This window comes from Rutilus rutilus, assembly GCF_951802725.1.
Source record: "Rutilus rutilus genome assembly, chromosome: 4".
NCBI classification, from domain to species: Eukaryota; Metazoa; Chordata; class Actinopteri; order Cypriniformes; family Leuciscidae; genus Rutilus; species Rutilus rutilus.
In genome coordinates, this window is record NC_140212.1 from 7,993,666 (window position 1) to 8,121,032 (window position 127,367).

The window sequence follows — 127,367 nt, forward strand, 5'->3', positions numbered from 1 at the left end:
TTTTCTTTTTTTTTTGTCTATGTTAAATATGCTCAGTTAAATACTAAAATTCTTTTTATTCTTAACACAGTCCTTTCAATCTCACAAAAACCCGAGTGTACTTGATTCTTTCTCGCTTTGCTCTCTCACAGAGCTCCAAGCCAACATCGCTTTGTCCAATCAGTGTTGACAACGGTCGTACCTTCTGAATATTAATGAAGCTTTCCAACCAATCACGATGTGGGAGCGCTGCACATGAGAGTGTTTAGTTGCGCGCTTTCCAACAGCAGTATATAACTGTTTGTGTCTATTTGAGTTCGCAGTGATGGCGAAGGTGACTTCTTGGTGGTTAGATGGTTTTTTTTCGTACCTGCGACTTCATGGATACATGAAAGGAGACTTGTGAATTTTAAAGCACCGTTTGTGGATTACATACGCTAGATATTAGATGTAGTGGACCGGTATGTGTCGTCTTTGTCCTAACGCTCAGTTCGGGACTTGTTAAATGAAGTGGACATGGATAAAGCCGGTTGTGGAATACATGCAATTTACCGTTTATTCATTATATGGCTCTCAGTTTGCCCTCTGTGCACTCAAGGGAGTTGGATGTAAGTAAAAAAGTGCTGTGTCGTTTTTGCTGTCAAATATTGTTTGAATAAAATGTTTGAAAATTGTCTCCTTTTCCTCGGGCCTGGTTATGGCATTTCAATCCAGGCCGACAGGAGAGGAGAACCGCTTCTGATCTTTGTGTCACACTGCTCCGCATCACAGGTGGTTGGGCATCACATCTGTAGGAGTGCCCGAGAAGTTGGGTTGCGCGCATTTGCCCCTGTCGCACAAGCAGAAGGAGCTGTGCGCGCGCAAACCGCACCTTCTACCGAGCGTTAAAGAGGGCGCGCGCCTGGGCATCACCGAGTGCCAAACGCAGTTCAAACACGAACGCTGGAACTGCTCGACCCGACGGGACCCGAACGTGTTCGGCTACGAGCTCACCAGTGGTATGCATGCAATGTCACATTGAAATAGATTTAATTTGAATGTCCGTTAATTTTTTGTAACTAAAAAATAAAATAAAAATCTCGATAAAATAGGCCTACTAAAACTTAGGGGGACAGAGATGGATTTTTTTTTTTTTTTTACATTTAAAAAAAAGTGGGAATGAACATTTATATTAAAAACATTCATAAAAAGCATTACATCGATATAATGATTGATACATTGAAAAAGGTAGAAATATCGTCAAACTAAACGTTTGATGATCACTGTATTGCTAGTAAATTATTTCTTTCAGTATTAGTCTCTTAAAGCAGGTTATTCACCTTCAGATGTCAATGATAAAATTATGTCTAAAAGCAGAAAGAAATTATTTAAAATATGTTATGCATATATGTGGTTACTGGACACTTCAACAAAAAAACAATCAGTATCTTCAATTGTCATTAGAAAAACAAGTTTCTGTCATATAATGAGAGATTATCACTTTGTAATTGTTTAAAGCATCTGAATGTTTTTAATTGACTGTCAGTCCTATGTTTGACCACTTTATGATTGATTTGAAATTCTGATTCATGTGTTGATCAGAGATTTTATTTAGGAAACAGCTGTGAACCCACATCTGTTTTAGGTTAACAATCTCTACTAAATTTACTATGGTCTTCAGCTGGCCCTGAATTTAATGCATACAGGATTAGCATGATTACAAAACAAAGAGTCGAACTGACATGCTAGAACGTGTTTCTTGATTTTTGTGAATTCATGTAAGATTTACCCTAAGTTTCTGTCACAGAGCATTTCAAATCCAAGCAAATAACCTTTAAACACAATCCATCCATGAAATGTATATCAGAGATATTTACTTGATGTGCAAAACAGTGACTTTAAAAACCACATCTTTTCAATAGGCTGTTCAGAATTTGGTTACACTTTATTTTAGTATCCTTGTTACACATGTAGTTTGCTGTAAATTTTGCATAATTACGTGCAGCTAACCCTTAACCAAACCCTAAATGTATAATTGCATTCTAACAAGGACACCTTAAATATAGTGTAACCCAGAATTTTTATAGCATCATCTGTTCTCACAATAATAAATTAAAAAATAAAAACTTCAGCCAAACATTTTTGCTCATTTTTATAGTGGGAAATCAGTGTTTCTCTGTATGAATGTAAGTAACATTCCCAGACTCCTCTGCTCTGATACTGCTGCACTGAGATTCTTTTCACAAATGTCCTGTTGGGTATCTCACATTCCCATATTTTCTGGTTGTCTCAACATTTGTAAGTACTAGATCGGCATCTTGCTTACATTCTCTTTTTTTTTTTTTTTTTTTAGGGACAAAAGAGACAGCATTTATCTACTCGGTAATGGCTGCCGGGCTGGTTCACGCAGTCACTCGCTCTTGCAGTGCAGGAAATATGACAGAGTGTTCGTGTGATACGAGCCTGTTGGGCAGCGGTTCGCCTACAGAGGGCTGGCACTGGGGCGGGTGCTCCGATGACATCGCCTTCGGGACTTTGTTCAGCCGCCGCTTCATCGAAAATGCGGTAAAGAACACATCAGCCCGTGGTGAGGACGCCCTGCTCACTATGAACCAGCATAACAGCGAGGCTGGGAGACAGGTGGGTGACACAGAACTATTGTTGAAAGAAATGAGATGCACAACAGTGACTGCTTGCTTATTTTTTCCCTTAATATTCTCCTTAGAGATCTCAAAATAGACTTTAATAATGGCTTTAATAAGAAGTCATGGACTTAAACCAACCAACCCTGAGAGAAATAATAACATTCCAAACTTTATTTGTAACAAAAATGTATATTAATTTAACAAACCAACAAAGGCACAAGACTTTGTACTTATTGTCTTTTATGAAGGCATAAACTAAAATCCCAAAAGTATTGCAAATAATGTAATCAATTCACTGCCTCATGGGAGTGTGTGGTCGTTGCTTTTGCCGTAATTTCGGTTTCCATCGGGACTTCTTTGATCTCTTTTGAGATTTTTAAGTTGAAATCACACTGACTTGCAGCTTTTACAGAAGCATATGTCATTGCTTTATATAGTTATCATCAGATGATAATCATGGAGAAAATGGGATTTTAAAATCGGAATCGTGGTGGTTGCCCTTCATTGACATGCTGAGAGAGTTTCTTGCCTTTCCATTCACATTTTGAGTGACATATGTCAAGTTGAAGCATCAATTTACATGTGACTTTGCTTGCCTGCTTCAAAAAGACAGCAAAAGACCTAGCGAGCTCTCATAGTTCAGGGCTATGTTTCCCTATATAGATGCTAATTCACTCTAATTGGAGAAAATATGAAAAGTGTGATAGTGGAGGTCATGTCCACCCTCAGACAGCATTCTTGCAACATTCATAAAGCATTCAAGGTCTTCCTACAGCCTCGTTTATAAACGGCCTTTCAATTCAATATTGATGTTCCAACACAAGGTTTCCTCAATCACCTCAAGGTTTTATGCAAGACGACAAACTTGCATACTCTCTGTATGTATTTACCATTTAAAATATGACCGTTTTCTCTTGTTCTAACTGACAATAGAAACTATTTCAAAACAACCAAATAAGAACAGAAATAGTAATGGGCTGCTCCAGCTCTGGCAATTTATCGTTCAAATGAGTTACATCTCCCCACATGTTCTTGATTAATCTAAGAAGCTGATGATTTGCACGGAATTCCACAGCCTTGACTGAAGAACACTTGTAAGTGTTTGGAGAGCCTAAACCACAGCTCTGGTTGGAAACCACCAAGGAGCGTTCAAGCGAGACAAAATTCCCCTCAAGTCAGCGAAGGGCCCCTGTAATCCTTCACCCAAACGAATGCTCCTATTTTATGAAAGTCGTCAGCTCACAAAATACTCCTTCCACTTACATGGTGCAGAACATGAAGGGAAGGAAGGACATAAAATCTCCATCTTTAAAAATTATATAGTCCTTGGAAATGTGGTTTATAGTCAACCAGGGTTAACTCTCCCGGAGATTTACATTAGTTCCGCGTTTTTGCCTGAAGTCCAGAAAGTCTGTCAAAATAAATTGCGAAAATGTTGGAAGGCTGAAATTGAATCAGTTCACATGTCTGCGTGCTTGCATAGAAAAACAAGCTGCTCTCCTGATCTCAGCTTCTTTCTATTGTCGATCAGATATATAATGCTCTCCGTATCCTATTCCTCTACAGGCGGTGGCCAAAACAATGTTGACAGACTGCCGCTGTCATGGCGTGTCGGGTTCGTGTGCGGTAAAGACGTGTTGGCGCACAATGGCCGCGTTTGAGCGTGTGGGTGCCTACCTGAAGGAGCGCTACGAGACCAGCGTTCAGGTGGTGGAGCGTTCCAAACGTAAGATGCGACGTAAGGACAAAGACCAACGCCACGTGCCTATCGCCAAAGAGGAGTTAATATTCCTCAACAAATCGCCAAATTACTGCTTGGAGGACCGACGGTTGGGCGTGACGGGGACCAGGGGCCGCAGGTGTAACAGAACTTCAGTCGGACCGGACGGCTGCAACCTGCTGTGCTGTGGGCGGGGCTACAACACCCACGTTGTACGACACGTAGAGCGCTGCGAGTGTAAGTTCGTCTGGTGCTGTTACGTTCGGTGTCGGCGCTGTGAGACGATGAACGACATGCACACTTGCAAGTAGAGCAACTACTTGGGAAAGATCTCCTGAGACAAGGCCTTGTGAGAGGAAGTGGACCTTCTTTTCGCCGTTGGGCCTATCAAACAAGTATGTTGACAAAATATCCATGGCAACCAGCAATCCACAGCGAAAACCATGCAGGGAGAAATGGTATAATCCCCTTTAAGTACACATGCGTAACTCTTGGGCTTCAAATGGGAATCAAGCCATTTTGTATATAATGACTGTGGAATATAACTGGAACATAAAGGGAACTGAAATACTGAACTGAAGAGAAAAGTGTAAATAGATGATTTTTTGGGGGGGTTATATTGAAGGCTCCTTCAGTTAAGGATGAATTATAACGGGAATTGTGTAGATAATATGCCAGGATATTTTTGATATGTAGGTTCCAAATGAGAATCCCTTAATAAATAATTCCCAAAGGATGTATTCTGCAATGTTAGCTTTGTTTTCTGCATTTAAATGTATATATTAAATTATGAACAATCGACATATGCGATTACAATTACACCTCGTTTTTGAGTTTGAAAAACTTAAATAAAATTAGTTTTTTAGAGACCATGAACATTCTTTTTGCTTGTGACTGTTGCTGTTTCTCCTTCTGCTCCTTCCATCCTAAACAAATAAACGCGAATAATTCCCGAAAGTGTAGATAACGGGGTGTTGAATGAATGAATATTCCAAATTACAAATCACGGTTGTCGTATTTCTTGTGACTGATGTTTGTGTCTCATTCGTTTCCTCTTAAGCTGTAATCCCACACACACATCTCTCAAAAAGTAGTGCTTTGCTAGAAGTAACAGAGTTGTGCCAAATACCATGGTTGCATTCTCTTAAAAGGCTCTTAAATGCTAATGCGAATGGCCCTTTTATGTAGCCACATTCCAAGCAACGGGACGGTGACAATTTACGGCTGCATACGCAGAACATATCAGAGATCTTCTGTCCAGTGACAGAAAGAAAAATTCCTGTGAGTTCTTGCACATGCTGGCAAATCTATTAAAGTCGGTGGAAAATCTCGCTCACGTTGCATTTCGTGATTTCACTCTGAATGCCTTCTTGTTCATTCTCATGTGGTTGTATTTACCACTGAGTGGAAGTTGCATCAAGCTTTCTTAAAAACTGTCAAATCACTTAAGACTATTCTCCACAGTGATTCTCACAAAGACTTTCAACCCAATTCCATCCAATAAATGAATCCCTTTTGGAAATGTTGCCTTTTCACACACTGTTTTAACAGAGTTTGTTCCCCATAGAACATATTTATTGATATCTGTAAAAATCTCTTCATTCTTCTTTCCAAGAAAAAAACACGTTGTTCTTTGTAAGTTCTAGTTACGAATCTTGTCGTAGTTTCGGCTAAGTGTTCGCTTTGTGGGCAACACGTTGACCAATCACAGACAGCATCCATTGAAATCTTGCATTAATCACTGCAACTCTCCAGGTACATTTTCAGGAGCAGCGCTGAAGACCTTCAGCCCTGGAAACTTGGTGGCAACCCATTCTGGAGAGAGACATCATGCAGACGAAAGGAGTCCACGTGTACGCATCTGTTCTCTCTGACGTAGCCAACAACTCAGGTGGCTGCCAGACTTTCGGTGCCTTCTTTCAGCGCTCTCATTCTTTTTAGTATGTGTTTAATGGTTAAATCATGATTTGTCAAATCAAATCTGCTGTTCTTCAATATTGCCTTTTCAGGGTTTGTTCCGCCATTGCTAATGAGCCGAAACTGTTTCTTAATGTTCTGGAAGTGTAGTTTGGTGAGGAAAAAGCAGCTCCACAACTGTTAAAACAAAGACAAATATTTCTGCAGATGAAATTCAGTAATAATCAAGAATATTGAAGAATATCCGTATGCTTTATTATAATTATTCAGCCTTTTTTTGCTGAGCCCCAGAGGTTTTTGAGGCATGTCCATGCAATATTTTACATTTCTTTAATGTAAGATTAATATATATTTTGTTTTCTGAATAATTTTTCTTTTATTTTCTGTGTGTGCTGTTGAGTAGAGACTGAAAGCAACACAGTGGGTGGTGTGACCACATGCACACACGCACAATATATTTTGGATGTAAGTTTGATCCACGCTGCCCTGTGGAGACCGGGGTCATTGCTCTCTTCCTGATCATCGTTCATCTTTTGTCTCATATGTGAATGATCAGTTATGTCCATCCAAGCATAGCATTACATCAGAAGCCAAGAGTCACGCTTTTTCCACTGGCCCATTCCTGCACGCTCTATGGGTGGTGCCATGCTCTATACGCCTTCCCAGAAGTCTGTAGGGGCTCGTGGCTGTGTCTGGTTGTGTTGGTTAAGGCCTGAGGGGTTTTGGATTGGCGGCACCGTTTTCCTGCCAATAGCTGTTGCTTGAATGTCGAAAATTCCCACAACAACTGCTGTAGTCAATGTTAAGATTCTACACACGTCCTTTAGTGCTTGCTCTGCCTTAATTCATTCTGTATGGTTTCTTTTTTTCTTACTAGCCTATATCTCACCACACTGCTATGAAGTGATTGTTTAAAGCAATTCATCAGTCATTCTGATCATATATGAAATGGGTTAACTTTTCTTGTCTTGTATAAGTATGGGAGGAATATGAACAGAATGGATCTATCCATCAGTGACATGATGGTATCTGCCTCCATCTGGTGGATTACATAGTCTTGCCAGAGAAGACCACAAGAGGGAGAAGAAGATCATTATTTCAGCACCCACGCTCTTGCTTAACTTTAGGCTATACTCAAATATATTTAACTTTGTTTTGGAATACTGCGTTAAATAGATGAGGCAAAAAGTTAATGAAAACATGCAAAACACACGCTATATTTCTTTTGCATTATTATTTTACAAATCATGTAAGGAGCTACACACATGACGTTGCCCTATGACAATTTTTACATTAAAATTAATGTAAAAATGTAGCCTTTTACATTTGCTTATATTTTTTTACAAAGGAGGTAATTTAGTTGCAGGCGATTCACAGTATCATCACACGCAGATGGTGCTTATGTTTTTCCAACATCATTTAGCCTACAAACTGCATAAGATGGTGCCTCCTGGGTATTTTAATTTCCCCAAAATATTCTCAGACAACGGACTTCAAGTGCTCATACATGAGCACATCTGGCTTCTGAAGTTGAGTGAAAAAAAGAGAAAGTCGCAATTTACAGAATATATGCTTATTTATACCACGAGCCCGGGGCTGTTGAATAAATGCTTGAATAGGATTGGTGGTCGGTGGATAAACGTTTTCAGGGTTGCAATTATTATATTATATAAAATATATTACACGTTCAAAATGTTCGCCTTAACATAGTACAAATTATGTTCGTGCCTACATATATCTTTACCTACTAAAGAAACACGTTCAAAATTGTTGCCTTAACACGACCAGGACGAGCGTGGTAACGTTACTCTTTCTAAAGAAACTCGTTCAAAATTGCCGCCTTTGCCACAACCTACAGATTATTTCAAACGTTCGCGTTCCCTATTCGGAGTTATTGTCCCCATTCCCTCCTCGAATGAGCACATTTTGCCACTAAAAACAACACAAGGAATTTGGAAACAGCAACAACAACAACAAAAAAACACGTTTGTACATGGTAAAGTATCATATTTCTTAAAAACCAAAATGTAGCTTTCTATTAAACCTGGCATTGTGCACTCTCACTATTATTATTGGCAAATTGTTTTCGTCCCTTTATTGTTTGTAAGCGTCTTTCTGAACAGTAATAAACTGACTTGGTCGAATATTTCTTATGGTTAGTAGTAGGCCTGGTCTATAACGTTAGGTTCATTGATGCCATATTGTATTATAGCCTGATTATAGCACATTGTGTTCTTGTGGTTGGGCCGGGGTGTCAATATAAAACCGTGTTCAATTTTTTACAGCTGGTTGGGAGTCAGTCCATTTAGGGTAGTTTCAAGATAACCATTTTAAATATCTTTTGGATGGTCTCTTCTAGTTCTAGAGAAAATTGAGTGGGTGGTCATGAAGGTTTTAATTTGTTTTCATAGGCAGTTGAAAAATAACAAACAGATGAATAAGTTGAAGAGCATTATGCAGACTCACAATCATACTAACCTCCCTATATCCAAATATATGCAGTGCACATGCACGTAATTCCTATGAAAGTTCTGGAACTATGAAAGGAAAGTCATGATGCAGCATTACATACAGGAAGTGTGTGTGTGACAGGGTATCTTCACCTGACCACTCGGCTTATTTATGAGTGAGGACATCCTGTCATTCTTCTGCCTTCAGCTTTATTTGTTCAGTTCATATAAACATACGTTTTTTTCAATGCTTCTGGAAATCGACCAGGTTCTTCCCAGCCTTCTACTTGGTCAACTGGAATTCCATTAACTATTCAGCAAAAAGTTGTAATTTTGTATTCAGAATCGTAAATGTGTTGCACCGATGCCAAAATCATGGTGTTTCTATCTTCTGTATGAGACCAAGATTTCATGCTGCAAAATTCATGTTGTTAATCGGCATGTTTTTTTCCCCCGGCATTTTCTGGTTTTCCAGTAAAAATATGTAGACATCTTTCAAATTAGATTGATTTACTTCAAAGTCATAAAGGTGTATTTCTTGAACTAATTTTATTTTTATTCCCCTATTGTGTTTCTCTCTCTCTTTTTATTATCATAAGCCTCACTATATTTAGCTATGTTAGATATCTTAAAACTACCGTCTAAAAAAAAAAAAAAAAAAAAAAAACAATTTACGACAAACATTAAACCATTCAAAATAAACGTAAGTATATATTAAGACCAACACATTAATAATTTAGAGAGGGAAAAAAATACCAACAACAACAAAAAATAAACTCCTCAAAGGACTGCATAAATAGGCTATTGATGCGGATGCTTTGTAACCTAGAAATGAGGAGAGTATAAAAAGTATGAGTATGAGTAGATAATTGTTCTGAAAAAAAACATAAAAAATATGATTTTCTTTTCTTCTTCATCTGCAGTGCACTTGTCATCTCAACACAACATCATTTAAAATCTTTCTCTGTTTAATGTCTTTCTCTGGTCTACATGTTAATGAAAGAGTGAAGGATTTATGTGTAATGTGAAATGGATTTAGGTATGTGTCCGAATTTTTAGGGGAAGGTGTCGCCCTCTGACTCTCGTGTTGCTGTGGTACAGGAAAGAGAGAGGGAGGGATTGTTGAAAAGGCAGAAGGCCAGCTTGTGTGGCCACAGTCTGGTGAAGGACCCCAGAGAGACAGAAAGAAAGAGTGAGTGAGACAGAAATAGAAAGTATTATTAGCATGAAGTTCATCTTAAACTCAAACTGTGGAGGTCTGATCCTACTGCTGGGGTGTGAGATACTCTGGGTGGCTGGTGCAACATCACAGGTGAGATTCACACACATACTCGTGCAACATGCGTATAATATGTGATTGCTTGTAAAAAAATCTTAGTGTAATGTAACATTTTTAACAAATATTTTTTGAAAATCAAGTATTTTGAATAGGAAATATAATTTGTTTTGGACTACTTCCTGTTGGACAATTTGTACTTGTACATATGCTTTCCAGGGTTAATCGGTTTCAGTCTCGTTTGGGAATATCAGCTCGCTCTATTACCATTTCCTGTTTACATATAGTAGATACCACTCAGTCTACAAGCTGGCAGAACAACATAAACATGCAGTTTGCTTTGATATTAATGTTCATATCTGTTTCCAGGGATACTTTCTCTATATTTAGTAAGAGAATGTTTACATTTCTGTGGTTGCAGTTGAAAAATGTAGTACATGTATTGCTTTAAGATGCATGACCTATAAGCAAATCTTGTCCCGTGGAATGCTGGGTAAAATAATCCTGAGAATGTCATTGGCCAGCTGTAAAGTCATGAACGAATCAGGTAAATCTCCTTGGAAAATCAGTGACAGGTGTTAAGATCCAGCGTGTTTTCCAGCTTTACTGTTTAAAAAAAATGAACACATGATATACCATATGAATTGTTGCCTTTCTGTGAGAGTCGGCACTGAACACTCTTTTTTGTGAAAACTAATGTGCTATGGATGGGTGTGTGTGTGTGTGATTGTGTTGGTGTCTGTGGTCAGAACCGTTGTGATAAGAACATCCAGGTGGTGACTAAATCGACCTGTCATTCCTGCTCGATAACGCTTTTGGTGAAATGTCCTAGTGGCTACACCAAGAAACCACCAGGGAAAAGCACAAAAGACTGCAGGTACAGTATATACTGTATGTTTCAATCATGACAAGTTTTTGAGTGAGTTATTTAACCTGCATTTATTGGCATGGGGAATGGAATGTTCATATGCTTGATTTTGGCGGACGAGATCATGACTGAACTATTTATTTGTGTGTGTCTGTCAGGTTTTGCTTATATTTTGGGAACCAAATGTGTCCACAAGGACAGTATAACCTGAAATCAGCTACACTGTGGGGACCAGCCAGTCACTATGAGGAAAAAGACACAATAATAACTAAATAATGTCATTATCTCAGCTATAGAGCTAATGGAAAGTTTTGACTTCTTTGACTTCAGAAGTGGCGATAGTCTTTTCTTCCCTATTATAACGTATATCTGAGTGAAACCGCTTCTCGAAGAAAAAAATAAAGGGCGGGTCTTGATTTTGTCCTTTGGGACTTGATTGGATCGTTGGACCGTAAAGGAGTAAAAAGTATTTGAATTATCCTACATTTTTTAATTGTAATTTTTAAATGTAATTAATTTGTGATTATAAAGATTTTTAATGTAAGTCTCAGTAAAAACGGTAATATTGGGAAATATTAATATAATTGTATTATTTAAAAAAAATATTGCCATCAGACATCCAGAAAAAGAATATTCTGCAATTTGTTTAAAATCTCTTTGAATTATCCTGAATTAAATACCACACTTTGATATCAGACCAGGAAAAACAGCTTTCATGACAAGATTAGTTTCCCTTGTGCATAAACAAAGGGTTATGCTATATAGCATGAATACAAAGGCAATAATTACATAATAATCTCTCTATTTGTGTCTAGGTATGAAATCCCACCTAATTTGTCTGTGGCGGGCTGTTCGTATGAATGCTACAAAGACACGGTGGAACCCCAGTGCTGTCCAGGTTACTGGGGCAATGACTGTATTGGTGAGTTTCAGGTCATTGAAGAGGAATTCTGTTTTTGTGTAGAATTGTGTTTGATTTCTGTTCCATAGAAGATCTATGACGTCAATAACCTCTTAAACCAGATAAATATGGCCCAAAAGTGATTGTTGTGTTCTAATCTGATTATCTAACACATTTTAAATGGCATTTGTCATTTCCGTCATTCTGTGAGGGAAGATGCACTGAGGGAATATTTTGAACGGAAGAGTTAGACAGGAACTATCTTTATGTGACCGCAAAGTCTGAAATGCAAGTAAGGGGAAGCATGGCTTCTCTTGGAGAAAGAAGTGGAAAAACATAACTTTAATATCATCATTCCTACTTCAAAAAATCCTATAGGAATGCTAATAAATGTTTGTCATAATTCATAATTGTTCTTTACGACGATTCATCATAATTCTGTCAAAACCAATCCCAATGTGTTGTAATGAGATAAAATTACCATTAAAAGCAACCATCCTCTAAAAATAAAATACGATCCCACTGGATTAACTGAACTTCCGGAATAAATAAACTAGAGAGTAGGAATTTTAGTTAATCCAGCAGGATTTTATGTGACTCTTGAAGAATTCTTATTTGATCCCAATAATACCCTTTAGGATTGCTTCCAGATTATGGTAGGAATTCTATTAGCATTATATGGGGGAATTTTTGACTAGGGATATAAATCCTATATGCATGAATGTGACCTTCCACAGTTGTTGATATTTTGGAGTCACACTTTATCCATTTTTAACATTTTATGTGGTTATGAGACCATGACGGTCTTGTTTCTCACAGTTGTTTTTTTCTGTGGGAGCTGTACAGTCAATAAGTATAAACTGACATGTGACATATTATTGTGTGTCTTGTCACACACTATGAGAGGAAGTTTTGAGCCGCTGTGGAACAAGGGATTTGTGTACTTCCTTCCCTCTGTGAGGGATATGGCAGATCTGTGCCTCCGTACCACTGGAATGTGCTGACCAACAAGCTGTGGAGGTCTCATTTCCAGTATTTCCTCTGCCTGTCAGCACTCACACAGATCCCACAATGAGTTCGCTGAGTCAAACACTTAAGTTAACATGCGTTGTCTTGGTTTCTTTGGTCTCTTATCAGCAGAACTTCCTGCATTGTTCTTTGAAAGTTAAATGATTTGACCTTTGCGTCTATGAGACGGGTCAGCATTATGAAAGCTTGGTGAAGCATTATGAGAGGAAATGCATTTTTCCTTGTATCTGATTTCATATTTAAAGTCCAGTGCTGTGACGTATTTCCCAGTGAAAAGGAATATTGAACAGAGGGCAGGGTTTTACTCTAGCGCTCCTCCTCTCCATCTCTCGCTCATTACAGACTAACGATTTGAGGGCAGTGGTTAAGCGTTTCCCAAACCAAGCCGTCAAACCTACGTCATCAGGGAAGGTCCTCCAATGCAGAGGGGAGGGGCATTTTCAGATTTTGATTAAAGATTACGAAGCCAAAACATTTTTTTCTGTGTTTTAACTTGCACGGATTAATTGTTCACCACAAGACTAGTAATATGCGCTAACAAAGTAAATAGGGTCCATTTTGATTTCAGTTGGACTTTTAACAAATCCAGAACTAAATTTATCTAAATGGCAGAAAGCATATTTATATTGAACCTGTTTATTTGAAGATTGGTACTTAGATCTATTAACACAATCTCATGGTTCACCATCGGTAGCTAATTCCTATGAATTTGTACGAGCTCATTTTTACTTTTTTGTTCGATCTGCTGCTCCCCAGTGGTTTACGGGTGAGGTTTGGGGAGGACCTTCATGCTTATCTTTTGCTAAAAATCATGCATTTTCATCCGATTCACATTGTATGAATTCATACAAAATCACCATCTTGTAAAATAGTTATGTTTTCCAGTGAGATTGCTTTGGATCCACCCAAAATGTCTGTTAACAAATGTGACCTTATTGTAAAGTGTTACCAATTTTTCTTCAGAGAAAGTGCAGAAAATGTAAAGAATGTGCTGAAAGTGAGCCTGCTCATGAGGAACTGTCTGCATATGCTGCTAGTGTGATTTTTCTATTTGTGTTGACACGTCTGTGGATGGAGTGTCAATGTGTGTGATGTGCCGGGAAGGATCTGATCCGATGAAGGCCTAAGTGAGTCAAACTTACAATGGCGGGAAGGAAAAGAAGAGTGAGGGTCAGTGGAAGAGACGAGGGGCTGTTTGAAGAACAGAGGAACTCTGCTAACTCATATCCTCTTGTAGAGACCCTACCACCCCAAACCCACTGACCCCAGATCAGTCCTAGAAAACAGAATGATCTCAAATCCGTCTCACTCAAACTGAACACAGAACAGTCATGGCAAACATTTGCCCTCAAATCAGGTTCACGCAAACTCGCTGATCTCAAATCAGCCTTAACAAAGCTCAAAACTAAGATGAACTACATTAGATAAATACTACTTCTACAGCATTTATTAATCTTAGTTAATGTTAAGTTCTACATTTATTGATACATTTTTTAAATCAAAAGTTGTATGTTAACATTAACTAATGCACTGTGAACTATAAATGAAGAATTGTTTACAATAACTACTGTTAACAAATGAGACCTTATTGACCTAAGTGTTCATTTTTTTCCCCCATTTATTTCACTGGGAATCAAATCCATGATCTATGAGTTGTTAATGCCATGCTCAACTGGTAAATGTGTGATTGACATCTCCAAATTGGCCATTTTATCTGATTGAAACAGAAGTTAAAAGAGATATCTTCACTTTAAACGTCACAAAATCTAATCCTTTATTCTTTCAATAGAGTGTCCAGGATCAGCGGCGAACCCATGCAGCAATAATGGAGTCTGCTCTGATGGTATAGGGGGCAATGGGACATGCACATGTGCAGTAAGTTTAATTTCCTTCTCTTGCTCTGTCTGAATCAAGCACATAGTTATTGAGCAGCCATTGAGACTTTTTGGGTGTTTTTGCAGCCAGGGTTTAAAGGAACAGCTTGCGAAGAGTGTAAAGAGAACTTATATGGACCCACATGCAACAATGGTAAGAAGCCCCGCCCCCTTTTATTCTGTAGCAGGATTAATTGATTTGTTGGGGTTTATTTTGGTGTTGATACCATGCTCTGACTGCCTCATGTGCTATTCAGTGTGTAGCTGCAAGAATGGCGTGTGTGACAGCGGCATGAAAGGCATAGGACAGTGCACATGTCTGTCTGGGTACACTGGCATAGACTGCGACCGAGGTAAGGCCTTGGATTATTATTCTGGGTGTATACAATACATGTGACATTGGATATTAAAGCAGCATGAGTGAATGTTTTTTTTCTCTCTTCAGAGCTCCCAGCATGTGCTGCTTTGCGGTGTGGGCCAGATTCGCGTTGTGTTGAGGACATGTCCATAGGGAAGCTTATGTGCAGATGCAAACCTGGTTATCAAGGTGATGGAGTCCAATGTACATGTAAGTACTGCACAAGCAAACAAAGGTTTGTAAAGCTAAGCTTGATCGAGGATTGGGTTAGATGTGACATTTTATTGGTAAGTTTTCTATAAAGACCATTTGAAATTATTTATATATATATTCAAAAGTTTGAGTCGGAACGATTTTTATGTTTTCAAAAGTCTCTTATGCTTACCAAGGCTGCATTTATTTGATTAAAAATAAAGTTAAACAGTAACATTGTGAAATACTATTTAAAATAACTGTTTTCTATTTTCTATTTTAATATATTTCAAAATGTAATTTATTCTTATGATGGCAAAGCTGAATTTTCAGCATCATTACTCCAGTCTTCATTGTCACATGATCCATAAGAAATCATTATAATTTGATGATTTGGTGCTTGGTTTATTTGGTTAACAGGCTACTAAAAGCACCAAAATTCTAAAACTCTTTATTTTGCACTAAACTCAAATATATTTTGCACCAAACCGGCAATAAACACTATAAATCTCAGTCCAGCATAGAAATGTATTCTGTACTGGTTTAATCTGTTCATTTCAGCAGATGAGGCCTTGTGATCTCACAAAATCTATTGTTTTCCTTTGTTGCATTGTCTATGCAGCAATTAACCCCTGCTTGAGAGGTGTGTGCCATGCAAACGCAGTGTGTGCGCATACTGGGCCTAACAAGCATATCTGCACGTGTACAGAAGGCTACAGTGGAGACGGCCATGTCTGCGTGCCCATCGACCCCTGCCAGACTAACCTGGGCAACTGCACATCTCGTTCTACGCGCTGTGTGTATGACGGCCCTGGAAAGGTGTGTTTGTGTGTGTGTAAACATTGTAACACACTTTGCACTTATCTGAGCCACTTAAATGTACAGATTGCTTTGATTATGGTTTGCCCATCTTCACAATCCTGCTGTTTTCCACAGGCTCACTGTGAGTGTTTGGAGGGGTTTGTGAAGTTTGTTGAAGGGGTGGGCTGCAGCATAAAAGATATATGCAAACCAGACTCTTGCCATAAATATGCCGCCTGTGCCACAGTGGAACCAGGAAGAGTCGAGTAGGTGAAAATTTCCAATTGTTTTATTTTTTTATGGATTTTGTTCACACTCTTTCTCACATATTCAAAACCACGGCTTTAATTCCAAACATTTTAGATGTAAGTGCCTTGAAGGTTATCTTGGAAATGGAAATATATGCTTTGGGAACATACTTCAGCAGTTGCAAGACTTGAATTCAAAGCCAGGAGGGGAGTGGACGGGTCAGCTCTCCAGTGCCATCACACTGTTCAGTGAGTGTGAATATCTTTTTTTTAAGATATTAGGTGTGTTCGACTTCATGCAGCGCATTGCACAGAACAACCAGCTTCTGACTTGAAGCGGTGCATGCCGCTTATAAACTTTGTCCGACTTGAGATGTCACTGATGCCATGTTACTGGGACATATGAAATCAAAGTATCGCAAGAGCAAATCTGGTAGTTAGCTGGCTCAGTCAGCACCGCTTCTTCAGAGTAGCTGCACGAGCTCCGATGACAACACAGCTGTTTCACGATTTGGCTGGATTCACCAATGAGAACACTGACGTGTTTCATGTTTATTCTGACACTGTTAGTTCTGCTAATGCGCACAAATCCGTGCTTTTATAACAGAAAAAACTCTTTGTAATCCGAATGTTATATTGTGTCATTGTTCTCAAAACAAAACTGACAAAAAATATATACCCCATTTTATTGGTATTTAAATAATATAGGCTTATGTTGAACTTTATTCTTTTTATATTTATCTTTTATTTATCTTATTTAAGAAACACTGCATAAATGCCATTGCATTAGATTAGGGTGACCATATTTTAGTTTTCAGAAAACAGGATGGGGGCGTGGTTGATGGGCAGGGGCGTGGTTTGGGGAGGCGTGGTTAAGGGGTGGGGGCGTGGTTGGGGGTGAATGCATCAGAAAATACTTGACAAATACATTCACAACCTTGCAACTATGTTATTGTACTTTAATACATAAAGTAATACATCCTTTCCATTCAATGTTTGGCCCGCAACAATAGAATACTATAAAAAAAAAAAGTTTTACATGACACTATTTCTTTTCATGGCCATCTACAGCTACAAATCTACTACTAAATAAAAAATCTACCACACTATTTCAGTAAAAACAACAATTTCAATCATCCTGATGTTCTCTTTCTTTATGTGGGCTTCTAGGTCGCTAGCACCTTTATTTGACACTGACAGGTATGTGCCAGTTTCTGCTTTACACGGATCCCGACCGAAACGAAAACACGGGAATTTTCTCTGTAAATCATCTGTGAATTTACATTTGAGTTTTTTTTTTTTACGCTGTTAGCTACTTACATCTTATCTCGCACTTGACCGTAAACTAAAACGTTGAGTCACGCTACTAAAATTCTGTGACTGTGAACGTAAAGTCCGCCTACTTTGATTTGATTGGTCATTTCAAATATTCTGACATTGACGAGCAGTGACAGACCAATGAGGCTGAGATGAACACACACACACACAGGCTTCTGTATTCTGACGTGCTCTCTGCTTGCCGCTGCGGATTGAGGAACGCGCTGATTATAACAAGACGGGGCAAAGCCGAAGCCGGTTTCATATGTTTTGTATGCAAAGGCAAGCGTGTATTTAAAGTACACACTTAATGGCCCAATGAAAAATAATGAAAACCAGGACATTTTCATCACTTTATAAAAAACAGCCAGGACGGCCAGGACAGGACGTGAAAACAGTGCATGTCCTGGGAAAACAGGACGTTTGGTCACCCTACATTAGATAATAAAATGTTTATCAAAGTGGGATTAATTTGGAAGACTGACAGCACAAACACACTGTTTAAGGATCTAATCCACTTCATTTGGGATAAAGTATGCAAACACTGCATGAGCAGAAAGTATTTGACTTGATGTCTCCGTTTTCAACTGCTGAATGTAGTCGAAGTCGAACACACCTAGAGTATCAACATTTCCTGAGAATTAGGTAGACATACAGTATAGTGCTAATTTTATTTCTGCTGTTTCAGATAAAGTCATGTTGTGGCCCCTGACCTCCCTTGGACCGTTTACTGTGTTCGTGCCAGTGAACAAGGCTTTTAAAGGCACATCTGTGAGTTAGACAGCACAAACACACCCATATATGATACATCCATCTAATACATTCAAACAAATGCTAAAAGCATGTTTTTGTTCCAGGTGAGAACCCTGCTGGCTAACGAGATGAGAGCTCGCTATATTGCTAAGCTGCACATGGTTGCGGGAGAGGTGAACTCTGACTCTCTGAAGAAGGGAATCCTCTTCTATACTCTGACCGGCATGGCTGCCGAATCAATGACAGATGTAGGTGATTGAACCCAGGTTGTGTGTGCCTGTCCCAGTTGTTTTCAAGGATGTGCAAATGCAGGATACAAGAGCGGAATCATCATATCCTGTTTCTTTCCTAAACTCTTTCCTGCTCCGATATGTGTGTGTGTGTGTGTGTGTGTGTGTGTGTAAGTAATGATGACAGAGAATCATTAGATTGTGTCTCAAACTGGCAAACTTTTATTATAAAGGCAGAGCAGGTAAAGATCCGTCTCCATGGTAGCCGTAAGAAAGGAACGCTTGTGGAGCCAGACATCTTTGCCTCAAATGGAATAATTCATTTGGTTGATAAGCTGATGGATGCAGTTCCTTCTACTGTGATAAGCGAGAAAGAGGTTTGTGAAGCTGAAGGATTTCTTGGAAATTTGTGCTATATAAATGTCATACACTGATATAACATGCAAATGGGAGTTGTTTATATTTTATGTTGTGTGTTTTGGTTTGTTAGGAGTGCCAATTTGTTTCAAAATATCTCTTATTTTCAGGAAAACCTGTTGCAGATTCTCTCAAAAAATGGAAAGTTCTCTCAGTTTAAGTCTCTGCTTGAGGTAACAGAGTTTTAAAGTTGATTAAACCCTAAATTCATGCACTTTAAGACATTTGATATTTTTTATTGCCTTTATTATCTCAAAGGTTGCATTTATTTGATTAAAAATACAGTAAAAACAGTAATGTTGTGAAATATTATTACAATTTAAAGTAAGTGTTTTCAATTTGAATATATTTTAAAATGTAATTCATTCCTTTGATAGCAAAGCTGAAAACATTTTTGATTCTTTGTTGTTTTATTTCATTTTTTATTTATTTCTGACCCCTTTGATATTTCTGTTTCTCAGAAAACCAGTGTGGCAAAGGTTTTAGAAGAAGAAGGACCTTATACACTATTTGCCCCAACAAATATAGCCTTTATGTTCCTAAAGCCTGGCTATTTAGACTTTCTTACTTCTGCGGAGGTACAGTGCAAATATATAATTTAACTGTGTTCTGTCCAGTCACAAAACCATCACTTTACATTTTCTTTTCATTTCTCCCAATTTAGGGCAAGACGAAATTACTTGAACTGATGCGCAATCACATAGTGTCCACTTCTCAGGTTTGTGTGTGGATGTCTGCGAATATATGTGTTCAAATCCATTTCTAGATCATCATTGATTGGGTACTGTCTGTTGTATCGTGTGCAGCTGAGTGCCAGCTTCATTGTGTCGAACCCTCGTGCTGTGACCATGGCCGACCAGGTCCTGACATTTAATGTGACGACTGCTGTGAGTAGTGATCATTTATTAAAAAGAAAATATTTGTGCATTGCTCAGACATACTCCTAAATCCACATGTGTCTTTAATTAAGTAATATCATATTTCAGCAAGTTTATTTCAGGGGCCATCAAAAGTATTTGTGCATTTAAGAAACGCTGCATGAATTCCATTGCATTAGATAATAAAATGTGAATCAAAGTGGGATTAATTTGGAAGACAGACAGCACAAACACACTGTTTAAGCAAAATAAATGTGTTGCAAAATAAAATTGTACTGAACTATTACTAAAGGTAACACAAACATTTTGCCTATTTGTGCACATTCTAGTGGTCAAACGTTAATGTTCATAGTTAATGTGATGAACTACACCTGTAGTTACTCTAATAGGACACCTGTGTGAATTTGAGAGTAAATTACCACTAAAAATAATGTTACTGAAAACAATGCAATGAAATTGAGACATTTTAATTGTGATTTAGGGGTCAAAATGCTTGGATTATAAAACCACTGATTCTGTCACACATAGGGGCAGATCCTGGTCAATGGGGAAGCTGTGCTGGAACTGGATGTTGAAGCAAAGAATGGCCGTCTCCATTCACTGGAGGGGCTTCTGATCCCTCCGTCCATTGAGCCCATCCTACCTCACAGGTGTGACACCAAAGAAACCAATATTTACAAGGTAAGCCGTATCTCCACTTGTGTTGACCAACCATAGCTGTAACAATACACCTTTCTGTCTTAAAGGTATTTCTATGTCAGAAATCCACCTACTGTCCCAGTTTTATGTACTGTATAAAGACAACTACAAATAAGCCATTCAAAGGATGATTTGCTGTAAACGCTGTGGTGCTAATTGAACAATGGCAGTGGGGGATAGTGTTCAATACACCTGTTAGGAAACAACAGAAATTACACACTACATATTTAAAGTTGTTGTTTGCACTTTTATATATACAATAGATAGGCCTTTCGTTTGCAAGAAGTGATTGGCTGCATCCAAAATCACATACTTCCTCATTATACAAAAGGCAAAAAACATTATGTGACTAGAGTAGGAAGTCTGAATTCACAGTACTCATAAAAAGAGTAGGCAAAAAGTACCTAGATGCCCTCTTCATGTGAGATTCTGAAGTGTGCATACAATGGACACTTTACTATCCTTTGAGACCACGGGAGAGTTTGTGAATGGCAGTGGAGTGACGTAATGGACACTGGTAGGTCACATGACAATGACAACATGGTGAATGTAGTATGTCTGAATTACATTCATACTACACACATTCGTACTATATAGTACATACCCTTTTTAACGGTCGCAAAGTAATTACTAATTCAAAATAAGTACCTACTCGAGAGTATTGAATTTTGGACGCAGCTCTAGTTACCATACTGACACGAGAGTGTGTGTCTTCTCTTCTCTTTGTCACAGGGTTCATGCGTTAGCTGCACACTTGTCTCCAAAACTACCTGTCCAACTGGTGAATCACTGGTAACCTGTTGCATATAATACTATTAGTGCATGCTATAATTTAACACAGTAAAGCTTAAGTTAAAAAATGTAACCTTACCTTTAAGTCTCAGTAGAACTTTGTATCAGGCTGGCGTTAAATTGTTTTTGTCGCTCCTTTTTTAAACTTCTCATACTCAGGAAATATTCTCCAGAGGCTGTGTGTTCAAAAAGAGTGCTTTTGGCATGACCATACCCACCCATGGCTGTGCCCTCTTCTGCAATGAAACAAAGACTGTGAGTATTTGTTTCTCTATATTTAATACATTCAAACCAGGAAATGACATAATTTGCAACTGCATCTAGTTTTGCTGGTCAATCTGATCCGGTCAAATGACTTGTCTTAACCAGACCCCTCGCTGCTGTAAAGGTTTTTATGGACCAGACTGTTCCCCATGTCCCGGTGGTTTCACCACCCCCTGTTCCTCTCATGGGAAGGTAAACCGCATGCACATAATGCTCATACTGTTACAGTATGCTACTTTTTAGGTGTTTTAGTTTTTTCTCTTGTTGTAGTGCTCAGAAGGCATCGATGGAAATGGCACGTGCCAGTGTGAGCCCAATTTCAAAGGATCACACTGCCAATACTGTGCCGACTCCAACAAATATGGCCCGTTTTGTGACAAAAGTATGAATTTATTTTACAGCACTATGTTTGGGAATAATTCAAATGTTTAATAACAATATTTACTTTGCGTCCCTCTCATATACCAGCTTGTGGATGCATCCACGGAGTGTGTGATAACCGTCCAGAAGCCAGCGGTAAATGTAAGCAGGACTCCTGTAAAGACGGTTATGCCGGAGAGTTCTGTGAGCTGCAGACCCAGTCGTGCGGGCCCAACCAGCCCTGCCATGCCCACGCCAACTGTGTGTCCAATAGGGAAGCGCTTATGTGAGTGTTCTATGTCCTTCCATGTTTTAGAGGGAGACCGCGACAGAAATCACCTGTGCTTCATTTATTTATTACATTTTATACTTTAGGCATAGGGATTTCAAACGGGGGTTTGGAGACCCCTGTGATGAAAGGCGGCCAAAATTTCAAAGAAGAAAATATAAAAAAATGTAAAGAAAATGCAGTTTAGACTGATATTTATTGTTGAAAAGTGCTATACAAATAAATAAATTAATAATAATAATAATTATTATTATTATTATGTCCAGATTTAATTTTTCCATTATTAATATTACACTGTTTTTCTAAAACATTGTTTTTCAAATAAAAAAAAAAAAAAAATGTAAAAAAGAAAAAGACCAACATTTATTGTGAAAAGTTCTATACAAATAAATGTGAATGATAATAATAATAATTAATCATAATAAAATTAAATTTTTATGTAGATATTTAATTATTTAATTTTTAATATTACACTGTTTTTCTGACACATTATGAGTCTTTAAAAAAAAAAAGAAGAAGAAAAAGTTACTTTAGACCAATATTTATTGTGAAAAGTGCTATACAATGAATTTGAATTATTACAAATATTATGATTTAATATTATTTCCAGACTTTATTATTTATTTTTTATCATCACACATTAGAAATAAGTCTTACATGTATAGTCTTACATTTTTTTAATTGTGGGAAGGAAATCCTTTACAGGGGGACCATCATATTTAATTTTTGTTAAAAATTTGCAAAAAAAAAACTAAAGAATTTAAGAAAGGGGAACGCATATGGTATATGGCTTGTACTTGTTACATTGTTTTATTTTAGGTGTGTATGTAAGCCTGGTTACCAAGGGGATGGATACATGTGCATTGAAAGTGATCCTTGCGCTTTACCACATCGCGGAAGCTGCAGCGTCAATGTAAGTCAAATGCATCTGTGTGCTTGTGTTTTATGTAAGCATGCCATGATAACATGTTTATTCTCGCTTACTCTCAGGCCAAATGCATAAAGACCGGTCCAGGCACACACACATGCCAGTGTCTGAGTGGTTGGAGGGAGGATGGAGATGAGTGCCAGGCCATTAATAACTGTCTGGATTCATCCAGAGGAGGGTGTCACCCCAATGCCACCTGTATCTATGTGGGCCCAGGACAGGTGAGGGGGTCGTTGTGATTCCCAAACCCCGTCTTCCTAGATTTAGTCAAGTCACCTTTGTTTATATAGCACTTAATACAATACAGATTGTCTCAAAGTAGCTTTACAGTGATAACAGGAATGCATTTATGCATTTCGGCTGTTGTTCAGCTGTGTTGATTCAAATTCTGTTGTAAAGATCATCAATAATTAAATTAGTTCATTTTATCTTTAAAGCAGTTCTGCAAAAAAATATGTCATCATCCAGTTCTCATACAACAGCATCAGTTCAGTCAGATCAATAATATTGTTGAATATTAAGTGTCCCCAACTAAACAAGCCAGATGCGACAATGGCAAGGAAATCAAACGCCACTGGTGACAGAAAGGAGAAAAAAACCATGGGAGAAACCAGGCTCAGTCAGGGGTCCAGTTCTCCTCTGGCCAACGAATGAACACAGTGTGATCATGATTCAGGCTGCATCAAAATATTTACAGTATTTTTTGATAATTAATATTCTCCCTAGAGTGATTGTGCTTGCAAAAGTGGTTACCACGGAAACGGGAATCAATGTGAACCTGTCAATCAGTGTGTGGATCAGAAGGGTGGATGCCATTTCCTGGTCAGTGTTCGAACAAGTCATCACACACCTGCACAAATTTTACATACAATGTATACATGTATGCACATCAGCTGCTTCCTTTCATTTTGACGTTTTCCCATAGGGTGCATGCAAGTTCCTGACCCCAGGTGGATGGCAGTGTGTGTGTGAGGACGGCTACGATGGTGATGGAAAAATTTGTTATGGTACCCTAGCACAGGTATCATATATGACTGACTATATGTTAAATGTATAAAGTGTTATAGTTTGATGTGGTTATGCAGAGGAACAACTAAATAAAAAATTAAATGCAATTTTTTTAACTGCTAATACTTCAAACTGTATTTGTATAACCTATTTAAAGTTGTTTAATTTGGTTTTTGTAGGAGGTGGCAACAAACCCAAATCTTCAAGCATTCAACCTCTGGATTTCTGTAAGTTTTACATTTTAGTGTTCTAAAAGTATTTATGCACCAGCTAGTTTGACTTTAATTGGTCAAGCAGAGACTGCTGATATTCAGTCCTCGGATATTTTTTTTTACTTTTCACTGTTTGTATCACTCCACTTGTCTGTGTTTGCACATTCCTGACAGGCTGTTTACATTTAGTGATGGGGAGTTTTTCTGCAGGTTACATCGTACACCAGCAGGTGGCGACAATTGACTCTTTATTAGTGAGTCAATAAATCATTCACTCAAGGGATTTGCTCAAAAAACACTGCCTGCTTCTGAAATCGCATACTCTCTTGAGTAGGTAGTTATTAAAAAAATACTTACTTTACTAGTGCTAAAAAAGTATGTTATTTATAGTGTGAATGTAATCCAGATGTAATACATTCGCCATGCTCTCATTGTTAGTTGTCCCTTCACTGCCATTCATTAATCCTCTCCCATGGCCTTATGGGATAGTAAAGTGTCCACCATATGCCCACTTTAGAAAGTAGTACGTCATCTGGGTATTTTTTGTCTACTCTTTTATGCCAAATACTGTTTTTCGCCTACTATGGGAAGTAATCGATTTTGAAGGCAGCCAACCACTGATTCATTCAGAACCTAAATGAGTGAGTCATTGAATCATTCAGTCCTTCGATTCATTTAGATAAATAAAAAAAAACACTGATTCATTCAGTAATGTCACTACTAAATGTGCAACGGTTCTGTTGTGGCTTCGTTTTGGAGCAAAAATAGAGCAAAAATGTATAAATGTTGTTTGAGTTCCTAATAAGTTCTGGAATATTCCATAGCGAGCGGATCTTTCTCAGCTACTGTCAGAGGAAACAAATTTCACGCTCTTCGTGCCATCGGCTCAAGCCACAGAGAAAATAAATAAAGAAGATAAAGACTTCTGGATGACCCGCAGTAATCTTCCTAGTCTTGTAAAGTAAGTGTGGTCATGCAACCACATCAGCTAATTTGTCATATTGCAATATTTTTGGTAACAATTAATTCTTGTTTCACTCCTTTACTTTAATACATCTTGCTGTTTTTTTCTCACAGAAATCACATAGTTTCTGGGATATTTGCTCTAAACGATCTTTGTACCTCCCCATCCCCACAACTGGTTTCCCTTTTGAAAAGGACACTTCCTGTTTACACAACCAATGATGTGAGAGGGAAACATCTTATCTTTACCATTAGTCCCAGTGCAATTTTGTGTGTCTTTGAACTTTGCTATGATATTGTGTTTATCATTCTGTGTTTCTCTCTTTTTATCCAGACAACCAATGTTGCAGGAGGAAATATAACTTTTGGAGATATGGCAGCAAAGAATGGAGTTATACATCTTATTGACAAAGTAAGCATTCAGTATTGAAGTCTTTCAATATTGTTCTAAAAAAAAAAACCACGTACAACTTTGGTTGTCATTTTCTACAAATTGTATACAGGTTGCCTAATTATGTTGTTGTGCAAAAAGTGTGTGGTTTCACATTTTTATCCTAAATTTAAAATAAAGGGCAAACTTATTGATGTAATGATTTTGTGTGAATATGCACACACAAATGCAGAACAAATACATATGCACAGATTGAAGAAATATGCCACTGTTGTCCTCTCCAGGTGTTGATTCCTGAGCGACAGATGAGTGAAGGTTTACTGGAGGTGTTGAGTCAGAGGTCTGATCTCTCTCTCTACCGCAGCTCTCTTTTGGTGAGTGTCTAGTCCTGTAGGCCTGCCGCACCTCAAATGACAATAATCGTACTCTGCATATGGCTTGGACTGCTGTGAATTGTGTTTTTGAATTGTACTTATTTTGCCAGAAATATAACCTGACTAACGAAATGGAGGAGTCTACGGGCTATACTGTGTTTGCTCCGACAGACAGCGCAATCCAAGAATACCTCAGAAGAACGGGCAAGGAGTCACTGGTATCATACAAACACACAAATACACAAAGCCTTAGTGGTTACAAGTGATATTAAGTATATAGTATCTCATTCTTGTGTAATGGATTTTGTGTGGTTGTGTGTGTGTGTGTGTGTGTGTTTGTTCCCAGGGGTTAAACGTGACCCAGTATCACATTATACTGAATGAGACTTTAAAAGATGGAGATTTGGTGGATGGACTATATAAAGATACTATGCTTGGCTTCTCGTACCAACTGGGAATTTTCCGACAAGAAAAGAAAGTAAGTAATGGGTACATTTTTAAGTCAACCTGTTACAGTAAATTAAATGTTTAGTCATGGATATATAATGGATTTCTCTGTCTTAGTTGCTTGTAAATGAGGCTGAGGTGAACGTGACCAATATAGAGACCAGTAAAGGGGTAATCCACACAGTGTCTGCTGTCCTGAACATACCCAACAACCGCTGTGACAGAGCTACCTCCAAAGTGTTCCGGGTGCAGTATATCTATTTAGCCTGGTCATTTTCTTCTTTATCCTTTGAATATCCATTTTAAATATGTACATTGTGTCTGTAGGGACAGTGCATGGAATGTATCCGACCAACTAAGAACCCTTGCCCTTCAGGATCAAAAAGACTGGTGTGTGCACACATAAAGTGGTCCCAAAAATGCTTATGTCAAGATTTCATTTTAAGATATGGTCATTTTCACGGTTCACTTTTGTACTCAAACAAATATCAAATCTGTAATTTTTAAAAATGCATTTATAATGTCTGATATCAGTTTGATTGGCTGAGACATTCAAGCAAATTGATAAATTACACATTTAGATTTTTCCACATAAGTGAATATAATTTTATCAGATTATTTAATTTTATTTGATCAATTGTAATCTTTATTGATATTTTAAAAATGAAAATTATTTTCAAGTAACTTTTGTTTTATAGATTTAGCAAAGCGGTAGAAATCTGTCCACATTCCCCTTTGTGCTGCACTTACTGGGTTGGGTAAAAATAATGTTTCCTATTAATTGTTTATTCTCAGATGAGGCCAAAGACAAGATGCATGTACAGTCGAGTATATCATGAAGAGACAATGCTGGCCATTGGATGTAAACATTTTTGTGAGAAAGTCAACATTGTATGTACATTATACATTCTCTTTTCACATTTATTCTTGCATTATTCATAAACGGCAGGAGCTTTCTGGATTTCAGAATGGAAGAAATGTTAGTTTCAGTATGAAATTACTTTTTCTCTCTGTTTGCAGGAAAGAAAGTGTTGTGAAGGGTATTATGGTATCAACTGCGAGAAGTGTCCGGGGTCAGAAGGTCAGCCCTGCTTTGGCAATGGTGTGTGTGTAGACGGGATCAACGGCACAGGGGTCTGTCAGTGCAACCAGGGTTTTAACGGCACTGCATGCGAATCTTGCCAGGATGGCAAATATGGAATTCACTGTGATCAAGGTATCAGAGATTTAAAAGCACATACTTGAACATACTGCATACTCTGTGAACAGTGATCTCATGCAGTATGCACTTACTTTCTGTTTAGAGTGTAAGTGTGTCAACGGACGCTGCAAAGACAATGTGGATGGAGACGGCAGCTGTGCCTGTGATCTGGGCTGGAGAGGAATAAACTGTGCCATTGGTATGATTCTTACCTTTCGCACCCATACATTCACTGGCTCAAAGTATTTGGATGCCTTTCAACATTAGAGTATATATAAATATATTGTAATCTGTGAATAAAAATGAAGATATGTTAACTATTTTCAGCTATTACATCAGATATGTGCGGAGGAAAGTGCCACAGCAGTGCAAAGTAAGTTTGCTTTCAAAATACCCACTACCAAACAGGTAGCATGTTACCTTTTATAGACCATAGTTTAAATCAAAGTTCTACAGTACTACCATCTGTATCACAGAAATGGCACAGTCCCAAAGCATTCTTGGGTGAATCTCATGAAATCTATGAATAACATGTCATATCAAAATTAAAGCTCATAAACTTGAGCTTTAAAATTGTTTCAGCCACCTTCAAGGCCTTAACATCAAGAGCTTCTTAGGCAAACAGTGTCTTTTAAGAGGAATCTATACAATTAGCAACAGGTACATCCTCTAACTGAGGGAGTGGTTTGAAATTAGTCAAATTGGTAAATAAATTATAATTGGTTTCTTGGGAACAATGTAGCTAGAAAAAAAAAGGTTTTCTAGACCTGCTTCAGAAGAGGCGTACACCTGTTGCTAATTTTCTCATCTACAGTTGGTTGAGCACTTGCTTTTTAATGTTTTGTGAAATGTTCCACCATGTTTTTGTGACCTATACGTTCTATGGTTTTTAAATATTGTATTTACAGTCATTGAGCTTGAGTTGACTTGTTTGTGCGTTGTAGCTGCTTGCTGAAAGTAGTGGACAGCACATATTACTGTAGTTGTGCTGCAGGATTTCAGGGCAATGGCACATATTGTACAGGTAAGCATCTCAAGAAACCTTCAAACACTTAAATAACTGTTGTAGCCAATGATTTAGAATGGTGATTTTACAATATGGTGTTATCTCCAACTCAAGCGGTAGATGCATGTGCAGAGAAAAATGGTGGTTGTTCAGACCATGCCGTGTGCAAGCGTACTGTCCCAGGACGGAGAATATGTATGTGCCTTCCCGGTTATGCAGGCGATGGAAAAGTATGCGTTTGTAAGTGTGCGTCTAATACTCAATTTGTAGGCTAATGCACTCACAACACCACTGTCCTAGTTTTAAATGTCCAGGAAACACAATTTATATTTAAACACAAATATATTGTGAAAGTACTGTTGTGCATTTTAGAAGAAAAGTAAACAATTGTATTTGTAATGTGTTATTGTGTGTGTCTGAAGCCATCAATCCATGCCTGGATGATAATAACGGGGAATGCCATGCAGATAGTGACTGCATTCATACAGGCCCTAATAAGGTAGGAGGCTAACATACAGACCATCCACAAAGCCAGCAAACAATCAAATACAATTGTATAAGTGAATCTCACAAAACCATGTCCACAACACATTTCACTCAAATACAAAAAAAACTGCCCTTTGAAGGCCACAGTGCTGAAGAGTTTAGCACTAACATACATGCCTATAGTTTAAATCAAATGTTTTGCTTGTCTGGTTTGAGTGTGTTTAATTCAAGTTGTTCAATGAAAACAAAACTACAATACAAAGATTTTAAATCAGCATAAAGGCAGCACAACAAATACTACCATACTGTATAAACTTAGAGATAGTTCACCCAAAAATGAAAATATGTTTGTGGAAAAGTTCAACTTCAAAAAGTTCATGTTTGGGTGAAGATACAATGATGTAATTTAATTCAGCTTGAAGTAATGGCCATACTAATACTACCATGATGTATAAACAATACATTTTCATTACTTTAATTGCATTAGTGAAGAGAACTGGACAAAGTCTGCATTAGTATGAAAGTGACAGAAGATGAAACGTATGATAATTAAGACATTAACAAACAAAATATTACATTTGATTTTGGATTGTATAAAGACCTGGACATGATTTTGAAAGACTCACCCTTAGAATAACTTTGAATTGATGCAAAGTTCAGTTCTTCAGTTTTTCCTTCTTTCTCCCAGTCAGCATGCTACTGCAAACTAGGCTTTTCTGGGAATGGAAAGCAATGTGAAGCCATCAACGTCTGTAGAGAGGTACATGATGATTTTTTTGACAGCTGTATTAAAGTGACTACATTAGTTTTCAACTGGTTTCACTGCACAACCTTAAACCACAGTCGTCCTTTAAGTCAAAAGATTTAAACTATCATTGGTTACTAAAGGTTTAGGAATGTCAATGGTTTGACTAGAACAGGCCCACTTCTACATTCATTTCGGAGTCAGAACCCGCCAGTTGACAACCACTGTATTACATTAACTTGACATTGTGGCAGCTTACAGAATAGCATGAATAACATGGCACACAATTACTTGTTTTGTCAGAAAAATGGAGGCTGCGACAGTTATGCCTACTGTACCATGACAGGGCCCCTGGAGAGGAACTGCACTTGTAGGCTTGGCTTTATTGGCGATGGAGAGAGTTGCAAAGGCACCCTGCAGAAGGTTAGAAGTACAGAAAACAAACAGGCACACAAGTGAAACAATACCTTAACAGTCAGTTCAACTCATTTTTCCTTTTTAGGAGATCCTAAAAAGAAATGCTGAAAATGTTTACGCGGGACTGGTGGTAAGCTGAACTTTAGTCATTTACGCAATCTTGTTTTTTACCCTGAGATTGTGATCTGACTAAGATTTTTTTTTTTACAGAGGATTAATCCTGACCTCGGAAATCGTGGCCCTTTCACAGTCTTTTTACCCAGTTCAAAAGCTTATAAACCACCAGAGGTAAGACTTCAGTGCTGCACTATAATGGAAAGAAAGTTAGTGAACCCTTTGAAAATCTGACTTCTGCATTGATCACTCAAATGTTGTCTGATCCAATTAAGTTTAAGACAAACACAATCTCACTTAACTTACGCACAAACAGTTGTACTCTATTCTATTGAAGACGTTGACAGACTGGAAAGTGTTACAACTTCACCAAAAGCTAAGTGGATTCAATTAAGGAGATGAGATTGGACATGTGGGTTACCCTGCCCTTTATCTTAAAGATCGGTTAGAGGGAATCATACAGTGATCACAAATGCTTTCACAGGATCTCTAGACCTTGATGGGACAATGACCCAATGCACACTAGTAAATCAAAAGAAAGTCTGAAAAAGATGTGTTCTTAACCTGAAAAAGAAGAGAAAAGTCCTGACCTTAAGCCAGTTGAGATGCTGTGGCATAATCTGGAGTTGTGCCATTTAGACAACCCCGAAATATTGAAAACTAAAACACTTGTGGGGAGGGGCAGTCCAAAACTAGTTGAAACCGCTAAAAAAATATATAATTTGATCTAAGTTTTGCTGTTTAAAAGTGATTTACAATCACTAAATCCAAGAGCTCACATACTTCAGGGGTGTCCAATCCTGCAGAGTTTCTCCAACCCCAATTAATCAAGGTCTTCTGGATTAAGTGTGTTAGGGCAAGTTAAAGCTAAACTCTGCATGACATTGGCATCCTCGGAGGGCCAAAGTGTTTGTCTATAATTTACAGTTTAAAATTTACACAAAATAACATCAGTCCACATTTTAGAAGTAATCAATGCAGAAATCCAGATTCACAGGGTTCACAAACCAACGAGACCATGTGAATGCTAGGAGCTTAATTTGATGACCATTTTATATTGACTTATTTATATAATGCACTGCACAAAATATAGTATAATATAGCATAACTTACTTATTGACTTGCTATGTGTCTGGCCGCTAAACCAAGTGGCTTAAATATAGAGTTTATTTAAAGGGATAGTTGAACAGATATTTTAAAGAATGTCAGTGACCAGACAGTTGTCGGCAGACTCGGCACCATTGACTTCCATAGTTAAAAAATAAAAATAAAAATAATATACTATGGACATTAAAAAGGCCAAAGCTTACCATTAGATGCAGGATATCACAAGCTAAAAAAAAATAAGAGAAAAATTACCTCCTACAAAACAAAACCAGGAAAAAATTGAGCTTTATTGATGGTAAAAAGCCACTTACTTGAAGCAATGAGCAAAAAAAAACTGCTCACACACTGCAGTGAACCATCTTATAGCAAATGCCTGAAGCTGGCTAATTACTTAAATGGTAGCAGTATTAGGAGCATACATGCTCATTGGCTGAAAAATAACATGCCTATTAGCTTGTTTGCACAGGATGCAAGCTCATTGGCTGACAAATGACATGCCTATTAGCTCATTTGCACAGGATGCAAGCTGATTGGCTGGCAGATTACAAGTAGATGACCTATCAACTTGTGCCATGACTGGCTGGAAGATTATACATCAAGTGATATGTCAAAGAATGTTCTGGACAAAGAAAATCTAATTAGATTGTCACTGAGCCAAGCTCAAGAATAGAAAAGGACAATTTGGTTAATTGTCATTTAAAAAAATGTCCCAATGCTCTTAAAAATTCTTCAGACTTTAAACAATATGACCTGGTCATGGACAGGTTTTCTGAGATTCACCTAAAGGGCCTTTGACTGTACATTATATCTGTCTCTTAATAAGTGTCAAGAATAGTAAGAGGATATTGTGATGTGATAGTGGGTTTCTTTAATGTTACTGATTAGTCCTGCTTTTATTTAGTTGCCGGACATTGAAAAGATGATTCGCTCTAAAAGCATCCAAATCCTGAGGTACCACATAGTGGCCTGCCGTGCCCTCCTGCCAGAAGATCTAATGCAGCCTCGTAACCTGACCACACTTACTGGTGACATCCTCACCATTACATACTCAGAGGTACAGTGTACCTGATGCACACTCAGTATGATGACTGCATAAGATATGTATTTAACTTATTATTTGTTTTCAGGACACTATTTACATCAATAACAAAGCCAAGGTGGTGTTCAGTGATCTCGAAAGTAGCAACGGGATTTTCCATGAGATTGATAGTGTCCTAGTGCCTCCCAGTTTCCAGATTCTGAGAGACAGGGATGAAGACAGCTCACTGGTATGTCCCCACAGAATAACTCTTTATGATTCATGCCAGTGGTAATAAAGCAAGCATAAAATAATGAAATAATAATGATAGATTTTTATTGTCATTTTCCTTTTTTTTTCTGAAAGCGTAACCTCTCAGAAGTGGCCAATATCCATGGCTTCAAGACATTCTACAAGCTTCTCGAGGTAAAATAAGCAAAAATATCCTTTTTTTTTTCTTATTATCTAAATGCTGTCCAGTCTACACAAAACTTGGCTAAAGTTCTTATCCTTTGTATGCCTTTTTTGGAATATTATATTACATGAATTGTTATTTTTAAGAAGAACCCTGTATTTTCTTAGCCTGGCTAACGTCAGACCTCGTCTCATTGAGACATTGATTGATGCAAGGCAGCATGGGGAAACCCAGGCTAGTATTTTCTAATGAACTCCACCAAAGTTTTATATAAAGCTTTGTTTGTTTAAAGGACACAGATACACTGAAGTTGGTGATGGACCCAATTCATCAGCCTGTCACCCTGTTTATGCCCACGGACACTGCAATGGCCGCCCTGGCCCAAGAGCAGAAAGATTTCCTGTATGCGATGCATAACCGTGATCAGCTTGCTGAGTATCTTAGATACCACATCCTGCGTGACACAAAGGTTGGTCTCTATCCAGTCAGTGCATTTAATTTTTTTTGGCAAGGCCATGGCGGTACAAGACTAACTCAACATTACAGGAAATTCAGTGTTGACTCACTAATGCATCATTTAAATGCATTACAATTTATTGTGTGTCCACTAGCTCCTGCCGGCACAGCTCATGCATGCCAGCTCTTTAAAAACACAACAGGGCTCAGATCTGTCAGTGGCCTGCATGGGAGAAGAGCATATAGTGAGTACCTTTTGAGATAAAAAGATTTGCCATGGGTATTCACATTTCTGTTTTAGTTTATTTATTTTTAATTAACCATGCATCATGTTGTGTATATTTATTATTCAGGGGGAGCTTTATGTGAACGATAAAAGCTGTCGGATTGCAAAGAGAAACATTGAATTCAATGGAGGCATGATTTATGGCATTAACTGTCTGCTGAATCCTCCAAGCCTTGGGGGGCGCTGTGATTATAAACACACACTTGATTTCACTGTGAGTCCTAAAAAAGTTCAAATTATTTTTATTGTTTACATCTAACAACATTGGCTGCATTTAACTCCACTTTTAGACATGCACTCGCAAACATACGGAGCCCGGGAAGTCACCTGTGTGAAAAAAATAATAATAATCCGTGGTAACGGTTTTGCAATCCGACCCCTCAGTTTATAAACCGTACTCACAAATTCTTAAACTGGTCCCTTGGTTTAACAAATCGTGCCCGCAGATTAATACACCGTACCCACGAGTTCCTAATCCGCGCTGACAGATTTGTAAACCGTGCCTTCAGTTTTTGCAGTCTGTACCCACAAATTCATAAACCGTGCCCACGCTTTCACAATCCGTTCCCACGGGTTTGTAAACTGTACTCACGGATTTGTGGCCCCTCCCCCAGTCTGTGCCGGCTGTCCTGGCATTTCATTTACTCCCAACCACATAATACTTTTAGCTACAGTACCTTAAGATGACGTTTTTTACACAGTTTCCTTGTCAATTGTGTAATTTTTTATATTTTCTCCAACAGCCTAAGCATACAGGCCAATATTGTGCATAAAACAAATTCATAAGGGACAATAAACGTAAATAATAAAATCAGCTCCACAGCGGATTCCAAGTGATCAAGGGCGTTAGGGCGTTACATTTAAACACATTGCAAGAGTTCCGCCAGTATTGGTCACTCGTGCAACGTGAGCAATGACATACATACGAGTGATCGAGATGTAGGGAAGTTAACAAGGGAGAGCATGAAAAATGGACTTAAATTCAGCCATCGTAGTGCATTGTATGATTTGCATAATATGTACTGTGAAATTTGCATCAATGTTAAAGTGATCAGTTTTTTTGTTTTTAGTTAGCTTGCAGGTATTGTGGACGCTCTCGCTCGGAGTGCCCGCTTGGAACCAAGCCACAGGTAATTTTCATCTTCATCTGAAGCTAAACCTTAAATTAGTATATTATGGAAAGAATATTAAGAATATGTTTACCATAATGGTAAACCATAATTTACCATATACAGTATCTAGTCAGCTCTTATTAGTTGTCATGGATTTAGGACATACTGAAGGGCTAGCTAGTCCCATGTTTTTTTTAAACAGCCAATAGCCTTTAGTTTTGTCACAACTATGATCCGTGATTTGCTACTATCGGACACAGGTGGGATTGGGGGAGGGACATTCTCAGTCTGGAGAGCGTTTTTTTGTTTAGTTTTTTTACTAAAATTAGATATTTTTACTAAACTAAAAATCATGAGTAATCAGTGTTTTTGTCTCATAAGACTGTCCATTATAAATGGATATACACTACCAGTTAAAAGTATGGGGTCAGTAAGATACATTACTTCTATTCAGAAAAGGATGCATTAAATTGATCAGTGACAGTAAAGAAAATACATTTATAATGTTTTTTTTACAATGTTTATAATGTTACAAAATATTTCTGCTTCAAATAAATGCTGTTATTTTGGACGTTCTATTCATCAAAGAATCGTGAAAAATTTAAAAAAAAATGCTTTACCACAAAAATATTAAGAAGCACAACTGTTTTCAGCATTGATAATAATATGATGTTTCTTGAGCAGCAAATCAGCATATTAGAATGATTTCTGATGGATCATGTGACACTGAAGACTGCAGTAATGATGCTGAATATTCAGCTTTGCCATCACAGGCATAAATTACATTTTAAAATAAATTAAATAGAAAGCAGTTCATAATGTTTCACAATATTACTGTTTTAAATGTGGCCTTTGTGAACATAAGAGACAAAAATCTAATTCAGTTATTCAGATAATGCTTTTTTAAATCCATTTCAATTGTGCTTTCAATCTAGGGGGAACAAAAGTGTGTCCTTCCAGATGCTTTGATGTCTAGGTATCCAGGATGTCAGTCAACATGCAGAATGTTCGTATGGAAGCCTAAGTGCTGTACAGGGTACTATGGCAGGGACTGTCTTGGTAAGCAGTGTCTCGCTGTACTATTCACAGTAAATTGTTGTCATATATCCCAATTCGAACTATTGCTATATGGAGATTTTACATCTCAAAAACCTCATTTTAACTGGGTGTGTAGACTTTTTTTCTAGCCACTGTATTTAGAAAAACAGTTATTTTGCCAGTTGATGAGCATTATCCTGTTCTGTAGCATGTCCTGGGGGTCCAGGATCCCCTTGCAGTAACCATGGCAAGTGTGACGAGGATCATTTAGGCAATGGCACCTGCACTTGCGATGCTGGATTTATAGGTGTAGCCTGTGAACTTTGTGTGGATGGCCATTTTGGACCGGATTGCAAAGGTAAACTTTTTCAAAACAATTATATGTATATGTGTGTGTGTATGTATATATAGTTGGTTTATTTCCTCTTTTCCTTAGCCTGCAACTGCACAGAACATGGGTCATGTGATGAGGGTCCTAAAGGTACCGGTTCATGTTTTTGTGAAGAGGGCTGGACTGGTCCACAGTGTGAGAACAAATTAGGTACAGATCTTCTCATTACTCTTTTTGTTTTGGGGTTATTTAACAGACTACAGAAAGACAAGCATTACTTTATACTGGCAACTCCAGTTCACGCTGCATGTATTTCTGATGTTACAGCTGATGGTCCTGTTTGCAATCCGACTTGCCATGAGAAGGCCGTCTGCATGGAGAATAATACCTGTGTCTGTAAACCCTTCTATGAAGGAGATGGTATCACCTGTACAGGTACATACATGATGATCTCAATAGCAATAGTAATAGTGATGATAAAACAAGAGTAGAAACTGTCCACTAACTTCTATCTGTTCTGCAGCGGCCAATATGTGCAAGTACTGGAACGGCGGCTGTTCTAAGGATGCTAAGTGCAGTCAGAAGGGGGAGAAGGTCAGCTGCACGTGTTTCAAAGGTTACTCCGGCGATGGGTTTGTGTGCACACCCGTTGACCCCTGTGCGGATGGTGAAAATGGCGGATGTCACGAACACGCTACCTGCACCATGACCGGAGCTGTAAGCAGAACTTTCTCTTTCATTATAGCTCTTTAAACTGAATGTGGTCTTTATAAGTGGGGTTTACACATCCATAAGCATATGTAATGCGTGTTGGTCACCAGGGCAAGAGGAAATGTGAGTGTAAAGACAACTACATCGGCGATGGGATTGAATGCGAAGCAAAGCTGTTGCCAGTCAATCGTTGTCTACAAGATAACGGACAGTGCGAATCAAATGCTCAGTGCACGGACCTGCACTATGAGGGTGTGTATTCGGCATATAACAAGTTACTTTATTTGTCATTTAAAAAACTAAATTAAAAAAGTAATTCATTCATGTGATGGCAAAGCTTAATTTTAAGCATTATTGCTCCAGTCTTCAGTGTCACATGACCCCTTAGAAATCATTCTAATACGCTGATTTGGGAATAATATTATTGTTTTTGCTGCTTAATATTTTTGTGGAACCTGTGATACACTACCATTCAAAAGTTTGGGGTACATGTTTTTTTTTTTTTTTTTTTTTGAAATTAATACTTTTATTCACCTAGGACGCTTTAAATTGATCAAAAGTGACAGTAAAGATATTTATGATTTTACAAAAGATTTCTATTTCAAATAAATGCTGTTCTTTTGAACTTTCTATTAATCAAAGATCTTGAAAAAAATATTAAGCAGCAAAACTTTTCAACATTGATGATAATAATAATCATTATTAATAACTTATTAAATTTAATCAATCAATTAATTTATGTCTTTTAATTTATTCATTACCTGAAATTAAATGTAATAAATCTGAAAATAATAATAAAATGTAAAAATAGTCATTTTTAATAAAAGCTTTTTCAATACTGAATGAAATTTTTATAATCAACAATTCTCTCAACCTGTATACCATATTCTCGACCAAGAATACATGCAGTGATGTCTATCTATGAAATTAGCCTAAACAAAGTACCTTATGTTTGTGGAATAGACTTAACTGGGTGTGTAGACTTTTTCAAGCCACTGTATTTAGAAAAGAGTTATTTTGCCTGTTAAAGAACATTATCCTGTTCTCCAGCATGTCCTGGGGGCCCAGGATGCAGTAACCATGGCAAGTGTGATGATAATGCCTGTTGTCTAGGTAGGCAGCTCACTAGGTTTTGAAACAAAGTTAACGACTTTTTCCTTTGTTTAGATAAAACATTAGGGGTTTTCCATTATCGTCCCTCAAAGGGAATATACAAACTCAACTACACAATGGCGCAGGAGGCCTGCAAAGAGGCAGGAGGAACTATCGCTACCTACACACAGCTGTCATATGCCCAGCAGGTGCCGCTCCTAAAGTAACACAAACATTTTAGGCTGCTGTACATTAGGGCCCATTGTCTGAATGTTAACGTGTGTCTTTTCTCTTACGCTTGTCCTGCAGGCAGGTTATAACTTGTGCGCAGCAGGCTGGCTTGACAAAGCGAGGGTAGCGTATCCCATGAGCTTCTCTAACCCAAAATGTGGCTTTGGACATGTGGGTATTGTGGACTACGGCATTCGCAATAACCTGAGTGAGACGTGGGACACGTTCTGCTATAGAGTGAGAGGTAAAAGTCCTCATGGGATATTTGTGAAGCTGTTCTATCAGTGCATACAGGCAGGGACAAGCTTGGGTTTAGACTGATTGTGTGTGTTTCAGATGTGAAGTGTGAGTGTAAAACTGGCTACATTGGTGACGGATACTCCTGTACAGGAAACTTGCTGCAGGTTCTCTCAGCCAGACCAACCCTGTCTAACTTCATGTCTGTGAGTAGAGATTCAGCTATTGAGAGAATTACCGGCGATCGTTTTGACTCAACCCTCAGTATGTTTAAAAAAAATAAAAAAATAAGAAAAAATATTTGCTGTAATGGATTTACAATGGAAGTCGATGGGGCAAAGATTTCTCGAGGGTTGAAGCATGTTTTTTTTGTTAAAGCATAGAAATGATTTATTTATGGGCATAGTGAATCTTCTAGGGTGTAGCGATCTGACTGCTCTGTCTTTTTCAGCAAATCCTGAATTATTCAACTTCTGCATCAGGAAAAAAGTTTATGAATCGCCTAAGTAATATTACTGTCCAGTCCACTCTGTTTGTACCTGATAATGATGGCCTCTATACCAACCAGGTGACTCACACATCCACCAATTATACTTTTAATTTTTGTTGCCATTTGTTGTAAATTTAAAGTTAAATGTAAAATAAACTTTGTGCACAAAATGTAACGTAAATGTAAAAATGTCAACTCTAACATTTTCTGCCAACCCTCTTGGTTAATGTCCCTTATGTGTTCAACAGACTTTGAGCGGCAGAGACATAGAGCACCATCTACTGGATGGGAGGGCTTTGGTACTGCAGGCACTTATAAACATCACTCATGTCCGAACACGACTGGGACAAAGCCTGACCATCACCAGCGTCCCGGATCTCCAGAACCCTCAAGTAATGGTGAGGATATAAGTTACTTCATTACTTAATTTGAGTTATATGGACACACTCTCTTTGATCTGCTTGTCATCACTCTCTTTGCCTTCTTTAGACCTCCTCAGGATACATCAGTGACCGTTATGTCATAGACTCCGACATTTTTGCATCCAATGGAGTCATCCATGTTCTCCAGGGCCCATTAAAAGCACCTCCCCCTCCACCTCCATCCATCCACCCGGCTCATAAGGCTGGGATGGGCATCGGCGTCCTGGGGCTCATCATCCTCATCGTAGCAGCTGGATTTGTGGGATACAATTTCTACACACATAAAACAAAGCCATTCCAGTTCCACTACTTCAAGGTAATCCTTGTTTCTGCATCATGTTTGTGTTCACGTCTATATATTAGGGCTGTCAAAGTTCACTACTTATAGGAAAAACTAAATCGCAAGGTTTGACAAAATTATTCTTCTGAACATTATCCACACAAATTATTTTGTGTATTAGATTAATTGCGATTAAATATTTTAATTGATTGACAGCCCTATTACATGTGTGGTGTGTTTATATATAATTATTTGAATTTTTATAATGTTAGGAGGATGAAGGGGAAGAAGTGAACCCATCAGCATCCAGTTCAAACATCAGTAATCCTCTATATGACTCTGTACCTGCCACAAAAGAACAAACTCCGCAGTCAAACGTGAGTAAAGCAGCTTTTTACCCAAAAAAAAAAAAAAACAATGTTCCCCTAATGTTTCCCATATGGTTCCTGTGTTTTTGGGGACAATATAAGAGTGTTCAGGAAACGTTCTCTGTAGGTTAGAAAGTAGCAGGGAGTTTTTTTTTTTTTTTTTTGTAATATCCTAAATTTAACCTATACATAACTTTCTCTAATGGTTTTTAGGTTTTATTTTTATGATAAATCATATGATGTTATTTTTCATCATATTGATGTTCATTTAAAAAATGGATCTGTTTCATCTTTTGGAAAAGGGTGAAGACAAGCATCAAGTAATTTCCAGTGGATCCTATGACCTTCTCCAGGACAGCTGAAATCTCAAAGCCAAACATATGCTATGTCAGTGTTTCCCAACCTTTTTTCAGTCAAGACACCCTTTGAAAATTAAAAAAAAATGTGTGGCAGCCTACACTAGTGTTGTCACGATACTACTTTGATACTATACCTTGAAATGTATCAATTTGCAATACCACAGGGAAGAACTGCCGTATAGGCCTACTTTTAATATTATCCTTTTTTTTTTTTGTCCATCAAGTCTAGGAAATCATTCATTTCTTCTGAAGAGATCACTTTAGTTTACATGATGACATTTAATTAAGGCTTTTATTCATATATAAACATTGCTCAATTACCATTGCAAATCTCACCTAAATGTTTGCTCACTCAGTGTATTTGTGTTTTTATATTGGGATAATTTTGTCATAATTGCACAAGATAGCTTGTTTTTAATATATTTTATGTAATAATTTCACAGTTAATCTCCAAATTAATGTAGAAACAACAAAGACAGTATATTTCAAATAATTGTTTAATGGCATTAAATTTGTGCGCATTATTTGTTGTTATTAGAGACTTCTGATGATCCGAGATTGATGGTAATTTTTTTTTTTTTTTTTTTTTTTTACACATTTTAGCCATTTTTAAATGCTTGATGGAGTTTTTACCCCTGCTCTCGCCAGAAGGCAAATACCAAGGTAATTTGGTATTACCAGGCTAGCCAGAAGGCACCCCAGGTTGGGAAACGCTGTGCTATGTAATTATTTAAATCTCCAGCAACAAAAGCAGTCAGACATTCCTGGTGCACTTCTCTTTGAGAACACGAGGACACTGTGAGTCATGGGACAGTGAAGTGCTAACATAGATAATCAATCAATTCAGAAATCAATCTGAATCTACTGAGGTTGTGTATGCATGTTTACTTTTGGATGTGAGACAGGAATTGAATATGTAAATGTTTTGAACTTGTTTACTAGCAGTCTCTAAATTCTTTTGTACTACAGGCATTAATAATGTCCAACACACAATGTTTTAAATAAAAAAATTATTCACAAAAAATGTCTATGTACTATTTGAAAAAGTATTTTGGGGTTACAATCTTTGACACATGCTTAATATCCAAAGCACCTTAAAGTGCATGCACCTGAAAATCATTTTCTGTTAAATGCTAAGAACCTACATGCTTAGGAGATTGCCTGTGTGAAAAGTTTGCTCAGGTTGCACTCTTGACAAAAGTTGTACACTTTTACAATAAAAAAAAAAAAAAATCTCAAAAATCATTGCCTTTTGGAATATGAACCAGAAGCCTTGGAAGAAGGTAAGAGTATGCTTTAAGAATTGTGTAAAGATTGTCTGTTATACATGATTTGCAGTGTAATTAGTGTATGTTTACCTTTCCTTTTATGACAATGTCGACCTCTTTACTTGCGTTGCTCTCTTTTCTTTCTCAAAATGCTTTAAGAAAAAAAAATACAATTTATATTTTGGGACTGAGTTGAACACATCTACGTCGTCTTACCCCATCATTTGCGAGCTAATCTGGATAATTTACTGAAACTATGCTGTTAGCTGGGCGAGACGTTGACAAAATCATAATTTTGTCTTCACATACATGTATTTAAATCTCAGTCCTCTTACCTGACTGACCACCTTGGGTTTGTCGTTTAATTTAATGATGGTGATAAGATAATTGACCACAAGAGGGAGCTGACGACCACCTATTTGTTAATTGCCATAAATATTGTATAAAAAACATAAAATTGTTCCGCCCTCCTGTGGTGCTTTGTGTAAATTACACCGCTGCAAATCTTTTCTTCTGTCCTCTTTGTCCTTCTGTTAAAAACGTTCATAAACATGAAAGACCAGACTTCCTCGTTATTTCTTCCTTTCAGAAATCATTTTCTGCACCACATGAGCTTACGTGTGTGTATGAAGTAATTTAGGCTCAGGCTTTCTAAAAGATCTGTATCTGTGGGATTTAAACATGTTTCTGTTGTTGCTTCATGATCCAAAGTCTCAGATGTGATCTCGCCACTATATCCGACGAGATTAAAGTGCAGTTCTTCATCTGCTCCACTAGGCGGCAGAAGCGGGGTTCTCCTTCAGTCTGACACTTCTGCTGCTTGACAACATGACGCTTGATGACAAACACAACAACACTTGCAGATCCTGCAGATGAGAAGATGACAGCTCTTATAATGTCACTTTAACAGCTTATATTCCAGCTCAACTGCAGATAAAACCGACTCACAGACAGATAAAATGCAGGAACCGAGTATGACACGAGACTCACCTGTAAGTAGCTTTTCGTATAAAGTCAATTTCTCTTGTCAAATGACTTGCACGAACTACATAGCAAATCAATCGCTACTTGTAGCGTTACCTTTTTAGTCTCTGAATGAAACGTCCTCTGATAGTCACACTATGAAGTGTAATGAGAAGGACTCAGGTTTATTGCAGTGTTTTCTGGATTGATGTGAGAGTCAGCAGGAGTTGTGTGAAGCTCTGATGTTCTCCTGTTGATTCGTGCTTTTCTACTTCCTGTTATGACTGGGATATGGGAGTAAAACACAGCCTTTAAAATGGTATTTTAATTCAAAATGTCATAATACTACAGGCATGAAACAATGAAGTAAAGAACAGCGACTAGACACTTTTCTCTTGGTTTTCATTGTGCATAATTTCTGTAATCTTGTTCAGATGTTTTGTAAGTCTGGCATTCTTTGTATGAGGTGTTAGTTTTAGTTCAGTTCAGTGTTTTCTTCATTCTGTGGCCTGTAAGACAGTAATTGAACAAATACTATCATCAGAACTAAAACGAGACAATTGATACAGCATTAGGCTACTGATTTATAACATTTCATTTTAGACTATTTATAAATGCTGATTATTATATATATTTTTTATATACAGTGTTTAATGATGTCTGTTTATGCCATGACTCTACAGAATCAGTGATGTGTTGTGGAGCGTAAACGCAAATGCTAACGCAAACGCTAGTGCTACGGACACTGCAGACCACTGCCAAACCAGGCGATCGCAATCAATCATGCACACTTCTCAGAGGGAGGCCGAAAGTGCGAAAACCACCACATTCAAAACTAGCTTACCAGCAAACGCTAATCCTGACGCCCGCACTATGGACACCACAGACCACTGCCAAACCAAATCAAGCCCTGCACCAATTTTGACGAGTGCTGAAGTCACGTATAGTGATTTTAACAGCTATGGCGGCAAGAGCATAACATTGAACCCCTCAATGTCCTTTAGGACTGAGCATGTCTCAAGTTCGTTACCTCAAAACAGAGGCTTCAGAGATCCATCTCAACAACTTTGGCGGCAGATCAAGAATCATGTGTATACCTGAGCCAATCCACGGAGCCCGATCCAGAACCTTCTTCACGGTGAAAGAGGACAACTCGAGTTCGAACAGGATTGCAAAGGAAGACTTACCCAAGAGGAAAGCGTCGCTCTCGGAAGCACCCGTGAGCAAATCCAACGCTCATCCGCCCACTGAGGCTCCAAGACCCCTGTGTCACCCGAGTCCGCTGAGTCCCACCGGGTCACGGTCCCCGGAGATACACCCCAAATCCTAGCCAAGGCCATCCTTCCGTGCTCAAGGAATAATGGTCCAGTTTTCTGGGAGAGGAGCCACAGATGAGGCCAGGCATAATGGAATGCACTAAGCAAACTATGACTGCTGAGGGACTCATCTTAAACGCTCACATGATGCTGTGGCTCTGTGGTGTAGACAAGCATTTGAGAAGTTATAATTCAACCAGTGCTGGGTTGTAAGGAATTCTTACTGGAATTCTTATAAGATTACTTACAATATTTAGTCTGCTACTGAACTACTTTTATTGAACTAACTCGTCAAACAGGTAGATTTGAACAAGATAATCTTATACCATAGGCTATTGATGGAAAAACTCACAGAGAAAGGAAAATGTGTCCCATTACATTATGTTAGGGTTTCCCAAACCAGGGTTCGTGAAGGAATTTCAGGGAGTATCTAAGTTCATGAAAATTCTATAGTTTTTTTGCAATGGGGATTAATAATTTCGATTGCAACTGTATACACACACACAAACAATATTGGCATTACCTTGTTTGCAAGATGTCTAGTGTTCAAAAGGTCCAGCTTTATGACCATCTGTTGGACAGCAGCAAGTCTTTTTGATTGAGTTTAGAGGAAAAAGTCACAGCTAACACTTGTTTGGACTTGTTTTGTCTGCTTAGGAGTTTTGAATCCAAGAAGTTCAAGAATCCAATAAGTTCTGATATCTTTAACAAACTCAGCATTCACATTCATCTCACAGGTAATCGCTCAAGTTCTACATGTTGCTTTGGAAGCGCATGGCCTGGTTTCTGCCATCTTTGCTTCATTGTCACATGGGTTCAGAACATTGTTTTGAGCCAATCACCAGAGTCCCAATTGTCATGTGACTAATCATTCCATATTTGAACTCCTAAAACACTGTTAAGATTCCTATACATCTACTATAATGTCATATTTACTAACTAATTTTATTTCGAAAGATAAACAAACCAGGAGAACGGTCAAAATATCGTTGTCTTCGGTTGGTCAGTGGTAGCGGTACCATTGCTAAAGCGAAAGGTTGTCGGTTCTATTCCAGCTTGTTGTGGTTTTATACAATTTCAGACTCAGTTTCGAAAGATAAACGAACCAGGAGAACTGTTGTAATAGTGTTGTCTTCAGTGGCTCAATGGTAGCGGTACCATTGCTAAAGCAAAAGGTTGTCGGTTCTATTCCAGCTTGTTGTGGTTTTATACAATTTCAGACTCAGTTTCGAAAGATAAACGAACCAGGAGAACTGTTGCAATAGTGTTGTCTTCAGTGGCTCAATGGTAGCGGTACCATTGCTAAAGCAAAAGGTTGTCGGTTCTATTCCAGCTTGTTGTGGTTTTATACAATTTCAGACTCAGTTTTGAAAGATAAACGAACCAGGAGAACTGTTACAATAGTGTTGTCTTCAGTGGCTCAATGGTAGCGGTACCATTGCTAAAGCAAAAGGTTGTCGGTTCTATTCCAGCTTGTTGTTGCGGTTTTATACTCTGTTGTGATTTCAGACTCCGTTTCGAAAGATAAACGTACCAGGAGAACCAGCTGAACTGTGCAGGCGCTGGTGGCGCAGTGGTGGAGTCATGGTATCACCTTCCCAAGGTCCATGGTTCAAGCCCGGGTCAGGCGTCTGCACACCCAAAAAACCAAAGGGGGGGGTAGTGTGTGTGTGTCCCCCCCCGAGGTTTCGGAGTGCCTGTCGCTGCGGTTATGCTGTTTTGCGCTTATGATTTTGCTACGTTTAATAATATAATAAATGGAAAACCATAATTATTTAAAACCTTTTTTTTCTTTTTTCTTTCTTTCTTCTTCTTCTTCTTTCTTCTTCTCTTCTCGCCGCCTTCATGGACTTTTTTTTTCTTTTTTGGACCTGGACTTTGACTGTGACTTTTTTTTTCACTTTTGTTTTAGAAATTTAGTTTTTAAAAGTAACTAAGTTACTTTAAGTTACTAAGTTACTTTTTAACTAAGTAACTTTTTAACTAAGTTAAAGTAACTATTACTTAGTTACTTTTAAAAGTAACTGTTACTTTAAGTTACTAAGTTACTTTAAAAAGTAACTAAGTAATAGTTACTTTAACTTAGTTAAAAAGTTACTTTTTAAAAAGTAACTAAGTAACTTAAAGTAACTTAGTAACTTAAAGTAACAGTTACTTTTAAAAGTAAATAAGTAATAGTTACTTTTACTTATTACTTTTAAAAGTAACTAAGTTACTTAATAAGTAATAGTTACTTTAACTTAGTTAAAAAGTTACTTGGTTAGTTTTTAAAAAGTAACTAAGTAACTTTTAAAAGTAATAAGTAAAAGTAACTATTACTTAGTTACTTTTAAAAGTAACTGTTACTTTAAGTTACTAAGTTACTTTAAAAAGTAACTAAGTAATAGTTACTTTTACTTATTACTTTTAAAAGTAGTTTTAAAAGTAGTTTTAAAAGTAACTTAGTTAGTAACTTAGTGCTGTCTTTTTTTATTACTTTTAAAAGTAACTTAGTTACTTTTAAAAAATAAGTAAAAGTAACTATTACTTAGTTACTTTTAAAAGTAACTGTTACTTTAAGTTACTAAGTTACTTTAAAAAGTAACTAAGTAATAGTTACTTTAACTTAGTTAAAAAGTTACTTAGTTACTTAGTTACTTTTTAAAAAAAGTTAGTTTTAAAAAAAGTTAGTTTTAAAAAGGTTTTGTAAAGGTAACTTTAAAAAAAATGTTTTACTTATTTTAGCAACTATCTAAATCTAAAACCAAAGTAAAAGTAAAATTGAAAACAAAGTAAAAACTAAAAGTAAAAATGCAAATAAAAAGTGAAAGCAAAAGTACAAAATGAAAACATAATGAAAAAAAAAAAAAGTCCAAGTCCAAAAAAGAAAGATGAGGAAGAGAGAGAGAAGAAGAAAAAAAAGAAAGGTTTTAAAATATTTAAGGTTTCTATTTATTATATTATTAAACGTAGCAAAGATCCAGATCTTTATGCAAGAAATACCTCAGAGTTCTTCTTTCTAGCCTCTATTTATGATGTTCAGCAGGCAGTTTATATGATAATGTTGTGTTTTATATTCTCTCAATGTCGAGTTGTGGGTTCCCATCGTTTTCTTTTTGAAAAGCAAGTGATGGGAACCTAAATGGGTGGGGAAGGGACAGGGAGTGAACATTTTTATATACAATTAATTTTAGAGAGTCCCCTGAAGAACTGTCCAAAAAGGCCACTTTATGATTTGTTGAATTGTGCAACTTAAAGAAAAAGAAAAACATACGCATGTTGTTGAGCATGCAGTACACATGAAATACATCTGTTTATGTGCCATGCCATGCACCTTATTCTGTATCAAGACACAATTTTTATTGGACAATAGAGTAGAAACTTCTTGTACAGAGGAGTTTATTACAGAACATTACTTTTGACAAATCACATAAAGGGATATAGCAAGATATGCTGTTTTTTTAACTCCAAACTGCATGATACTGAAACTCTCCACATTTTTTGTTGTAAGCCCTGAGACCGAAACCTCCATCAAGACATTAAAAAGCCAAGCTTCGGCCAATGAGAAAAACGTTCTGCACATTAACCTGATATGCAGGTTTGCATCTGAGGACTAAGCTGAAGCACAGAAACACTGCCTGCACATAAGACGGTCAGAAAGCAGCATCGATTTTCAGATCCTTGGCCACGAGCATCGCTGTGACGGGGTGCATTGCTCCACGGTGCTCCTTAAAAGTCTTCACTGCCTTGCCGCTGTACTTGGAGAAGTTGTAAACTTCCCTAAAAAGGGAAAGAGAGAGAGAAAGGTCAGCAAGTGCGCTTTTGAAATGGTCTTGAAGAGCTCTCGACAGTTAAAAACAGAAGTTTAGTCAATGTTTTGTTGCTCATGTCAGCAAGGAAATCAACAACTGACCCTACTTATTGCTGTTGCTGTTTTTGGTCCAATCATGGACTTAGAACAAATGAATGAATTTACTTAAAGAGCGGGCAAGTGAATTTCATTCTGCCCTGTTCGGTAGCCATCTTCAGCGCCAGGGGAACAGCTTCCTCCCAATGAATCTGCAGGAGTCAGGTGATACAAGTCAGAGCTCTAAGTTGTTTGTGTTCATTATTTTTGTAATGTTATGTGCTTTGAGACAGGTAGTTTAGTAGTTTAACGCCATCTCTTGTGACGCTTTGCAGACTCTGCTCTGGCTTGTGCGTTCATGTGTTTGAGGAGGCGTGGCTTTGGAGACGCTCTGAAAGGAGGGTGGCATCTTATGCTTTCAAAGCTAGCTTGCTATTGCTAGCCTCTGGGAAGTTGCCTACCCTACCTTTAACAGGAGAAGGACTCACCTTCACCCATCTCTGGCACAGAGCAGTGCAGGCATCGACCATAGGGTGGTGTCATACCTGTGCACAAAGAGGTAAGAAGTCCACATTTTTTTGTGGACTTTCCAGAGACATAAATGATTTTTAACGATTTTTGGTATTGCTATCCATGAGGGGACATTTTGTCCTCACTACATAGGGAATACCTGAACCACACACACACACACATCCAAAAATGTGCTCTGGTGCTCATTGTGGTTTGATGGGGGGCATCCATGCATTCCAGTCCACTTTATTCAAGATGTCCACCTGACAAAGAGAAAAATAGAGACATACAGCACAAAAAAGAAGATTGTATTAATAGAACATAAGAGATGGCATGAACATTAATAAAAAAAAAAAAAAATAAAAAAAAAGGGAATCACAATTTTAGTTGTTATAGCAGTGATTAGTTTGTAGATTACATATAATGTATGTCAACTGTCATTTTGATACAGGCTTTAATCAAGTATATTTATTTAATCAAATAACCAATAAATGCATGAAGAGTGATCAATCCCTCTGACCAGGACAGCCACGGTTTAACCTGTGTTTAAAAAAAAGTCACATTTGTCTTTCTATAGATCAGTTAGGCTGACTTAACCCCCGAACATCCAAGTGGTGAATATATTCCCCTGCTCACTGTCGCCCTCCTCCATCCATAATAAGCCAGAGCTTCAGATAGAGACATGAACCGGTCAGTATCAGATAACCAGTTACAAGATTTAACAGGAGGAGACACCTTTAAAAAAACATTAGCATTATGTTATGATAATATGTGTCATTTTATGTCATTTAACAGTCATTTTGATGCACATTCATTTACATAAATAAACAAATTCACATCTACTTTGCCCAACTAAAAGAGTTTTGGAAGATCTTTAGTCCTGTGTTTTCTCTGTGTTTACCTTTGAGCGTGTGCTTTTGAGTTCAACACAACAGTTTTACCCTATCAGTTGAGAGCTGATCTGGTTCATCTGCTGAAACTCATAGACCCGTGTTTCTCTGCTGGTCGAAGCCCTGACAAACCGATACATTTGTTGTAAAATACATTAAATTAAATATCCCTCTCACCTTTGACTGGCCGCCGTGTTCGTCGACTCGTTTCATTTATTAATGTTGATACACTTGTTGACCACAAGAGGGAGCCTTTGGTAATTTGCCTTACACACATTTAACCCAAATAAGTGAGGACTTTTGCTTGAATATGAACATGTTAAAGTATGTATGACTTTTTAGCTATATATATATAGCCATTGACCAAATTCGAAACAACTTTGAAACTGCTGGCATTATAATTCTAACACGATTTGTGTGGCAGAAACTGAGGCGCAGTTTTCCCCCGCTCCACTAGGCGGCGTAAGCGGCTTCACGTTCAGTCTGACACCTTTGTTTGTTTGACGACATGATGTTGTTTTGTTGCAACACGTGGAGTATTAGGCCGTTTTAAATACATATCCTGAGGATAATGACAGCTCTGTGATAGTGTTAATGCTACTGAAAAGCGCATATTCCAGCCCATCAACAAATAAAACCGACACACGCTGCGATAAAGCTGCAGGAATCGAGTGACACGCGACTCACCTGTAAGTAACTTCACACAGTGCACTGCATGTCTCTTGCATTATCCGTATTAAGTCCTTATTCTTTGCACTTGCACTTGTACTTGTTATTTAGTTTTAGTTAAGTAACACGTCATTCTGTCTTGTGAGATGTTATTGCAGGCCTCTGTGCGTTTATTCATGCTATGACAAATTCAGTGTGTTGTTGTTAATGCGTTTCCACGCGAACACTAAAAGCAGATTTCCAGATAACCCGGATGGTGTCTTTTACCTAAAATCGTGTTTTAAAAGGCTAAATGACAGTTAGTAATGAATGAAGGCAGTCGCATCTTCTATGAAGTTGATCACACTTTGTTTACATGCTGCTCTCTTGCTGAACTCACTGACAGCTTTAGAAGAAGAAATTAATTGTTGCTTTACCTTTATAAATGTTCAAATAATCACCCGCTGATGTTCATGCTATAAAATAGATATTTGATGTTCCTGCTGTTTGTTGCTGTGTGCAAGATATTTAAATATGTCTATTAGGAATAGGTAGTGATAACATACATGCCATCTTATATTTATCAACTATAATTTAGACTAACATTAAAATTCAGTTTTCTTAAAAATTCCTAAAATTCAAAACTTAGATATACTATATGAAGTAATAACTGTGTTTATGTTTCCTCTACAGAATACGAGATGTGTGTGGAGCGTCCAGTCATCAGAAGCAGAGCTCTGGGACGTGTGGACAGACATTCACTGTAATGCTGGACTTCTGCTGATGGACGGGGTAAGACTTCTAACGTGTGAATGTTGTTGTTTGGCGCTAAACATGTAGGTTACCATCATTTTCTTTTTGGAGGGTCACCCCCTTTCAAAATCAAATGATGGGAACCTAAAGAGGTGGGGAAGGGACGGCGGGCCAAAATTTTTAGTCAGCTAAATTTTTTTTTTCATTGTATAAAGAAGCATAACCGCTGCTGGACATCGTGACGGGGTTCGGGGGGGGACCCGAAACATCCCCGCCCCTTCACACATACAACATTCACTCGTATCGCGGAGATCTGGCTGGGATCGAACCAGCAACCTCTGAAACCGTGAGGCAGCGCTCTTACCTCTGAGCCACAGATCTCTTGCTGAGTCATGTGCTGGAACTTATATTTCACTTTTCACCTGGAGGATCTCTGTGATTTAAAAGCTGAACTGGGGTTTGAACCCCCGCGTCTATCTCAGCCTGAGAACGTGTGTTTAACCACTGCACCACTGTGGCTTTCACACTTGAGGCTGGCGTTTCGGGCTCTTTGTTGGTTATAATGACATTAATTTAATGTAAACAATAGTGGGGTTTGAACCCTCATCTCTATCACAGCTATCTCATCACCAGCACATGTGTTTAACCACTGCACCACTGTGGCTTTCACACTCAAGGCTGGCGTTTCGGGCGCTTTCTTGGTTATAATGACAACAATTTAGTGTAAACAATAGTGGGGTTTGAACTCAGGTCTCACTTCAGGATGTTTTGGATGGTTTTTTAATGATAGCTTTGTGATGCTATGATAAACTTAAGCAGTTGTAGGATACGACCCAAAACTTTCATTTATAAAAGACAAATAATTCTACTGTAACCCACAGCGTTAGTGAGGTATTTGAAGGATCACTTAGATTTACTTCCTGTTGGCTATCAGCCTAACGAACATGAAACTAATAATTTAATCTACATGTACATGGAATTACTTTCTATTCTGCATATAATTAATCGAAAAAACATTCTTGACCCACTGAGCCAGAGATGGCAATGTTATTTTATGCATGTATTGGTAAAGGAGGCTACAGCATCTGGTCCCTATATTCTCTGTGTGACCTTTTTTTTCTTCAGGTCTGCATTGCCGTGGACCTCCCTCCAATGGGAAAGCGGTTTGAAGGATGGATTGATGGATGTCTCTCTTACATCCTGGCTTAACACTTAGACAGGTATAGCAGTTTCATATATATTTTTTTAAGATTCTCACAGATCGTTTTTGGCACATAAGCAGTGTAAATGGCCGAGATCCATAGATAAGATTCTTCCATTTGAGTGAACTTAAGACAAACTAACTTGCATCATCTAAAAAACAGAGATTGGATTTGGAAAAAAAATAATTTTAATTGAATTCCTTTGACACTCACACACAAACACACACATGCATAAAACAGTACATAGTACATGGTATTCACTGATATGGTTCTGTAACAATATCAAGAGTTTGCAGGCAAAATAAACAACTTTTCCCTCCCAATAAAATGATGTAACCACATAGAAAAATGGTGAACACATGCAGCAAATGGTCACATAATAATAGCCTAGAGTATAAAAGACATTTTTTTAAGAACTAACAGCTGATTTTCTATGTAGTCTTTGGTCTTAGCTTGCTGAAACACTTATAAATACTGTTTGAGTTACGGTATATTTATGGTGTAACTCTTGAGTTTCACTGTGAGTGGAGCTTATTGCTTTCATTGTAAAATCAGTGTCTTGCTGGAGGGTTTCAGCTTGTCGGGAAATTTCACAGCTACAGACTTGAGTGATGACTGTTATGTTAGTCTTCATCATAGGTGCTTGTTTCAGGTGAACGGGAGGATGCTTCCCTGAAGGATTCATCCTCTTTTAGCATACTCTGGAGAACACAGGAACTGAGGTAAGGGCAACAGAGAACACAGCAGTAATCGGTACAGTAAGCTGGAGCATTAATGTGATTGTCTTACAGTCAGGTTGTTGATTCCCTCCGAGAAGGCACCAATCTGACGCACCGTGCCCTCAGAGTCCTCCATCTGCACAGAGATACACAACATCATTTAAACAACAGCAGTAACATACAGCTATGACCAGAATAGTTATTAAAGGCTGCCAATTGAAACAGATTTGCACTATGATTAGCAGTCTATCTGCATTGCATCCTGGTCAATGGAATTGCCTATACCTGCTCCAGCTGATCCAAGCTGCCCTCGTATATGCAGAGGCCTTTATGAAAACTGCTGCTCTGAGGCATCTGCACATCCATGGGGCAAACATACTCTTCTGTCTCCTCCTGTCGCTTCCTCCTCAATGTGCCGAAACCTCCAAATGACAGACGTCTTGGCTAAAAGAGGATGGGAAAGGACAGGTAAAACTTCACAAGGTATCAAACAGGTATTTAGTGTTGTATTCCATGTATAAGGGAAGTTCAGAGGCGACCTCGCTTACGGTCACTTGCCTTAACTTTGGCTGTGGCCGTGAGGACAGCGTAATCTGGGTTTTCGAGATACTCCTGTTTCAGGTTTTGTGCCTCTGAGCCGATCAGGAGATGGAAGTGAGTCGCAAGGTGACGTCTCAACAGTGTTTTGTTGGGTGGGATGTTAAGCAGCAGAGCCATTGTCTCAACATTGAAACGAGGCTCTAAAACCTGAGAAAAGCAAGTAAAAAATAAAATTATGATAAAGGAACTTGAATAGAAACTTCCTGCTTGTTTTCTTCCCCACTGTATGTACCATTAGGCCTCCGTGGACTCCGCTTCCTCTCAGATTGGGTGCGTACTCTGCCAGATCCACTGAACGAAGCCACTCCATCACTCTGTGATTGGTCCATTGACAGATTTCCGCTGGTGTGGCATTATTCTAATCAAAAGGAAATAAATAGAGCAAAAGTCCAAGTCATACTGTAAGCGAATGGAGCTAAGTGTGCATGGTAGCATGATGTCAGGGTGTGCTACCTCTGTCGGTCTGCGCCGGAGACAGTCGGGGTCGTAGCAGTTGATACGTAGCACCTGGATGGCCCTCTTAATACTGAGATGGTGAAGCACACTGCCTACTTTCAGACCCAGCAGGTCATCCTAACCCAAGAGATGTTGAGAACCTTAGAATTGCTGGTTCCACACCAGCAAATGTTAAGCAGTAAAAACTGTTTTCAACATTAGTAATAAGAAGAAAAACTGTTTCTTGAGGCACCAAATCAGCATATTGAGATAATTTCTGATCATGTGACACTAAAGACTAGCATAATGTCTGCTAAAAATTCAGCTTTGCCATCACAGGAATAAAATTCAAATATATAGAACTAAACAAGAGATTTCTTACAAAAACATTAAAAAATATTTAAAAAAAGACACCTACCACAGTCATATAGTGAAGCATGCGCCCGTCCACTCTGCCCTCGTCAAACTGAGATTTATACTGAGGCAGGCCGATGTCATCCAGCCATCCTTTTACAATAATAATGTCAGTACTCACTCTGTAATAAAATGTTATTGGTGCATCCCTACTACTAGGTCTAGCAGTCCTAAATAGCATTTGTAATTAACTGCATGTCTTAAAGACATAAGGCTTAATCTTTTTAGTTGAAGCAAATGACTGATTGTTGTAACTTACGCGTAACCCAGTTGTAGTCCAGTTTACCCATGGCGTCTTCCTCTGAGCCCAGCGAATGAAGAGCCAGTTGCAGTTTCTTCCTGTGTAGAGGATTTCTGATGGCCAGTTCCTGAAGCACAGAGACAAATATCATACAGCACACCGAATAAACTGAAGTTACATAAAGAAGTATTGACAAGAAAAGTCAAGTATATGCAAATTTAAAAATGTAGGGCTGTTCAGGAGACCTTTTCCAAATCATGCTGAGACGCCTTGAGTAAGGTCTGTCCAGAGCTGATCCACTGCTGAGCATGATTTATGTACAAGCCCAGTCCCTGTTCCTGCAGCCACTCGCACACCTGCTCTTTACTCCAGCGTGAAAATGGGCTGTCCAGCTCGCTGAGAGAGACGTCAACAATACATGTTATCCTGCCTCGTGAACAAAAGAAAAAACTCCAATGATAACTTCCTTAACAAACAAACTGCATGTACTTGTTATTGCTTCGCTGCAGATCACGTGACCACCCCAGCCTGGGTCCCGCTGTAGCTCGGACTCCACCTCTCCTAAACTCTGACTCTGGAGAATCGTCCAGGTCAGAGGACGTGGACTGGCTTCTCTTCATCCTGATGCAGGGATTAAGCATGTGCATAGGAGTTAATATCTTCATAACCAGTGCAGCTTATTAAGAAAGACATTAAAAAAAAAAGACCTTCCAAGAAACTTCATGATCCCCTTTGATTTCTTCTTCCCTTCAGGAGAGAGCGTCTCTAATGCTTTCGGCTTATGAGTTTGTGCTCCTGCCAAATCCAAGTGCTCCGTCCCCTTGCGCTCTCCTTCAACTGCCAATAATTCATGAATAGGGTTAATATTACAAAAACATATCTGCAGTGCCAAGAAAGGTGCACAAGTTTACTGTAATGTGAAAAAAATAGCTGTATTGTTTCAATTATTCAAGGAAAACTTGATATAACGCTTTATACTCACCCAGATTGGGGGTGCTGGTTGTCTTGTTTCCTCTGCTCTTGAAAAAGCCGCGTCCAAAAGAGGAACGTGTTTTTTTAGAGCCAAAACTCTCACTCCCCCCTGAGCTGGGCTGAGTCGGGGAGACGGATGGAGAGCCTCCATTTTTACTGGCTTCATCCTAAAATATTACAAGCAAAAGTTTAAAGGTCTTGGTTAAGATGGTGTACGTTTTGACAATTGATTTTATAAACCTCCTAAGTGATTATTGTACATACAAACAAATTAGATGCTTCGTAATCAGCATCATTCATAAAATGTGTCCAATGCAGTCAAGTGGCTTATTTATTGTAAACATCTGTTTTTGTCAAGACTCATGCTGAACTAATTTCACAATGACCTACAGTAGACAACATCTGAAGTGGATAAAAGAAGCTAAACAAAGTTGTCCTAACTAAGACAAGAACGGGTATTGTTCAAAATTCTTGTATCATTTTGTTGAAAGGTTTTGATCAACTTCAAATGTTGACTACTGTAGTTAAGTACCACTTGTTTGTGTCATGTATGGCGAGATGTTGTAGGGGGAGCCTCCCGTTGTGCTCACCATGAGGACAGTGATGCTTTTGTGTGCAAAAAAAGAGAAGTTTTAAACAACAGGGGGCGCCAGAAAGCTGAATATGCAGTCTACAACATTTTTACAGAACCTCGCAATAAAATAGATTAAGTTAGTACCTCATTATTGCTTGTCAAACGAGAACTTTCAGGCTGCTGTACTGCAGAGACACTGAAAAAAGAAAAATGGAAAAAATAAATCTGTCACAAACAATTCATGTAATAAAAATACATAAATAAAATAAGAATAGGGTACAAAAAGGTATCCCATTACTCTTTGAATAAAGGCACTAATTCTCCCAGAAGATCATACTGTAATAGGATGAATTTTTTAATTGGCTAATTTTAAGTTCTTATAATTTACCATATTATTATTTTTGTTTCAATCAACATATTAATACTTTTTTGTATAAACACACTTTGAATAAAAGATGTGTACAGTAAGTAAACAGACCTGTCTGTGGGTCCGAGTGTGGTCACTCCGATGAGGTGGACTTCAGGGAGCAGCTCTGAACATGGAATGAGCTGAGGCTGTGAGAGAGACAACAACACTGATGCACAAGAGAACAGCAGCGAGGAGGATTTTCCCTGAGGACTCAAATTTCAATGAACAAGAGGAGCAGGCAGGGTTGAAATGGCCTGGAATCACAGGATGCTGCTCCCAAACAAAAACAACAGAGACGTTCCCCGTCAAAGGGTTATGGTTAAATTGTTATTCTCTGTCAGACCATCACAATGAAAGTACTGCAAGAAGGGGGTTTAAAAGGAAGTCTGAGGAACATCCTGTGATCATAACTGTGTGTGTAAGACCCTTCATACTTCATCAGTTTCCTCTGTGCCTCCTGTGGAGCCTGTCTCGGTGTCGCACTCTCTTGTGTCCTCTTCACTGGGTTTGTCTGGGAAAACAGCAAAGTCATGAGACAGGGTAAGTCAGACAAGTCAGACTGGGATGTCGACAAAAGCTTTCTGGGAAATATTCTGAATAGCTAAATAATATTTTGCCTAAACGTCATAGACACACCAAGAGAAGTAGATGCGAGTGATACAAACAGCAATTTCACATCACTCTAGACCAGTGGTTCTCAACCAGAGGGCCCTCAAGATTACTTAAAATTAATTGAAATAAGACAAAACAAGCATTAAAATAAAGATATTTCTCTCTTTTTTTTTGGTGTTTTTATAATGAATATACATCTTTATAGTTATTTCAAGCTCCAAAACATTTTACTGGATGGAAATTGTGAGGGGGGTATGTTTAAATATTGCTGTGGACAATGGGGGGTTTCCTTGAAGTCAACAAGGTTATAGATGACCTCGAAGACTGCATATATTTTCTTTGTCAACAAGCAGTTCGTTTCATGACAACGGCTGAGTAACACTACAATAACACTTTAAAGGTAATTTCAAAGAAAATATAAAAGAGCTGATGTACTAACAAGTAACTTGAAAATGGTAACAGGAGATTCACCTACTGAAGACCAGTGGTTTCACATTATAGCAGAAGGAAATCATGTATAATCAAAAGAAAGCTATTGAAACCTCACCTTTCGAACCCTGCAGAGACATCACCATATCCTGAACTCTATTGTAACGGATCAGAGACTGGTTCAGCTCTTTTATCTTGAGATCCTAAAAAGATTCAGATTAAAACAACATGAAACTTAATATCAACTATTACTAAATTCTATATATTAAATGATAGTGTATATAACATCTTCTACATACATGCATCTATACAAATATTGTTTAATTAGAAAGAGCGTGGCCATGGTTTAATTAGAAATGAAGTAATCTGTGTGCTGGCAGGTGGTTAATGTGATCGTCACAGCAAAATAGCAGGACATCATTTTGTTTCTACCTTCTCTTCATTCGCTGCCTTCAAAGACTCAACAGCACTCCTCATTCTCTGCACCTCCATTTCTGAACACACACACACACAAAAACAACATCTTATGTCATTCAACATGCTAACCATTTCAGAACACGACTGAAGCCTTTGACAACGTTATTATGCCTCTGGAAGCACTAAAATAAATACCCCAGAGACTGCACTGTTGTTCTACCCAGCCTGCTGGAAGTAAAGATGATTTGCAGTGTTGAATAAATATTGTGAGACAATACAAGCACATCCAGCAAAGCGCAGTTAATAGAGCAGGAGAGTCTGCAGCCAAAATCAGGTCACCATCAATCAAAAAGCATGTCTAGACATGCGTTATACAAACCTTCATACTTCATACATTCCAACACGATGTTTTTTTCTTTCTTACAACATGCAGGGATTGTTTCTCCATTACGCTAAAATGTTTTTGTGCAAGGCTCAATTTATATAGCGTATACAGTGGGCTCAAAGTCTGAGACCACGCTTTTAATTTACTTTTTTACTATTTTTTTTTGTACATCCACTATATTTGTGTCCATCAGCAGGTCAAAATAATGATTAAGAATACAAAATCATGAACAGAGACAGTAAACAAATATGTCGCTCACTGGATTTGATTCATACCGATCACAATTTAGCACAGAATCTATATTTGATATATATATATATATATATATATATATATATAAAAAAATATAAATGCATCTCTGTATACAGAAGAAAGTGCATTATTGGACTCTCCACTGTATATGGAGATTAAATATTTATTATTCATCTTCCCATTCAGGGTTAAATTTGATTTTGAATCCACTCTAGTTACATTGCAAATGAACGTTAACATGTTGTTGACAGCAGTATGTTCACATTGTACCTTTTTCTCTGCTTTGTGACTGTTCTGTGTTTGGGCTTTCTGGGAAGGCCTGGTCCTGAAGTCTTCTAAGTGCCTGCTCTTTCTCTTCCAACTGCATTTGTAGTGATTTCAGCTCCACCTGATCAATCAAAACCCAAATTAACATCTCCCAGCACATCCAATTTAAGAACTAAAAATAAGCTCACTCTGTGCCAAACCCAAATTGACTTATTTCTCGCTTTAAAACGCAGCACAGAAAATGCATTAACTAGAAAACAATATGTAACTATAATGTAGTGTGAACAAATGCCATTTAAAGGGTCTAAGAAAAAAAAAAAGAGACACTGAGTGGCAAAAAAAAATAAAAATAGAGCAAGAGACATGATTTTTTTATGAATTTGTCCAGCTTTGAGCATAAGGATAACGTTCATTAGCTTGGCACATTCCAGTGGCAACTCTGTTAGGTCAGGGTGAACTACACAAGGATTTCTCTTTTGTGGTTAAGTGATTCATGAACAAGTGCTAGCTGTTACACTTCAGTGCTGTTAATCTTATGTTGTGTAAATTATCACCTGACCATGAGGCACTCTTACTTTGGTAGAGTTGAGGCTTCTCTCATGTTCTTGTCTCTCGTTCTCCATTGAAGTCAACTTAAAATGCATGTCTTTCACATCCTGATAAAGACCCTGAAGAGACAGAAGTCAAAGAGTCAAGAAGAGTTTTGTACACAAATGGAAAAGCTAAAAGACATGCAATGCTAAATGCTTTGAGTTTTGTTTGAACGATAGACAAAATACGAAAAAACAGAACGGAGAACTTCATAAAGTATACTTAAAATGAAATCAATATTTTAATCTAACGTGGAGGAAACCTATCCCATTCTTTTGGTCCACAGTGGATTTCTGGTTTCTGAAACTGAATCTCCCACTGGGCTCATGCAAGTAAAAGAAAGCTGAATGAGACCAGTGTAGTCTGGATTCAAACGGGCAAAAAAGTTTTATAACAGGAAATGGCTCTGGCACTTAAGTGTTTCACTCTCACCCTGAAGCTGGAAGCTTAAGCAGCAATGATAGCCACTATTGAAACCACAGGGTGGTCAAACCATAATAGCCAGGTTTAATTTCATTAAATGTTCAGGTTGTCAAGTACACTTCATTCTGTTTTGCATTGAGTGCACTTTTAAGGTTCTGATTAATTACTGGAGACCGTAATTTATTAGGCCAGTGGGTCCCTGAAATTTCACAGTGGCGAAGGTACAAATGTGTGCTCATTACCTCACTTTCTCTGCAATCCCCTTCTGCAGCGGCTAGCTTTAGTTTCAGACTCGATACCTCGGTCAGCAGTTCCAATTTTTCCGTCTCTAAAGCACTCCTACTAAACAGCTCCTACACAATACGAGTTAGATATTAGTTTTCTGGGAAATATATTTCTTCAATACTGATCACCCCTACAAGAAATTGCTTAAATGCTGTGCACTTTTGTTACTGGACATAGGTTATTGCATAAGATTATAAAACCACACACCTGCTGTAATAACTCTTCTGTAGCACTCAGTTTCATGCGGTGTTCCTCAAGGCTCGAGTCTAGGTCCCTTATTTTTTCTCCTTGAACTTCAACCTGGTCAGTCAGAACACTTACCTGAGAGATAAAAGTGTATATTTATTGAGTTTTGTGTAATGATGTGTGACATTTAGAAAGCAAAATGGCTGTTCAGACTGACAGCCAATAGGAAAGTGCACAACTTCAAATCCGACAAGAAAATCCCACACAACCCATAAAGTCTCTCGACTTGGTTTTGACAACACACCTGGAGCACTAGACATTCTTTGTCGCTTTCCAAGCGAGAGAGTCGCTCCTGGTAGACCAAATCCCCTGCTGCAGATCCATGGCCATTGGTCTGGAAACATAAATGCTTAGAGTGTTAGAAATAGATTTATTCTACATAAAACATGTAGAAACGCACTCCCAAATAAGGTCTGGTGTGCATCCTTGAATTAGCAGGCTCTGTTTAGAGTCTAAACAGTCAACAAAACACAGTGAAATGAACTGAAATGACCATATACAGAAAAATGCCAGTGGGACCTGGAAGAGAAATCACATGCTGCCATCTGTGAGTCATGTGGGGTTCATACGGATGATACTCTGCTATATGAGATGCATGTGAAAGGTTTTCACATAGCAAGATTTTGAAGCCCAGGAGTGGAAATTTTGTAAAGCAAGCATGCTTCAGGTTGGAAATGGAAAAAGGGGCTGGGGAGCTACAATGTGCTTAATCCCAATGAATCATGGCTGGAATAAAGGACGGAAAATGCAAAGGGAGAAAAACGTCAGACATACAGACGAATACATTTTATATTTTCAAAAAAGAGAGTCATTGGTATTGTTCTTTTCAGAGCAAGTTTTTGCATCAAACAGGTAGAGTTTACAAACCTACTGCCAAAAATTGCAATGCTTATTCTTAAAATTAAATAAATAAAAATACTCTATTAAAGCTTTTTATTTTAGGTAAACTCATTTGGATGCAAATAAAAGACTCACAAGTAAGAGATCATTGAAACCTTCAGGCTGACAAATCAGCACTGACTTTGTACCACACAGGTTATCTCTGGGTCAGGTTATATAAATGAGTCCAAATTTACTCAAATTAGTTATGAAAAGAGGAGTGAGGGAGAATATTAAAAATATAATTTTTATAGTCTTCAATATCCAGGTCGGGTCAAGGTTTGAGAGAGATTTGAAGAGGATTTTGATACAGTACATGATTTTTGTTTCCACTTAAACCTAAAAGAAATTAAATATTAAAACATACAGGTCAACATAACTGTTACAGACTATATTTGTAGTAGCACCTAACAGTTGTATCTTTAACAAAATCTGATGGAAACCCACCAGTCGTCCTTGCAGCCACTCCATCAGACCCTCAGCTGTGGTTTCGGAAACCTGACTGCGCAGACTCTGCTTTTCCTCAGGATCCATAAGGTCCAAAGCAGCCCTCAGGTCCTCCAGCAGATGCAGCACCCGAAGGCTGCCCAGGAATGGCGAAGTTGGTGACTGACAATCAAACAGGCCGTTGGTGTAGTTCATGGCCTTAGAACCTGAGACAAGTGCAGGAATGAGGATCAGTAAAGGGATTTAGGTGAAATTTGAGTGAAATTTCTTGGGCAGTTGATGATAAAAATTATTTTTTACCCAGCAATGAATGACCCTCATCTTATTTTATTATGGGAAATTTGAGTAATAAAACAAACAAAAAATTCTAACATTTTTAAATTCTAAAGTAACATCACTGGTCCTAACCGAACGTCATGATGTCGAATGCAAAACCTGCAGTATTATAATAATACTAGATGAAGATTATCAGTGATTAATGAATGACATTTATTGGTTCATCACACAGAGCTTTTGTTAGAATGTGATTTTTGTGTCCTTTTTCAATCAATAAAGTGGAAAAACAAATGTAAAACCTGTGGGAAAACCAGCATATATGTTTGAAACCAAAAAAATAGGGTGAGTAAATAACTGAAATCATCTTATTTTAAATGCAATTTTTTGGGGAATTCACTTTAAATCTATATGCTTTGCTGTCGCCACTTTTAGCTTTTTCCCCCAGAAAATAAAAATAATACTACACAGCTTGGATGACTGTGACCGCACAACTCGGATGGCTTATCGCAAGATGATGAAAACAGGGACGTCCGCTGCCATAATTATAGAGTGAATGGGAAAGCATAACCTTCAAGGTTGCTCCAAGCAAAGACATTCATTTTCTCTGAAGTTCCCAGAGATGGACAGTATTGTGGTCGCATACTGAATAAGCATTAGATTTCATCAGTGCTGAAATAGTGGAAAAAGCTTGTAATGTAGCAATACTCTCACTCTTACAAATCTGCAGAAACACTCACAGTGCAAATGCATTCCCTTCGTGGGTTTATGTGCATTGTTCTTTAAAATTCCTTCAAATAATTTGTTTCTCTGTCTATTTTTGTATAAACATGATCACAGGTGATTTCTGTGTAAAGCTGCAAATAGTACACATAAGAAAGAAGAGAAAGAATCATTTTTGTGCATAGTTTTTTTTTTCCATTTATTTAGTTGTACCTGCAATGATGCCATCCATCTGCTCCAGAGCAGCTGCCAACATTTCACTGGCATCACACATCATGATCACCTTCTTTGAAACCTACAAATGAGACATTCAAAGGTAAGCAAGGACATGACTCTTCAAATGGCATTAGTGGTGCAGAAATTTGATATACAGTATTATTGATCAAAAGTTGATCCATAATCCAGCACGGTATATACTACATTTTATAACAATTTTAGTAAAAGATAAGGGAACAAATCCATCTATCTGATGTTCTCTCTCCTCCCTGGCACTAATATGATGAGTTTCTGTCTTACTACGCAGAATGGGGGGGACTAAGTGTGTGGGATAATGGCACAATTCTCCCAGGACTTTTCTGCACTGTGTGTTGGAATGCTTGGAATTCCAGACCATCAAAGTCCCACAGCCTTCATGACCAACATGCTCGTGCCATTGGCTCACAGGCCAAGAGAAGCTTCACTACTCCGCCCAAGAGGTTAGATCCCTGAATGAATCATGGAATCACCATTCCAAAAGGAATTTATATTAGCAAGGCAAATTATGCCTCACTTATGATGAATCTAAAAATCTAAAAGCTCACATGTGCTAACAAGTACTAAACCATACTACGATTCTTAAGGTATGCAGGACAGTGTCGTTATTGTTGTCTAAAACTATTCAGTCATTTTCATTAAATTGAAATAAATTAGTTTTTTTTAAACTAAAATTAAAAAACTATGTTTGAAATGTTGCCTTGGCAAATAAACTGAAATAACCTGAAATTTAACTAAAATTACTAAAATAAATCTGAATAGAAATACGAATAAATCAAATTAATATTGGCATAAGAATAGGTGAACTTCAGGCTTATATGACAAGGGATGTGAAAACAGATTACAGGGATCTTCAGATACATTTTATTGTTCCATTTTATTAGTTGCATTGCATTCTTATGATCTTATGGAAGGAAACAGAGATGCAACTCTATGGCCAAAGACGTCCTTCTAAATGTGTATGGATGTTACAATGGTGATTTAAAGGTTGATGAACAACTTTTCAGAGAGTTTTACCATGCAAACAGCTAAAGCTTAGCATGCTAAATCAATATAAGAGAAAAAAAAGAGAGAGAAAACTTGTTAACCACTATTAAACTATACTGACCCATCCCTAGGACAAGATGCTGTGCACTACTGTTCACAAAGACAAGCCAACACAGAATAGGGTAAAAGACTCCAAATTACCCTTTTAATTTTGTTACTGACTGGGCAAGAGAGCTGAAAATCTCAACAACTAAACACAGAAGTCTTTGTTTGTCTGTTTACCACCAACCCCCAGAGAAAGAGAACAGATACAAGCTACATTCTCATTCTAACACGAATCTATTCAGTTATGCACTTATCTGATCAACGAGGACTGCAGAAAGGGCAAGACCGGCCCATGTCACTCATAGTTTTTATTTAGCAAGAGACGTTGGCCAGGGCGTTGTTTATGGATATCAGATTTTAGTCAAAGAGTCCTTTGTTTACAATGCTTGTTCAAAATATATGATATGGCGAGTAGCTTTTTTCTAACCAAAGTTGTTTTAGAGCCCACATGACAAAGTCAAGCTTCTGACCACAAAGCAACTACTAGCCTACTCACCGAAACTTCACTGATTAATATGAAAAAGTGCCAGGGTAAGTTATGATCTACTGGATTTGAACTGACATCCAGACCCATTACCACCTGTAGAAACACTGGCCAAAGTAAAGGTCCGCCCCAACTTGAAATCCACGGCTTTTCGAGTTACTTTTGGCTAACGGAAAACATTCTTCACATCCCTGGAGGGAAAAGGAGCTGTATTTAGTCAGCTGCCTGCATCACTTCCTATGGGGAAGCCCTGGACTTCTGGCAGCTTCTCCAAATAGTGCAAGGAGAAACTCTAAAAAACGGATTATTTGCTTTAGAAGTGTAAAAAAAATGATCAGGGGATGTAATTTGGCTAGTTTAAGAATACACAATAATAATTCAACACTACATGAAACCCAGATGCGTTGTACGTTACCTACAATAGTGTTAGATATCCTCTTTACCTTCTCTGCATTCACATTCTGACCCAAGTATGACCACACATACTGTGTTTCCAACTCTGATGAGAACCAGCTCCATTCTGTTCATCTCATGGATATTTAGATTTTCCATTTTACAAAGCTTGGACGGAAAATCATATGGATAAAAGCGAGCCCCTCATGATAGTGTGGAGAGATCTTTGGCTCCACACAACCTTTTGAACAATACTTTCCAGTAGTGAACGCAGCAGATTTTAATCATGCACAAATGGAGTGAGGAATTACATTTCCATGCGGAAAGAAGGGGGAAAAAACAGTCGGATTGACTTAATTGGCCGTAGCACTAAATGTTTTGTTTCAGCTTCTTAACAGATCGGGTTCACCACTCTCTATACGAGTGCCATGCACCAATCGCTCCATGACCCAGATGACCAGCTCCATCGAGACCCTGACCCTCCCCCCTTCTCTCAGATGCCTGAAAAACTCCTCCAGATGTGCGCTCCCTCTCACATACCTTCACAATCAGCGCTTCCTCTAAACATAGATACCGTACAGTCCGCCCTCAGGCCAAATTACTGTCAGATTAATTCACGTGTTTTGCTAGTAAATCAGCAGACTGCATATTCCCTTAAAGGGTTGTTAACCAAAGCACTGTAGGAGGGACACTAATGACTGGCTCAGTGCCCAGACAGGCCTATGCGTACAAAGGTAGAAGTCGTTTTTATTTATTTACATACTCTGACGTTGGCCAGATGTGGAGATAGGGGATGGAGTGGGGGTAGTCTGAAAGAAAAACAACCCACTGCCCGTGCCGTTATCCAGGCTGAGCCTAGTCCTAAATACAACCAACTCCTCAGATGGGTCGTGCTACTGAGCTATACAAACACACTGATGTGACATGTATTTGGCCTTCAGCAGTAAAAAAAAAGCTCCTAGTGTTGAGATCCCATTCGCTACTAATCATCGACTGGATGTGGGAGTATGGGAGTTTAGATTTCCACATAGAAAATCCTATGCTTTGAGTTCCTGAATGCAAGTAAAATCTTATCCCATCTCTTATCACTTGGTTTGATAAAGTGCTTTAAAGGTAAGGAATGTTAGCAGCATCCCTCTTAAAGAGAAGTGAGCTGTCGGCTGATGAAGAGCAGAGACACCTCACTCACCGTACATCAACCATTTAGGTCTTATCCAATCCACTGTCCCGTCAGTAAAGCCCTTATTCGACGATACAGAAATGCATTCTTATTCAATACGGGAACATTTAGCATTATCATTAATATTATTAAAAATATAATCGATTATGGAGATAAAAAACTCATCCAAATTTATAAAACGTTATGTGAATTAAAAAAAAAAATCTTTTGATTTTGTTTGAATCTATAATAGGTTTAATACAAATGTATACTACCCTTAACTTCACACACACACATGCGGCGCTTCTGTGACTTGGAGAAGTGATCATGATGATTCATCATATGATTCAATCACTCACAACAACAACGATTTTGAACATTACATATGGCTTCGATTCTGACATTTTGTAGCTGGTCTGTCGTTTGTTCAAATGAATACAAGGAAACATGTGGAGGACAAGATAGGAAACATCTGACCCACACTTCAAGCCTGCATGGGAGCAATTTGGGGTCTTTTATTTGAAGAATTAAAAAAAAAAGTCCCTGATGTCATAGCTGACCTTTTTTCGCTGTGAAAGGCCACAGTTCCACCCTGGAAGTCACAGTAAACACAGGATATACACAGACTCCAGGTTTAGAGTCTTTACAGTACTACCCAGAGTAAGACAGCGCTTTACTTTACTGTGTGCACAACCAAGAGTCACACCCACAAGCAAATTCTGCTCTGAAAATGAATGTCTACATTCACAAGTTAAAAAAAAAAGTTCCTCTGGCTCCTTCACTCTCAGAAAAAAAATGTGTTAAAAAATAAAATCATACCTTTATGGGTACAACAGCTTGTCAGTGGGGCAGTAGCCATAAAAGAACATCACTGTACCTTATTTACCCCTAAGAAGCCCATAGTAGTACCTTAAGGTAAATATTGCTACTCTAAAAGGTACTAATATGCTACTTTTAGGTGTAAAAAGGTACAAAGACGTTATTTAAGGGTACTGCCCCACTGACAAGCTGTTGTAGGCTTCCCATAAAGATACAATTTTTACAAAAAAAATTCTGAAAGTGATAGGATTAAATCCCCCCAAAAGTGGAAGATCTCTAGTGATCACTAAGGCCTTCAAATGTGAACAGGTAAACCCTGACATTACATTTTTGAGATTTGTACGAACACTTTTATAAAATAAGTGCATTTAAAATGTTTGCAACCCATAATTAAGTAAGATAAAAAGAAGAAAAAGAGTGAGTAAACAAATGAAAGCCTAAAAACATCATTCTAACTTATCTTAAAACGAGCAAACGACTCTCAGGTGCGATACTGATGAAGCGCGTTATTATTATTTAATCGCTTTTTCAAATATCATAAATGACTTACCTTCAAATGTAACGAGGGTCCTAAAGTTATTTGAAATTATAAACTTCCTTCAACAGATGTACGTGTCCGAAATCAACAGATATTCCCCAGCGTCCCTCATATTAATGTGCTCATCTGAATTAAACCCGCGTCTCCTCTCAAAAAGCAGAAGTGGAACTTTCGGACTTGACTTTAGAGTTGTGCGCTCGAGTGCGCATGCGCCAGGACAACCAATCACAACCATAAACGACCCAACCGTTGTTAATTACCTCCAGAGCTATATGTGGCTCTGATTACCTCCAGAGAATGTTCATGTCGATGAACGGTTTTTTATTTATTTTTATTTTTAGATAAATTAAATTATTGCTGCTGTCGTCTTATCACGTGGTATCTGTTTCCAGAGCTTTCTTGTCCAATAAGGTTTTAGTTTTAGTACAATACCTTCAACAAGACAAAAAGCGTACTGAGATTGAAATGGAGCTTAACGGAGGGTAGAGATTGAGTTCAAATTAATTATCCTTACATTATTATCCTTATCCGTTTGGTTTGTTATAAACAGATTGATATTTTTGATAGCCTAAATAAATAAAATAAACAAAAGTACCTGAACCTTTTCCTAATTAGAGCTTTCCTCCCATTTTGTTAGCTATTACATATTATGCTCACACAAACAATATTCCTGTTAAATCAATTTTATTTACTAAATGTTTCACTTTATAATAATTTTCATAAATAATTCATTAAACATCATTCAATGCTAAAGTTACTTATTAAAGTAAATGAACATTTGTAACTATTTGAATGTATAGTACTACACTGTAATGTTTTGCAATGCTAATGAAAGGTTACAAAAAGTTTCCAAAATGATCTGATATCGACACAAAGTAGTCTATGAGCTCCCGACAAAAAAGTGAACGTCGCCCTCTTGTGGATATTGAACGAGTTGACGATTTTTACTTTTTTCAATAACTATGTTCAAAAATATAATACAGCGAATATAATACAGTGCCACAGCCATTTGATACCGAGTTGTTTGATGAGGGAAATCAAGCGTCTTTGTAGCGGAATTAAAAAGTCTTTGTGAGATTATACGTAATTTTCCTAATTGCTGCCTTCATAATTACAATATGCTATTATTTTCAAACATTTCACACTAGATGGCAGGCAAATGCAAGCTTTTTACAGTTGAAGTTTGATGAAACAGCTGTTTCTTTCTTTCAACTTTACACATATGTAACTGCTACTATTGTAATACACTGAAACCATTAGCCTATTTACTATATTATCAATTCATAATAAATATAACATTTTGTATTTAATGTATCCATGTGGTAGTTATGCCTTGGATGCTTAAGGGTGTTAAAACATGACCTTTTCATCACCACTGTTCAAATATTGTTCTTCCCAGACAGACTCATGCTTTTAGGATCTAGAGATTTGATGTTCTCTCTTTGGAGTCTGAATCCAATGATTTATTGTCTTAAGTGAAATTACTTCCACTAACCTGTAATATCTGTTCTGTTTTCTCTGCCTTTCGGATCGAGACACTTCTGTGTCCATGGCAACTAGGCTCAGAGGGAATCATTTTTAGTCCTGGTTCTCAATGGCACAAACATCGCACTTATTTAGCCCACAGGGACAAGAGTTTGTACCGTCTGGGTCAAGTTGTCACTTTCGTAACAGGAGAAAATGGACTGTTAAAGCAAAAAGCTAATGAATCTGTAAAGTATGAATACGGGACCTATATCTTAGCATTCAAAGTAAATCCCATGTGAATCCCAGCAATTTTGAGTAGGCAGAGGTATTGCTGAATTTAGCCAAAGCGAATACTGTAGAGGCAGATACCTATAAATTCCTCAATAACAAAAAAAGAGACATTTTAAATCCATCTCTGAATGAAACCAGCGTCTCAGAGGACTCTCATTATTGCAAACACCCCACATCAAAACTGGAACATAAAGGGCTTTTTATGTAATCATCTTTCTATCCTGGTGTCACAGTCACAGATATGACCTTTGTTTATTTCATTCACTGTATCTAAAGACACAGCATGTTAATTAACGGGAAGGAGAGCAGCAATCTCTTCCTCTCACCTGGACAACTGCACCGCACTCAACGCATGCAAGAATGTCATTTTCACACAAATAGAACACTTGTCCAATGCATGTGATTAAAAATATATGCATAACACCCATGCAGTGCACGAGAATGAAGTGTGCAGAAGTCAAGTATAAGCAATAACTTATTTATTTGTAAAAAAAAAGAAAAAAAAAGCTATTAATAACAATTTATTTATTTATTTTATTATTATGTTACATTAAATTAAATTCTTCAGTGCTGCTAAAACATCATTCTGGAAACAACAACACATTTATTTGAGCAAAATAAGCAACATAATTATTTAATTATTCATTTTAATGATCTGGTTTTTTTCTTTACAAACCTGTCTTTAAGGGATAATTCACCCAAAAATGAAAATTCTGTCGTCATTTACTGACCCTCATGTTGTTCCAAACCTGTATGAAGTTCTTTCTTCTGCAGAACACAAAAGAAGATATTTTGAAGAATGTCAGAAGCCAAACAGTTGATGGACGCCACTGACTTCCATAGTATTTTTTTTTTTTTCATACTATGGAAGTCAATGGCGTCCATCAACTGTTTGGTTACCCATATTCTTCTAAATATATTTTGTATTCTGCAGAAGAAAGACATTCAAGAAGAAGGAGGAAAAAAATAGCCTTCAATCACTCACCCTCGTGTCATTCCAAATCGATCATTCAATGTTTATATGTGAATAAAAGCCTATTCAATCTGTTCATCATATAAAGCGATCAAGTCTCTTCAGAAAATTTGGACTAAACAGTCCAATTTATATGGATGTTTTATGATCTCCTTATGACCTTTTTGAAGCATCAAAGTGGTAATTGCATGGACTGTCAATGGAGGGACAGAGATCTCTCAGATTTCATCTAAAATATCTTTTTGTGTTTCGAAGATGAACGAGTCTTGCGGGGGTTTTTTCAATTTTTTTTCATTTTTGGGTGAACTAAGCCTTTAATAATAATTCACAAGGACATGAATAAATGGCCAATTTATTCAGCAGAAAAGTTCTGTCACCATTTACTCATCCTCATGTCATTCCAAACCTATATGACTTTCTTTATTAAGTGGAACATAAAATATGATTTAAAATGTTGTTTTGGACCTCAATGAAGTTCTTTGTCTTCAGAATATCTCCTTTTGTTTTCCACGGAAGAAAGAAAGTTTGGTACGCCATGCGATGATGAGGCTATATATAGTGATGCACTGCACACAATCACAGAATGTTCTTTCGTGGGTGAACTTTCCCTTTAAAACCTTAGTGAATGAAAAAGAGAGAAGTCTACAAATAGCCTTCCGTAGTATGGAAGGCCCTGCGACTTTCAGTAATTATCTGTGGTTGCTGGAAGCAAGAAACAAGGAGTCCATGGATCAGCAGGGGAATCGCCATAGGGGAGCCACTTTGTGACACCTAGTAAAGAAATGGCCATAAAGTCGCTCTTAGTCAGATGGATGAGTTGAATCTTGGCCTCCATGAGAGAAACACAGTTAGATTGCTCTTTTTGAGTCAAGCTTTTTCATATCCCAGAGGTTTTAAGTTCCATTATTTATTCATGGTCCTGCACATTTTTGTTTTTCCTCTCTAAATATTCTCGAAATGACTTTAAATGCTGTGGAAAGTTCTTAGAAAAAGATGTTTTTAACTCATCAATGTTATTTGTTTGTCGTGAGCGTGATGGAGCCGGAATTGCTGATAATAAAGGCCGTGTATTGATGGTCATTCAGAGTAGTACTAAGACTTGTTCCAGCTCTTAATGACTCAAGCAGTGACTCATGCATGGACTTGTTTGCACAGGACTTCACCATGGCAAATGTTAAAGCATTAATATCTCTCTTTTTTACCATTGGGTGGAAACATCATATTTACTTGTTTACTTTTAAATGAAACTACGGAAATTACTATCAATTAATCGTGCAAACTGCTCTATGCAACTTTCACAAAGTAGCCCAACATGGGAAAAAAAGAGAGGATAATGGCAGTATAAATTATATTCAGTCTCTCAGTTTTCATATTAATTTTTTTTGGAGCTATGCCAAGCTAATAATAATGATATAGACATTGCACATCTCTGTTCTAACAGGTCGCCACTGATCAAAATGTAAGCTGAAGGATAATGGCAAAGCAGCTAAAGGTGTTTGGATAATGAAATTGAAACGCTAATCTCTTAATGCTACATGTATGTACCCTTTCGTCTTACTGATGAAATCGAGACAGAAGTGTCCTTGTACAGTAGCCATTTATTCTGGGTGCACACAGAACACCTAGCAACAAATATACCAGACAGAGTTGTGTGTCGATAACAATAACAAACACACACTGATATTTGTCTGTCTATGTATGTTTATATAAACTCAACCTATAACGTGCATGAATTTTAAAAACCAAAAATCGAATGCACAAAATGTGCATGTGAATTTTTCTTCAAAAACGATATGGTTTCTTAGTGATAACAAGCAATTGGGACCGGTTTCTCCAGTGTCTTTGGTGTTAATTCCGCTGTTCCTTTTTTCATTTTCTTTCTTCATAAGTCTCCTTGACTTCTTTTGCTTAAAACTGCATAATACTTTTGTGATAATAATGATTTGTCCTTTGAAATAAATGAGGTCGACAGACAGCCTCTCAGACAGTCCATCTCCTCTGCTCCGCTACTCTGTGTAATTACATCATTTCTGATGATGTGAAAGAATAAAGAATAAAACTGTCTATATTCTTATGGAACATAAAGCTGTGGGGGCTGGTGAGATTTATAAGTCTGATCCTTTATTCATTATTCGCTTTAATAACTTTCAATCCGTTTGTCTTGAAGTTGCACTGTAATTAAGTAACGCCTGTCTTAAATTAAATGCATGAAATATAATCTGTCCCAAGAGCTTTCAAACACAATATGCTGCCAACAGGTCATCTCACTTATCTGCCTAATTGCTACATTGAAAACAAAATAAAAATGAAAAATACATACAATATTGACGAATTAATTAATCGAAGTCGGTTTCATGTAAATGAAAGGAATTCGATATCTTTGCACGGTGGAGTTTGCTGCCTCTACATCTGAGGGGAGTATTCATGCCGTCGGGATGGGCTAAACCAAATCACTCCTCATTTTTATTCAGCCTGAGTTATGCAAACTGACAGATCTGCAAGATAAATAGAATTATGCTTACAGAAGGACTCGCATTAGACCACCTGTTCCCGATATTATATCACTCATTAGATCAGTTGTCCAGCACTCCAACAAATGAGACTCTGATAGAATCTGTAAATCATACTGTCTAAGTGGCTGAAGAGCTGAGGGAAATTTACAGAGGTCTCTTTCATGTGGGTACGGGTTCAGATTTGTTTTTATTTTATAGAACTGTGAAGCATTTATTATAAATGATTCATCCGCGCACATCATTTTCTTTTTAATTCACGTGTCCGAGTAAACTTTCAATAAAATGACTTCCCCTCTCCATCTCTTCTCTGATGACGTGTTCACTGGCGTGAGAATGCGTTGGCAAACCACAACTCAATTCCCGATGGACATAATCAAGTCCCGGCCTACATTATTTCTTCTTCAAGAAGCCGTTTCACTCAGACATCACAATACACTGTAAACCCGGATTTCATATCTAATCAAACATTTAAAGTATAATGTACTTAGATGACTCAAATCGATTAAGTTTTGATTGCATTACTAGAAAATGTAAGTATGTTTAACTAATTTGTAGACCTAGTTGAGTCTGTGAATAACTTTAAGTGAAATAGCTTAAAATTCCCAAGTTTTAGTCATGCAATGCACGATGGGAACGTGAAAGCCGTCACTTTGCCGCCGTGCTTTTTGCTGAGAAGACGTCACTTTCCTGCCGCGCACCGGACAGTCCAGTTGCTGCTAAAACTCGCCAGAGACGGTAAGTAGCTTTGGTCTCGCCCTCCTGCTGTCAATTTAATGTGTTTGTGTGTGGATATAAGGGGATGTTGGTGAGTAGTGGGACGCTATAACTTTAACTAACGTTAGGTCGACAGCCATTTTCACCTGCTATCTAACGTTACAGTTTGAAAGTTTTTTTTCACTTGGTGCGCTGTTTGTGAGAAGTCCAAGTGAAGCAGTTTGACATCGATGGACATTATCATTGTCAATCTTTCTCGCTTGATGCGCTGTTTGTGAACTTGGAAAACTGTCGTTTTAACCAGTTCAACGGGACATTTTTCACCTGTTGCGTCTTGGCGGACGCCACCCCGCTTTGAACTGCCCCTCGGCGCTGCGGACGAAAACCACGCGCATTCATGGCGGGGAAGGGAGCGCAACCACGTTGTAACATGGGGCTTTTGTGAGCAGTGTAAAACCGTTGTTGCAAAACTTTTTTCACCTGTAACTTTAGCGTCTTGGTGACACCGCCCGATCCACGCTGAACGAGGGACACGCACTCGGTAGGAAGAGGAATGTTAGCGACCACATTTGATTGTTTTTTTTTTTCATAGTATTAAATGTGAATGACAACTTTCACCATTCATTTTATTATTGTCTTATGCATGACATAGGCTCCGCTTTAGTGATTATTTTACCTTCAAGCACTTAAGAGAAAGTGAATTGCAACCGGGTTATGCAAACTGAGTATATTAGCAATACACCACTAATAATGACATTATGGCTTTAATGTTAGCTTATTTGAAAATAGTCCTACAGGTATATTGTTGCAATAGACTACTGTAGCTTGTATAAGTTCCCTTGTCTCTTATTTTCTTTGTTTTATTGTGTTGCAGGTCATGGGAAGAGGTTCTTTTGAACCCAATATCCTGAAATTAGCAACAAACTGAATACCAATCTCTGAAAAATATGCTTTAGAAGTGTAAGTATTGCCCTATTAAGCTCTACAATAAAATACAATTTTACCCATATTAAATAGTTAAAAAATCTGAATCAATCCGTGGCGGTCAGCGTTGATATTGTGGCGGGCCACCACAAATTAATGAATGTATGGGAAACCCTGATGTGAGTATCCTTAGCAAGATATGTTTTAACTCTTGTGTCCACTATCTTGCAGACCACTGAGCCAACAGACATCAGGTGCCTATGTTTTTGGGGACTGCCAGTCAACTTGGCGGATGATTCTTCTGCCTTCTTCAAGACATGCTCTGTAAGTTAATTTGTTTTTGTAAATGTTGCAGGTGCATGCTCCTTTTGTCTCATTTTTAGCTGTTAATGAACACTGCCATTCATTTTCAGAATAATTTGATCAGCATCAGTGTCTCCATTAAGTCTCTATTTTATGGCCAAACAAAGATAGTTTACCCACTTTCAGTCCCAGTCCTATTGAAAAAGTAGAAAATTGCTCCCAATAACTAAGGTTGTATGAATCCTTTTACAATTGCCCAATTAGTTTTTTGACTTTACTGTCACCAGTTGGAACTTGTGAAATTGTTTTTGGGTCTAAAACTCAAATGGGGATTTCTGATTGCACTTGTTAGATTCTGGTTGCTCCAGTCATCAAATATCTTATTGTGTATGTTACTTTCAACTGGTAAAGTAAAAAAATAAAAAATAAAAAATTAAGGTGAAAGGTACTGAGAGTCATAAAAAAAAATGTTTCAGCACAACTGTGACTAAAATTGGGTAAACTCCATATTTTGGGCAAAGTGTTGCAACCTGTACAGATCTGAATATGGCATTTGATAAAAATTCAAGACTGGTATCGTCCTTTTAATATAAATTACTTTCAGTGTGGTTTATATTGTACAATGCTTTTCATTAAACAGTCACATGGTATTTTTGGTGGACAAAACACCATTGTCTAACTGGCATGTTTATGTTCTCTCCTTGTCAAAACGTTTCTTTCACTGTTAGGATGTAACTGACAAGGACTCGTACATTGAAACTCCAGTGGGAATTCTCTGCCTTGGTCAAGAAAATACCCAGCTCAACCCATCCAGAGTAGGGATCATCTTGGAAGGGTCTGTGGTAATGGATGAACTGGCCAACCTGCCTCAGGCCTTCTGTGTCCTTTTCGGACTGATCTATGCCCTGCACCTGCCCTGCATTTGTTGTGATGATGTACACATGCTTGAGCACAATCAGTGTTTTTGTTGGCATGATGGTGCTTTGTTTTATGCAATGTTCAGGGCATGAATGACACATTTTGCCACTGTTTCAGGCTTATGATTCAAGGTTGTTAAAGCAGGGGACAACAACCTGTAAGTTAATGCTGTTTTCAAATAAAACGGTAAAAAAATTACTTTTGTATTGCGTATTTGTCTTAATTTAAATGTTCTAGTTTAGCACATTCAATTAATAGAAAGGTTTAGTTACTTTAACTTAAAATAGTAAGTGGAGTTCAGGTGACAATACAATTAATATTACAAGAGATTGTAAGTGAAATCAACTTGGCATTCAGTGTTTTGAACTTAAAATAATAAGTCCACCCTTTCATGCATTTAAGTTAAATGCACTCAAGTTTTCATAACCCATTACTTAAAATTTTTAAGGCAACCGGTTTCCTCAAATTTTTTAAGTTAATTCAACTTATCCGGGCTTACAGTGAAGTAACAGTTTAAACTGTTTACAGTTACCTTAGGTTTCAGACACAGTTTTGTCATTGATGTTGGAGTCCAATCTGTGTATAGATTTGTCATCAATCATTCACAAGCATCCAAACAAAATGCCTTCTAACATTTGAATGAGTTACGGTACTGTGCTGATGGTTCTTACTCAACTTTGAATTTGAATGGCATGATTAATTACAGTATCTGTAAACACAGAGCAGCTTTTAATTCTAGTGTCAGCCTGGAAGCAGGCGATATGGGGGCTCAGTTTGATAAGAAATAGACTTGATAGTGATTTTCTGCAGAGAGTGTTTGTAAAGCCTAATCCTCTTTAGACATCCCACATCCTCCTAGAGAAAACAATGTGAACAAAAAAACAACATCCGACATGAGGCTCCTGTGCAAACATTTGTAGTGTTTAATGACCGAAGCCGATTATGCAACAGCGTTGGACGCTGTTTGGCTCAGGTGCTGGTGGGGGGTATGGCAAGGAGACGATTGCCTGTCAGTATTATATAATTACTTTAACCAAGATCATTATATCCTGCTCAAATGCTCATTTGAAGTTGTGTCAACATAGCAACCTCCTTGAAGGTTAACCGTTACATAATGATGGTTCTGGCTCACCTGTAAAGGCCACAGGATCCAGCTCGCTGCCGCATGCATATGAGCCAGAAACACTGAACTCGTTGAAACCATTACATTTCTACCATCTAAAAGGCTTGGGCACAATCCCAAGTTTAAATATCCAATAATTAATCAGCAGAATTGGGAAAAAAACATGGACTAAACAAACCTATCAACAAAAGGCCAATGTAAAAGTATGCAATGTAGTTATGCAACGCTGAAATTGCAATAAGGAATGCACTGATATTACAAATCTGTCTGTAAATGAAATATCTTGTTCAGTCATGAAACTTTAGAAGGTGCAGGTTGATAGGTCCTTTACATGCAATCTACAAGCAATCACATCATTAGGCTACCGCATGGCACAAGCTGATTGGCCTCTGCTGATCCTGCAGCCAATAAGACTGCTTGCTCAACATTTAAATAGTCAGGCTCATTGTTTGCTGTAAGCTATTAGTGCAGCGTGCTATCAGAGTTCTTCTGAAAGCCTCCACCTCCCCCAGCTCCACCTGCCTAGATCTGCTACGGGATTCGTGTATGTCCATTTATGCAGCAGCAGCAGCAGCATATCTTACATGCTCACAGCAGTGTGTTGTGTGTTTACTGGCAATAGCAAGTCCTGTACTTGCTCTGCAGCAGCAGCAATAACAACAGTTGCAATAACAGCAGAAGCGTAGCGGATCTATTCCGCCAAGACCAAACATATCGACATTGTCATATCCATTACCATGCCAAACTAGCAGTTAAAATAGTTTTAAATGATAATGTGAGGCATCACATAATTTTAATGTGCACTGTACAGTATGAAAATAGAATTACATACTGAGTTTTGCTAAAGATTACATTAAATCATGGCAGTAGATTATTAGTGTTTCTGCAGATTACCTTTAAGTGAGAGTTAGTAAAATTAAATATCCAATAATGATCAATTTTCAAAATCAACTGATACCAAATAAAAAACGCACTGATACTGGCTAATAATCATCTTACTCCCAATATATTATGCAGGCTTATTGACAATTGTCATTAAATATTAAGGCCTGGTTTCACAGACAGGATTTAGATTAAACCAGGATTAGGCCGTATAGTTCAATTAGGACATTTAAGTAACTTTTATAAACGTGCCTTAAAAAAAAAAAAAAAAAACATTACTGAGACAAAATAATGGCACTGACATATTTTAAGATATCAGTGCAAGTTTCAGTTAAAACAGCTCAAACATGCAATTTAATCTGGGACTATAGGCTTAAACCTTGTCTGTGAAACCGTGGGATAGAGTAGCTTTAATTATCTTTTGACTTTAGCTGATGAGCAATGCGTAATAACTGAAGATCCTGTTTCAAAGGGATGCTATCCTGTAAAACACATTCTGTGAAATGTATTGCAACTCTTAGAAGGGGCAATTTGCATCTTCAAGGTTAGGATTTGATTATCCAGATTTAAAAGGCAACTCTGAAGGAAATTGGTTTGCTTTGAAGCACAATTGATCATTTATGCTTTGAATAAAAAACATCGCATTTGTGATTTTGTGAGGAAGCAGAGAAGATCGTACAAAGAAAGGCATATTAAGCCATGCTTAACGCTTGTTGTGTCCTATGAAAGTTATTTCAACATTCAACATAAACCATCACTTTGAAAAATTTGCAAACTGAATATTTTTAATAAATTATATTTATCTACTCATATGGTTGATCTCAAAAAGCTGATAGTACTCAAACGATGAGATGCTCTTATAAGGGTAAGCAAGTAAGTACTTGTAATCTCAAAGTCAACCATACCACAAGACAAGACTGTTGTCTAGCAGGAAAAGGTCATCCATGTGTACGATCGTCAGCGGTTATGCTAATACTGTGCCAAATGCTTTTAGGTCTAACCCAACAAGAACATCATAAAGGTCAGGCTATGTCTAGACATCCTCAGCATTTCGTCGTCTTAACCAAATGCCAGCAAAACAAACTAATTTTTGACAACATCAAAACATACAAATAAAAAAGGAAGATGAAAATCAAATTACTCTTTGATCATGCAAGACATCTTCACAAATCAGAGTCTTCCTGAGCTCAGAGCAGTTTCATAAATCCAAAATTATATAATTTATTGATTTAAAATAAAATAATGCTATTCTAGTCTTATCACTGTAGGAAAGTTTACCCTGACATTAGTTTCAGCTAGTACTGTGCATGCACTATGCACTATGTATTGCTTGATTGCTTGCTTGCTTGATTGATTGATTGATTGATTGATTGATTGATTGATTGAATGAATGAATGAATGAATGAATGAATGAATGAATGAACGAACGAACGAACGAACGAACGAACGAACGAACGAACGAACGAACGAACGAACGAACGAACGAACGAACGAACGAACGAACGAACGAACGAACGAACGAACGAACGAACGAACGAACGAACGAACGAACGAACGAACGAACCAATCAATCAATCAATCAATCAATCAATCAATCAATCAATCAATCAATCAATCAATCAATCAATCAATCAATCAATCAATCAAGCAATCAAGCAAGCAATCAAGCAATACATAGTGCATAGTGCATGCACAGTACTAGCTGAAACTAATGTCAGGGTAAACTTTCCTACAGTGATCATCAAGTGGAAAGTCACTCATTTCCCAAGCAAATGTTCAAGGCTTTAAGCACTTACATCTGCATATGCACACAAAGAACCACACTTGATTGAAGAGGAGTGACAGAAGGCTTGAAGTGCTTTTGTTCCTTGTGTTGCTGAAAATGGTAATGACTTCAACCCTCAGTCTGTCTGCCCTGCACTGTAATTTCTGAAAGTCCATAACCATAAATCTGTTTGAGGAATATGCTATTGACCTCTGAATGAATTTCAAACCTTGACCTTAATGGCAAGTTGAAATCTTAAGTGTCTCAGTATACTCAATTATAGGAAATCTCAGTATGTATATACACTGTATTCTTTGTATATTTGCATTGTTGGTAAATACTGTAATTGCAAAGGTCAAGCTGCTGCTTCACTTCAGGAAGCAAGTATTCATTTCTGTTTGGGTAAACTGGCAGACTTCTAAGGTGATGTGCGTTTTTTTAATGACAAATACTTTATTCTATTCTAGATTAATGCCATTGAAATCATTCTTCATAAATTTGGCTGATCATTGACGCGATCGCGGGCAGCAGCGCAACGTTGATTCTGTGCTAATTGGATCTAATATTTTATGGGGGTTTTTTTCCAAATTTGGGTTGCAAATGAGAATCGCTAAAATGATTGACTATATCTTGAGACAAAGGTCTTCTTAATGATTTTCAGTTGTGTTCAAGCTAATTAAAGCAACAGTTTTTCAGTAACAGAAGTATATGCAAAATGATGGTATTTGGGGTAAAAGCGCACCTGCTGTTGAGGCTAAAGGCATAATAATTCACTTTTCCATTTGTTGATATGACATGGTTACAATATGAAATATCATATTTTAAGTTGGGTGTCCACATTAGAGATAATCAACATATTTATAATGAAACTGTCACATTTAAAAATATGATATTAATGATATCATATAATCAAATATTATTTATTGTTACTACTGTAAGTTATATTAAACTATTATTGGATCTTCTTCAATGCTTTCAGAATCTCTAGTTTCAACAGAATCTTAATCTCTACTTAAAATAATTTTGTTTATGTATTTTTTATAATATATTTGTATATTAAAACATTTTAATGGCAGTTTTTTTAACAAAAATGAATACTTTTATTTATTAAAACAAACAGAAAATACAAGTACAAACTTTGCTAAAGTGATTGTTTTGAACAAGAATTAACTTAGACATTGTTAAAACGTATTATTTTAACTAATATTTGTATAAATAATATTTTACAAAGGCTTTTGCCCCATGCTGGTGAGACTTTTACCATGTGTGGGGTAAAAGGCCCATCCTGCCACCTCATACATTTTTCAGATTTTAAACCATTTATTAAACAAAATAAACCACTTTTTTATTTTCACACAAACTGTGTTGCTTCTGTGTATGAGGACAGAATGTTTTTCAGGGTTTTCATTATACTCGTCAAGTAAAATGTTTGTTTTAATCATGTAAAAAAAAGTTTTTGTAGCCTTTACAACTTTTATATTTCAGAACTCTAATTAAGTTTTATAAGTAATTATTAATAATGTTGCTTTGTAGCGCACACCATGTCAACAACTGAAAATGGTGGAACATCATTTTGTAAACTGTTGCACAGAGAAGAACAAAACCCAGCTTTTTGAAGTAAATAATCCATTTCAAGGCCATTAGAAAGACTTTATTAGCTCTGCAGCGTGCAAGCCGTCCTCCGTTTATGAGGAGAGAGAGCACATAGTGACTGCGCCACTTTGAAACCTTTTCAATATCCCTTCTGTCCTTTATTACTCTTAGAAAAACACTCAAACTGACAGACACGCACACACATGCACACTGTTTTTTTCCTGTTTCTTTCTAGTAATGATTTCTCATCTCTTTTTTTTGTTCTTCGTAATCTCACCTGCTCCAAATCCCCCAACACACACACCTCTTTTACTCTCCATCCTCTGTGTTTTCTACTTTTTTTTACACTTGGTTTAATCTTTGAAAGGTAGCAAAGTATGATTTTTGTTAACTCATTTCACACTTTTCTCCCATCTTGCCCTTCTGTGTGAGCGAACAGCTCTAACAAGGTAGGTGTCAGGTTTCGTACAAACGAAGCAGACAAGATGGTAGGTTTGATATTTTAATAGCAGAATGGATTGGACACAGCGTGAAAGGTGAGTAAACAGGAAGTAGATAAACAGATGAAGCTTAACTGAATGATAACCAAGTCTATCTCTCTCTTGCAGATGAAGATTCTCTGAAGACGGAATGAAGACAGGCTGAAGATCGGGATCGACGGTGAGTATGCAGGTAGGTAATGTAGAGGGTCTGTGTGTCATGAATCGACATATTGACGAGACCAGACGAGGAGTGAAGGGAGAGTGCTGAATATATAGGGCTTGTTAACGAGGGAGTGCAGGTGATGATGGCTGATAGAGTGCAGGTGTGCAGGTGTGCCAAGGAGGATGATGGGAAGTGTAGTGCACACACAGATGAGGAAGACAGACGGTGAATGTGACATTACTCCCCCCTCCCGCTAGGCGCTAACCGCGCCGTAGAAGGCAGAACACGGGAGGGGGGGTGGGCATCCTGGAGTCTGTGACCGGAGGGTGGACAGGGAGATGACAGACAGGAGACTCCAGGATGGTATCGCCGACCCCGGCGGCGCAGGCTGAGGAGGAGACCATGGCAGTGCAGGCTGAGGAGGTGGCCATGGCGAAGCAGGCTGAGGAGGTTCAGGAATCCCCAACAGAGCCGAACGGACCCAGAGCCGAGGCGACACCACAGGTCCGGAGGGCCGCGGCGGATCCGAAGACACATGGGACCGAGGCGGAGAAGGGGCTCTGGAAGGTAGCGGTGGAGCCAGTGCGAATGAGGACGACAGTGGAGCAGGAGGGAAGACGGAGCCCAGTGGAGCTGAAGGGACGAAGGGCAGAGGCGCAGCTGGCAGCTCGGAGTCCCGTGGTGAACTAGGGTGACGGCTGACCAATGCGGAGATGGAAGGACGAGAGAGCCTGGCGTAGCTAGAGGGCTGACAGGACACGACGGAGAGGAGGGCACTATGGGCTGAGGAGAAGCTGAAGGGTCGGAAGAGCAAGGTGGAGTCCAAGGTTCAGGGGACAGAGGCGAAGACAGGGGATCCAGGGGCCAGGGCGATGTTGAGGCCTGGACACCCTGAGGCGAATGAACAGAGACATGTGCGTATAGCTGTGGATGAGCCGAAGGGTTGACAGGGCTCAGCAGAGGCAGGGCAGGAGAACAGGATGACTCAAACAGAGGAGGTGGGAGAGGGAGGCTGGGTGGGAACAGCCTCTTGGATAATACTGGGCTGGATAGGATCAGCGGTGAAGGCTCTGTGCTGGAAGGGACCAGCGGAGAAGGCTCTGTGCTGGACGGGACCAGCGGTGAAGGCTCTGTGCTGGACGGGACCAGCGGAGAAGAGGGCTCTGAGCTGGACGGAACCAGCGGCTCTGAGGGCTCTGAGCTGGACGGGTCCAGCGATGAAGAGGGCTTTGAGCTGGGCGGAACCAGCGATGAGGGCTTTGTGCTGGGCGAGACCAGCGATGAGGGCTTTGTGCTGGACGGGACCAGCGATGAGGGCTCTGTGCTGGACGGGACCAGCGGTGAAGAGGGCTTTGAGCTGGGCGGAACCAGCGGCGAAGAGGGCTCTGAGCTGGGCGGAACCAGCGATGAGGGCTTTGTGCTGGGCGAGACCAGCGATGAGGGCTTTGTGCTGGACGGGACCAGCGATGAGGGCTCTGTGCTGGACGGGACCAGCGGTGAAGAGGGCTTTGAGCTGGGCGGAACCAGCGGCGAAGAGGGCTTTGAGCTGGGCGGAACCAGCGATGAGGGCTTTGTGCTGGGCGAGACCAGCGATGAGGGCTTTGTGCTGGACGGGACCAGCGATGAGGGCTCTGTGCTGGACGGGACCAGCGGTGAAGAGGGCTTTGAGCTGGGCAGAACCAGCGGTGAAGAGGGCTCTGAGCTGGGCGGAACCAGCGGCGAAGAGGGCTCTGAGCTGGGCGGAACAGCAAAGAGGGCTCTGAGCTGGGCGGAACAGCAAAGAGGGCTCTGAGCTGGGCGGAACCAGCGGCGAAGAGGGCTCTAAGCTGGGCAGGACCAGCGATGAAGAGGGCGTTGAGCTGGACAGGACCAGCGATGAAGAGGGCTTCGTGCTGTCGCTGTGAGCAGTCTCGGCTGGGCAGACCCTTGCTGGCTCTGGCTCGACTGGGCAGACGCTTGCAGACTCTGGTTCGACTGGGCAGACGCTTGCAGACTCTGGTTTGACTGGGCAGACGCTTGCAGACTCTGGTTCGACTGGGCAGACGCTTGCAGACTCTAGTTTGACTGGGCAGACGCTTGCAGACTCTGGTTCGACTGGGCAGACGCTTGCAGACTCTAGCTCGGTGGGCATGACGCTCACTGTCACAGGCACGGCGGGCATGACGCTCACAGTCTCAGGGGCGGCGGGCATGACGCATACTGCCTTAGGCTCGGCAGATCTGGCGTGAAGTGCGGGCTCGGCTAGACTGGTGTGAAGTGCGGGCTCGGCTGGACTGGCGTGATCGTCAGGGCCAATGAGAGGAGGAAGATCGCTGAAGTCATCAACCTTGGACATAGGCTTGGCTGGGCAGATGGCTGACTCTGGTTCAACTGGGCCGATGAGAGGAGGGAGATCGGAGAAGTCATCCTCCTTGAGTTGCGTTCCGGACCCGAACTGGAATGCCGGCTCGGCAGGAACCAACCGAATGATGAACGGGGCTGCGTTAAATAGGGACAACAGGTTAGCTCTGGAATCCAAAAGATTCTGCATCTTTGGTCTGGTCTTCTGTCAGGTTTCGTACAAACGAAGCAGACAAGATGGTAGGTTTGATATTTTAATAGCAGAATGGATTGGACACAGCGTGAAAGGTGAGTAAACAGGAAGTAGATAAACAGATGAAGCTTAACTGAATGATAACCTAGGGTGCTTCTCAATATCCCTCCTCGTCTCCTCTCTCCTCCGTCCTCCATCCTATGACCCGGAAACCGATCGAGCACAGCCATCTTGAAGGACATCTCAATTCTCTAATTGCACCGCGAGGAGTCGAGGATCGAGGAGTGAGGAGGCTTCCAGAGGAGTCATGAGCGAGGATACACAGGTGGATCCTATGCGGAAGAGTTTTATCGACTAAAACGTGACGCACGTATAAATTCTCCTCCCCCTTCACATCGGTCACAATAATTTTGATTTATACTTTACTTTTGCAGTTTATATAAACCACACATCTCACATATTTCAACAGGGTATCTTTCTTTATTATTATTTATTATGAATTTCTTAAATAAACAAATTTCAACAACATGAGGGCAGATCCTCTGAGCGCTGCTGATGACGCGATGAAGTGACGCTCGAGTGATCAAGGATTCCAATGTATTAAAAAAAGCTTTCATTCGATCCCTCCGTCCTCGCGTCTTTTCCTTGCAGCCTTCCCTCGCATCCTACAGGGGGCGGAGCTGAGACGCGAGGAAAGGAAGCGAGGAGAGGAAACGAGGATGCACAAATAAGAATTGAGAAGCACCCCAAGTCTATCTCTCTCTTGCAGATGAAGATGATGAAGTTTCTCTGAAGACAGAATGAAGACAGGCTGAAGAAGATCGGGATCGACGGTGAGTATGCAGGTAGGTAATGTAGAGGGTCTGTGTGTCATGAGTCAACATATTGACGAGACCAGACAAGGAGTGAAGGGAGAGTGCTGAATATATAGGGCTTGTTAACGAGGGAGTGCAGGTGATGATGATGATGGCTGATAGAGTGCAGGTGTGCCAAGGAGGATGATGGGAAGTGTAGTGCACACACAGATGAGGAAGACAGACGGTGAATGTGACAGAAGGTACCATATTAAGTGCACATTCAACCATTCAGGACCTACTCTTCATCTACAGATAAATCCTGGCAAGACACCTAAACCTGCTGAGTCTTAGACAACATATCCCGAGGACAAAGATGGATGTCCGCTCTTGGTTTTCTAAAGGCAGTTGTGGCCATATTGGCACTCTTGCATTTTTATCAAACAATGCAGATGAGACAACAGCAGTTGGAGGAAGCAAACCCTTTAAATCTAAGAGAAATATTGCATAAATTATTTTGCATAATTTTAAGTTCAAGTCCTATGCTTGTAGATTCCCATGCAGGCCTGCCTCAAACACGCGTACAAATGCAAAGACAAATAAAGAGAAAACAGCAATTAAATGCTGAAATAGAAGCCCCGTTTGGCCTGACCAGATGTTCCTCTGCTGGATGTAAGAATTAAGCGCTCGGATCCATCTTAGAGGTCACTTCCAAAAATCCAATTACATCATTACATCATGAAACTAAGAAGAAAAAAAAAAAACAAGACTGTTTACCCATAACAAAATGCACACAAACATCTAAGACACATTGTTTAGACATCAGCAATATCAGCAAGAAAAAACCTTGTATCTAGAAATTAAAGTTGTCACACCAGAGTAGTTTAAACGCCGAAAGTATATTATCCTGTCACATGTTGTATCATTACACAGTCTCATCTGCCCCCTGCTTCTCTTGTGTTGATATTGTAATGTAGATCTCAGCTGCCGTAATGGGTTTCACAGACAGATTCACATATGAAAACTAGTCTGCTATTAACATCTGACCTCAATCAGCTCTAATAGCTCTGAAGGCTGAACTGCAGCTATGCAACAGAGCAGCTCAATGACCAATTAAAACAAAAGTAGAAACCTATTACGTTAGTTACAGGGGTCCAAAGGGGACAATCCCTGCTCCCACTGACCTGCAAAGGCCAGAATTGGTATCTCTGTGGTATATAAGTGAATAGACCCCATTTACTGTATATACTTAAATGCAGTAAAATCAGAATGAATTGTCCCCTATATGCCACAAAAACATTTCTGCCACCTCTGGCCTCACAAACCGGATGGGTGTTTGTCAAGCAATCAGGAAGTGCTGAGGGAGAGGCAGCCAATCATGGAAGGGCTCTGAGAGGAACCATAGGTTATCCGCAAGACGGTCTCAGCAGTGTGAATTGATTTAAGGGTGGACTGGAGGTTAATTAAAAAGGCGAGACAAGGGCAGAGAAAGGAGAGAGAAGGAAGATGTCTGTGTGTGTGTGTTTGTGTGACTGACATTATGCTGGCAGGACTATCAGACCGGTTGGCAGTGAGAAGGGTACAAACAGACCTACAAAATATTTGCCCAGGCTCATTCTCTGAATGATTCCTTGAAGGCAGAAACTCCTGCTGTAGTTAAAAGTGCTTTGATTTAAAAAAAAAAATCATTTGTATAGGGACACAAAAGCATAAATAAATAAAACTATGCATAATTACTCGCATAATTATTAGTCTTTTTAATAGAGTTTGGCCTTTGTATGTCATATTAATTGTTAAACATACATTAGCTTTGATTTGATATTTTATTTAATTAGTTTGTTGCATTGTAAATATAGCAATATAGTTTACTATATGTACAATACACACACACACACACACGGTTTCTCTATCTTTGTGGGGACTATCTATAGGCGTAATGGTTTTTATACTGTACAAACCGTATATTCTCTCCCCTTACACTAACCCAACCCTTAAACCTATCCATCACACAAAACGTTCTGCATTTTTACATAAAAAAAATTTAAAAATAATTTAGTATGTTTATTAATCCATTTCCCTTGTGCAAACCGCTGCATGGTCCCCCCAATGTAGGTGATTTCAGGTTTTACCATCCTTGTGGGGACATTTGGTCCACAATGTAATATAAACCTACACACACATATATATACATATATACACACACAATTAATCTTTTTACTTTTTAAACCAAACATGTTATACATTAGCTTGATCCATGAAAGAATTAACTTTTACATAGATCCTAAAATGTGAGGAAAGTTATAATGAAACGTTTCTAAGCGCCAAGAGCCACGAGCCAAACAAAATAATATTAATAGACACAGAAATATTTCCCTAATACCCTAAGCGTTTTGCTAGATGGCTTAAGACGGCCCTGAATCATTAGCATGCACTTACTTCCTGCTGTTTTAATGAGTTTCAACCAATGAACTGAAAAAGAAAAATGTGTTAAAACCATAACAATCATAATGTATTCTTGTCCAAATACTTTTTTTAAACGCTTTGTGGCATCATTATTTTAAGAAACAAATCACATATTGTTCAGTGCCACTAAATGATGACAATGTGGGGCCAAGAACACAAGCTTAGGCTCATCTGTTGTGAATCTGATCTTGGTTTGAATGGCCTCCTGCCATCTGGCCTTGCGCAGAGGGTTGTAACAATTTAGATCATGTTGTGTGCACGGGCATTGATTTCAGCTGATAGGATCAATTGAATGAAGCCACTGCCACTTTGTCTTCATCGCAGGAGACCCAGAGGGACAGCTGTGTTTGTGTGTTACTCTACAGTAGAAGCTGGCATTCCCTTTTCCAGCATGTCAGTCAAGCTGAATGTCAACATCTGAATGCGGACGTCTCGTGGTTATTGACTCGGGTATCCTGAGCACACCGGAGCGTAACCTCAGACTTCGATACTTATTACCTGTCAGCCAGCGGCTGCTTTCTTCTTCCATGCTTGATTTCGTTTTATTTGGCCCCTCCGGTCAGCTACTAGACTTCTGTTTCCATTCGTCTTTGTTTTCTTCTGCCACTGAACTCTCTGTAGGGTCACTGGATGTGTAAGCCATCTCAGGGCAGAGAGTCTAACGCTGTGAGAGCTTTTAAGCCAAAGTACTGCAATTAAAGTGCAAATATGCTGCCAAGAGGGATGCATTTTTATTGCCACCCAAGCTGCATTTTACAATTATGGATTTCAAAAACATTTTTGTGGAAAATCATCTGCATATGCCATTTCACAAATAAGGTAATGTGATGATGACGTAACAAATGTGATTGGGACTATTAAAGGTAAAGTTTAGCATATACTTTAACGTTTCTTTCTTTCTTTTATTTTAGTGAGGATGCATTAAATTTATCAAAAGTGACAGTAAAGACAAAATCAACCGTAAATGCTGTAAACTTTTGAAGAATCCTAGAAAAACGTTTTACAGTTTCCACAAAAATATTAAGCAGCAAAAATGTTTTCAACTTAGAATGATTTCTGAAGGATCATGTGACACTGAAGACTGGAGTAATGATGCTGAAAATTCAGCTTTGCATCACAAGAATAGATTACATTTTAAAAACAATTCATTTCAATTGCAATAATATGTCAGAATATTACTGTTTTTCTGTATTTTTGATCAAATAAATTCATCTGGTGAGCATAAGAGACTTTTTTCAAAATCAAAAATGAAACTATGCATTATTTTTTTTTTTTTTAAATAATATTGCTTTATCAGTGCTAAAAAAATTCAAAGAATGCTAAAATAATTTTTTTAGTGTTAACTTTTCTTGACAGTATTACGTTTTCGAGGCCAGTTCATGCATACATTTTAGATGTTAGGCCATTTTAATAATAAAAAAAGAAAATATAGCAGTTTTCTTTTAAATTAATATCCATGATTTAACAATTCCCGTGTTTTAAAGTGAAGTGAAACCGGCTTGTAGCTTATGAGGTTAAGCAAGGCTAACTCTGTAGCCACCAATGAAGACATGAGGAAAAACAAGACCCTGGTGATGTCAAATGCATCAAAGCATGTCAAAAGTTATTATGCCGCTTTCCACTTCACATTTCCTGTAACCCATGACACCGACCCTGCCTCTGTCAATCTCGCCGGCGGTGGAGCGCTGGCATGTTTCTTCCTGCTGTGCTTGATCATGATGGCAGATCGCTTATGCAACCCATGATGCACGGCCACGCTGCTGCAACTGCTGCTGTCAGCCAGGAAATCAATTTGCCTGGTGTTTCTGCTAACTAGCCCGTCATCTCATCGCTGCTGCCTTCATTCTGTGTTCCGTTCAAAAACCTCTTTATTGGCTCCCTTCATTTAGACTCAGACTTGATGCTAAAGATTGTTGTGTAGGTGTATTTGATTTGCTAAACCCAGACATTTTGATTCTCTTGAACCGTTCGACACATTTTGTGTGAAAGAGTCACCACAGGCATTAAAGTGACACCAATCGATCTGAGCGGACCCTGCAAGGGCAATGGCATAGATTTGCCCACCTGCTTGCCGACTGACTCAAAGCAGGTGAGAGAAGCACGCAGCAGGTGAGCAAGAGCGTTGCAAGACCAAACACCCAAATAGAAGTCCTCGCTTGAGTTTAGGAACCTTGTTCATGACATTTATTTGACCCCAGGCAGAGTATTACTGGCCGTGGTGACCTTTACTTTGTGGCCTGAAGGATAAGATTTTCATCTTTCATTATGTGGCAGCTCCCCGGTGAGATTGAAACCTCTTTTGACGGAAAAGGAACATGCAGTGTCTGCCCTTTACATGTACTCTATATTTGCATAGAACTTGTATATTGCTAAGCTCCCTGAATAATTAGAAAATCATTGCATTTTTCCCACTTCAAAAAGTTTTACTTCTAAAAAATGTAGTAATACTTTTGACCAATAAGTAAAAGATATGTACTCACGTGAGACCGATACCTTGAGTCATCAGTGGCTTTCATTCCATTACCTCATTCGGTGGCCACCATTTTGAGATCACATACTAAAATAAACAAAAAAAACACTTAGGACAAAATGTTCCTGAATTATAATTTTTTTTTATCACAACAGACTCTTACAGGAAGATAATCAGCTTTTTGTAACTTCTTGATAAGAGAAACGGCTTAAATGTAAAAAAAAAAAAGTCTAAAAGTTCTTAGTATTTTTATATATTAATTGTTTTTGTTAATTGAAATAAAGCTGAAAAAAAAAAATATATATAAATATTAGATGGAAAAAAGAGGGGGAGGGGAGGGGGGGGGGGGGGGGGGCTAATAAAAATGACAAAAGCACATTACATTTCTAAAATGAAAATGAAAACTGAAAATATAAAAATAAAAGCTAACTGAAAATATTAACAAATACCATGTGAGGAATAACTGACGACAGGCCTGGAGCTACTTCATAGCAAAAAGTTTACACTTTTTTTTCAATAGTCCACTTTACACATTCTACTAACTCTAAGTAACTTTGCAACTATGTGCCAACTAACTCTCAATATAGCTTTAGTAGACTGTTAGGTTAGGGTCAGTATGTACATGCAAAATTATTTATAGTGAACTCATAGAATGTCTGTGGGGAGCATCACAATAAAGTGTTAGTAGATAATAAGCAGATGGTCTACTAATACTCTAATGACTGCTAGTTGACATGTAGTTGCAAAGTTATTTATAGATAGTAGAATATCTAAAGTGGACTACTGAAATAAAGTGTTACACAATCAAATACTAAATGACCATTTATTTAGGTCAAATCATGATTTAGCCAGCATATTGAGGGTTAGAATGCTTTTTTCTCCACCCCCTCAGAGGAAACGTCTGTTTTACATGATCTTGACATAATACACAGATGATCTGCATGATTCACCAGGTGTGTCGGCATCATTCACAGTCCTGCTCTATTATTCATGTCAGTGTTCCGGAGTATTCGGTGCTCAAGGGGAGAAATCAATTAACCTTTAGGGCGATAGGAGAGACACCGCCCAGCTTGAGAAATGGAAATTAATCCAAAGGTTAGAGGGGTGAAACCCTCTGGCACAGTCACTGTCATGCTCTTTCATGTTTGCATGTTTTGTGATTCATCTGTGTGACAAAAACAAAAATGAGTATCACAAATCATGCCACTCACTAATTTCTATAATTGCTTTCCCTGTGCCTCATCCACATTGCAACACACATCATTAAAACATTTTTTTGATGTTAATATGGAATATGTTTTCTTGTAGGAGCAGAAGCTCTGTGCATATTGTTCCTGCACTAGACATAAGGCAGCTTGTAAAGTAAATATCTTGCAGCTCAAAAACACCTTGAAAAGAGGCCATTTTATGCTTGGCTGTAATGAATTACATCTGGCTATGGGTCACCGCCACTGTTTTGAATATTAGAGGGTAGCCAAAAGCCAGGACAAAAGCTGTTTATGTAGGTTGATGCAGGATATATACAAAAGCAGTTTTGATCCAATAATGCAGGGAACTCGGGTAGGAGGCTGGCTGATGGAGAGTAAAACTCTGCTAGACTTGGCATGATAACAAAGAAAGTAGAATGTGACCAAGTTAAACACAAGCCAAATGAAAAGAGACCATGATTGCAGCCACCCAAAACTACTACAACTACACTATCAGCAAAATGCAGAAAAACAACTTGTCTATGGGGCAGAACCTTCAGAGGTACACCTTTGTACCTTATTTACCTCTAAAGGGTGCATATACCTTAAAGGAGTAGTTCACTTTTTAAATGAAAATTAGCCCATGATTTACTCACACTCAAGCCATCATAGGTGTGTATGACTTTCTTATTTCAGACGAGTACAATCGAAGTTATATTAAAGGTATAGCGGAGGATTTTCTTTTTCCGGGTGGATCATCAAGACTATTGGTCCTCCTAAGTGTCAATCATTCTGGTGATATGTTTACGTAAGGCCGTCGTACGTGCTCGTGCACACGATTCACACGATGGCGTGCGCTCAAAACACAGGTTGGGCTTCCCACTGATGCCTCAGTCGCGAAGTTTCTACTTGACAGGTAAAGTTTGGCAAGCTATTTGGAGAAATCCATTTAAAATCACTGCTAGTAAAAGTAAATGTAAGCTATGATTAGCTCGTGCATGCTCTCTCGTGCACACGTTTAATAGGCGTTCCCTTTCGGGAGCAGGTAGAGTGTTGCGCATGTGCATTTTTTCAAAAAGTAGAGAGGGCGGTTCTTTTCTAAAATTCGGGAAAATCCTCCGCTATACCTTTAAAACATATCCTGGCTCTTCCAAGTTTTATAATTGCAGTGGATTGCAACCAACAGATTGAAGCTCAAAAACTTGCATCCATCCATCGTAAACGGACTCCAAATGGACTCCAGGAGGTTAATAAAGGCCTTCTGAAGCAAAACGATGAGTTTGTGTAAGAAAAATATTAATATTTAAAACTTAAATTAAGTAAAATAACTAGCTTCCAGCCAAACGAACATACGGATTCCACTTAAGCGACGTACTGATGATATATACGCTACGCCATGGCGCACTACACTGTAAAATATTTCTAACCTCCCTAACTCAAAATTTTCTAGTGACTGGTAACATCTAAATTTTTCAATAGGCCCAAGTGAAAATCTGTCAATTTTATTTTATAATTTACAGAATTTCACTTGGGCCAATTGAAAAATTTAGATGTGACCAGTCACTAGAAAAATTTGAGTTAGGGAGGTTAGAATTTTTTTACAGTGTACGCTACTTCTGACGTCATAAATTTCTAAGTTGCGCATTTGGGGCCGTTTGGGATTTTACTTTGTTATGTGTTATTTTTCTTACACAAAGTCACCGGTTTGCTTCAGAAGGCCTTTATTAACCCACAGGAGCTGATTGGAGTTCGTTTACGATGGATGGATGGATGCACGTTTTTGAGCTTCAATCTGAGGGTGGTCAGATTGGGCTTGAGGGTGAGTAAATCATTGGCTAATTTTCATTTGAAAGTTAACTAATCCTTTAAGGGTGCATTTTAGTATTACCTAGTAGCTGATGTACTACTGTGCACACTTTAGGGGTAGATAAGGTACAAGTCTTTGAGGGTACTGCCCTATTTTTTACTGACAGCATATTTGGTCACTCAAGCTATATAATATCTTAATAATAATAAATATGATTTAATATAGCAAACAAACAAATAAATAAATAAATTTGAGCCTGGAATGAAATGCAGAGCTAAACTAATTTGTTGTTTTTATAAAGCTCAGCTTTTAAAGTCTGATTTATATAAAGAACAAAAAATAAGAAAGATTGAGAGTAGATGAAGAACATCAAAACAAGCTCACCTTTCACTTTAAAACAGTACTATTTGTAAAATAATATAATAAATAATAATGAGCGTTTTACAATGTTTGGGTTAATTGGATAGAGGATTTAATTGGAATTATTTAATTGTAGTGCTCTACTGTTAGAGACAGTGCTCTATTGTTAGAGAATTTACAGCCAAATTCTTGTTAAACCTTTTGCCCGCAAATGTTAATTTTTATTTTTATAAATGCCACAGTTTGATATTTTGTTATCCAATCCAATGACAGTCATTTTTTGTGTTTTAAGTGGCTTAAAGAATGGAGCATTCACTAAACTGCACGTGAAAGCTTCACTTTGGAAGCATTGTCACAGCATTTTCATATTTTAAAAATAAAATGGCACTTTTGAACAACAAATGGCTCAAGAAATCTGTAGCCGTTATCCAGCTAGTCTCATTCAGGTTTATTCTGTTTCACTATGAGCTTAAGTGTGTGCTCAGGAGCTCTTGACATTATGCCTGATTTGAGAGGGTAATCATACTGTGGATAAATCAGATTACTTTTTGGCACTGCTAAAATAAAGAATTGATGCATTGAGTAGATGTATCTATGGGAATGAATACTAGAGCCCTGTATTTCCAAGTCAAGACATGACCATGGAAAGGGTTGCTTTTAACCACATAGTTTGATAATTTGATTCACAGTTTAATGAGAACAAATAAAGTTTGGGTCTTTACATTACTAGTGGCACACTGACAGAATGAATAAATTCAATTGATATCCTATGAAGGCCTTTAGCATGTGAATAGCATTGTGACAGTTACTGTAGCTTGTCATAAATGTCATAAAATAATTTAATAAGAAAAACCTGACCCTTATTCATGAAACCCACTGGATTTAATTCAACTATCTATAAGAACATAAGACCATACTTATGAATGAAATGTACAGAAAGTCATTGCCTTTGTGTTTAAAGGGGCTATATGTAAGAATTTTCACGTATTAATAGCTTTTTTATAGCCAATGTGTGAACAGCTTGTAAAAAACAGGACCCCGACTTCTTAGGTTGTCTGTGGAAGCCAGATTGATTTTTCGCACACACCTAAGAGACTCTTGTCCGTTCTATGACACATGAAACGAATGCTTATACAATGTTCAGGATAATGCTGAAATACCTATTCTGTAATGTATCATGCAAAGAAAAGGGATTAAATCAAACTAGTCTCAAATAGCCAGATATATAGTCTATAGTCTCAAACAAGTTGCTGGCTGCAGTTCACTTAACGGCCAGCAGTGTCGCTAACAACAAGGGTTTCTGAATTCTACAAATACTGTAGCCCCTTTAAACTGCTTGTATACAAGGATGTGGTCATAAGATCATGTCACAAAAACACCAATTTCATGCCTCTATAAGAGTCCCTCCAAAGAATTGGACATTGGTAAAACATATGATACAATGGAAAATATGCAATTTAGATGTTTTTGCATAGTTTTTCAGCAGAATGCATGGCTACATTTGAATAATCGTCAATAAAGAGATAAATGCCTTTTGGGCCCAGATGTACCGTAGTTATGACATGCAGGGTCTAACCAGGTCATGCTAACCAGCAAAACATTGATCTCTTGGTCTACCCTGAATAAGGTCCATAAGCTGTTAGCATCTTACTGTAAATTGACTACATTTTTGGCAGATATCTGACAAATAGGAGGTTGTTCATTATCTTTTGCACAACACTGAGTATTATCTCTTTTAAAAATGGGATTTAGTGTCAAGCCAGGCACTGTAATATGGGCACATAATACAAATATTCATATTCAAGCTGTGAAACCAGGTCAGCTTTCATAAACTAGCCTTATTATAATGCATTGGCTCTGAGCATAGACCAATTCTCTGACTCACAATCTTTGCCATTTTAAGCATGTTTCATGACCCAAATATGATTACTGCATTATTCGTTGGAGCAATTCATAAACAAGACCCCTTAGAGGGGATGAGGCTGAGAAACAAGAGCTCATGAAATTCAAACTTCATCATCATAATGATTCACAGTGCTGATCCGAATCTCAGAAAACCCTGAATGCCTTTTCAAAAAGACTATAGTGGACTCTATATGAAAAAACAAAATCACTCAGTCCTGTCTACAAATAAATATTGTTATAACTATTACATAGTAACAAGGTTTGTGTGTTTTATCACATTACGCTGAGTGTCAAGCTCTTGAGTATCCTCTATTCCACTAAATAGTCCAATTAAAGCAGTGAGAAACTCACTGTCGCTAGAGGAAAGAGAGCAAACACTCCATGCTAAAGTCTTTTTTGGAGTATAGCTATCAGAGGCCATTATTGATGTCATGCTGGCTGCCTTTTTCAAGTTTGCAATTCTCAGTCGACAGACACTTTGGCTGTTTCTCAGAATGCTCTCCTATTGCAAAACCTCCCCCATGCCGGAGGTAAAGTTAGGACTTCTATCGTATCATTTTCTAATCAGTTCTCACAGTATGCTGTTTTCACCAGACGTTGCATTGAATGCTTTTATGAGGCAATGATGCAGTCTTTCCTGTACATATCGTGATCCATCTCTTAAAGTACCGTATTTCAAATTGATTTTCACTTAATTGGAGTATTTGCTTTTTATCTCTCTGTTTTCGCTAGAAACCACTTGTGTAGATAAAACATTATTGATTTTTTGAGCCTATTATGTAGCACATTTTGATTTAAGAGATTAAGGAAATGCAAAAAACAAGGAACCAAAGAGTAGGCCTAGCGTTAAAAGTTCAGAATAAGCTTTTTTTAAGCAAGTTTTAAGCCAAATATGCATATATGGAGAAAGTTGTACCAAACAAGTATAGCTCTAAGCCTCTATCCAAGTCAGGTCTCAAGTCTATGGGGTCCAAATCCAAGTCAAGTCTCAAGTCTAAGGGGGCCAAGTCAAGTCTCAAGTCCAGGTCAAGTCTAAAGTCTTTGTACTATTTTTAGCAACAGTTATTTCATCTAGTTATGCTCATATAGTAACTGTAAATATCAAAACTGATTACTTCTACTTCAAAATTGTTTAATAAAGCACAAAAAGTATTACTTAAATCATTAATTTAAAATGTTTATATAATCATTAAAAACCATAACTTTCTAACATACAGTATATGTGTTATTTTTAGGGCTGTCAAAGTTAGCGCGTTAATAACGCGTTAACGCAAAATCATATTAACGGCACTATTTTTTTTAACGCTCGATTAACGCAGCGCGTATTTTCTGTTTGACCCGTGGCCCAAAACCTAGTTGGAGAAATGGAGATACACAGTGTTGCCAACTTAGCGACATTGCAGACCCATTTAGCGATTTTTTTCCCTTCAACAAAGCGCCCAAACCTTATTTAGTTTCTGAGAATCTACCGGTACCGCCGGTACTGCTCTCCCAGCACGCGCGCGCGCCTCTCTCTCTCTCGCTCTCTCTCTGCGTCTCGCGCTGGAGAGAGGAGCACCGCTTTAATTCAGTTAAACACAGATATGATGTTGCTTCTCTAATTTTACATGCAAGTATAGCCGAAATCGCAAAACAGATATTGTGTTTATCTTATGTGTATTTGATTTCATCAGACGACGGCTCGATTATCAGGATTTTTGTGCAGATTAACGTCTTGGAAGGGAGAGCTGGTTATGTCTTAATGGGTCGCGTTTCAGTCACCATTTCATATTCATTCCGTTGTTTGACAACAGAAACAGTAAAATATACCAATGAAAACCGTTTTATTGAGAATTTAGCTTCATCAAAATGGGCACAGAGAGAGACAAACTATAATGTAGCCTAATAAAAAATGTACATTTAGCATTTTCAGAAGAGCTGCCCTGTCATGCAAAAATCTAAACATGTTTGTGTTAATTGCTCAGTGCAAAGAAAGAGAAGTAATGGGAACCTGGTATTTCTTTGTTCTTTCTACATGTGTCTAATAGACATGAACAAGTTCTTTGAAAAACATCTATGACCTTTGAAACATGTCTCGTCTTCATGCTCTATGTTGACTATGGTTTCAATAATAAACATACATTTGCATAAAGCATCCATATTTATCCATGCCCACGTTGATTAGAGTATTACTAACTTGAAAAGTATTAATTTAAGGTACATTTAGAACAAATAAAAAAATGTGCGATTAATCACGAGTTAACTCATGACAATCATGTGATTAATCGATTAAAATTTTTAATCGATTGACAGCCCTAGTTATTTTATGATGACTGTGGTTGTTATTATGATGATGATTATGAATAAGTTTGGATTTGGGTTTTCTTTACTGGGATATACAGAGAAATGTATCACAAAAAAAAAGCTGTAGTCTTTCTCCTTCTGATTTCCTTCAGAATGATTACTGTATGTTCCTTGCGCATCTCGATGGCCTCTTTGTATCTGCATGTGCTGTTTCTGCATGAACATGGTGTTTCTGTCAAGGGGCACAGAATGAGAGCGTCCTGTCCTAGACGTTTTCTGACTGACATTGGCTGTAAATCGAAAGCCTGGTCCATTTATCTCCTGTCACCAAAAACCTTCAAATTTGCCCGGACGGGAGTTCAGAGAAAAAGCGACAGCTGAATACACTGACTGCGGGATCACTATCAGATCCATTATTTTATTTTTTTTATGTCTCATTCTGCCTGAATGAGGATTGAGAACTTTACCTGAACTGTTGGTACATTCTGAAATGTACCTATAATTTTATTGTATTGATTTTGTGCTGTTGTGCCACTCTGTCTGACTTGGTAGAGATGTTGTTTTGGTGACCTCCTGACATCCAGATACAAACATCCGTAGAGCCATTGATCAACACGACAGCTTATGACATTTATACAGTGAACCACTAGATATGATATCATGTTTTAATGCACATGTCCAGTCAAAGGTGTGGGCACATTTTTGTAGACTGATATGAAAATTAGATAGTGTTTATGACATTACTATCATTCTAAAATGTAATGGTATAAACATAATAGTAATAGAAATAAAAAAGTGTAGATGTGTAAAGTTTGCAATAAATGTAAATTTATTGTAAATATTATTTAATTTAATATTTAATGTATTAAAAATAGTCATGTTAATATTATTAATATATATATATATATATTTCATGTAAATATTACATTTACATTTAAATTATACATTAAAATGTAAATATTAATATAATATTTCAGTGTCTTCTTTACAAGAAGATTATGTAATTAAATTATTATAATTTTTTCATAAAGATGTCAACAAAAATGATTTTATGTTATTGCACTAAGCACTAAGATGCACTAAGATGTCTAATCACAATAAAAACAAGTATTAAACAAATGTGCATTTTAATGCAACCGGCTACAATGTTTACTCACTCTTTCTCAGCTTCTGTTTTTTTTTTTTTGTTTTTTTTTCTCGAAGAATCCATCTCAGTGGGAATGTGTGTACAGATAAACCTGTGTGAGCAAACAGATAACGTTAAACAGGAAACCACAAAAGTCAACCATGATAACAGTCTCTGCACACCTTTGGTCTCCAAAGTATTCAAAAGTGTCTCACTGTCAGGTGTGACAGGGCAGGTAGAAGGAAAAGGTCTGATAACATCGACAGTGGACCCAAAAGGGCAGTAAGCACATAAAGGCTTGCGGTGGAACATGTACAGCTGCTGCCAATTCTGGTCACAGATCATCCACAGAGTATCAGCACAACACATTACATGCATACAAAGAGAAAAGCTCCAGTGTTTGCTACTGCATCTAAAGACAAGAGCATACTAAATGCTGTGTTATTTTTATTTAGTTATTTTGCACATGGTTTAAGAATCATGGCACACATTATGGTTTTGGAATCCATGTTTCTTCATGTTTTAATGGTTTACAATCATGCAAGAGCATTCTAAATGGAATTATCTGTGAATACTTGTAATTATCAATTATAAAATGGAATTTTATAGCTTCTAAATGGTCAATACAGTGTTTAAGCTGTGCTAAAACCAATGATATGATATAAACAGCTGTGAAAAGAAATTGTATTCACAATAAAGCACAGCCTCTCATACCTAATTTAAAAATATATATATATTTAATGAAATAATAATGAAACAAATGATTGAATGAAAGAAAGAAAGAAAGAAAGAAAGAAAGAAAGAAAGAAAGAAAGAAAGAAAGAAAGAATTTGTTGTTTACATTTATTAGATCAATTAGATCAACAGCGTCATCTTTTACCTATTTAGTTACTCCCATAACCTACTTATAAATTATTAAGATGAATACCTGTTGAACCCACTGTTTAATCCAGATGAGGAAAATAGACAGAAAAAGAGCAGAAAGAGCATTCACTATACATGTCTTAAACCTCAGTGTTTATAAGAGGGATGTGCAATAGAACATTGTGATCGGAGTGTAAATCCTGATCATTCACAGAACACCATTCACTTCTGTCCAGTGATCTTATATAAGCCCCTCTTATATAACCCAGTGCACCTGATTACATAAGGCGTAGAGATAACTTTTAAACAGTCTCAGAACCACCATTAAAACATGCACACCTCTGTCACAGACCTGCTCTCACAATCCTCTATTGAAAGGAAATGATTGGGCTGCTTTACATCCATGAATAGACTCTCTTGGTTGAGATGGTGGGTTGGTATCAGTGGAGAATGAATGAAAATCTCTTAATATTTCACCCCCGTAAACTGACGCTGAGTGAAGGTTTTATGTGGTATGGATTTGTTAGTCATGACTCTGATCTGAATCAAGCTTGGTCAAATGTCTCACTGGTGAATGTTTCAGGTAAATGCTTCTGTAAGAGAGCTTAATTAATTCACTCAACACTCAAAAATGTGTTCAAGTCATCACTTTATATAACAAAATATCAAACCAAGCACCCTTTACTTTAAAGATAGACAACACATGGCATGCCTGCAGAAGCTCTGCTGTTTTCGGAAAGAATCGGTACAGCGTATCGGTCTTTTACAAATCTGATCAAACTAAAGACTCTTCGGAGTTATGAAAGATGCTATACTACTCCATAAGTACTCAAGATTAACAGGAGATTGGCAGAAACTGTGTGTGTTACGTACCCTTTAACTCCTTAATCAAGATGAAGTTGTTACTCTTGATTAGCTTTCTTAAAAATCAGATGCTGTGAGGATAATAACTACACTTGCCAGCAACTTTGAAGACTTCTGTCATCTAAGATATTCAAGAGATGCAAAGCCTGTTTCATACAGAACATGACCCTGTGAATGATTCAGTCTTCTCTGATGTATTACTGTTTCCAGAGTCATATGAGGACACTATTAAGAGAAACATGTGAGAGCGCAAATAAACAATCAAATTTACAAGCTGTTTCTCCAGCATAATAAATATGGTGATGTTTGCCTTCGAGTCAACGATCTGGACAGCAAGCTGTAAGGATGAGGGTTTAATCTCTCACTCACTGAAAGGGCTGAGAGAGTCGCTGGAGAGTTACTGCTCACAGACATCTTTTTTTTCCATCATGTTGCCTTTAAGCTTCAAGCTAAGCCACTCCATGAAGGTCTCACTTTGCAACCGACTGGCCACATTAATAACCGATTTATATAAAAGCAGCAAATAGCCAATTTCCCCAAATTTCCCAGTTCCTTCTGTAAATATTTCCGTTAACCTATCAGATGCAGTGCAGGATGATTGTCGCTAGTTTAATGTGGCGTGTAGGGCTCGTCCACATCCATTAAGCACACTATAGCAGCTGGACTGCTCATGATGAGACACTCCTTTCTATCTCTGACCACCGCATTGTACAAAAAGCCGGTGGCGGAGATTAGCGGTGGAGGCTTGGTCTAATTTTAGTTTAATTATAGCCTAGCTAGGCGGTAGGGAAGACCTCCACCAGCAGTCCCCAACCAGTATTGACTGGCGACAGGGTTGCTGTGGCAACGGGGCAATCAAAGAGCAAGGCTGATGAATGGTGAATGTCTGTTTCAGAGGAAAGCATGGGGATATTCACAAACACGCATGCACACATGTTAAGCCTTGGATGTGTTTTGGGAGACTTGTGAGGGTACTTTATATTGACAACATCACTATGTCTTTGGACATCATTTTAAAACACTGATAAGGATATCTTCAAATTTAATACCTGTTTTTTTGTTTGTTTTCACAAATCTCCAAAATCGACATTTCCAACATAGTTACTATAAAAAGCATATTACTGTCATTATAATCACACATTGTTAGAACAATCAAGATATTCCTATGTCAAATATCAACTAAACAATCAGACATGGTTGTAACGGTCTGTACACGGTTTCCAATTTGCTCTGTTTTGACATTTTAATGTCATTTGTTACCATGGTGATCCTTGAAATGATAGCACCAACAAGAGGATGCAAGAATTGATTTTTATTAGTCAAGCTCTCTCCTTTTGATCAAATTCTCTTGGACAATGGTGGAAGCAGGAACGTGTGTAATGAAAATGAAATATTTGAGTATTTTTCTTTAAAAATGGCAAAACAATTAGTGCACTCAGGTAATTATGAGAATCCTATATTGGCTTCTGTAATGGCTGTGCTATCGCATTTGGCACATTTGCAATAGTAACTGGCTGAAAGGAACGCTTTTAAATGAATCAGGCAAACATGTTGGGCTGATAATGGCATAACCATGAATGATCAAAAGAAACTGAAGGCTGCAGGAATGTCAGCCTTCAAAACATTGTTTCAGGGATACTAATAGCTTACAAGAAGCATATTACCAGCTAGTAGCTATTATACATTTTATTTCAGAATATAACTGATAGACATGCAGCATGTAATGTTATAGTCCTGTGAAAACCGCCTCTTTTATGAACACTGACTTCCCAGGAGGTGTCCGGAGGGTTAGCCATGCAGAGGTAATCACTCAGAACAGCCCAGTATGAGGCTCTCACTAACCGTCTTTAGATGTGTGTGTGTGTGAATATGTGATCTGAAATTTTAGAGCGTGTTTGTGAATGTGCACTTCTCTAGGTTCTCCATTGATAGACAAGCAGGAGTTATTCTGAGAGGACAACTAACATGCTTTTACTAATGTATTTACAGTACAGTTTTCCAGGAATGTGTATTCAATGTGTAATTGTCCTTTTTTCACTGAATTAGCAGCTGTTAGCTAGGGAAACATAAAAATGATGTCTAAAAGATCATTGTAAGCTGTTACTTCGGTTTAACAGGGATCACTTCAACAATTCGACAATGATTCTTGGGCAGTGAACCATCTCACAGATGAAGAATTAATTTAACCTTTAAAGGAATGAGAAGTGATGAAGCAAATTATACACGTGGCCCTAGGATAGTGTCTGTTAAGCATGTGATTAAAGGAAAACAACAGCTTGTAATTAGTGTTCCATCAGTTGCAGGAGAAAAAAGTACTCGCATTTGATTTGGTTAAAGGTCAGCATAATTGTTTTTTTTAAACACACACCCATCTAATCTTTTTCCACCTCTTATACTGTACAAAAAAAACAAAAACAAATCATCACATGTCTTTGCTGTATACTTCGTTCAAACACACAAAATCTTGCTCATTGGCTACAAATACAAAACCCTATGAGGAAACGTCCTTGTATCTTAATTATGGAGTATGATTGCACAAAGGAGGTCCGAAAATTGGCTGTTTTTGCGGAGATGCGAGCCATGGGAGCATCTGTTCTTAATGGTGTGCCATAGGAACCGTGCCACTGAAATGAATGAAAAACATCATAATATATTTATTGAAGAAATGATTTCAAATGATGGAATTAGCACACACGGCAGAGGCTATGATCCATAAATGCAGAAGACAAATTCCGAGTATAGGTTATCATACTTTGCCTTCACGTCACTTCACTTCACTTCACTTAATATTCGATGACTATTGAGAACAATGGCCATTATTCTTGACTTGGCTACCAATGTGGTGAGACACCTGCCATTATGATAGAATAGTAGTAAGTGGTGCATTTATTGCATTGGCTTGTGCACATTAACATGAATTCATCTGAACTCTATGCAGCACAAGAGTGGCTCTCAGCTTTAAGTACAGCCTGTTATAATTACATTTCAGCATGGACAGCCCCTATTGCTAGCAGACTGAGGAGAATTCACAAGCAAATAACATGCCACTTAAGCCTGAGAGTAAGTAATGTTTGATGGCAATCTTTTTCATGGTTGTCATTCCTGGAAAGAGACATTCCCAGCACCATGGTGCGCACACACTCATGCACCTCTAAGATACTAGCCCTCGGTTTCACAGACCAGGCTTAAACCTAGTCCTAGACTAAAATGCATGCTTGAGCTATTTTATCTGAAAGCAACTTGCACTGATATATCTTAAAATATGTCAGTGCCATTGTTTTGTCTCAAGATGCACACCATTAGTGTTTTTTTCTTCTTTTTTTCTAAGGCATGTTTATAAAAGCTACTTAAATGCACTCAAAAAAAATAACTCTTTGAATGAACATAAAAAAAAATCATGGAAAGGATTTCCACATGATTAACTTGCTTTATGTCAGCATTATGCAATTCTGTTATTCCAATTTAATGTACTTACGTTGGGTCAACTTAATTTATTAAGGTTGATTCAACTTATTTACTATGGTTGGGCACAGCTTATTTTAATAGTGTCAGCCCAACTAATTTGCAATGTTTTGGACCAACTAATTGACTTAATTTGCATTCAACTTAATTAAATATAGTTGAATCCAACTTATTTTACAGTAGTACAATTACACTAGTTAATAAAGTTGATCCAATATATGCAATTTAAGTTAGCCTAACAAAAGTGCTTAATGCTGAAAGAAAGCCATTTAATCATGTGGAAATACTTTCCATGATTTAATTACATTAATTCAAAGAATAGCTTATTAATGAACTAATTTTGTTCACTTAAATTAAAACCACTTTGCGAAAGAGGTTTAATGCATGTATAGTGTATACTGAGTGCCCACAGCCCTAAGCTAAACACAGTCGCCACTCTTCTGCATAATGGTAACCACAAAATTCAAAAACATTACAGAAAGTCCTCTAAGTTTCTAACATAACTGAATATTAAACACTAACATTAAATAACAACATCTTTCCATTTACAGAAAAACACATAAAATAACACTTTAATCCCTAAATTTACCCATAATGCAGTCCCTTGCAAAGCATGCTGGGAACTACAGATCCACTGCCCAGTTAGTTGTCAACAAAAATGATTCATGTAGTTTTCACACAAATTAATTAAGTAAACTTCAGTTTTAAATATATTAGGTTGATTGAACACAATAAAATTAATTTGTAACAAAATATTAAACATTCGTGTTACTTTAGCTTATTTTAATTCATTAAATTTAACAAGAGGCAAAACATTTTTTTTTGTGTGTGTGTGTCCAAACTAAACTAAGGCCTAATCCTGGCTTAATCTAAACCGTGTCAGTTGTGTTGCTTCACTTCCATTCATAAATCCTATCCCATGGGCGAATGCGCACTTCAGAATTTTGCCGGAAGTAGCAGGTCATCCGGGAACTTTTCGCCTATTTTTTCCCCGAATACCATGTAGTGAATTCCATGAACATGAAACAGAAACCAAAACTGAACGTGACAACATTAAATTAATGTTAAAATTAACATTATTTAAATGTTAATTACAAGAATAAGAAAAAGAACAACAACAACAACAACAATAGTGTGTGTGAAGATTTACTAAACTGACATGTGTGTGAAGATTTACTAAACTTTAAATGATGGTAGCCTAATTAAATCGGGTTTTTTTTTTTTTTTTTTTTTTGGGGACAAAATAGTAAATCTGCCAAGTCCACATGCTGTGTCAATCAGTGTTTGAGGGAACCCATTAACTTTTCTGTATCTGTATTCAGTCTGCCTACACAATCACTCAGGCAAAACTCTGCGCACCTGTTTAGCATGAGACAAACGCATTCTCTAAAGCCAGTGGTTTCACAGGGCAAAGCCACATGCACATGGGTCTGCATGAGGATGATGCCTCAACTGCTCCCCAGTTTGCGTTTGGTTGTCAAGGAGATTGTCAGACTCCATGAACAGCACTGAGCCAAGTACATAGTGTTCTCTCTTTTATCAGACGAGCATTCTCCATCCTCTTTTGTTCTATTAAATTCAATGTCTACTCATTTTTTACTTGTTTTCTACATCTGACAACACAAGTGTACATTTGAAAAATCTGATAATGGAATGATTAAAGGAAACAGTTGCCAAAAAAACTATTCAGCAAAACTTATTTAAAGAGCTTTAAAAGAACAATGTGTGCACAGATGTTAAGGCAGGTACAGTTAATTATCTGACAACTATTTGATTGATAAAGAGATATGCAATTTACGTCGAATATACTTACAAATATAAATATATAAATTATATGTGTGTCTGTGTTGTAATTCTTGCAGCCATACAGCTTTACGGATTCATCACAAGTTTGAAAGCCATGGACAATAACTGTTGACAATACAACATAGTGTACATAGTGTACAGCTCAGTCTCTTTGTCATTTTATGATAAAGCAAATCCATGTTCTACTGTATAAGAACTTAGTTTTTTTCCTAAATAATGAGAAAGTATGATCCTCCCTCTCTAGTCAACGCGTGTCTCCTATTGGGCAGTGCAGATGTGCCCCTACAATGTTCCACTGCGCCAAAGAATCTGGTGCGCCTTTGCGCGGAGGACATGGACTTGAACGCGTCACTCTCTCTCCATTCCCTTACTCATCAGCTGCACTCAGCAGCTCACATGGTGCCCCAATGAACCCTCGCCCTCACGCATCGTCCAACATACAATGGATTAACAGGAAAGACATGAATGTCCGCACAGAGGACGGCGTCAGCCTGTGCCAAAGGGCTCTCCAAATAGTGACGGAGCTGTGCCTCGCGGGGCACGTCGACCGGGAAAAATGCGCGGATATATTTCCTCTGGAGAGCAACATACCAGGTAAAGGAAGTTCAGGTAAATTTAACATAAACGACGCTCTATCATCCTCTCACAAACATATTTTCTTCAGGAACTTTGGTTAGCCAGTTAACGAGAAAACTTTTTCAAAGCACGAGTGCACGAATCCAGGAATCCAGAGCACTGAAAGTTTGAATAGTTCGCTCGCGGTCACAGAAACATTCTTAACGTTCATAACATTACCTGAAATCAGCCAGCATACAATCAGGAAACGGTTCTACTTGTAGCGTATCATGCGCAACAAGTTTGAAACTCTGTTCGTTTACTCGCTCGCGAGTTTCCCCGATAAAATCACAGTAAATGGATAACTGTAGCCTACAACAAATTGAGACGTTAAAATAACGCACACATTTAATCGACAGAAACGTGCATACACATTTTGTTACAACGTTTGTAACTCAGGGTTTTTGCTCGTATTTGTTAACACATTAAAGAAGGGTTACGCTTTATTTTAAGGTGTCCTTTTTAAGTAGTAGGCTACTGAGTAATAATAATTAGGGCATACTTTATAGTTATTAATACAATAACTACATGTAACGTGTAACAAGGACACTGTAAAATAAAGTGTTAACGAAAGTGGTTTCTAAAACTTAGCCTATCTGTAAACTGTGCAAATTAGAGCAAGTAACACTGATGCAAACTATGGACATTTTGTGCTTGAATTCATTGTGGAAATCGGTTTAAATCTGTCAGTATGTTTTGTTTTACATATGTAATCCAGAGAAAATGAAACAAATACAGAAATGCCTATGGGCTAACAACTTTCAAAACATATCAGACAGTACACGCTGTGCTATATTGTGTGATAATGGCCTTGAGTGCAGCAGAAGCCAGAAATTAATTACATGAAATGACCACATGCTGATGCAGATGATATGTTATCACTGTACAGTCATCTCAAGGGGGTGGTGGTCATGTATGAGATTGATTCCATCCCTGTAGCTCATTTCTTATTGGTTAGTATCTCCATTAGCAGTATGGTGTTAAAACTCACTCCATAATACACCAAACAACTATAATTATGTGTTGCATTGCGCAGTGCATTAGGCAGCTGAAACGTGAACACGTGACAGTTCAACAGTGCCACTCATTAGGAGACCTTTTTCAGCATCAACACTGTGACATAATTAATGTTTTATGCAAAAAAGAAAAAAAAAAGTTGAATCAGGTTAGTTGAGTGCCTGTGAACTTACTTTTTATGCTCTATTTTTCATTCTATATTAACTTTGGTTGCATGAAAAGGCGAGCAAAATGGCTCCGAACTTAATTCACATTTCAGTCTTCTTTTTCTTATACCTTGCCCTCTCTTTCTTTTCTTTTTCTCTCTCCCTCTTTCTCCTGTTTGTCTGTCATGCATCATTTATTGCTGCTGGTGCTCTCTGTCTGCCCGTCTGGTGTTCATTTATCTCTTTACCTATCCTCGTCTCCTTTTTCCCTCACCCTCTGTTCTTTATGATCTCCTCAACACACTCTATCTCTTTCCAATCTTCACATACTTGCCTCTTTTTCTTTGCTCTCTCTCTTCCTCTTGTTGCCTGTAGACATCTCTGTAAGTCTCCTAGCTGTGGTCGTAGGTTTCTGTGGGCTCGCCCTTTTGGTAGTCTCACTCTTTGTGTTTTGGAAGCTGTGCTGGCCCATTTGGAGAAGCAAGGCGCTCTCGTCCAATGCTGACCGCTGCCCGCCGGGGGTGCTGCCTGAGGCCCCCCCGGTCCAACCTCCACTGTCTCGTTCTCTTTCTCCTCATCCTGAGACCAAGGCAATTGCAATGGTGGGAAGACAGCCATCGCAAGTCCAGCAAGAGGATGAGGACGACAAGAGGAGGAAGGTACCAGAAGTGAAGGTCAATGGCCGCAGCTCGGTTAAGATCCTGGAGGCGGCCATGAAGATCAGCCAGACGTCACCAGACATCCCTGCTGAGGTGCAGCAGGCTCTGCGTGGGTGTCTTACCAAACAGGCCAAAATCCAGAGGCAGACCACTGAACCTACCTCGTCCTCCAGGTGACGCACCAATTACATGATGAATTACATCTACTTTTGATGCTTGATTGCACGTTGAATGACACTACAGACGAGGGATACTCATTTCATTACTACTACTCGAGTTAACTCATATCTAGTTTAGAAAACAGAACATTTAGTTGGTGCTTATGAAGGGCTGCCTTTACTGAATGTTAAACACATACTGAATGATTTGTTATCAGTGTGTGCCTTTAAATGCAGGAAATGACAGAGCAGCTGGGTTTTTTTTTTTTTTTCATTTTTGAAATATCCACATTTATGTTTTTCAAGGCTGACTTCCAGCTAGAAATAAATCAACCAGATCTAAGCCAAGGCACAGCTACAAAGTAGATTAAGCCCCACAAACATGTACAATATAGAGGATTTATATATTTATAAAAACAAAAGAAAAATACAGCGTATATACTCTATGTTCCCCAAATTTTAACACTTAATATGCACATTTTAATAAACAAAACAAAAATGTCCATATTTTAAACAATTAACATACATAAATGCAATTTACCAATAACAATTAATAATAATGTCCAGCATTTCAATTAATGGGAATGATTAATTCTAATTATTCTATATTTCTGGTGTTACTATTATCACAACTCACTTATTTTCACATATTTACCCCGCTGACAGGATCATGGCACATCTCCTGGTTGTTGCACACGCCCATTAATCACTGCAGCCCACCAATCAGAGCCCTAGTGTCACATCGCCATGGCAACAGCATTAAGTTATCTTAGCAATTAAACAATCAGCTCTTCTTCTCTTTGTTTCGCGTGGCACCGTGTTTAAAGTAAGCAGGGATGTAATTAGTGTTGCCACGCAATAGCACTGACATGCTGCGACTGTTTGTCCGACTGGGGAAAGGAGGAGCAGCTGTGCTCAATTCCTCGTAGAATCCATTATTGACAAGCTACAGAAATATCATTAAAAAACTTCAATGCAGCGTAACAAATGAGGTGTCTTCATGTTAATGAGTTGCACGGAAAGGCCAAATAAAGCTGCTTAAATGTCAATGTGAAAGACCGTTTAGGTGTACTTGTTGGCACATTTTCTGTTTTCTTTTTCTATTCTTCCGTCATTCCTCTAATATAGCTTCCACTATATCACTTTGGCAGTACATCACTTTGACTTGTCTATTTTCACTCTAAGAAGAAAATAATAAATAGGCTAATATGCCATGAGATGATGGCCTTGATCAAAAGTCTTTAAAATAGGCTCAAATGTGAAGCTAGTTTCTCTGAAATGGTCATTTCATGGTAGGTTGATCACTAAAGTGAGCTGAACTAGACTGAAGAGAGGATAGTTAAACTGTTGCTAACGAGTTAATGCACTACTAAGAGGTTTTTAAATCATTTAGCTTTCTGGGGAAGAAACTGAGGATGTATGAAATGCTATTAATATTATATAACTCTTTACGGTTTTACAATGCCTTAAGTGAAGATTTCTTAGAAACGATTTGCAGCCACAACCCATTGGGTGCTGTAATAAAGTGCATTATTTTCCACATATCAAAGTATTATATCTATTTAAATGCCTTTAGTATTTAAGCTGGAATTCAGGTTCGTTTCTATAGTGCTATATCTCAAAAGCTTTTATTGAAGAATGCACAATTTAACTATGCATGAGCATGTGTTATGATACTCATGCCTGCAAAAATTAACATCCTTCTGCTGTAATATGATAAAACACTATTGTTAGATAGCTTACATGAACTAAAACCAAGATCAATTGAGCTGAGAGGATAGTTTGTAGTTCAGTGTATTCTGCAACAGGTGACCTGGCTAATAAGACTTGAACATTTCCACCTTTTCCTTCATCTTCTGTGGTCTCTTATATGGGAGAGTAGAAATACAAATTGTGAATTCTGGCATTGACTCGCAGACTCATTCATTACGCTTGGCAAGATATTTCAGAACCACTGCCATTAAATACTGGATTTTGAAAGAAGTGCTCTTCAAAACGAAAGACAGCAGTTAATTACTCTGTCTCTCTTTAATTTATCATCACATTGTTCTGGGACGTTTGTGCAAATTGCAAGGCGTAAATGTGCAGGTGACAGACAGAGTTGGACAAAGTAGAAAGAGAGATAGACAGACTGACAGTGATGATAAGAGACCATGTGAGAAAAATGGTGGAAAGATTCATTTGAATTCATAAAAACAAATATTAATCATAGAATTTAGCAAATTTGAATATCACAAGTCAGTTAAATGATACAATCCATGACTTTTTTTAACACACTGTTATTGTCATATGTTTGTTGTCATCGTCCTAAAGGTGCTAGTTGCTAGGAAACACCAAGGATAAGTAGAGAACTATGATTTCCTCAGGAGTCAAGGCGAGTGTTCAAAATAGGTTTTCTAGTAAAAAAAAAAAAAAAGATCCAGGCCTACCTATTGTGATATTCTATTGTGAAGTCTACAAAATAAAAAGTTGCTAAAAATGGAATAAAAAAGTTTGAAGAGGAACACGATGGACCCTTTTTCCACATTTCCAGGGTTTTCAGAAGCGGAAGTCTTCACAGTCAACATTATTTAGCGGTGAATGATCGAGAGACGACAGCAAAAATAGAGAGACTGATAACAGCGGTCAGAAGAGAGAATGATGCGAAATCTGCCATCACTCCCTCAGCCGTTGTAGTAAAAGCACCCTTGCAGCAGTTATTAGCAGTTATGTAGGACTATATTCAATTCAATAAAAATGAATATATGAAAACCTTTACTAGATTTGCAATGTTGATAACTGTGGAAACGCGTCCTCACAGTGTGTGAAAAGGGTCCATACTAAAGTTCTTGTTGTCCACTCTAGTGCTGAGGAGTAACTATAACTAAAAGAAGCATTGCTACTAACTTAACATTTTTCACTAGTGACATCCTCTCTTGCATACAGTACATAGTTCCCATTCATTTTAGTGAGTCACTTAATTTAGATGAATCTGCAAATTAATAAAAAAAAGAATCAAACTGATTCACTGATTCAAGTGCCTCAGTGATATTATTTTTTTTTTAGTGGTTGCTAATGTTTATCTGTTTAAATGCTATCACCCTCATTGATTGATTCATTCAAAATCCCTCATAAATACTGCTTTGAAGTTTTAAATGATATAATCTGATATATTTTAAAATGCATTGTTCTTAGATACTTTTTGATAGTAGCTTGTACTCTAAGTTTTTAAAAGAGCAGCAAACTAATATTTTTTAATAAAATTTTTTCACAAGTAACTATAAAAGTTCTCCTTCTTCATAGGCACAATTCTTTTCGCCGACACCTGCCGCGGCAGATGAATGTGACCAGTGTGGACTTCACCATGGACACTCTACCTGTGCGTCAGTCTTCTACAGTCAGTATCGGCCGCATCAAACCTGAGCTGTACAAGCAGAAGTCTGTGGACTCTGAAGAAGGAAACAAGGAGCCGGTGGAGACGTGCGGAAAGCTGAGCTTTGCCCTCAGCTACGACTATGAGGAACAGGCTCTTATGGTTCGCATTCTAAAGGCCCTGGATCTGCCGGCCAAAGACTTCACAGGCACCTCAGACCCTTACGTGAAGATCTACCTGCTTCCAGACCGCAAAAAGAAGTTTCAGACGAGGGTCCACCGCAAGACGCTCAACCCCATGTTCGACGAGGCGTTCCGCTTCCCTGTGGAGTACAGTGAGCTGTGCAATCGCAAGTTGCACTTCAGCGTGTACGACTTTGACCGCTTCACTAGTCATGACATGATTGGTGAGGTGGTGGTCGACAACCTGTTTGAGCTGTCTGACCTTTCCCGTGAAGCTGTGGTTTGGAAGGACATCCTCGCAGCAACTACAGTAAGTTCAGTCCTTGTGCGTATAGAAAGCATAGTTCATACTTTCCTCAGATACCTCAATAAGACCAGATTCTGGCAGGGTTGTTCGTCATTCAGAGTTGAATTGAGAGTGCCTTTTAAATGAACTTTCTTTAAAGTCAATTTCTGAATTTGAGTTGAAGTTGCAAACAGGATGCAGACTTGAAATTCAAATGTGAACGTAAGGAAATAGAATTGAAATTAATTGAAATTCAAAGAATTTCATATAACGTTAAACTGTAAGCTGATGGCTTGACAAGCAGAAAGTCTTGTTTAAAAAGCCTTGGAGGTTTAAGAATGAACGATATAATGATAGAACAGCAGATAGAACGATAGATAGAATGATAGATAGAACGGTAGAACAATAGATAGATAGAACGATAGAACAATGGACAGAACGATTGATAGAACGATAGAACAATAGATAGAATGATAGAATGATAGATAGAATAGATAGAACAATAGATAGAGCGATAGATAGATAGAACGACAGAACAATAGATAGAATGATAGAATGATAAATAGAATGAAAGAACAATAGATAGAACGATAGATAGATAGATAGATAGATAGATAGATAGATAGATAGATAGATAGATAGATAGATAGATAGATAGATAGATAGAACGATAGATAGATAGATAGAACGATAGATAGATAGATAGAACGATAGATAGATAGATAGAACGATAGATAGATAGATAGATAGATAGATAGATAGATAGATAGATAGATAGATAGATAGATAGATAGATAGATGGAACAATAGCCTATATAGAATGACAGATAGATAGATAGATAGATAGATAGATAGATAGATAGATAGATAGATAGATAGAATGACAGATAGATAGATAGATAGATAGATAGATAGATAGATAGATAGATAGATAGATAGATAGATAGATAGATAGATCATGGTGGAGGAATACTTCAATACTCATTCCAATTCATCTTCCTATGGGCTAAATATTAAAAGCTATGGCTTAAGTATTACTAGTGCCAACAACTGTCTATTATACCATCGAAAGTACAAGGACAGTTGTATTCACATATGTACTAACTGGTCATACACTTAAAACCAAACAGAAAAATTGACTGCATGAGTGTGAAGATCTCATTAACAGTAACAGATAGATCGATCTGTTATGTAAAGCCAGGTGTGGGGGAGAGCTCATCTCCAAACTGACTCACCCTTTCAGGGCACCCACATACCCCTTCCAAAAATAGATCCAATTGCCAGTTTCCAGACCCACAGGAAGCATGATTATCAAGCCAGAGCCTTCAAACAACAGGTGTGGAATTGAGTTTGTCCTACCGTCCCACTGACTTCAGAATACAATTGAATTTTTTTTTACCGGCACTACATTTCAGGACTATGACAAAAGAACATTAGCAATTTCCGCCCTTTTTTTTAGGTTTCTTAGTCAGATTGGCCCTCATGATAATGACACCCACTCATTATGCCTCAGTTAATATATCAGAGCTTATGTAACTGCTTCAGTCATGATATTTATGGGGGATTTTTAAGGACAGCACTTCTTAAAGGGATAGTACACCAAACAATTCATTATTTACTCACTGTCATTCAAAACCTGTATGACTTTCTTCTGCAGAACAAAGAAGACATTTAAAGAATGTTTCAATTGTCATTTCTGTGTGAATATTGAGCAGTTTATCTTTACGTTGAGAATATGCTTCAAGATATCTGATTGGAGGATAAAGAAAAAAGGTTTGTGTACTTAGTGAAAAAGATATATCTTTGATTTCTCACAGGACCTGGAACATTAAACACAAGTTTAAGTGGTAATCTGCACACTTGTTCAATAACTAGACGATCTGTAGAGGTTAAAGGCATTGCCCGTCATACCCACGTCCGTACAGTGATTCAGCTGCATTAAGAATGACGTTCCACCGGCTTCCTGCTGCAAAAATAAAAGTGAATGGTGACAGCGTTTCATTTTGTTCACCACAGAGATTCTGTGGTGAGTCATTCCTGTTTGGGAAAAGCAATCTCTTCCTCCTACTTGTTTGACGCAATAGTCTCTTTCAGGCTCATTAATTTGACGATTGTGTTGTTTTCAGCATATTTATTAATTTTCCTGTTGTGTGGTTGACATATCTGCACCTGTCAAGTTACTTGTGTTTTGCTTTAACATTTGGATCACTCTCATGCTATTTCTTACTATGGCTTTTCCTCATAGCTACAATATAAACATATTGATGTGTAGTGTTGGAACAGCAGTGCGAGTTTTTGACCTGTTGTTCTCAGTTATGAGAGTATCACAACTGCCCTTTAGGGACAAAAACCGACATTCAGAACCAGACCAGCTGCTCTTAGGCCCCCGACTGTGTAAAGAAGCTAGTAACTCTCAATTCCTAAAATAGTCGGAGCCATAGATTGCAGGCTTGCTCCGTTACACTTCCGACTGCACACTGAAACCCTCTATTTTATCTTACTCTGACGTTTGGAGGTCTAATTTTGTTCTCTGTTTTTGGAGCACATTGCTGCGGTGGTAAGGCCATTCAGATCTGGAGAAGGGGAACTTGGTCAGTCAAAACAGGAAGGGTATTATAGCCCCAAAAAGATTTGTGAATTGTTTCGGACACGAACGCCAATAGGAGACGTGACTCCTGAACTAGCCCGTGGCTCTCTGTACTCAGCATTTGTGGTGCGGATAACAAGAGATGCGGAAGGAGAGGATAGGATGTGACAGAGAGGGTTTTGGCATCAGACTACACAGAGGCGGTACCACATCGGGGTTAATCTCGTCAACGAAATTTCTGACAAAAATGTAAAACATAAAAACTGAATAAAGAAATGCGCAACATGACTATGAGAATTAAAATATACTGTTGATGAAAATATGAGAAAAAAACCCACTGCACCACAAGATATTAATATCACACTAAAGAATGTTTTTGAAGAAAGAAAATCTAGAATTAAGTGAATAAATTAAAAAAAAAATCAATAAATGTCAGGCATTGACCTGCTTGAGATAAATCTGTACAGTAAATGTAAAGGTGTGAATGTTTTATTGTCTTTTTTCAGGATTCATCATCGAGTCCTGAAAAAAATTATAATCACAGTTTCCACTAAAATCTGCTTTAAAAACTATTAATAAATTATTCTTGAGCACTAAATCCGCATATTAGAATGATCTCTGAAGAATCACGTGGCACTGAAGACTGGAGAAATTCAGCTTTGCATCACAGGAATACATTTTATTTAAAAATATAATAAAATAGAAAACAGTTATTTAAAATTGCAATATTTCACACTATTACAATATTTGGTAACACTTTATTTTACGGTGCCCTTGATACAGAGTATTTACTTAATTAATTACTAAGTAATAGACTTTGTAATAACATGTAACAAAATGTACTTAACATGTAACTAAGTTATGGAACAGCCTGTACTTACAGATTGTAATTACGCACATGTAATAGGCAGCTACTGTTACACATGTGTAACAAGCCGAGTCTGTTACATACGTGTTACGGACTTGGTACACTGTAATTATGTAAGAAAGTACTTAGTATAACACAATGTAACAACAAGTACTTAAATATGTTAGGCTACTGAGGTCTGCAGTTACACATGGTAAATGTGTATGTTCTGTAGCATTACTTGTATGTAACATAACATAAAGTGTATCAAGATTGTACTTAAGTGCACTTCCTGTGTATCTACATATGCAGCCTGATCTCACGGCAATTCGTACGAATTCTACGAGGTGGCTAATTCGTACGAATTCATATGACCTCACTCGTATGAATTAGTACGATTTTTGCTAAATCGTACATATTTTACGAATTGCCTAATTCGTATGAATTCATACGAATGACCTACCCCTGACCCCGCCCCTAAACCTACCCATCACGTGGGTTTAGACAAATCGTACAAATTCGTTCGAGTGAGGTCGTACGAATTCGTACGAATTAGCCAACTTTTTATCACTCGTTCGAATTCGTACGAATTGGTCGTGAGATAGCGTTGACAGATGTTATCCATCTGAATTAACCCACTAGTTCATAGCTTAAATACATGCATTAGCTTCCTAATTACATTAAAATTACAGAAAATTACACAGGTATAAGCTACGTAAAATAAAGTGTATCAAGAATGTACTTAAGTGTACTTTGTGTATACATACCTTATCCATCTCTGCCTTACTTTGATTTAACTCACTAGTTCACAGCTTAAATGCATGCAGTAGTTTCCTAATTACATTGTAATTACATAATATTACACAGGGATGAGCTACGTAAAATAAAGCATATCAAGAATGTACTTAAGTGTACTTTGTGTATACATACCTTATCCATCTCTGCCTTAGTTTGATTTAACTCACTAGTTCAAAGCTTAAAAGCATGCAGTAGTTTCCTAATTACATTGTCATTACATAATATTACACAGGGATGAGTTACGTAAAATAAAGTGTATCAAGAATGTACTTAAGTGTACTTTGTGTATACATACCTTATCCATCTCTGCCTTAGTTTGATTTAACTCACTAGTTCAAAGCTTAAAAGCATGCAGTAGTTTCCTAATTACATTGTAATTACATAATATTACACAGGGATGAGCTACGTAAAATAAAGTGTATCAAGAATGTACTTAAGTGTACTTTGTGTATACATACCTTATCCATCTCTGCCTTAGTTTGATTTAACTCACTAGTTCACAGCTTAAATGCATGCTGTAGTTTCCTAATTACATTGTAATTACATAATATTACACAGGGATGAGCTACGTAAAATAAAGTGTATCAAGAATGTACTTAAGTGTACTTTGTGTATACATACCTTATCCATCTCTGCCTTAGTTTGATTTAAACTCACTAGATCACAGCTTAAATGCATGCAGTAGTTTCCTAATTACATAATATTACACAGGTATAAGCTACGTAAAATAAAGTGTATCAAGAATGTACTTAAGTGTACTTTGTGTATACATACCTTATCCATCTCTGCCTTAGTTTGATTTAAACTCACTAGATCATAGCTTAAATGCATGCAGTAGTTTCCTAATTACATAATATTACACAGGTATAAGCTACGTAAAATAAAGTGTATCAAGAATGTACTTAAGTGTACTTTGTGTATACATACCTTATCCATCTCTGCCTTACTTTGATTTAACTCACTAGTTCACAGCTTAAATGCATGCAGTAGTTTCCTAATTACATTGTAATTACATAATATTACACAGGGATGAGCTACGTAAAATAAAGTGTATCAAGAATGTACTTAAGTGTACTTTGTGTATACATACCTTATCCATCTCTGCCTTAGTTTGATTTAACTCACTAGTTCAAAGCTTAAAAGCATGCAGTAGTTTCCTAATTACATTGTCATTACATAATATTACACAGGGATGAGTTACGTAAAATAAAGTGTATCAAGAATGTACTTAATTGTACTTTGTGTATACATACCTTATCCATCTCTGCCTTAGTTTGATTTAACTCACTAGTTCACAGCTTAAATGCATGCAGTAGTGTCCTAATTACATTGTACTTCATGTGTATCTATAAACCTTATCCAACTCGGCTTGTTACACATGTGTAACAGTAGCTGCCTATTACATGTGTGTAATTACAATCTGTAAGTACAGGCTGTTCCATAACTTAGTTACATGTTAAGTACATTTTGTTACATGTTATTACAACGTCTATTACTAAGTAATTAATTAAGTAATTACTCTGTATCAAGGGCACCGTAAAATAAAGTGTTACCCAATATTTATACTGTACTTTGATCAAATGAATACAACCTCTGATGAGAACAAGACACTGAAAAAACAATACAGCAGTGTAATTGTAGAGTAAAATTGAGTAAAATTAATAACGGATATTTTATTCCTTCAGAACACAAACACTATGTCTAAAAAAAGAAACTGTGTAAAAATAATACTGTATGTAATTAATGGTATTGAGAAAAGGCATGTGATTTGGAGGGCTGGAAAATAGGCACGTGGTACACCTGAAATTTAAACACAGTAACTACAGTACGGCAGTGATTAAGTATGTACGTTTCTCTCTATTACGCAATCTGTTTTTAATCTTTACTTGGACAGATTAATCACTATCTTTAGTTGCCTTTGAAAGAATAATGGCCGTCTTATTCCAGTGCTGAGAGGCTGTAAATACCAAAATACACACTGGCCTTTTAGAATAATCTTTACCGCCTCTGCAAAGCTAATAAAGGTCAGGGAAGCTAGATTTGTCTCATTCAAAACTGAGAAAAAGAACCAGCCACCCAAAACATACGTCCCACAGTAGCACTTCCACACAAACACAGCCGTTATGAAAGTCTTCTTGGAAACAGCTCAATTTCTCAGAAGAGCCATATTTCTGTACACAACTTTGTTTCTGAGTCACTGGTTTTTTTTTCCGCTAAAGTTTTTAAAGGAGATACATATCCACTCTCTAGATCTAATAAAGAGTAGATCAGGTTTAGACCTGATGGGCAAACATTAGTCCAATATTTCACATGCTACGAGTTGTTGTCGGCGAGGCAAACAGAAGTCTATTTGGTCAGTAAATAAGGATTTTGTTTTAAGTCGTATAAGGGCTCTCTGAAGAGACTCTCAAGAGGAAAATCATATTACAATATTTGCTAAAAGGATGATACCTGCAGATCTTTTAATCAATATTTTGTAAAGTTATGTGCAGACATTGCTTCAGGCATCTCTTGGCATCATACAGTCAAATCTACTTGTTTTCTATTTGTTTTTATATCTAACTTTCCTTCCTTCTTTCCTTCCTTCCTTCCTTCAGGAAAGTGTGGATCTGGGTGAAATTATGTACTCCCTTTGCTATCTTCCCACGGCTGGACGCATGACCCTCACCGTTATCAAATGTCGCAATCTAAAAGCAATGGACATAACCGGCTACTCTGGTCAGTGTTAACCCTCATAATCTGTCGAGAACGACTTTACCATCTTAATGTTTGGGGACTTAGAGCAGGGGTGTCCAATCCATCTCCGATAGAGGGCCAATGTCCTGCAGTTTCTCTCCAACCTACCCCAAAACACACTGTAAAACTGAGATTTGCTGCTTGTTAAATTTACTTAAATGTGATTAAAACGAGTTGAAGCAACACAATTGCTAAACGTGTATTTTCTTAGTTTGGTCCAGTCTACTTAAATATGTAAAACTGAAGTTTCGTTAATTTACTTAAAGGTGCAGTATGTAATATTGACAGCTAGTGGTTGAAATGGATACTGCAGTCCAAATTCAAAATATTAGAGAGTTGTTTGCCCCGCCCCCTCCTCCTCAAACTCAAAGCTCAATTGCCAGATTGAGGATATGCAACAGGAATGAGTGCAATTGACAATGGAAGGTGACAAGTATGACAATGTAAGTTGATAAGTTGATTTATCCGCGTTTTAATTTGCCTCTGGTCATAGAGCTTTTTAGATGGATGCCGAGGCTTTTTAGGTCGGGTAGAATCTGCAATCTATGACCCAGTTCGTTTGTTAGCTTCCATGGCTGCAATACGCTGTGTTTTCCGCCAACTGGCAACATGGGGTGTCCAACTACTATTGGGTACATTGGCAGTGGGTGAGATCTCACGGACCAAAACAAAAACAGACATTCCGACACGGAACGCACATTCAAAGTAGAATAACTGGCTGTAGAATTGTTTTTCGGAGAAAAAAGAATATGCACTTAGCATGTTTGCTAAAGAACTGCAAACATATTATGGTATTTTTATGCTTTACTACAGTCTAAAAATTACATACAGCACCTTTACATGAATTAAGTTTCTAATGTATGTTGCTCATCTCAGTGTAACAAGTAACTTCCTAATTGTTCATTGCAAACATTTGTCATGCTAGTTACAGAAGCTATTTTAAATGTGCAGTAACTATCAAGAGTCAAGCAACTATCAAGTAATATCCCTTTTTATCAGTAATTAGTTGCATGATGTAAATGTACTGATAAGCTTTACCTAATTCCTTTAAGTGTGTCACTTTTATTGAGTAGATTCTAGGTTTATTTTTACTGTGCACTTGCCTGCAAGTTTTTAGTATGGGGCAAAAGTGTATTTAATTAGGATTGAAGGATATAGTGGCCCTCCAGGAGCAGGATTGGACACCCCTGACTTAAATGATGATGAAAATAATAACTGTAATGTTTTAACCATTTTTATATAGACAAATAATGTTGAAACTTTAACATCTATCACAAGGTAGAAAAATGTCACTGGTATCCAATATATTAGTATTTTAAATACTAAAATGTATTATAGAAAAATACAATAAAATAAATCCAATTAGACTATTGGCAAGAGTTTCCTTCTACAGTGTGTACATAAATCAGAAAATCTCATGTGAAAATTAATTGCATTTTGTTTTATGCCTAGGGTCTCTGCAACCCCCCAAAAATGTAACATTTGTCATAGAGGACATATGATGCATGTTATTAAGTTAACATTTTGTACATAATCAGTTTGCATAAGAGGTGGCATCAACCTGACACATCAATGCAAATAATTTTGAGATATTAAAACGCCTGTGGGGTCTGTCATATCACAAGCAGAACATGAGGGTTAAGACAGTTAAAATGTAAATGTAATTCTTCTAAGCATAAAATATCACCACGGTCTAAAAAAAATGTAGTTGTGGAATATGATATGATGGATTTTTTTTCATAAAGCTTTATTTTTTGTATGTTTTGAATCTGAAAAGCTCCAAACTTATTCACTTTGCTTTTTCCCCCTACAGATCCATATGTTAAAGTCTCCCTCATATGTGACGGTCGGAGACTGAAGAAGCGGAAGACAACCACCAAGAAGAACACACTCAACCCCGTCTATAATGAGGCCATCATTTTCGACATCCCACCTGAGAACGTGGAGCAGGTCAGCCTGTCAATCACGGTGATGGATTACGACAGGTCAGTCCCTGCCTTTTAAGATAATATCAAAACAATAACCATTCAAATTTAAAACTTCCATCCATTCATCTTCCAAACTGCTTGTCCTATGTAGGGTCACGGCGATACTAGAGCCTATACCAGTGTAAACTCACAACATGCTGAAGATAAATTATTCTGACATGAAAGATAACATGCTTGGCAGTTGTTATTCAAATATTTGCAGCAAACATCTTAATCGAGAACATTCAGTGACAGTCTGATTTTGTAAAACTCTGCTGTGCACCTTTATTAAACCAGACAGACAGAATCTACGCTGTAATTGAAGACAAATTATGCCATTAAAACATTGTTGAGCCATGAAGAGGTGAAATATATGCTGGTGAATGTGGGAGCATTTATGATCAATCCTGTTGATCAAGTATGATCGCTAATAGTTCCACTGGTTTCCTCAGTCTTTGTTTATCCAATATTTTGCATATGGATCTAAAATGTACATCCTTTTCAGGCTAGCAAGCCACTCACCAATGAAAACTTTTCTAAAACAAAGTCTTGCGATCTGTTTCTCTTTCAGAGTTGGACACAATGAAGTGATAGGGGTGTGCAGGACAGGGCCGGATGCGGAGGGTCTTGGAAGGGACCACTGGAACGAAATGCTAGCTTATCCACGCAAGCCCATCACTCACTGGCATGCACTTTGTGAGGTGAGAGACTAGAAATCCGAGGAGAAAGCAGGGCGCAAATTAGGGATGCACCGATACTGAGCTCATGTACTCGTACTCGTAAAAATGCTCCGATACCAACAACAACTGATACCAGGCAGCGTTTGTACACTGATAAAAAAAGAAGGCTGTCTATGAAGTAAATGTATCTTATTAGTGGAATATTAAATTAAATATAGGAACACCTATGTGGTGCGCGAGCTGATAAGGGAAAAATGTGCAGTGGACTGAGCGCACAGCGGCACAGACGCGCGAGTCCCTTTTTCACAGACGTCAGTGGAAAGTTTGTAGTTCAGTCGGATGTCAATGGCAAAGAAAGTAAACTGAGGCATGTAGCTTATTAACGTTATTAACATTAACCGATGAGAGAGAGAGCACTTGAGCGCACTTCTGCTGAATGCTCTTGATTGCTGATCGTTAACTCAGTAGGCTACGTGTTATTTGGATTAAAACTAAATTGTATATGTAAGTAAAACATGAACCGTTACCTGATTCATGTATAACGAGTGGTTCCCTACATTATTACTTAAAGGATGTTTGCAGGCCAAGAAGTGTCACATACAAGAAGTTCAAACACAAACATCCAAACCGCGCGCCCCGAAAACCAACGTATCAGACAGTGCGCGAATACTGAATTGAATTGTTCTTTCCGTCTAGCGCTTGAACGGACGAATTCACACAAAATTACGTAAAAACGTCTGTCTTGGCAAGTATCCTAGTAAATAAGGTTGGTTATATCTCAAGTGAACGTAGGCAGTATATTCAAATGGGGTATGTGCGTTCGGTCTAAAGGGGCAGCAGTTTAACAAACATGCTCAATGTTCAAACATTGTTTAATGTTCAATCAAACAAAGGACAAATAAATTACTCACTGCTATTGACTAAATAAAAAGATCCATCTATGTTTAATTTATACAGTAATGAATATGCAGTGTTTTTTCACATTTGATTGATTAGCCTTCTGTAGTTTTTGTTGTAGTATCAAAATTGAAATAAATAATTGATATTTCACTTGAGTCTAAACATTTGTACCACTGAACCCAATCCTCAGCACTGAGCCCTTCTGGAGCAGCTCTAAATATGTGCTGTACTGTTAAATGAAAGATAAAATATGACAGTGAAAGTAACAGAAGTTCATACAAAGCATTTTAGCAGGCTTTATTAAGCATGAAAATAACTTAGAAAATAAAGTTAACTTAGAAAATAACTAAGTTAACTTAGCCAAATAATATGATTTATATTATTTTGGTTTCTCTACCAATACATTTAAAATACAGGTATCGGTTACGGTATCGGCGAGTACCAAAAATGACAGTATCGGTATCGGACTCGTTCTGGAAAAAGTGGTATCGGTGCATCCCTAGCGCAAATGCCACTTGCCCATAAGGAAAGTGATGCAATATTATGCTGTTTTTATGCAATGCAAAATGTAAACATTTGGACTTGCAAGTTTTATTAAATGTTAATGATAAGATAACAACTCCATGTAACAGACCAAAACGCATCTTAATACCAGGTGTAAATAGGGCCACTGTTATGTAGATTGAGCCCTGATGTGGTGCTTTGGGCTCATTCGGATCCATATGCCAAGTGCACTCAAGTCTAATATGTCCTAAACTACTCTTCTGTAATATTTTGGTATCATCTGTCCCTGCAGTGGCCAGGAAGAGCATCCAGTTTTGAGAGTCAACGATCATGTCCATCCCCAAAACCCACACTGACCCCATAATATCCTGGAATCCACACAATCCTAACTGCAAAACACATTTGGTTTGTATAATTAACATGGTATATTTTTCTCTAGTTATAGCCTGTAATGTTGCATTTTAATTTGAAGAAAAAAAAAAGGACTAAACAGTACTGGTATTCCTGCTACAGACACAATCATGTATCCAAATCTCATAATATATCTGACATTTTGCTTTTACTGGTGCTGAGTTTATGAGCTCCTAAAACAATAGTTTTCAGGTCACTTTGAAGCTGACAGTGAAATAATGTGAAGCTTCTTGCTGTTTGACAGTATAATGATGCTATGACATGTTACAGACACATGAAATGACAGTGCTTATCATTTCATATTCTTGAACGTTTCAGTTACATAATCTCCTGTCTGGTGAAAATATTTGACAAATTTGATGCAGGGTTACAGGAGTGAAAAGAAGAGGTGTTTGAATATGATATCAATACATTTTTGGTATGGAGAAACAATCACGTGAAATCATTTGCTTGTTAATTAATGCTTCTAAAGAATCTTTATTTGAATAAAACTGTTGTGGTATACTGATTTAAAGAAATTAAAATTTAATTAAACTAAATAAATATTAATAAATATTTAATGATATGCTCATTGAACTTGAACGTCTCAAATTTCTTAAATAAATGGAAAAGAATCAATTACTCAGCTGTAATACTGTATATGTACACAGGATAAGAAGGTATTGACATATAATAAAAGAGATAGGCCTACTGTACAAGGCACTGAAATCTAGCAGGCAAATGTTTTGGAAGGTCACTAAAAGTTAGTTTGAATTAGGCTTTCTCTGATATTTAATAATTAATGACACAGACAGAGTGGGAAAGAGAAAGAGAGCATGACAAAGAAAGACCTCAAGCCAATTAAGGCGATGAAAGGTAAGATGTTTGTCAAAGCGCCTCATATTTGATCAGTTTAAAGTGAAAAATGCTTCGACAATATGATGATACAGCCCTATTGTGTTTACGGATTTACTATATTTTTAATATACTATATATAAAATTCTCAACATTTAATGGCTGTGAAGGAGACGTTGTGAACAATTCATTTTCAGAACGTCTCAAGTTTCTTAAATAAATGGAAAAGAATCAATTACTCAGCTGTAATACTGTATATGTACACAGGATAAGAAGGTATTGACATATAATAAAAGAGATAGGCCTACTGTACATAAAGGCACTGAAATCTAGCAGGCAAATGTTTTGGAAGGTCACTAAAAGTTAACTTACATTTTTCTTCTTTTTTTTCTTATGTTTCTAAATTATAAATTAGAAACTAAATTAAAAACTAAATTATGTTCAAAAGGGGCTTACACAGTAGCCAAAGATGTAGCGTGTTTTGTTGTTGTTTAGAAGGATGGTTATCTCGAGTCAAAGTAGCACAGACATTATGCCCATGATTATGCCCAATATTATCAACATGCAAGATAATATTCATATCAATTCATATCAAATCTTTTTCAATATGTGAAACACTTGCCAAACATCAAATTCTCAAATCTAAAATTAATCAATCATCCCTCTTCCACTCCTGTTCTCCCGTCCTAGAGTTATTGATGTATTATTGGACTGTCGGTGTTTACAGGCTACAGATTACAATGATTTCTGAAACTACTACTAGCGAGAAACATAATTGTGCCTGAAAAACGACACAAAGTAAATTAAAATGTGATGGTGTCTGGCACTGCACACTGTAAGTAAGTTGTGTGTAATTCTTTTAAGGTGCTATAAATGATCAAATCAAGCTAATATACTACATTATATGCAGATCCATCTTTAGATGACGGTCAAAAGGAAATCAAAGTTGATGGATCATTAATGAAAATGTATTTTTTGAAGATGTTTAGCATTCTTCATAAGGGGTCATGGATAAATTGGTTCAGGGGAAAAAAACTTTATTTTTAACCAAATTAATAACATCTAAAGTAATTAAAGCCACTGAAACTTCTTTCTTTCTTTCAACTGTGAAATAACAGGTGAAGCACTGCCAACCACACAAACTACAGGCTCAAAAAGAAATGGACAATAGAAGTTTGCCTGTTGATTAATAGGTGTTGTAGTCGAATTTTCTTATGTCAGAGAATTAGCATTCATTGAGTGAAATCATCCAGCATCTATTCAGTCAGTATGCAAATAATATGGTATACCATGGTAATTGCACTCCTAACTTTTTAAAGCTGGTATTCTGAGTGTTTTCTGGTGTGTCCATTAAGTAATAATGCAATCATGGCAATTACACAAACGGCTGTGTACTGTTAACTTTGATTTGCACATGAAGACAGTGCTTCTGCCCCAGAGCTCGGTCAGAGTGATAGAACAAAGATTAAGTATTCTTGTAGCATGCTGATACCAGTACATTAAATATGGTTTAGAAATGTAGACTCCTATTATTTCTGAGAGGTAGTATTTTTTATTTAATTTAACTTGCCAGTGCTGGCATGTGTGTATATACTTGAATTCTTCGAATTGTTATCTTGTTGAATTGCATTTCTATGGATCGTTTGGTGGTTGTTTTGTACTATGGGTTCGTGATCTTGAATAACTTTATACACAATTTGCATATATTGTGTAATGGCTTCTAAAAATTGTACAACTGTTTTGATTAGCACTCAACTTCCTGAGATGATTTCTTGTGGAGCTATTGATGAACTGCTTCTCAGTGATTTTTTTGTCATATTTGCACCAGACAACTAAAACGATCGCTATGTATGTTGTTATGATGTGTACAGTTTGTGATAACTTTTGTAAAAAAAAAAAAGAAAAAAAAAAGGAAAAAAAGAAAAGAAAAAAATGCAGTAAATATTTGAAATATAATTTTACTGGATGTTTCAAATGTATTTTAATTAAATAAATTCTGAATTGTTAAAGTGTATTTTACAATGTGTTGCATATTGAAGCTGCTTTATTTGTAGCTTAGAGTGTAAACTAAAAAAAAATTCGACAGATGTTACATCATTTTGCAACCAGTAGTGGCCTTTGCTCTGTTTCACTCGTTTCACTTGAACGGGCCTCGCAACAGAAGGGGTCTCCGCTTGAGCTCGAAAAAGATCATTCTGCGCACACACCAGGGAAAGAAATTAAAGGGGGCTTGGAGCAAAAATGTCCCCAAAATTAATAGAAATGTCCCCAAAATTCAAAAGTTCTTGTTCTTAATATTTATGACAGCATATAGTTAAGCAATACCACACAATCAAGTGTGCTGTTTTCCCGAATATGATTGCAAATGTGATAGGCCTATTAATTTTATATAACAGTTCAATAAACAAGAAGTTAATATTAGATGAATTATATTTTAGAATATTTTCTCAGAATATTGTCGATTTTTGCTCTATTTCACCAACGAAAATAGTTCCAAAAAATCCACAGTATAGCCATTGCGTGTCTCAGAGCAACACATTTCATTACTGAATGAATCTGAGTTTTTGAACATTGGTCTAATGAAAGATTCATAGACTCATAAAAACACTTGTTTTGTCCCTGAATGAATCAGTTTTGAACAAATCATTTGAATGAATAATTCAATGACTCACTTGTTAAAGGGATACTCCACTTTTTTTGGAAATAGGCTCATTTTACAACTCCCCCAGAGTTAAACAGTTGAGTTTTACCGTTTTCGAATCCATTCAGCCGATCTCCGGGTCTGGCGGTACCACTTTTAGCATAGCTTAGCATAGATCATTGAATCGGACAGGACCATTAGCATCTCTCTCAAAAAAATGACCAAAGAGTTTCGATATTTTTCCTATTTAAAACTTGACTCTTCTGTAGTTACATCGTGTACTAAGACCGACGGAAAATGAAAAGTTGTGATTTTCTAGGCTGATATGGCTAGGAACTATACTCTCATTCCTGCGTAATAATCCTGCAAGAAACTTTGCTGTCGTACCATGAGTGCAGCAGGCGTAATGATATGACGCAGCGCCTGAAAATAGGTCTAATAGGTTAGACAAACTTAGTCCCGGTCACGTTGGAAGTTACAGAGCTGGGGACTATTTTCAGGCGCTGTGTCATATCATTACGCCTGCTGCACTCATGGTACGGGCAGCAAAGTTTCTTGATTATTACGCAGGAATGAGAGTATAGTTCCTAGCCATATCAGCCTAGAAAATCACAACTTTTCATTTTCCGTCGGCCTTAGTACACGATGTAACTACAGAAGAGTCAAGTTTTAAATAGGAAAAATATAGAAACTCTTTGGTCATTTTTTTGAGGGAGATGCTAATGGTCTTGTCCGATTCAATGATCTATGCTAAGCTATGCTAAAAGTGGTACCGCCAGACCCGGAGATCGGCTGAATGGATTCGAAAACGGTAAAACTCAACTG

At 37.8% G+C, this 127,367-nt stretch overlaps 5 protein-coding genes and 2 long non-coding RNA genes across 8 annotated transcripts; 4 read left to right on the forward strand and 3 right to left on the reverse strand.

The window, feature by feature from the left end:
• The first annotated feature begins 300 nt into the window (after positions 1-300).
• wnt16 (wingless-type MMTV integration site family, member 16) lies at positions 301-5,197 on the forward strand. Its single transcript, XM_084408355.1, has 4 exons — positions 301-587; positions 751-977; positions 2,312-2,598; positions 4,170-5,197. The coding sequence occupies exons 1-4, from the start codon at positions 496-498 to the stop codon at positions 4,632-4,634; spliced, it is 1,071 nt and encodes a 356-aa protein (XP_084264481.1). The 5' UTR covers positions 301-495; the 3' UTR covers positions 4,635-5,197.
• A 4,649-nt stretch (positions 5,198-9,846) lies between these two features.
• On the forward strand, positions 9,847-42,573 carry stab2 (stabilin 2). The gene is made up of 68 exons (XM_084407161.1): positions 9,847-10,002; positions 10,716-10,843; positions 11,650-11,756; positions 14,554-14,639; positions 14,726-14,792; positions 14,896-14,991; positions 15,084-15,206; positions 15,811-16,007; positions 16,125-16,255; positions 16,353-16,486; positions 18,243-18,325; positions 18,412-18,555; positions 18,771-18,914; positions 19,065-19,127; positions 19,416-19,532; positions 19,619-19,672; positions 19,761-19,841; positions 20,361-20,513; positions 21,264-21,323; positions 21,483-21,578; positions 21,693-21,779; positions 21,858-21,969; positions 22,056-22,233; positions 23,056-23,149; positions 23,227-23,385; positions 23,891-23,986; positions 24,090-24,185; positions 24,352-24,399; positions 25,209-25,345; positions 25,462-25,570; positions 25,682-25,759; positions 26,023-26,112; positions 26,223-26,330; positions 26,459-26,590; positions 26,677-26,805; positions 26,887-26,949; positions 27,355-27,450; positions 27,580-27,775; positions 27,864-27,959; positions 28,088-28,133; positions 28,705-28,784; positions 28,881-29,006; positions 29,189-29,265; positions 29,941-30,012; positions 30,301-30,420; positions 30,500-30,544; positions 30,625-30,702; positions 32,537-32,689; positions 32,763-32,903; positions 33,020-33,079; positions 33,361-33,537; positions 33,680-33,769; positions 33,878-34,024; positions 34,881-34,940; positions 35,858-35,981; positions 36,169-36,318; positions 36,397-36,501; positions 36,619-36,726; positions 36,815-37,008; positions 37,113-37,254; positions 38,170-38,303; positions 38,404-38,569; positions 38,662-38,768; positions 39,014-39,130; positions 39,301-39,450; positions 39,542-39,790; positions 40,027-40,131; positions 40,425-42,573. Exons 1-68 carry the CDS (start codon positions 9,916-9,918, stop codon positions 40,482-40,484), a joined length of 7,638 nt encoding a protein of 2,545 aa, XP_084263287.1. The 5' UTR covers positions 9,847-9,915; the 3' UTR covers positions 40,485-42,573.
• LOC311289299 lies at positions 41,076-44,832 on the reverse strand. Its single transcript, XR_014627104.1, has 4 exons — positions 44,552-44,832; positions 43,900-44,085; positions 42,830-42,996; positions 41,076-42,615 (listed from the first exon to the last, which is right to left on the reverse strand). It is a non-coding gene; the product is annotated as an uncharacterized lncRNA (long non-coding RNA).
• A 2,486-nt stretch (positions 44,833-47,318) lies between these two features.
• Positions 47,319-49,507, reverse strand: LOC311289303 (leukotriene A-4 hydrolase-like). 2 transcript variants are annotated; one of them, XM_084407166.1, is made up of 5 exons: positions 49,432-49,507; positions 48,525-48,627; positions 48,343-48,399; positions 47,984-48,066; positions 47,319-47,787 (listed from the first exon to the last, which is right to left on the reverse strand). In XM_084407166.1, the coding sequence occupies exons 3-5, from the start codon at positions 48,382-48,384 to the stop codon at positions 47,661-47,663; spliced, it is 252 nt and encodes an 83-aa protein (XP_084263292.1). In that variant the 5' UTR covers positions 48,385-48,399; positions 48,525-48,627; positions 49,432-49,507; the 3' UTR covers positions 47,319-47,660. The 2 variants fall into 2 exon arrangements, with proteins under 2 accessions (XP_084263292.1, XP_084263291.1); XM_084407165.1 differs by having other exon boundaries at positions 49,266-49,440.
• A 199-nt stretch (positions 49,508-49,706) lies between these two features.
• On the forward strand, positions 49,707-53,993 carry LOC311289304. The gene is made up of 4 exons (XR_014627105.1): positions 49,707-49,943; positions 50,596-50,694; positions 51,781-51,875; positions 52,510-53,993. It is a non-coding gene; the product is annotated as an uncharacterized lncRNA (long non-coding RNA).
• On the reverse strand, positions 52,025-67,346 carry ppfibp1a (PPFIA binding protein 1a). The gene is made up of 25 exons (XM_084407164.1): positions 67,200-67,346; positions 62,664-62,745; positions 61,455-61,660; positions 60,373-60,462; positions 60,090-60,203; positions 59,840-59,950; positions 59,159-59,251; positions 58,587-58,704; positions 57,695-57,756; positions 57,381-57,465; positions 56,656-56,732; positions 56,291-56,367; positions 55,957-56,008; positions 55,249-55,405; positions 54,974-55,103; positions 54,756-54,887; positions 54,512-54,662; positions 54,285-54,393; positions 54,030-54,118; positions 53,630-53,749; positions 53,409-53,534; positions 53,135-53,323; positions 52,862-53,020; positions 52,647-52,712; positions 52,025-52,558 (listed from the first exon to the last, which is right to left on the reverse strand). Exons 2-25 carry the CDS (start codon positions 62,725-62,727, stop codon positions 52,481-52,483), a joined length of 2,655 nt encoding a protein of 884 aa, XP_084263290.1. The 5' UTR covers positions 62,728-62,745; positions 67,200-67,346; the 3' UTR covers positions 52,025-52,480.
• Positions 67,347-105,509: 38,163 nt separating this feature from the next.
• Positions 105,510-125,789, forward strand: syt10 (synaptotagmin X; the record flags this gene model as incomplete). Its single annotated transcript, XM_084406232.1, has 8 exons — positions 105,510-105,816; positions 107,376-107,832; positions 111,100-111,661; positions 118,467-118,587; positions 120,419-120,590; positions 121,144-121,273; positions 122,949-123,061; positions 125,020-125,789. The coding sequence occupies 7 exons, from the start codon at positions 105,510-105,512 to the stop codon at positions 123,018-123,020; spliced, it is 1,821 nt and encodes a 606-aa protein (XP_084262358.1). The 3' UTR covers positions 123,021-123,061; positions 125,020-125,789.
• Between the last annotated feature and the right edge of the window lie 1,578 nt (positions 125,790-127,367).

What these genes read in the sequence shown, in the direction of transcription:
- wnt16 (XM_084408355.1), top strand. Translation starts at nt 496, where the DNA reads ATGGATAAAGCCGGTTGTGGAATACATGCAATTTACCGTTTATTCATT. An exon ending in TGCACTCAAGGGAGTTGGAT is followed by an intron (nt 588 to 750) that starts GTAAGTAAAAAA and finishes TCCGCATCACAG; the next exon opens with GTGGTTGGGCATCACATCTG. An exon ending in ACAGCGAGGCTGGGAGACAG is followed by an intron (nt 2,599 to 4,169) that starts GTGGGTGACACA and finishes ATTCCTCTACAG; the next exon opens with GCGGTGGCCAAAACAATGTT.
- stab2 (XM_084407161.1), top strand. Translation starts at nt 9,916, where the DNA reads ATGAAGTTCATCTTAAACTCAAACTGTGGAGGTCTGATCCTACTGCTG. An exon ending in ACTTTCTTACTTCTGCGGAG is followed by an intron (nt 19,533 to 19,618) that starts GTACAGTGCAAA and finishes CTCCCAATTTAG; the next exon opens with GGCAAGACGAAATTACTTGA. An exon ending in TCTGCAATGAAACAAAGACT is followed by an intron (nt 21,579 to 21,692) that starts GTGAGTATTTGT and finishes TGTCTTAACCAG; the next exon opens with ACCCCTCGCTGCTGTAAAGG.
- LOC311289303 (XM_084407166.1), bottom strand. Translation starts at nt 48,384, where the DNA reads ATGGTCGATGCCTGCACTGCTCTGTGCCAGAGATGGGTGAAG. An exon ending in TGTGCCAGAGATGGGTGAAG is followed by an intron (nt 48,067 to 48,342) that starts GTGAGTCCTTCT and finishes TGACTCCTGCAG; the next exon opens with ATTCATTGGGAGGAAGCTGT. An exon ending in TTCACTTGCCCGCTCTTTAA is followed by an intron (nt 47,788 to 47,983) that starts GTAAATTCATTC and finishes TTCCCTTTTTAG; the next exon opens with GGAAGTTTACAACTTCTCCA.
- ppfibp1a (XM_084407164.1), bottom strand. Translation starts at nt 62,727, where the DNA reads ATGATGTGTGATGCCAGTGAAATGTTGGCAGCTGCTCTGGAGCAGATG. An exon ending in GGGATTGCAGAGAAAGTGAG is followed by an intron (nt 59,252 to 59,839) that starts GTAATGAGCACA and finishes CTGTCTCTTCAG; the next exon opens with GGTCTTTATCAGGATGTGAA. An exon ending in GGACTACAACTGGGTTACGC is followed by an intron (nt 54,119 to 54,284) that starts GTAAGTTACAAC and finishes TTATTGTAAAAG; the next exon opens with GATGGCTGGATGACATCGGC.